The sequence below is a fragment of the Corapipo altera genome, unplaced genomic scaffold, assembly GCF_003945725.1.
Source record: "Corapipo altera isolate COAL_440 unplaced genomic scaffold, ASM394572v1 53, whole genome shotgun sequence".
NCBI lineage: Eukaryota > Metazoa > Chordata > Aves > Passeriformes > Pipridae > Corapipo > Corapipo altera.
This window is the reverse complement of record NW_020884900.1, coordinates 3,615,443-3,740,562: the sequence shown is the minus strand read 5'-3', so window position 1 is coordinate 3,740,562 and position 125,120 is coordinate 3,615,443. Positions and strand designations below refer to the sequence as shown.

Here is a 125,120-nt window from a genome sequence, read left to right as displayed (position 1 = left end):
TATGGCTATGTGTTTACAGCTCTGTATAAAGCATTGTTAACAGGTTTGAAGATTTTGTTCTCCAATGTGAACTTAAGCCCTCTTATATCTGAAAATGCTGTATGATTTTCCTCTCTGCCCTACACCCTCCAACCAGTGTGTTTCACACTCTCCAATCCTCCTTCAGGCAAAATGTTCCCTCTGATAACAGAAACGTAAGCTACAAAGACCATTAACACAATTACAGAAATACTCTGGGTCTCTGGAGAGATCCCAGTACATAATTTAATGCACTTAAGTATTTCTCTAAATTACCAGATTGGCCTCAACCCCAGGTTGAGGGCTATTCAAGTTAAAGATGCCACTTGTGTGAGGTCCTAGTCTTGGCTGAACAAACTAAAGCAGGAATCTCCAAATTATTTCAGCATAGATTGTGACTGCTGCCCAAATGCTTTTTCACTTCATCTAGAGGTATCAGGATGTTGTGTGAAGTATTTCCTCAGCAGAGTTTGACTCTTATGTACCAGGCCATTTCCCTATGCGATAGAACAGAGGTACATCTGATCATGGTTTCACTTGTAAGCATCTATTCTTCCTTTTGTTTTCTTTTCAGTGCTATGAATATTTGTTTGGCATTACGAGAGGAGAAACATATTTGCTCAGTGGCTTTTCAAAGTACACAAGCTGTATGCTTATATAAAGTAGTAAATTTAGCTTATCCAAGCTGACAAATGCATTTTTTTGTATCTTGTGTTTTCGCATGCATTTGGCTGTCAGGCAAGAAAATTGCACAGCCTTTAAGTTCCAATAAAGATGTTTCTGAAGTATCTCTATGCCTGCCAGAACAGATGTTGAATCCTGGTCTGACCTTGTCAAATAAGTGAGCCAGGTGGCTCCTCACTTTGTTTACAGCTTAATACCACCAGCTAACACCAAATCAGTCTGTCTTATTTGGCACTGTGACTGTGAGTTGTCAGGAGCACAGGAGAAATGATCCCTGATGATAGGGAGTGTTGCTATAGAGGCAGGTTTGGGGATCTCTTTTTTTTTCTAAGGGGGTAGTAGAAGAAGTAAAAATATGTATTCTTCATACAAAATATGATCCCAAAAGGTGTGATGGGGGCTCTTCATGTTGGCTTTTCAGCCCTTTAGACTGTGTGGCCCACAACTGATGCAAGGGCCTGGGTATCCTCTAAAAATTCAGGAATTTGGCTCTGGAGAAGTTCTGTTTATCCAAAGTATAGACAACAGAGGCAATTTCTTGTGATTCTGTTTGCTGAGAAAAACTAAAATCCTACATGGATAATGTCATCTTAAATAATAAACTCGATTGAAATATAAAAGTAGAAGGATAGATACTTCTTGTTGTAGATATAGAGCTAACTCTTGCCCTAGCTGAGTGGGTGGCTTTGGTATTCATTGGATCAAGTCTGAAGACCTGCTGCCTGATCCTGTTTTGTCCAAATTTGTTGCTAATTACTCTCTCATGAGCAGCTTTAGGAAAATATTGTCAGACAGTGGAGGCAGATCAGATGCTTACACACTTTTTCCTCAAGTTTGTTCTGAAAAGAATTTATCCAAAGTTTGGCAATTTTTCCTCTTGTAGGTTGAAGGTCAGGGGAAAGCCCTCTTACACATCAGCCTTTTTTTGCCTCAGATCAACCAGTTCCTATTGGATGTAAGCAATCGTCTCCACCATAGCTAATTTCTCTGAAGGACTCATTTTTTTTTAATTGCTGTTGGGGAGCAAAGAGAGCACCCTTGTGCTACATTAAATGACGTGGGCAAGGGTGTTGGTTCCAACCCATGTATGTCTGGGGTTCCCAGTAGCTCTTCAGTATTATTTTGGCAGCCACTGGGTAACCTACCTTGGTTTTGAACACATAACTATCCCATCATGCTTTGTCTTTTGATCTCAGAGCAGGACTATTGGTACAGAAGGAATCCTCAAAAATTACTTCTGTTTTCAAGGTCTTAATGCTGGGGGTCTCTGCTAAAAAAGTTTGGTATCTGGATATAGATGTGTTCAAGTTGTCATTCCACCTTTGTGCCAACATTTGTTTGTGTGTTTCAGATGCACTGACTGTAAATATCTTCAAGTGGCGGGGGGCATTTAATTCCACATTTTCAGGCTCCACAAGGGAGCTCAGGATAGAGATTTGCTGTAGGATAAGCACCTTACGCTTCCAATGCCATCTGGTCAGCTTCTGAACATGATCAGAGAAATCAGGTCAATATGTGCCTATGAGTGATCCTCAACTGGACATGTCTTGTCTGACTTCTGCAATCTGACCCAATCACAGCAGTCTCTGTCCTCGCAGGAAGCTCTCATACCAAGCCTAGTTACTGCCAGACTCAGACTGCATCCGGGATGTTGGCTTGAGAGCTGATCCCTCCCAGCTGGCAGTACAGCACAGACAATCACAGGTGACGATTTAAACCTGATTTGGGAGGCATTCAAACCCAAGCATTCAGAAGTTCCATGCACACAAAAATGCCTGTTCATTAACTGCCTGAGAGGCGCTTGTACAATTGTTTACTTATGTTGTTGTGCACATGCATTTGTGAGAAGTGTAGTGCAGTCATAGCAACTAATATATCCTGGCTGATAGGGTGTCCTGGTGCAAAAGATAAACAGCCGCAGGGTTTCCCTCACCTGACAAGCAAGATGTTGTTTAGATCAGCGAAGAAAAGTGGTTTTCTGCTGTCATATTGTTTAGTCTTCAACACTGATGCCAACCACAGGGGGCGAAAAGCCATGTTCCTGAGGCACCACTTGGTGCTTGCCTGGTCTCTGAAAATCATGTCCCTGTAGCATGCTCTTACAATTGCCTCCCAAGACTGGAGTGCACTGGAAAACACTGTCTTTGGTAGGTGAGTTCTCCACACAAAACTTCCTGTTTGCATTGTTGCAGAGCCCTGTGGCACGGTCAGTGCCAGTTTTGTGGCATGTTCACCGAGCAATGCTAAAACCTCTTTGCATCCCAGAATTTTCACCAAGAGATCAATATGCCTGTGAAGAAAGATGTTTTCATACAGAAAAAAGTGTGAAGAAGTCCATCTGTTTAAGAATGCTATCAGAGAAACAGTGAGATGGCTGACAACAAGATTCTGTATGAGCTGAGATAATGCAGCAGTGTCTGCAAGTCCCTCTTTAAAGTGTTCTTTTAATGGCTTTCCAGTTGTTTATTTTTATTTCTTGGGAAGCAATAAATGATAGCAATTATCACTGAGCTCTTATCTTGAAGTTGTTTGAATGTACTAAGGTTAAACAATTCAACGTTTTCCTTTTACTTAGTTAAATATATACCAATACTGCTGCTTTATTCTGCAAACATCTTCAGGTGTGTGATTGAAGAAAGGAGAGATTTAAAAAAAAATTTGAGCTGAAGATTTGTCTGCCAAAGCCCTATGTGTGTCGTTGACCTTAACCTCGTAAGCTCCACCTTTGATAGTCTTTGAAAGGAACTGCCCTTAAATTTACATTTAAGCCAAGACTCAGCATTTTTGAAAACAGATCCTTCAGTCTCAGAAGTGAAGTTGACCTGCTTTTCGTAATTTTATTTAAAAATGTGCTTTGCACTTTTTCCTGTCTATTGAACAGAACTTTCCCCTTCCATCCTCAACGTTCTTTCAGTACTTTCTTTTGTTACTAGGCATAATTTTACAGTTTTCCATGCCAAGTCTTCCTCCTTGTCTGTTTCACTGAATAGAAGAGTAATCTTTTGTCTCTTGGCTTGATGGTCCCTCAACTATTCTTTGTCTATGTGGGATCTTAGAGAAATTCTGCTGTCTGAATTCCCTCCAGATTTTCTCTTTGTGCTGAACAATTTTGACTCCATGAATTTCTGTCCATGAGTCTGACTGGAGTCTACATTATAAAAAAGATATGGTATGAAATGGTGCTGCATTACATTTGTTGTTTTCAGACATTATTTTTGTACCAAGGACAGCTACAGGATTGGAACACCTCTGTTTCAAGGCACCATATAACCATCCTGAAGCCACGGCAGAAGGGATTTTTCTGTCATTTAATTTGTATTTCAGTCTTCGCTGCAATAACTTTGGATCATGTAATCTCAGCAGATGTGGAAGTCTCAAATATCTTATTAATTCTTCAAATTAATATCTGTTGTTTAGATTCTTGCTATATAGTTCTATCGATTCCTTTTATTGATAGATTGTTAAAAAAAAAGGGCAAATAAATATAGTATTTTGAGATAAAGTACTAGAAAGTGTGGGAGGAGACAATAAGAGCAGAATGCTCATAGAGCTGATCTTTGGGGTCTAGTCAGGTTAAACTACTTGTTTTGAGAACCAGCATATGTGCAGGACTATTGACTGTAGAATTCTCTCAAGGTAAAGACTAGATAGTTGATAGAAAATTGAAAGTGGGAATAGAATTATAGTTCTGCATGTTTCGTAGGTAAAATAAATTACCTCAGAGCTGCATATTTAATACTCTTACAATAGAAAATTTGTTGAAATGTGTGTTGTTTTCTAGGTTTCTAGTACCACTTTTTTTTAGGGCTGCCTGAAAACTCAGGTTTCCCCTTGATACAGCAATCAGAGGGAAAGGCTGAGCTATGCCCTGACCAGTTGGATATTCCATATCCTAAAAAGGTAATTACCTTGGCACTTAGTCCAGTCTGAGAGTTGCTGAGTTGTGGGATTCTCTTCTGAGAATGGTTAAGGTACAACCCTGCATTTCCAAGAGAGGGGTGGTGGGAAGTTCCATCTGCAACCACAGTGTCATTCATTTACCTGAGTAAAATCCAGCCCCTGTGGCCAAAGTGCTGCTGTGGTCTAGAGCTGATCACTATCGAGGGCTTTAGTTCACCTGAAGTCTTTGCATTCGTGCCATTCCTGTATATTTCTGGAGAGCTGAGTTTGGTTATACATGGCAGCAAAAGGAGCATGTTTAATTTTCATAGTTTCCCTGATTCAACAAACCATTTTACTCTCTTGTAAGCAGGGCATCTGTATTGGGATGTCCATGGCACCTACACCAGTCAGGAGATTTATGGGGAGAACACAAGCGTTTCTTTGCTCTGCCTAGACAAGTCTTGTTATTTTTCTCAGCCACACTGAATAAACTATAAAATCTTGATTTATTCGTTATTCACACCCCAACTCTTGAGTTATATGTATAATTTTTACAGGCAAAACAATGAACAATACTAGTTCTTTCATAAATAACATGGACTGTCTGGCTGCTGCTAAATGGCATCCTTCACACAGATCTCTGTCATGCTCCATGGCACCACATGCATCACAAGTCATGCTGCTGAAGTGAATGTAGGCTATCCAAATATACCTGGATATTCTAGGGACTATTTTTTCATTTTCTATCCCTGTCAAAAGAAAATGAGGAGAGTGATTTGTAACTTCCAAAGAAGTAAATTTACTGAATTGTAATGGATTTTGCAGTGGTCTTTAAAAGCCTCTAAGCTAGTAAAATGGATAGCAGGAACTTTAATTACTTAGCAGCTGCAGCAAATATTCCCCTTTCCCCAATTACCTGCAGCATCTTTTTTGCAAATGCTATAAAACACTCTTTGGCAGACTAAAACCAGGAGAAGCCATATCTGAGATGAAGTTACTTCTTTTCCACAGGAATTCCCCAAACCTCTACTGCCACCCACAGTAAATGACAATAACTCATGATAAATCATGCAGGCAAGTGCTCCGAGATTTTTGTTTTGTAGACGAGTATTTCTGATGGGATGAAAGTGCCACCTCTTTACCCATGTGGAAAAAAATGTCCACCAGTTTATTTGGGAAGCACTTTGTTGTGTGTTTTGAAGTCACTGTGGAAGTGCTGAAATTAGTGGGTATTTGGTGTCTGTTCTCCCTGGTTTTGTGCCATTGTAATTTCTTAATTCCTTGGTGCTTCCATTCTTGTTATCCAAACAAGGACACTCCAAGGGGTTCAAATTAATGTAATACTTGTAGTCACCCCTCTAAATCTTGGTTTTCCTTTTGTAGTGGTTTGAACCTTGTTTTCCCCCAGAGGCTAAGAAAAGTGGTAACCCCCAGGGGTGGAAACCCCTGGAAGTTTTGAACTTCTGTCCAATGAGTGCTCCTGCAGAAATGTAAACATACCACAAGCACCGGAAGAGAAGAGTTGTAGTTTGGGTTGGTAGAAGAAGTGGTCATGTTGTAGGAGCCACGAGGAAAGGGGCCCGGAGCCCCTTGGGGCCTCTGGGGCTCCCCCCCAACCCCAGCTGGGGGCTACAGAGACTTGGAACAGTGTTAAGCTGGACTATGTGTCTGTAGCTGTGAGCTGGGAGATGTTTTCCATCTTGAGTGAGCAGAGACAGAGCAGAAGCAGCGGCAGCGTCCAGAGGTTATGGCTAAGAGCCAGGACAGATAAGAACTGAACCGGAGGAAGCAGCAGAAGGTAGCAGCAGAGCTACGGAGTTCTGGGGGTAAGAACTGATATTAGACCCCCCAAACTCCTTTGAGACCTCCTGGAAGGAGGAAGATGATGGACTCTTACTTGAAAGAGCCTTGAAGTGCAGCATGCACTGCAGAGAGGAGCTGAGAAACTCAAAGGCGTCCTGAAGCTGGACCGGGACGGAGAAGGAATGCGGGGGGGGTTGACCTTGGCCCCCCCTCGCTGCTGCTGCTAAGCCAGCAGCCTTGAGACAGAGCACGGAGCTCTGCAAAGGGGAATTTGAATCCCCTGAGGAAGGGACTTTCACGAAGATGCCCCTGCATTTCGTGATATACCTGTGGTGACGCGAGTCTGGTCCCTGCTGGCAGCCCACAGGCGAGACCTTCGCTTGGACCGAAGGAGAGCCGAGGGGCTTGGAGACCCCCTTGTGTGTATTGAACAGAGATCCAGCTACAACAATCCAGTTACTGCTGCATGCATGAGATGAGGAGACCTGCTGCCCTAGAAGAGATTCCTGCTTTGGGACTGGAAGGGATCTGTCCTTCTTTCCCTCCTGGACTTTTATTTGGAGGGGAGAGGAGATCTGATCCATTGTAAATACTATATGTCATGGTAGAGATAGTTGTGATTTTGTGTATAATGTGTTATAGTATTTATTTGTACAGTCATTGTAATATATTCCCTTCTCCCCCACTTTGAGTCTGGTTGTGTTTTGTCTGGAAAAACCCATCTCATATTAGGTTGAGATGTGGGAGGGGGGATGGAGCTAGAGAATTGGATTTTGGGGCTATCTCAAACCATGACACCTTTCCATAAATGAGATGTGTTTTTCTTCTTCTGTTTTGTGGAGTGTATATTCCTGAATCAGTTGAGTTACAAAGTCTTCTTCATGCTCTCTGTTTTATCAGACTAGATATAAGGAAGACATTTTTTATGATGAGGGTGGTGAAACACCAGAACAATCTGTGCAGAGAAGCTGTAGATGCCCCATCCTTGGAAACATTCAGGTTGAACAGGGCTCTGAGCAACCTGATCTAGTTGAAGATCTATCTTATTGCAGGGGGTTTGGACTAGCTGAGCTTTAAGATCCCTTCCAACACAAACCATTCTGTGATTCTCCTGCAGACTGCTGGGGTTTAATGGAGCTGCTCAGTGGGGCTGCAATATGAAAAATTATGTGTAGACAGCCAAGTTATAACTCATGTTGTTCTTTAAAACTCCTCAAAACAAACAGTACAGTATCACTTTCAGCTTTGTATTACTGAGCTGAGAGAGGTTTATAAATATTGACCAAGAGCATTAATGATCGCATCACTATTTTTCGATTACTTTTATGTGAACTTAATGATCTTGCACTGATTATTTACAGCTCTTTATGATAGATATGGAAACTGAACTTAGACTCCTATGAGTCAGAATCGTAACAAGCAGCTCATTTTCCTTTTAGATGTAGAAGTTATTCAATTAATAACAAGAGAATACCAGTGAGAGGGAGAAAGAGGTGTTTACTGGTTTGCATTTTAATCTGTTGTGACCACAAAAAATTCAAAGTCATTTTAACAAATTTGCATATCCCAAGTGATGGGATGCATAAACTGTCATATAGGAGGTGGCATTTTTGTTCTGGCAACAGGGAGGATCAGAGTTTGGTGGTCATGGCCAAGCACACATCTCTGATTAGATTTAACCACCAAAACATGGAACTGTTTCTCTTTTGCCATTCCTACTGTGCGATGGTACTGCAAGTCTGTTTCTCTCCCATAGCTGGTAATTCAAAACACAGACATGGACAGTGAAGACTTCTGAGGGACTTCAGTCTTTTCTGTCCTGCCATCAGACTGGCCCAGGTTTCTGCAGATTCCCCAGCACTTTGTATAGTTTCTCTCAGCAGCCAGACAGAAGCTATGGTGCTGTGCTAGGAAAATGCAAAAGGTAAGTCCTGTAAAATTCTTCACCACCAAAACCAGTCATCTGACACGGTCATCACCAGTTTTTTCTGGATTTTCAGCATCATTTGTGGTCTGTAGTAATGGAAATGACATGCCCCAGTGTAAGTCATCTCACAGTCCTTCACAGGGAGATTTTGGTGGGGAGGAATGATGTAGTTTGGGTAGGCAAGAGAGTTTCGTTTGGTTTGTGATGGAAACTTCATGTTTAACTGTGTCTCAGCTCTGCTGAGACAAAGAGCTTTATGACCCCTCCCAGGTCCCAGCGAGAGAGCAAACACCCAGACAAGTGTAGTTGTTACATTTATGCTACCTCAGCATGTCCTGCTGCTGTCAAGGTGTTTGGAAATCAGCTTTGACAATTCTTGCTCATGTCACTCTATGGGACTTGCTCTGTGGGAACTGACCCTTTGGTGTGCAAGGAACAGCCCAGCTGTGGTTACAGCTGTGTCAGACTCAGTCTTGTTAGAATGTCTGTCTCACCTGCTGTGTATGTCACAGCCCCATCCTGCTCCCGTTCCTTTGCTTTCAAGGATAAATAAGAACTTCTGTATCACATTCAAAGATAGGGAGATGTGATAGGGAGAGTTTTAAGAGGGTCTTGAAAATGACCAAGGCTCCACTTCTCTCCATAGTATTGCATCAAGCAATTCCTACTGAACTGTGCTGTGCATCACGCCTCCAGGTATCAGTGGTAACTTCCACAGCCCCCCTTAGTATGTGATTTACAACGGGAAGGCCAGAGTGTAATTTGGATTTTTCTGTACAAGCTGAGGTTTATGTAAAGTGTGCAGCACTTTTTATGTTGAATTTATTCACGCACACAAATGCGCACACAAAAAATGCTGACCATTCGTCTCCAAGGTAATACTTTCAGTCATATGCACCCAGAATTGGAGAACGAGCATAGTAAAAGAAGTAGCTTGAGCTGTTGTTATATGAGTGAAAACTTTATTACTTATCCATATTGTCCAGAGTCTAGAACAGAGGAAAACAGAAACACATAAAATCTGAAGACGGTACATGGTTATTATAAAGCAAAGCAGGACAGTGGAAAATAATATTGTTATTTCTTTAATTTCATTTTTCTCACTATTTTTAAATCACAAATGCGATGTAAGCAGAAGAAAACTGACTGAAATGCAATTCATGGAAACCTCACATTTATATGCCAAACAGGCATTCCCCGGGTGGGCAGCTCTGATGTGATCGGCCTGAGGTGGAAGGACCACTCACGATGTGGAAAGAGTAATTTATGTCTGTGCCAGCTCAGCCTGTGCCCCCTGTGCTCAGCACGGGTGGCAGCAAGTGCCATCTGGGATGGCAGTGACACAGCAGGGCACTCACTGGTTATGCTGTGAACAGGCCTTCTCCCACCCCCATCATTGCAGGGGGAATCCTGAGCCCATGGCAGCGTTGCTGTGCTCCTGGGGAGGTTCAGGTGCTGTTTCAGTGTTGCAATCTGTTGCCAGTTCTAGTCTGGCCAACATTTTAGGCTGTGCTTTGGGACTGGGTTCAAGAACAGCTGTCTTGGGTGGGGGCCACAATTCCCCTGTTCAGGGAATGTGGAAACAGAAAAAGTGCAGCTCTCGGTACTAGTGGAAGCCATTTTTTGTCAACCAGACTTGGTTAAGGAAGACTACTGGTCTTGGGCTCAAGGTGGGGTTTAGGGCTAAGAAAAGTGAACATGTTGGGACCCAGGTTTTTCCGAGATTCTCAAAGGCTCAGGGAGATAAGAGGGTAGGAGCTGTCAGAGAGTTATCTGTGGTTGGTTTTATGTCTGGGCCCTGTGTCCAAGAAGTTTCTAGTTTTGGTTTGGGGAGTGGGTTTTTGCTGAGGGAAAACCCCATAGCTCAGGGCATCCCCAGCGTTTCACAATGCACAATCCAGCAGTTACAACTGTGCTGCACTGGCCCCAGTACACCCCAGCTGCTGTCAGAATGGGAGAAGTCTGCAAAAACCTTCACTGCATTATTGTAGCATCCTTCAACTTTTAAAGTTTTATTGCATAAAAGTGCAGGTTGTCTGAAAGATTCCTGTAGATATTGCTGATCAGTGACCCAAACCGAAAACTTGTGTTCTGAAAAAACTGGATATTTCTGAATTTTTTTTGTACTGAATAGTAAACACACAGCACTCTGGGAAACTAATTTGTTCATATCAGATGGGTATATTTCATTCTTCTTTTACGTTTCTTACTATTGATATGCTAGAAAGATATGAAATAGAAATTTCTTCTACATAGAGAGAGGGATCCTTCCATTCCCAAAAATGTTGGAACAAGAAGACGTTGCTCTCCTGAAACCCTCTGCTGCCCCTCTTCTTCCAAAGAAGAAAATTCATCAAAATAACCCTGGATCCATAAACTGTGTTAGCTTCAATCAAAGTTTATTTTCTGACATATATATATTTCTATCTAATGTTGCTGTGTATCTGACTGTGCATATTAGCTAGGTTTTCAAACTGTAAGTGGATTAAGAGCTCAAACTCATTGAAATTCAGGAGTGAGATATTTTGCTTCCTTGGAGATACAGGCCCAAGAGATTTAGATCCCCGGGGGATGCAACCAGGGGAACAGACAGCTATTAACTTTGACAAGAGCTCTCCATCACTTATTCTAGGAAAATACTCTGTAGAAAAACAGCATGTTGTTAGTTGTGGATTGAGGAGGCAGCTGAGAGGACATTCAGGTGCTATTTATGTTTTCTTTTGGGCACCATGCAGGTGCATTTCTGTGATTTTATCAGTGGTTTAATACTACTTTTGACAGAGGTGGCATAATTAAATCTGTAACAGAGACTAAACTTATATCCATCTTCTAAATGTGTATCTCCTCCCACACAGTTTTCAGCTTTGGATCCCCATATCATGAATTTAAATGCACTAAAAATACATTTGTTTTTCTTAGTTGCCTGCTGCAGGTTTCCCTCAGCTTTACAGGCTACTGCTGCAGTCACACATTGGTTCAACATAGAGTTTTTGCAAATACTGCTCTACAGGAAGAGTCGTACAGAGTCACACCAAAGGTCCCATCTCATTCACGATGAAAAAGAGCTTCTGGCAGGGGGTAATGTAGTGCCTTGCTGAGCCGGGGTTTGCATCTGTATCATCACATTTGCTAGTTATCAATTAACATAACCTTCATTATTTTGTCTGATTCGTTTGGAGCCTTTTTGGTCTTTTGCTCTCTGTACCATTCTCTGGTAAGTTCTGTTATGGGTGGCAAGTTTTGTTAATATTGGCTCAAGCCTTTTACTTTTCCCCTTGCAGGAGCCTTACAGCTGATTTGTTCTGCAGGCAGAGGTGTCCTTCTGGCAGCACTGTAGATCCATGGGGATCTGCAGGTGCAGACAGGCCCTGCCCACAGCACAGGAGCATCACAGCACTACACAAAGGCCTCTCCCATGGCCTCCTCCACCGTTTGTTCCCCCTGCAAAGGCCAAGGGTAAGGTACACTGCAAATGTGTGACAGGATCTGACTGCCAGCTCCCTCTGTAGGACAGATATATGGGAACTGCCCAGCCTGTCCCTCCCCTCCGTGTGTGATGAAAGCTGTCCCTGCAGTGCTGTCCACCTTCCCCTCTGCACCCCACAGGCTGGGAGGGGAGACTCTGTGTGGGGTTGTCTCCCAAGGTGTGGGGACAGGCTGCAGGGCACCGGTGGCTGCTCCCACCGCTCCAGTGCCAAGGGCCACTGCCAGGCAGGGTGTGCACCTTCTGCCACATTCTAAAGCATTGCAATGAGGAACTCTCTGGCTAATTAATTTCTCAGACGTTTCTACCGGGCTGGCTGTTGATTAAAAAAACAGAAAACTCCATCAACACATCCTTAAAGGGCAAGTGCTTTACTGCAGGTCAAGTTTAAACAGCTAAGCCATGATGTAAACATATACTTGTTTAGAAGCTATGTATTTCCACAATTGAGCTCCTTTTAAACAGTTTGTCTGTGAACACCTTCCCAAACTAGCTGATTTTTAACCCTATAATATATTGGATGATGTATATTTTAAGTTATTGCAAACACCTTTTATATGCCAAAACAAGCAATGAAAAAAAGCTACTTTGTTAACTTTTCTGATGTGTTATATTTAAACACACTTTTCAGTAGACTGGTTAAAAATTGCCTGCTGAAAGTAAGAGGTGCTTTCAGCAATTCATGCAGTTTAAGAATTAAATGATCAGGCCAGCTCATGAGAAGAACATCTTGATTTCTGCATTTTTAATTGCAATTTATGCAATGTTGTCTTTGGAGTTTTTTTGCTATCATAAATGTAATTGTTTTCTTTAAAATGGTAACAATCATGTCTACTGTTTGTTGCTAATATTAGATTTTCTTTCTTTGTAGTTTCTCAAGATTGCCACAGCTAAAATAAAAAGAATCCTCTTTTAGCTCTCAAAAATAGAGGACTGGCTTAGACAATTAAAGACAGAGTTTAGAAAGAAAACAAATTTCTACTTTACCTTCTCCCTGACTTCTGTGTTTGGTCAGCACAAATACAGTACTAACAGCAGAACCTATGAGAGTTACACTGATTCCTCCAAATCTTGTCTCAGAGATGAGTCCCACAGCTCCCTGCAAAGTAATTGGTCTAATTAGGTGGTAGGAAGGAGCTTCTTTAAATTCCTCAGAAATTAAGACGTGTCATCCGCTTAACATCTTAGCATCTGTTACTGCCGCTTGTACATTTCTGCACTACATCAGTCTGAAGGACACTTTCCTGGACATTTCAGAGAGAAAAAAAACAACCAAGCCCTTATGACAGAGAAGAAATTGGCTCTTTTTTTCAGTGGGATGAAGCATGTAAGGCATTTCAACCCCTCCTTATTTCTCAGTTTGGTGCATGTTTGCCTGGGTGAGTACAATAATCAGTTTGTTAAGTAAAAATATAGGAGAATACAAACATAACCTTAAATCCTGTAGTAATCCTTACCGATGTGGTAACCTTGTCCTGAAATATTTTCCTTGGCAACTGATCCCTGTGCAAATGTTACCCTCTGTGTTTATATATTTGGAGTTTTGTTTCAAATGGGCTATTTTGAATCTCTAACAGACAGTCAGTAGAATGACAACTAATTTGTTGTTTCTTGTTTTTTTTTTTTTTTAACTTTGCTGTTGTCTGGCAGCAAGTAAGTAACTGTTTAATTATGGCTAATTGCTCATGCAATAGTAAGCATAATTTTAAGACAGAATGTGCTTAGAACACTGGGTAAGAATAGTGGCTAAGGTACCAAAGCACTGGAGAGTTTCAGACTTGTATGTATAGAGTAGGGGAGAGGTGTGCAGTCGTAACAAGCTGAAAAGGTTCATTTTTCAGTGAAGCTGTCTGGAAGTGGTTGAGACTTTTTAGAGAGATCTTGCTACTTGTTTTATTTCTGTTTGTTTGGGGTGTTTTTAACATATGCTCTCGATTTCCTGCTATGTGAATACTGGCACAGTGGCATGTAGAAGTAATTTTATTAAAAATATCCATACAGATAAGTTCTGAGAGTCCATTGCAGCAACTGGGTGTGTTACGCACTCATAGTATTCCCAAAACAGCTCATGTTTACTGAGGGTCAAGTAATTAACTGAGTCAGCCAAATAACTGCCACCTATAAAATGCTTTTCTTTGGCTTCTGTTTTGTTTTAATTGCAGTTCAGGCAAATTATGCCCCCTATTTCTTTGATAATGGAGCCAGAAGCACGAATGGGAACATGGCACTTCTCAGCCTTTCAGAGGACACACCTGTTGGTCAGTATTAAAATTAGTATGTTTAAACTGTGAAACTGGAGTTGCTTGCTCTTATGATTAACATATATATTTTGTTGTAGATTGTTGTTATAATCTGTGATCCTACATGGTTTTCTCTCTAGATTCTAATTAGCCTCAATTTAAAATGACATTTTTGAATTGTAGTTGCAATTTAAAACATGAATTTTAGCTCCCCTTTTTTGGTCCACCAATCTATTCATAGCTTCACAGCACAGACCTTTGTGGTCAGAAATAAATTCATGGTGGTGAGAGGCTTCTTACCAATCCTGTAAATGCTTACAGAAGAAAGCCTAGTTGCTGATAATTTTATCAGCCTTGATAAAAGCAATCTGTACACTGAAAAGTAAGAGCCACGATTTTCTTTGAAGAGTTATCAAATTTTTCATGTTTACAGTAAAAATGGTAGAAAATGTTTCCACTTGCAGTGAAAATTGCTTTGTCTAAACAACTGATGGTTTTTAAAAAGGTTTAGTTTTGTTTTAGAGAAAATTCAAAAATTGATACAGCTTTCAGATTTCAGCAGTTTGATGCAGGTCTATCCTCTTTAAACCATAGTTGCATTAAGAAAAAACATGAACAAAAGGTGATTTATAATCCCTGTTTTGCATGGGAGAAGAATAATTTCCTAACATCTAAAAAATTACGGGTAAAATATTTTACAATGGTGAACACCACATTTTCTTCAAACTTTGCATTGAGGCTTTGTTTAGAATTTTCTACTGTTTGTTTGGAGCTTTTACAGGCTAAATCAGAAAAATATTTAGTTATTGCAAAGTGAGTACCAGAGGACCCCTTTACTAGCTGCCTCATGCATAGAGGAGAGAGATGGCTCCATAGGGAGTGCTCCCAGGGCTTAGGCAGCTTGGGGAGGTGAGGATGAAGGAGGGATCAGAGGGCACAGCCTCCTGTGGAAGGCTGACACTGCCACCCACACCTTTCTAAACAAAACCAAGGTCACTCACTGCTTTGGGTAGCAGCTGCCTGGGTTTGCTCAAAGTCTCCATTTCTGACCCAGTGGTGTTAATGCCAGACAAGAACCGTGCTGGGCCTTCTACAGCATGGGGAGAGGGTGATTGGGAATTCTCCTTTACCTGCTCAGCTTGAGAAGAGGAGGGAGAGAAGGCAGCATGTAGCATAAAAGTGACACATCTTGCTGATGAACTTAAAAAGAGCTTGCTTATGATGCAACAGGAATTTGCTATTGCTTATTCAGGCTCAAGTGGAAACCTCAGCTGAAGGCCAACAGTAATGTAGTGGCATTTGTAAGAGCCAAAGGCAGACCAAGGAGCTGCATTTTTTTGCTGTATTTCTGCCTGGATTCACATGGAAACTACACTTGCTCAATCTTGGCAATCCCTACAGTTCCGCTGATTTCTGGAGTAAGATTAGCCAGTGGAATCACTTGTCTAAGCATAGCTGAGGCTTGTAATGCCAGACAGCCACAAAATAGGACCCCAGCTCAGTTTGTTTGGGGTGGTGCTTGCCAACTCCACCACTGAAACCGCAGGCAGTGCAACTTGCTTGCCATCAAACTCCCACTCCCTGATGTGGTGCCAGCTCACAGACATTTACAGAGCATCAGCCTCTCCCTGCCACCACTGGGAGCCTTCAGCCACCTGCATGGGGATGGGGAGCTAAAGATGGCACAGAGCCACAACACAGTCAAAATGTCCTTCCTGTCAGGACTGCAGCACCACATAGTCTCTCAGATGACAGCGTTCCCTGCAGCAGCCAAGTACAGCACTAATTTCCACCCACTGCTTCTGACTGGGAGCTCCAGCAGCCAAAAAAGGAGAGGGTGCATGCCTCGATAGAAAACAGCAGTGTGAGAGATCAGAGCTGTGTTAGTGCTCCTGTAACTAGCCAGAGTAAGAATAATGAAGAATACCTGATGGGCTTCTGTATGTGCTTTTGTAACGTTAGCAACTAGACTGGGTATATAGACGTCCCTGAAGAGTTTGTGCTTTGGTTGCAGCAGTGATAAAGCTCAAGCTGCTCTGTCTTCAGTCCTGCTGTGCATCATGCCTGCTGGCTTCATCCAGAATGTGTTTACATGTGTTTAAATTGGCTGGCTTGTACTTCTAATTTGACGTATAAGTGTGCTTTAAAAAACAAGAGAGAAGCAGCTTCTTGCCAAAAGCTCCAAAGGGCCTGTAGAAACCCTTGGAAAAGGGAGATAAGGCCTTACTTTTGAGAAGTTCAAGTGTGGTTGCTTTGCCACACAGCTGCCAGTGCTTCTTTGGGCTAATTCCCAGAACACCTTGCCAAACAGCTATGAGTACTGCAAAGTCGTCTCTTTTGAAAGCATTTTTTGATATTCCATGGGAGTGTGGTTGCTTGGGGTTTGCTTAATGCAAACTTGCTGATACCTGCTGCCCATGCCAGCACAGCCACTCCTCGGGAATCCTTTGGCAGAGAAGCTCCCAGAGGAGGGCACAAATGGAACTGAAACTTTGGTGCTGCAGTACTGAGTGTGCATTCAGCTTTGTACAGGGCAAGAGTCCAGTGTTCACATGAGACCACAGCCAGCTTTGTGCCAGGGCTCAGGGAGGGCTCACACATTGCCCCTGCTAAATGTCTACCAGGCTGGCCCTTTTCTGTGGCCCCAGTGAAGGGTATTGCACTGAAGAGGAGGCTGTTGTTCTTCAGCACTCTGCCTCAATCTCTTCCAGAAGGAGAAGGAATCTGGGCTCCCATGTCTATGTGTAGTCCCAGGCATCCACACTCCAGGAGTCATCTTTCATTTTGAGCAGGATGATCAGTGACAAAACAGGGGAATTAAAACTTCCATATGTTTGATTCTGGATGGCTTCACTCGGGCTTATGTTCTGCAAAAATGGGCAGGTTGTTATTAGGTCTTCCCTGTCCTTACATAAAAATTGGAGTTATGGGCAGGATGCTTTTCTTGGCAGCAGCTAGTGTCTGATCTGAGCAATGAGCAATGCCATGGACAGTAGCTTTAATGAACCTCCAGAAATTTTACAGTCTTTGGTCCTGCTGACATTGCAAGCAGTTGGCAAAGTGGTATGTGTTAGTTATATTCCCAGGCATCTGTAGGCAAGGGACATGCAACATTTTGGAACACTGAAAGGAGATAATGGATTCTCTGTGTGACTGTAGAAAAAGAAATTGCAGTGCTGTAGCTGCATGGACACATCAAATTCATTACCATGCTCATATCATCCCTAACTTGACCTTCTTTTCCCTTGATACTTTAAATAGTATCAACTATTTACAGAGAGTTGATATTTGTCTACCAAGTTGCATACATTGTACCATGTTATCATAAAACCAGCAAATACTAGTTCTGTGTGAATGCTTGAAAGTATCTGCAGATTTCCAGGTGCTATTTATTGCTGCAGAGCATGAGATCCCTTAAGGTAAGAAGGGCCAGGACAGCAGCCCCTTTCAGTGCCAGACTTAAGAATTGGAAAAGTTCTGAACTGCAATAGCAGTTGTAGTTTGTGGCTGTTTGGCAGGGCAGGTGGGTAATTAGCTCTTTGTGGAGAGTTGCCTGTGTACATGCAAAATGCGTGTGCTCCTAATTAAAGTCTTAAGCCATGAGTGGGATGCTATTTCAGGTTGTTTGTTTCATCTTACCTCTTAATCCCTGTAAGACCTCATTGTGGGGACAGAGTGGGGTTGGGAACAGCTGCAGGGCAGGGGATTGAAGCATACTCAGAAGACCTAAGTTCATTACTCTCTCAAAGCCCAACCATCATCAGTGCTCTGGAGATTTCTGCATGCCTCTTATCCTTGAATTTTCCTTTCTGTTTTTACCCTTGCCCCCAAAATGAGCACTGCCCCACCCCCCCCCCCCCCCCCCATTAAAAGCCAGTTTGCAGTGGCAATTCTTTGATCAAAGCTACAGCTGCCAGCCACCTATCACTGGCTGACTGACCCCCTCAGTTCCATCCATCCTTCAAACTTACCCTGTTCCTACATGCTCCTGATCTCATTTCTTCACGTCAGTCACAGCTCACTGTGTAGAGGTCCCCTTGTCCAATCTGCCATTCCTTCCTTGTTTTTATCGCCCTGATCCACTCCTAGGAAATCTGGGAGGCTACCAGAACAGAAGTGTTAGACACAGCCTGCCTTCTGCACCAGTGCAGCAAAGCAAGCAGTGCACAGAGCGAGGCCCCCCACAAAGCTGAGCACTGCACAGAGATGTGATGAGGACTTGCAGGTGTTACAGCCTCTGATTTTGTTTTAAGTCTTCTGAGAGAAACTGCAGATACATCAGAAAATTGCCCTCAGATGACTTCTTGGAGTTGGTTGCTGTGGGTGCTGCAGGGACAATTTGTTGTTGTCTGTAGGGTGAAGTTTCAGGCCCCAGGCTGAGTGTTTGCTTCAATATCCCCTCTCCCCATGGCAGGCCCTTGCAGCTGCAAGGCTTGTTTCAGCTGCTGCTGTACCAGCTGTGGCTTTTGAGCTGCTGATCCTGGCCATGTCCCTGCTTTGCCAGCCAGCTGGCTCACCAGGGTGCAGGGAGGGAGCAGGAGTTGCCTGGGTATGCTCCAGAAGGAGCAGTAGCTGGCAGTGAATGAGAAAGGAGACATTTTTGAAGTACCCATAGTGTGTGGTCCATGTCCTCCAGGAACCTGTGCTCCTCTTTGCTTGGGATGAGCTTGAAGTGTAAAATAGCCATCTGTAGGCTTTGTGTTAACTGTCCACTTCCTTTCCTGATAGGGAAATGACCCTTGGCTAGGGCAGGTGGAGAGCAGGCATGTGACCCCAGGCAAGATGGTATTTGTTGTGACATTGGGAACAGAGGTATCCTGTCCTGGGAACATGACCATGGATATCCTCTCAGCATCTTGTTAACAGATGTCAGCTGTGGTAGCAAGGACAACGGCAGGACTAAGCATGAGTCCAAAATGTGCTTGGCTTGTTTAATTGATGGGGGGGGGATTTGATTGCTGAGTGTTGCACAGCAAGAGAGGGAGAGTGTGTATTCAGTGAGAGGGTAAAACCAGCCCCAGAGCTTGTGGGCAGAGGCTGGCTGTGATTAAATTTGAGTCAGAATTGCAGTAAAATGGAGCAATGGCATTATGGGACAGCCATCTAGCCCAAGTGGCAGGAGCAGAGAGCAAATGACTTTTTAAGATGGAATAGGAAGACAGAGTGAAAGCCTGGCATTGCTCCTGGGAAGCAGCCATAGCAGGAAGCAGTGAGTAGCTCCCCAGGACTCCCCTCTCTCAGCCTGCTGCACCATCCCCTAGGTACTCAGACCATCCTGCTCTTCCAGCTGGGGCCCTTACATGGCATTTGCCATATCCCCAATAAAGACTCTTCTGTTCCCATATGTTTCTGACAGGGAGAGGCTGTTTACATGGTTAGATTTTATCTGTCTTTTTCATTTATTTCCTTTTCAGCAAGTAGAGGCAGCACACTGAGAAGAGATTTTTAATTGGCATTAACACTGTGCTGAGAAGTGTTCCCGGGGGTGTTAATGATATGGAGAGTACTGTGCAGTGAAATTACAAATTGGAAAAAATAAGGAATTATAATGAGTTAGAAATAAATTTTGATCTACAATGAAAAGGCACACAAGTGTTCTGTACTATGGAAAATGAAGTATCAGCTTTAGCTAAAAAGCAAATGGTCCAGTTTAAAGATCAATGATGTCCTTCATTACTTGCTAAAAAACCTCAGTAATCTCAGTCTGTATCAATATTAATGTTTTTTCTCACATTTAACAGCAAGAAAAATCCTGTCTTGCTTATAAGACAATTCATAGAAAATGTAGGAAAGAAAACTGTGAGATTGGAAGAACAAACCCTGGTTCAAATGTGTTCGCATAAACTTTCAGTCTATTTTTCTCCCGCCCTGCAATCCCTGAGGAATGGTCTACAGTTGATGTACTGCCAGAATGGGTATTTCAGGGCAGCCACAGCACTAGACTTCACTCACAGGCTCCAAGAGACCTCAGATGTGACGTCCATCCTGGTTTTCCACTGCACAGCGAGCAGTGGTCAGCAGCTACCACAGACAACTGTGTGAGCTAGAAACAGGCAGGATAGGCAGAGGTATGTAGAATGAAAGGCACAGGAAAAGCTAATAAGAAGGGTAGAAAGGTAAGTAAGAAGTAGAAACAATTAATGACCAAAAAAGGCTGCAGAAAAGCAGTGTATTGATAACAGTGTCACTCAGGTGCTGACAGTTGGACAACTGAATTCTCCCTTCGGCTCCAGCTGAGATATTAAAATAAAGCTTTTGGAAAACAAGAATAAATGAGTCAATGCTGGTGTTGCAGAACCTTCAGAAGTCTTCAAATATCTGTCTCTTATGTAGGCAGCAATATCAGGAGGCAGGTGTCCTTTCAGGACACTATTTTAAATTAGCCCCAGTTTATTCCTCTCTTTGCATTTCCTTGTACTTACACAGTTCAGCTGTCGAAGTCAGAGAAGCCTCATCATACTGCTCATTGTGTTTCCCTAATAATTTTCAGAGATCACACTTAGAGTGTGTTGTTATTTTCTACTCTGTTTTGTGGGAAAAGTGAAAGAAAAATGTAGAAAGTGTTTTGTAGTTTTGTGAACTTCTTTTGCAAGTCTTGACTATTTGTTGGCCGGCTGAACCAGCTCGTAACAGGGTCTGTTGTTTGTGCTCCTGTGGGCTCACTGATTTTTGCGATGTGAACATTTTTCTATGCAAAGTTGCCCAAATATTGCCCTGGTAATTATCGTAAGAGGGTTTGCTCGTAAGTGAGAACAGATTCCACATGGCTTGGCATAATCTCTTGCTATGCCAAGAAGACAGCCATGTTTTCTAAATATCACCACTCATTCCTGGATGTTGCATGTCCATTAAGCACTGAGCAGCTTCACAGTTTGCATGCCAAGGAATAAGCAAATGAGATCTGAAAGGTTGCCTTGCAAAACTGAAGAAACATTTGAGAAGCTGACCTGTGAGTGCTATGGGCACGACATCAGCCAAAGCCCTAGAGTTAAACAGAAGCTTGTGGATCAGGTCAGGGGAAAACCTCACTGCCACTGCAGAGAGGAGACGAGAAAAAGATTGTGATTTTTGAGTATAGAATTAAAAATCTCTGAAACTCAGGGCCAGAGCAGTTTAAAACTGGAGTCTTCTGGGTTCCCTTTAAAGTGTTCCTCCTTAGCTTTATGCCGATTTTCTTAGCAGGGATCTTTCCATCATATATTTGATTTGCATGTATGAACAAAACCCACTACTAACCAGTGAGTCACTTGGCTACAGTATTTCCAGTGCAGAGGACTTTGTTAGATGTAAAGCACAGTTTCTGTGCTTAACCTCTACCACTTGAATATCTCAGGTAATTTACCCAGGGCACAGTGGGTTGGAAGGAAACAACAGTGGTTTATATTTCAGGTTTAGTTAACTGGTATTTGTAAAGTGCTTGAAGATATTTGAATGAAGGTATTAATGCACAGGAGGATGACAGACACAGAATTTAAAAAAAAAAAAAAATACTAATAAACACCCTTACCATGTTTTGAAAACATGAGTGTTATAATTCCCCCAGAAATAGAAATAGAAATAACAATCTCTACCCCCAGGTTGTGAAGGAAGTACATTGATGAGTTGAAATTTTTTTTCATTGGTATGAGCATGAGTGGGTGTGTCAAGTAGAGAATTTAATAAGAGAAAGCTAATGAGGGGGAGTGAAGTAGGAAAGAAGAGTTTTGCATCTATTAGTTCTGAAAGTGGGAAAGTCTGAAAATGTCCTTGCACCTCCTGAGTTCAAGAGCTTGGGTCAAGTCCTGCAGGAGCACTCCCTTCATTTGCCAGATTCTCTGCCTGCTAGTTTGCAGTTCTCTTGTTCCCACAGAGCAGAGATCTGTGATGGCCTTTTGGTACTGCTGAGATTGTCACCCAGTTGTACAACAGCATCACATTGGCTCACTTAGGCCAAGAGTTAGTCAAGAGCTTGTCACCTATTTAAACACTTCATTGTGAGCAGTATTATGTAGGTTCAGTTCCACAGGAAAGGGTCTGAAGGGACAGAAGCCAGTACTCATAAATTTGATTTAACCAGTTGGCTAAAAGGTGGTCATCAGGACTATTGAACTGTCTGCTTATCCATACTTCCCAGTAGGCAGATTTGATTCGCAAAATTTTTGCCTACCATGGGGTAGATAAATTCCTAAGGAGCAGACTAGTGAAATATTCACTGACTGAAGTAACCACAGGGAAATGCTGTTGAATGTCAATTTTTCAGGTACCCATGTATACACTCTGAATGGAACTGATCCAGAAGGGGATCCCGTGACATATGACCTGACCTATGAAGCTGGATCAAGACGCTACTTTTCTGTTGACAAGAACCTTGGAAATGTTACGCTGATCGAGGAGCTTGACCGAGAGGTACAGTCAAAAGGCACCACTCTAGGTTTTTGTAGAGTCTTCCTCAGTTTAATTTGATCTGTGGCTTTGAGAGACAATGCCAGCTTATTTCCCCTGAATCATGTAATATACTTTGCAATTCTAAGACATGATACTTCACTCATCCCATAGTTTTCTAGTTGACTTGTACCACTAACACTGCTATCAAATTTTTTAGCCGCTGTCTGTCCAGCTGTTGTCAAAAGAGTAGTTTATTCTTTATTTCTATCTTCTCCCACCCACACCCCATCAAGAGCTTAGGGGCAGTTACAATCCTCAAATCCTCAGACAGAGGACTTTCCTGTCATTTGGAGGAAGTAGAGATTTGTGTAAGGAGTGTTCCAGGACAATTCTCTAGTTCATCACAGCCCTTTAATCTATGTAACCATGTGGGTTAAAGATGTTCCCAGCAATAGTGGCCTAAAGGCAGCCTTATTCTGGGAACACAGGCATTGAATCCTTCATATCTCCTTCACAGAGAAAGGTACACAGTACTTGGTAAACCCTTCAAAATACTGCATGCTGAGACAGAAAAATTTTGAACCAACCATGCCTTTTTAAGGGAATGTTTCTTGGAAAAGATGAAAGATTTTCATTAGCACTTTACAGAACAACAGGGATTCCCAGATCTGTTGTGTGACAACAGGTCACGTTCTGGGACAGTAGCCACGGAAAGTCCAAGGAGGCCACAGGTGGAGCTTCTGAGGGGTCTTCCTAGCCTGTACTGTGATTGCTTTGTGGGATTAGTTGCTACTATCATCTACTTGCCTAGACGCATTTAAATCTGCAGTCCCTTTTACAATCAGGGCAAACACCATCTCTCTAACCGAGGAACTTTCTTGATTTACAGAAGGAAGATGAGATTGAAGTTATTGTCAGTATTTCAGATGGCCTGAGTACAGTAAGTATTTATGCTGTAGCTTGTCAAACTCTCTGTCCCCACATACCTCCTCTTATTAAATTACCTTGCAGGGACTATTTCATTTTATCAGAAAACATAATCTCATTATAGTTTTACTTCCTGTTCCAAGAGCCACTGAACTCACAGTAACTCAAGTGTCCCTCCATCTCCTTGCTCAGCTGTTTGAGGACAATTACAATGTGGTGTGAGCTGAAAGATGAACTGAGTGGCCTGCAGAATTACTGCAGAATTGCAACATCTTCCTGTGAGGTCTCACTGCCACTGCAGTAGGATTCATGCCTAAGAAAGATCTGTAGGCCTTTTGGAGAAATGCATGACATTATAGGAACTAGTGCTGGGGACCCAAGAACTGACTGTCCCTCCACCTCCACAGTGTTTCTCTAGCATGACATTAAGAAGATTTGCTTAGGCTAAGGTGGTGGGAGTTTTCTTGTCTGCTGCTGGATAAAGCTTTGATCATGTCTAATCATTAGGGACTTATCTGAGGCATTGCACAAGCATCCATTCCTACTTCCACAAATTTTTTGGCATTTTCAATTTGTGGACTGATGCTGTTACAGTCAGGATAGTAGTCTGCCAATAGGAGGACATGGGCTTCATTACTAGAGGTGCCACAAAAGCAGGATCTTCTTATTATCCATAAGACTGGATAACTTTAGAACCCCTCCTCATCTCAAACAAATTAATTGAGATTACTGCGAGAAATGTTTGGGAGGTGCCAGCATTTTACAGGCAAAACTGCCCTGGCAACCTCGGTAAATAGGAAATAATGGAATTGCATCCACATGTCTACTTGCAAATAACTAGGGATCTTTGTTGGTCAAATACATTTGCTTCTGAATTTTTACAGGAAAAACATATGTTTTGTTTAAAATGGATTGTTACATATTAGTAGCATGTATTTGTACATCCAGATTATGCATGTACTTAACCTAATATCATGATATCAAACAAGGTACAAATGAATGCTCTTAGCTTTCAAGTATCAACTTTTACAGTCATTTATGTATACCATAAAATGTGTCATGGTATCTTGAATGCCATAAAGAAATAAAAAAAACTTGAAAATCAGACCCAATCTGTAATTTATAAAATACTCTGAGGCTTATTCTTTAGTTTGGAGGTATTTTCTGTATTCTTTTACATGTACTCAGTCTTGGTAGTGCACAGATGTTCTATTGCAACACAGTTTGTCACTGCCTTTGACTACAGCTTAGCAGGCAAATAAATGGGTACATGTTGAAAAACAGCTTGAGTCATAAATGTGTTCTTTATATTCTACTCCAGGTTTCTGAAAAAGTCAGGATCCTTGTAATGGATGCTAATGATGAGAGCCCAGAGTTCATCAATACACCTTACATAGTCGGAGTCCCAGAGGTTGGTGAAGTTCCTTTGTATAATGGAAGTGTATTTCTATAGGATGTAAAGAGGGGCTAGTATGTTTTCAGCAAAACAACAAGATGTGCAGGACTAACTTGCATTCTTTTGGTTTAGGGTTAGAGTAGATATTTAATATTCACTTCAAACTTAGGGAATAAGTCTGTAGGTACTTAAGGTGTACTGGTTTTGGAGTAAGGTCTAAGATATGAGTCACTGAGAAATTTTAGAGTGGACTACAATGAGAATAGGACACACTCTGTCTTAGATAAGATTTTCTGTTATTTTTATTCCACAAAGTATTTCTTCCTTCTACTTCTCCACCTCTTCCCTCTTTCCTTTCTGCTCTTTGTTTCCCTCAGTGCTCTTACGTTCTTTCTACCATCACACTCTTTTTCTGCCTCCTTGCATGCTCATTTTTCACTTCTTCTAACTCATCTTGTTTTCTACTTCTGTGTCACTGGTAACTCTTTCTGGTCACAGAACACTCCCTCCAGCAGCAGTATCTTTAAGATTGAGGCAATAGACAAAGACACGGGTTCTGGAGGAAGTATCACCTACTTCTTGCAGGTAAGGTATTGTCTGTACCTTCAAAAATCTTATTTACTGAGATCTCAGAAAGCAGATTAAAAACGGATTTTGAGGGTGGGGCCTGTTCTAGTGCTTATTGGACCAATTTTGTCCTGTGCATAAGAAAACATGCATTGACAAAACGTATGTGGTTTGACTCCAAGCAGCCAAGGGCAGTCCAACAGGCAGGAGGGGGAGCTGGAGTTGCCACCGACACTCCTGTGCTTGCCAGCAGGACTCCTCATGGCAGGGCCCCTCCTTTGGAGTGACAAAGAGAGCAAGATCAGCTAGTAATTTTGTATGCTTAGGGGATTTCTAAAGCATGAAATGGCTTCCTTTAGAAAGCAAAACACACTGGAAACCCAAATATGCCCTTTAGTGTAGCAGTCTGGTGCATAATTGATACCTGGATCCCAGTGTGAAATATGAGGTACTAAGTATTCTCACTGACAAAGCTGGGACTGCTTGACACCAGCTTTAAGTCATTGCCCACTGCTGAAGAATTGAAAGAGCTCTGTATTTAAAGCTGAATTTTTGTATTACAGATCTGAATTCCAAAAGGGCAACTTTTTGCATTATAGCCTTAATATTCCTTCTTCCTACAAGCTTCAATCAAATTAGCTGCAGTTCCCCTTATTCAAGAGTCAACAAAAAAAAACCCACAAAAAACCACAACAACAAACCCAAAGTAAATTTGTTTTAATATTTAATTTGGACACAAATACAGAAGTAAGTTAGAAGATATTTACATAGCACTAAAGCTAATCCTGTTAAGAGCTTGGGTATACTGTGAAAGGACACCTTGAGTACCTTGTTGAAATTTAGCTTTGATTTCACAAATTATGATCCATTTAAAATACAGTCTGTGCAGGATTCAGTTTCGCATAGAGCTTTTTCCAGTGGGCTGATAGACTACGAACCAAGGAACAGCAATTTCAAACTTCCATGTCTAGTTCACATATTTGTGTGGTGAAAAGGATACTAAATATGTGTATTTGTTGAAAAAAACATCTTTTGGTGCAGTCTCTGAGAATTCTCAAGTTGCACAGAAAAAAACCTCTCCCCAAGTTTGGTGTGGGTGGGTGGTGTCTACCGAAATGGCCAAGATTATCTGACAGTGGCCACTATGTATATATACCGGAAGAGTATGGATGTCTCCAGTTCAGAAGAAAAGAGGGAGGTATTTTTTAGGCCTCTTTGAATATCAGATGTCTTTTAGACTTTGCTTGTATATCGCAAAAAACCACCAAACCACCACTATATTGACAATAATCTATACATGCAACCCTTCTGCTTTTTTTTTTAATATTATAGAACTTTGAAACACTAAGGGGGTAACACCTTTTGTTCTTCTTCCTTTTCCCCTCATCTTTTTTTCTGTTCAGCCTCCTTACCTCTCTCCATGCAATGAACTCCATTAACCAAAGTTTAAAATTTCAAAGTGAAATACTAAAAGATTAAAAATATCTAGATTTGAGGTAATTGATTTATTCTGAATAATGAGAGACTCGTGGTCGGTTCATGAATTGTTCATAAACACACAGAGGTGAAATTCATCAAATACATTATTCACCCAAACCATATCATTATTCTAGTCTTCTCCCTTAGCAGATGAAATAAAAGATAAATCCCTATGGCAATCTTATTTCCATACCTGTAATCTCTTGCCATTTCTTCTTTCCTTTTCTTCTAGAACATCCACGCTAACAAGTTTACTATAGACCGTCACAGTGGAGTGCTGCGCATCAAAACAGGGGTCACCCTGGACTATGAGAAATCAAGAACGCATTTTGTTGTCGTCGTAGCCAAGGTATAAGGCTTTTATCTGAAACTAGAGGAGGGTGGGGTGTTGTGTTTGAGTAGGACTGATTAGTTCAAATACAAGTGTTGTACACTGAGGCAGCAGAGTTACTCCCTCTGCAACCCCTGGAGGTGTGGGGGGTAACATGGAAAAGTGAGGGAGGTAACTGGTGTCTGCTGCTGAACAATGTCTGGAGGATTTGGGATTGGGTTTCCCACATATCATTCATGTCATCTGTGTTTTGAGAGTCACCTAGAAGTGAGGGGTTGGTGTGAGCAGCCCTGGCTTCAAGAAGCAGCCCTGGCTTCAAGAAGCAGCAGGCTTTGAGTGCAGGCAAATGCTCAGGCTCCCTCATGCTCCCAGGGCACAGCCCCACCATCACAAGGACAAACTCCCAGCAGGCAGACGGTGCAGGTCACAATCATTACCCACAGTAAGACACAGGGCACAGCTGGACTCAGCACAGCACAAATTATGGACTTCTTTTCTGGAAATATCTGTGGGTGTTTCTTTCTTTAACTTCTCTTTTACCTCATGGCAGCAGTTTATTCAAATACTGCTGCACATCCCCCCTTGCCACTGTCATTCCCAGCAGTGCTGTGCCTGTGACAGAGGATTCATAATAGGCATTAAAAGTTTATAGATTATGAAGTAAAGTCTTTCAGGATCCTATGGGGACCTGTCACACAGATAGAATCACATGGGTTCAAAGAGGACAATTTTACTGTTACTTACAAGTTTCTCATACTTTATGAAAAATGTATGAACCTTTTTATGTATTTATTTAGCCAAGGTTTGTTTGAGGAGAAGTAACAAGATTTGCCTTAAATGCTGCCTTTGGGGCAGTAAGGAGGAAAAAAAGGAGCGTATCTTTTCCAAAAAATGGAATTTTTAGAATTGGTGCAGCAGACATGTTGAACAACTCTCGCTCTCACACACCAGCATTACCACTGACCTCCGCCTGGTGCTCTGAGACTGAGGGTGTTACAAGCTTCTGAAATTGCGAGTCATCTTCCTAATTGGCTCTGCTGTATCAATCATGCAGAGTTGACTGTAGCCAAGTCCCCACAGACTGTTTATACACTGTGACTGTCTCACAGTTCTTGGCTGCACAGCTCCTCTGTTCTTTCACTTTATCATGTAAGAATCTCTAAGAGACTTTGAGCATGTGCACTGTTTATTTCCCCCTAGAAGTGCACTACCTTGCTACTGTGCATTGTCCTGTGTTTATGACAAGACAATATATGGGATGAAAAGCTGTAGACCTTAGTCGCTAACTTTTAGTGTCGGTTTCTAGCATTCTTTTTTTCCCATCAAAAAATTTGAATTCCCTATCCCCTGTTTTGTTAATAAAATATCATGGATGACTGTATATTTTGGCCCAACCACTTTTAATATAAGAAATTACTTATGAGACACTGCAAACTGTCTCCCTAATCAGAGAAGGAGCAGGACAAAGAGGAAAGAGAAGGGAATGCGGCAGCACAGATTAATTGATGTGTTGAGAGAAAGATTCCTGGAACTGTGCTTCTGAAGGGTCATGAGGTCCATGCAATACCATAAGCTGATTTGCAGACATTTGCAGAGGCACCTGATGATGACTTCTCTTCTAGGATGGTGGTGGGAAGCTCAGGGGAGACAACAAAGTGTTTTCAGCCACAACAACAGTTACTATCAATGTGGAGGATGTTCAGGACACTCCTCCCATGTTCATCGGGACTCCCTACTATGGATATGTCTATGAGGATACGCTCGCAGTAAGTGCTGGTTTTCATCTGTGGGAGAACAAGTGTAGCCTTTCCCATCTCAGTCAGGATGGCCCTATGGTTTCTAGCACAGGTTTTATTGGAAATGGTACCTTAACTCTGATTTGACTCCTGGGTGAAATGAGCTGACCAAATCTCAGACTTGTTCTTATTTACATCTATTGTGAATTTGCCATGCAAGGTTTCCCTTTGCTCTCATTAATGTCAGAAAGGATTCTACCCATTTATGTTGGTCTAAGCCCAGACAGCAACTAAGAGCTCTTCCATAGCTCAGACCTCCAGAGGCACTTGACTGAAGGCTTAAGCAGGTTGCCAGTTACCTCACCTGAACACATCATGCTAGAAGCCTTCATGTGTTGTGTGGTCTCACAGTGCTCATATTTTCTGTCTGTGATCACTCTGGTACCAACAATTGGTTATGTAAGATGTGGGGAGAATTTATGACCAAATACCCCAGACTCTCTATGTTGTCCCATGGGCATCACCTGGGGAGAAGCAACCCTGACACCTCCAAAATGCAGGATGCTTTCTGATCAGTGATGGTTGGCTAGGCAGAACAGGCCAGGAAGTCCTCCTAGGCCTAAAACTCACCAGATTATCAAGCAAGCAAGGATATACTTAGGAGAACCAGTTACAACTGGGGACTTTAAGCCACATGTTATGCTTGGAGCTGCAAACTAATGAGTTTTCTCTGTATCTAAGCAGTGATATGATGCTATGTATGGATCAGCTTTTGCCCTGATACATAAGATTTAATTAAAATTTCCCTCATACATAGGACAAGAAACAATATCTACCCATGAAATTACCCAACATTAGGCTATTGATCTGTTTAACGATGTGATTGCACACTGTTCAGCTGATCTTCCCTTGAGTTTCAGGAATGATCATGGCTTTACTTTCTGTCCTCAGCTCCAATGTATACTGCAGTCCTTGCTTGACTATATACTGCATTTCACTGCAGAGGCTGTTACATTTCAGCAGGGCGGAGGAGTAATGCTTGTGTACTTTGCAGGTGTTTAGAATCAATGATATTATGTATATCGATTTATTCTGCATAGTTACATATAGATCTTGAAATAACTATCAGGTGCACACAGGAGTTAGTGTTTACTGTGGAAATGGGAGTCAATAAATGTTAATTACATCCAGCTTGAGCTCATAACTTACACCATTATGATATAATGATGGGAGCACGAATCAGTCCTTCCCAGTGTGGGTTTTGCTATTAGAATGAACTCCACAGAGAGAAAGGCAATAGCTGATTTTAGTGGTGTTTGCACATTTGGTGTTAATTTTGTAAACTTGCTTCTTTTCTCCTTGGTGGAGTTGTCAGGATTTACAAGTACTCTGTCACCTTCAAAGGAATTGCACTGTATTTTGCCCAGTAGGCAGATTTTATTGCTGCTTCCAGCATAAATGATAATAAATACAGTTCTGTATTTCCAGTTGGTCTAACAAAACCTTGCTCTCGTTTGAAAAATTCACTCAAGGGTTGTCATGAAAATGTTCCTTGTTGCCATTTGTGATTAACTGACAGTTACTTCAGTGTCCCCTGTTTTTGCAGCCCCAAACAGTAACACTTTAGTTCACAGGCCTGAATTGCACAGCTCATTGCCAGTTGGGTGAGCATTTTAGTGTAACAGTCATCATCACTCTGAGCTGATAGGAATAGTCATATGAGCAAACAGTCCCCAGTACACAAGTTCTGTACGTATGGCCCATGGCCACATTACTTGCATGGAGAGAATGGCAATGAAGGTTTAAGGGCAGTTAAATCACCATCATTTTCATCACAATTTTATGCCCTAAATGTTCTGTGGTCCAAGTTGCTTTGTGATCTCTGTTTACTTTTGCTGCCTGTTTGAACTTAATTAAGTAGAACCAAAGTGACCTGATGACTCCTTGGCAGCTGCTGTGTCTCAGCAGACTGTGTGGCCACAGGGCACACAGTGATGCAGGAGCCTACAGAGTAGGGACCAGAGTGAATCTTGGTATTGACTCAAACTAAACCTTGGGTTTCAGATGGGTTACTCCAAATCCCCTGTCCAAGTCTGTGGCTCAAGTCAGGTGTCCCTGGCTGTGGCTTCCGACTGCTCCTGCGACCAACCAGCCCTGTGGCCACATGGGGTCTGCAGCTGTTTCACAGCTGGAGTAGTCACTGGAAACAACTTAAACTGTTGATGTAGGAACAAGGCAGAGTTAGTCGAAGAAACAGCATTCTGCAAAGCCAAGCACTTGGGTGGGAATCAATGGCCCTTTTTGCGTTCCCCATACAGCACAAGCACCCACTCTGCCCCCAGCATCTCACTGCAGAAAGACTTACAGAAGTTCAGTTTATTAATATGCAATTGCAATTTCACTGCTCTGTTCTCGGCACACAGACTCTGATCTCCCATTTCTCCCCAGGGCTCTGAGGTCCTTACTGTCGTTGCTCTTGATGGAGACAGAGGAAAGCCTAACAGTATTCATTACTGCATCGTGAACGGTGAGTAGACTTGTCATGTATGAAATTTGAAGGGCACTCAAAACTAGATCTGACATTAAATTAGAATAGGATATGCTAGAGCTTAATAAAAGTGAGACAAAGTCTCATGAAATAATGTCAGGTACCTCAAACAACTCCACGGCCCTGTCTACCAGAGAATAGCTAAGATACAATTCAGCGACTTTTAATATCTGTTTCACAGAACTGTGCTTGGAGCTGTTAATGTTGCTGATTTGTTAGGCATCAGTAGCCTGCTTGTCATTTCAGAAAGCATAAAGGGAGATGTATTCACTGCTACTGAGCATCTCTATCATTTAATCTGGGAAGAGAGAGACCTTACTGAGAGATCCAGACATGGAATTTAGAGGCACATTTTTATTAATACTGTGATTAAAGTGGCTAAACAATGAAGCCTCTGATTTCTTGGAAGAAATTATATTTGCTGTTGAAGCAACACTGGCATACACTGCAGTGGGAGAAAACAGTGTTATCAGAAGATTAATGCTTTCCATCAGCTATTCTGAAAGTGTCTGTCGCATGTCTTTTAATAGCATAAATGTGAAACTTAGCTGAATTGATGATTCATTAGCTGGTGAAGTCAACAACTTAGCTCAACTAAATTCCAGGCTACAACTTCAGTTTTGTTTGCTCCCTCTTCCTCCAAAACAAGACTTCCATTAGCAACTGGGCACCCCAGTTCCCAAGTGTGAGGAATCCCAGAACTTCGTAAGAGAAATCTGAGGTGTAGTTGCAGAGCTATGGAGTGTTTCACTGTGTTACATGACCTAAACAGACGGGTCTAGAGAGAACAGAGAGGGTTGTGACCAAGTTTTTGTGTTGGTGTGAGATGGGACCCATGCTGAGGTTTCTCTTTAATGGAAAGGAATAGATAGGTAAAAGGAGGGTAGAAACACTGAGAAAGAAAAGGTTGCAGATTGCAGAAGGCAGTAGATAGAAAATGAGAAGAAGTTAAAAGAAAGGTATAAAATGAGCAGCAAAAACAAACAAGTAGGATGAAAATATGATAAACAAGGGGGAAATTAATTAAGGAGAATAAATGAAGGCGTAAAAAATGGAAAAAGTCAAAGGAAAATAAGATTAATGTGAAGAGATATTAGATTTCCAAGGAAAATAGAAAAGGACCAAAAGGTTTTTCTGGGATAACAAAAAGGTAAGTATTAAAGAAAGAGTGGAAAACGAAGATGGAAGGGGATGATAGATAAGTAGCAGAAAATACGACTTGATGGGGAGCTGGCTTTCCTTATGCACATTAATGAAGGAATTTTTTTTGTGCAAAATGGAAAAGAAGGAAAGGGAATATGTCTTTAGTACACAAAAAGTTGAAGAAGAGAACAAAAGATCTCAACAGGTTTCTAGCCCTGCACCTCAGACACTGGCATTATTTGTTACAAGCCATTATTCCAATGTCTGCAGGCCGGGTTGTCAAAGGGCAAGAAAATACTAACAGCAAATAGGAAATTATTTGTTCTTAATAAGCATTTCATGTCCAGGGAGTGTGGGATAATAATGCTCCTTTCCTCTGAACATGCTGTACGAAGGAACACATATAGTGCTACATACTCCAAGTTACCCGTTTCCCTGAGATACCTAGACAATAACATGAAGTATGGTGGCTTGAAACCACTATTGACTTAAGCTTCTTCTCAGTCAGAATATGCTTTCCAGTCCAATGTGTCTTAATAATTGGCCACTGTATGAGTCGATATCTGTTCAATGTAGTGTCTAGTGTGCTTTAATGAAGTTACAGTTATTGCAGGTATTAGCAAAAACAGGATACTATTGGATGATTTAAAAATCAGCATTGGAATTAAGACTGAGAAAAAGAAAAATGACTGAGCCTTCAGGTCATCATCCTTTGTTTCTGAAGTCTTGATCTCCTTCATTTGAAGGGATTTCCTCCTTTTTGCTTGGGGTTTACCCAGATACTCCAAAACCCCCTTTTGCTTCAGGACAGCCTTGCAACAGGTTGAGAGGTTTTTTTAACAACTAAATGTTTAAGACCAGAAAATGCTTCTCCAGAGATGCTGTCTGCAGAAAGAATAACTGTGTTTCTTTGAGACAGATTGTCAGACTTCTCACCTTAGCTGATATTAGTGAGAGAAATGTTCTTGTTTCTCAGAGACTTAATTATGCATTTACTAATTATAATGACAAATGTCTATTTTTGTCTGAACCAGCATACAAAAAAAGACAGGATAATAGAAATAAATAAAAAATTTTCATGCCTGGTTGCTGAGACTTGAAGGGGGGAACCTTACCAGGGTGGGGAGAGGAAAGTGATGACAGCTACTCACAGGAGCAGAGCTCCAGTGAGCCATTCCTAGGGGAGGAAACTCTTTTTGGCCCTCATCTGTGTTTTCATCTCACTGTGACCAGTCGAAGAAATGCTTCATTTTTCAAAAGCGGCAAAGATATGCTTAATGAAGTGTACAGTTGATTGCTCATGCTTGTTTCAGAGAAAGAGAGTGTAACATGTAACTAGAGCATCATGGTTTTATTGCAGGAAGTGAAGGTTCATTTGAAATCGGCAACACAACTGGAGCCATTTCTGTGATAAAAAACCCAAATCAGCTCAAGAAAGAAGTGTATGAACTAAAAGTTCAGGTATGTTCTGTGACCACTTTAAGGCAGCTGACCTTTCCTGTTTTAGAAACTACCTCCTGTATTTGAACAGAATGCCTGGTAGTATAAAACAGAACAAATTTCTTTTGTTCCTTGGCCTATTTAATATCTCAAATTACTTCTTTCAAATGAAGTCATCTTGTCCTAATTTCATCTCTGAGTCTAGAAAATCAACGTCCTTTACCATCTGTGGATATCTGTTCTCTGTGTTTCCAGATTTTATTGCTAAACTGGGAATTAATGTCTTGTAATCTCTGAATGATAAGATAGGTAACAGTCAAATCTGTGATTATGAATAGGACTGGGGAGATCATTCAATATCATATCAGCATCCATTCCTGAGGCACTGATCAGCCATGTACATGTCCACACTTCAGTGAGCTAACACCTTGATGAGCTGGTATCCCTGTGACAAGCTGCATTATTTTAAGCAATTTCTAAAGACAAAATATTTAAAAATGGAGAGTTAAATTGTGAAGACTAGAGTGTACAGAGTAGAGTAGTGTGTAGAGTTAAATTGTAATCAGTTTTCTTCAGCAAATGCATATTATTGTCATGCTAAGGACAATATTGTCTAAAGGCAACTTTGAGGCTTTGCACATTGCCAGAACTACTGTAGCATCCCCAAGGGCACTTGCTTGCTACTGGGCTCAAGCAGCATGTTGTACCTGGGAGATCACAGAGTTCTCATGGTCTCAGTTAAACTGAGGCACCATTCTTTGTCTATTCACACTGCTTTACTGTAGTCTGCTAGTGCTTCTCAGATGCAGGATGAGTTAAGCCCTTGCAAGCTTTTCTGATCTCCTAATTATCTATGTGGTGACCCAGAGCTTTTGCAGGCTACAAAATCTACCTGAGGAACAAAAAGGGTGTTGTATTACCCAGTAAAAAGGCATGTTAGAGATAGCTGTTACTTTAAAAACATCAGCCAGAGTTTCTGTCCTGGCAGAAGAAATGTCTTAGGTTCAATTCAGTGAATCAGGCTGCATGTTGGAGTTGTTGAAACCCAGACAGATTTGATATTTTGGTTCAGAAAAACAGCTAGGTTTGCCTGTCTGTCTAAACTATATCCAGTTTAAATTAAGCTCATCTAGAATTGTAAGTCTAAAAAAAAGTAAGTATTTTTTCTTTTTTCAAATATTTACCTAAATAGCCCAAGTAGAGTTTTTCTCAAAGTATTCAAGACTGCAGTCCTTGCAGCAACGTGACAATGAACTACTTGTGGTACTATAGTAAATTTAAACATTGTCTTCCTTTTCTATTCTGTCAACACTTTAGGCAAGCAATTACCTTGCCTCTATTGGATTATTTGTTTTAAGAGAACTGTTTTCACCTAGGATGAGTTACTAAGCTCACTAAACTAGGAGGAGATTTTTTTTTCACTGGGGCTTTGTTGGGACTGGTTTATTACCATAATCTTCTAATCATCATAAACTTTAGTGTGAAATGGACTGAGATTTTAGAGAAAAATAAATCTGTGAACCTTTGAACGAGCTAGTGTGTTAAGGTGATTTGTACATGTGGAAAAATGCCTGAACATGAATCTGAGGAAAAAGAAAATACCCTCATAATTCCTTTCTTTCTCCTCCTACCTGCTGCAGGCATCAGAAGTCAGTCAGGAAGGTGACACCTCTGAGCACACTTTTGCCATGGTGACTATACGTGTAGTTGACCTCAACAACCACCCACCAACGTTCTATGGAGAAAATGGTCCCCAGAACAGATTTGAACTGACCATGTATGAGCATCCCCCAGAGGGTGAAATCTTAAGGGGATTGAAGATCACAGTCAATGATTCAGATCAGGTAAATGGACTTTCACTTTTCCTGTCTTATTTTCTCAAAGACTAGAAAGAGCTGTCAGATGGGGAAATGTCATTTTAGGAATTCAGCTATTTCACCTGCATTCCCCAAAAGCCTAGGACAGACACAGTAGTTGTAGAGTCCAATACCACAGAGAGCCTGGACCAAGAAGTATAGTTAGTCTGTCATATACTGTCGATGACAAGGGTGGTCCTAAACCTGCAGCCCAGTTCTTGTGGCAACTGAAGTTGAACAGTCCTTATGAACTTCCCCTAAGTATTGGTTACATTCAATTGTTGCCAGTGTAATATCCAACAACGTACTTCCTTTGGCGATTTACTTAGAGGTTCCAATCCCTTTAGTAACTTCACTAAAGGGAAGATGTTGTTTGTATCATCTCCAGCCCCTGCAGGAAACAGTATAGTCTGTACCCTTACATTGTTTTTATTACAATATGTTGTCCTTCTGGCCCTTATGTTACAGTCAGGGTCTGCAGTGCATGCTTTGATAAATCATTCCCACTGGACTGATATTTTTAGGTAGTCTTAAAAATTATGCCAGAGCCAAACTAACTCTATCCAGGTAAAGGAAAAGGAAAGAAGATTCCATCCATCTCAGCCTGCTGTCTAACTGACCTGTGATGCCGGTAGATACTATGGTGATGGTTGCTATAGGGATCCCTAAATACTGTATGAATGACATCCATCTGAGTTAGCCTGAGGTTAGGTAGTGACAAGAAAAAAAGCTTAATGCTTCTGAGAACTATATTACTATTGGAAAGGGCTCTCTTCTATAACTGTGCTCAGTATTGTGCTGGTTTCATGGTATTGTACTTTATCAAACCCACTGGCTTCTTCCCCCTCCCTTCTGCTGCTCTGCAGCAAGCAGATAAATGACTGCTTTCAAAGCAGTGCTACGTCTATCCTGCTATTGTCACAGGGCCTGCTGCTGCAGAAGGAAAGAAACAAAACCCATCTCTTCCATTTAGAGACAAAATATATATATAGGCTGACAAAATATTCAGGCTGCAAGTTAGGCTGTAAAATAAGCAGAAAACATTGATAAATACACTGTATAGATTTCTTCAAGAAGCTTCCTAGTGCAGTGTAAGGCGTTGCTCTAGAGGGGATGGGTTGCTTTTCTTTTAAGGCAGAGAATGCAATGTTTTCCCTTCCACATAAGACGAGTGTGTAGAGAGGAAAAAAAATGTTTCTGTCACAGCCATTATTGACTCTTCCTTTTGGGGGAGTGGATGGTACAGGAGAGGAGAAGGAAGCTGTGGGCAAAGTCTGGTGTAGGCCAGATGGAAATGCCATCTTTACATGCAAGAAAATCAGGCAGAAATTTCTCCCCCAGACCTCTTTGACAGGCAGAGCTCAGGGCTCAGTGCTGCTGTTCCTTCAGTCCTTCCTGTGTCGCATGGCTGTCTGCTTGGAGACATTGTCTTGCTCTGAGCAGATCTGGGTTCAGTGGACATCACTGGCAGAAATCAGTTATTGGAGGGAGGCAGTTCTCTTCCCATCCCATGCCATCCTTCTTCTAGTCATGTACAGTCCCAAGTGCAGAGGACTTTCTGTGGTCAGACTGTCCACTCTTGCCATCAGCACTATTTTCTATAGATCAGAAGCTCTGGTATTGTGTGTTTGGCTTTAGTGTCCAGCAAAAGAGAGCCTGTTGTCATCTCTGTAGCTGGGGACTGGGTTTGTGTGACCAAACAATTCAGACCACTGAGTTTGGATCCAAGGTCATTTTGTTTCCCTTAAGGGATTGCTGCTGAATGCTTTTTCTCTTGACATGAACTCAGGCTGCATCCAGAGTTGCTCATAACAAGCCCTCCAGGGATACAGCTGAAAGTAGAGTTGTCCTGTTTGCAAGTTATTATTAGAAATTTTTCATCTCAAGATTCATGCTAGGGGGAGAACATGACACCAGCCAGGCAGTGAATCTGTCTGTCACAGTGTGAACATGACATTGTTTGAGAAACTGGAGAACTTAGAGTTTGGTGTGGTGGGCTCAGCTCATTTTCCCATCTTCTCTGTAAGGCAGAAATATAAGAATCCCCATTTCATCTTCTTTCATGTTCCAGTTTGGTTTAAGAGAATCAGTCTGACCATCTGGCTCTGGCTCATTCTCCCCAACTTGCATACAAGTGGTGGTAACCTTTTGGATACTGCTGCTTCCCATATTCTTTCTGGCTAGAAAGTTTATCTCTGTCATGGGATTTGGCTTCTCACTTCACCTGGAGCTGACAAGAGTGTGTGTAAGATTTTATTCTGCACAAGTGGAGGTCCTTTCCAACCCCCAGGTGCATCAACTTCCAGAAGGTTTAGTGCCTGCAACTCTGGGCTAGTTTAATCCAGTCAGTGCAAAATGTGGAGCGTCACCTCTGTTTGGAAATTGCATGTCTTTGTGACTCTGCATCTTGATCATCCCTAAAAACTCCCAGGATGTGAGTTCTTAGACACAGACCAAACACTGGAAGTGTGCAAGGCCTGGTGGATGGGGCTCTGAGCAACCTGATCTAGTGGAAGGTGTCCCTATTTGTGGCAGGGGGATTGGAACATGGTGAACTATAAGGTCCCTTTCAGTGCAAACCATTCTATAAGACTGGGTTTTTTAGGGTTCCGTTGTCCTTGCTCAAGTACTTCAGTTGTCTTTCCTTAACAGGAATGAGGAAGAGGCAGGACTTGCCTGCTGATGTGCATGTGCTGTCATCCCTGTCACCTGCAGTAGCTCACAGTGTGTGGCACGAAGCCCAAGGCTGCTTGCCACAAGATCCCTCTCTCAGCCAATCCTACTGCAGGTTTTTCCATTATGACTGAAAGAATAACCAAGCTTGTCAATCTATTTTAAGAAAAGCTGTGTCTGTCTTGTGACCAGGGCTGGAGGGATTATACAACTAAGCTTCTTAGCAGTCTCTTCCCCAAGGGATGGAGAGCAGAGGGCTCTAAGCAGTAAGACCCGTTCTTATTTTGAACAGTTTGAAGAATCAGAGCAATCTAGGCTGTAAGAAATGCATAATTCACTGAAAACCATGCTGTATCTGCTTTTGTTCACAGGGAGCCAATGCTAAATTCAACCTCCGTCTTGTTGGTCCTGGTGGCATCTTCCGAGTCGTTCCCCAAACTGTCCTGAATGAGGCTCAAGTTACAATAATAGTGGAAAATTCTGCTGCTATTGACTTTGAAAGTTTCAAGGTGTTAACCTTCAAGGTACTTGTGTTTTTCAGGTCCTCTTAGTCAGTGTATCATTATGGGTATGATGGCTTCTGTATCTGAGGTTATTTAGCTTCTTAATCCATCTGGAGCTCTCTGATGCATTGTCAGTGACATGATATTACATGTAAGGGAAACTCATTTCTGCCTCTGGTTCATCACCTTCCCAAGGTTTAGTGGATGCATCTGTGGACTGATTTAGTCTGGTCAGTGCACAGTGTTGATTTTTATCTCTCTCTGGAAACTGTACATGTTGGTGGCTCTGAGTCATTCTAGACTGAACCCTGAGGGTGTTATTTCTGCTCTCACAATAACAAATACACGGGATGAAATCCTGATTTCTCTGGAGCCAGAACTTTGCCTGCTTAGTGCTAAGTAATTTGATGCATGATCATACTTTTGAATGCTGGCAGGCTGAAGACCCCAGCTGACTGGAAGATAATTTCCCAAAATTGCTCACTGCCTTTGTCAGAATCTATCTATGTTATGGCCTTTTGCAGGCTGACCTGAGGCTCACCCGTGCTCTAAACCAGCCATGCAAGAACCAGCTTTCATCCAAAAACTGAAACCTTCCATTATCACCTTCCCTGATGGATTCTCTGGCTCATCAACAAGTTAACTAAGTAGTCTGGTTTTGTGTCAGCTGCCTCCGAACATCAGTGTAGATGGTTCAGTTCTAACCGCAAAGAATTGCATAGACAATCAGTTTAAAAAAAAATGCCAAAATTATCAAGTTGAGTATTAACATATGCTGGTTTTGTAATGTACAGAAAGTGGAATTTTTTGCACGGTCCAGAAGCCAAAATTCCTGAATTTTGTGTTCCCCCTTCCTATATGATTTGCTTTGTGTCCTTAGCAAGTTTCGCTGCAGTACGTTTCACGTCTCCTCTTGTAATGTTCCTTAGCCATTTTGAGCTGCATAGGTTATAGATGCTACAAAAATATGAGGCGTCATTACTGTATTAAAGTGAAAGATTCTGAAAGGGCCATAAAGTGCTACCAAAACTAATTACAATAAGTGCACATTTATTCAGGTTAAACTACTGAAAGACCAGCAAAGGAGTTACACGTGGCCTCCTCGTGAATACTAAAAGAAATCAAAGTAGTTAATGTGATTTCCATGAATACCAAAAGAATTAATTACCAGAAAATGTATATATATATTCTTGTAGCTTAAGCAGTTTTTAACTTTTTTTTTTTAATGAAATTATTTCCACTGGAGAAAGATTTTCAGAAAATATTTCTAGTGGAGACCTTAAGGCATTGCTTCAAAAGTGCAGCCTTTGTCTAGATTCCAAATGGAGAAGGTGCAGCTGGATGATATGGTAGCAATATATGGTAGCAAATACTTTATAAAGACCTCATTGCTGTCTTCATTTTCCTGAAAAGTTCAAATCACTTCCTACCCAGTTTCAGCTGCTAATGTAGTAATTCTGGTTAGAATTTTGGATGAAATATTTTAATATTTCTCTTTAATGTGTATCTTACATAAGCTTTGAGAAGTTATTTTCAGAGGTTTTTTTCCTGTAAGCAATGATCCCTCTCCTCTGCTTTGTTTTTGAAGAGTAAAATACCAGAGTGGAATTAAAGCTAATTTGACTGGGAGATGCACTGAAAAACTTCCTGAAGCAAAGGCTACTAGAGAAATCTCTCTTCAGTTTAGGGCTGGCTCTTACATGTAATTAGTAGTCAGGACTTCCTTCATTTTCAGCTGTCTAGGAGCTCGAGTAGGTTTCCCAAGGTATGGCAGCTATGGTAATTCATATGCATCCAGCCTGGCCTCTTAGATCTCAAGTTCCTCTGTCACGGGGGCCAGATATTGCTGTCCCATCTTGTCATGAGCTGACATGCTTTGTGGGCCAGACCTCCTGCCTCCACCTCCTTCAGTTTAGAGTACATTGTGCCTTGGCAGGAGCCTGGACCCTCACATCTCCTGCAGATGAGGCTGCCATTATCTCCAATTGCCAAATCAAACTCTATTTAAAAATTTACCTGCCACTTATAAGATTGCCTGTCAGTTTGCTCTTCTGGATATTGAGTTAAAAGTTGATATGTAGTCCTGCAGAGTAATAGTTCTATGCTATTTTTTTTTCTCTCTGGATAAAACAAATAACACAGATCTGCATAAGATACTGCAAGAAAATAAGCTGACAAAAATTCCTCTCTGAAGGAAGATGTTTTCAGCATGTTGACGTAGCTGGACTGTGACTGCTAAAAGGAGAGGAAATAAAAATTAATGTAGAAAACAAAGTAAATAGAATACCTCTCATAAGGTATTCTAAGACGGACTGATCCCAGCAGCAAAGATTATTTCACTGCAGATATTATAATTTAGATATAGCTCCACATGCACAATAAGCACCAAAATTTTATCTCTGTGCTGCTTTAGGAGCTGAGATTGCTCATGAGGAGATTTTTGCTGATGTGTGTATAACTGTCCCTTCAAAGATTTCTTTTGCTGTAACACCACCTGAGACTCCCAAACACAAAAGTTAGCACAGAGATGCAGTGACCAGGCTCGCCTTTTAGAGCAGATGTGTCCTGAGTAATCACAAGCAATCCTTCGAGATTAATTTCCTCAAGTACCCTTTCACACTTTATTTCCAACCACTATAAATGTTCACACAGCAGGAACAGCCCTAGGAGATGATACTGAGATAGCCTTTTCCCTGTCTACTTAAACTGCTCCCCACCCTCCCTGTCACCTCGAGATGATAGAGGCATTAGAGTCTGGCAGAGCAGGGACTGGAGCACAGTGTGTACCCCCAGGCTAGTCAGCAGTGCCACTGCTGTTGAGCGTCACATGGAGCTGTGCCGTGGTGAGAAAAAGTCTGAGGGCCCGGCGAGTGATCAAAACCCGTGCAGCCAGATTTTTCAGCTGAGCCTGTCATGTCTCAGTTAGTGTCCTGCTCACCAATCCATTACTGGTGTGCTGTCACCAGTAGGGTCCTAGAGTCCACATGCTTTCTGTTAACTAGGTCTCTGCCCAGTCATGGAAACCAAACATTAGACCATGGTTCATGGTGTTAGTCATTTGGATGCAGCCAGGACAGAGCCCAGGACTGATGTCCTAGTGCTGACTCTGTGTGATACACACACTCAACAGGGACAGACACCTGGGGCAGAGCTGTGAAGGTCCTGGTGTCTCTCTGTTGCTGAAGCTGCTCTTCCTTGCTCAGCCACACACCACCTGAGCTTGATGCTCTACCAGATCAGGTGTCTTACTGAATTTTTTCTGTTAAACTAAGAACAGGAGACAAAACATTCTGTGCTAAGTAGCTGAAGTCCTATGCTTATCTGTGGCTTTGGAAGTGACTCACCAAACATTTGCTTGGGTCTCTTCCCAAATGAGGATGTGAGAGCTCAACCTACTGAGAACTACCACACGCCAGATGCCTGGGTTATCCTCTTCCTTCTCTCTGGTGGCTGCTCTTCCCTGCATCAATTAGCCGTGCATTAAGGGGCAATGTGAGAACCCAACTTGCTAACCAAACAGTGCCAGCTACCCTCAGCTGAGGATCATTTAGGCCTGTCACTAGCATTAAGCTCTGCTGACAGCCAGCCAGAACATCCATGCTGCTGGCTTCTCCCCATCCCTCGTTTAGCTGTATGTGGTTGCCTGTCCAGTCAGACGAGAAGAGTTAGGAGAATGTGGGATACCAGAGTTCTCTGTTCTCCTCAGAGATAGAGAAGCAATTCAAAAGCCCCCGTGGGTATCTGATACAGTCCTAATCTGTGTGAGTGAGGGTAGAAGTCCCAAGAAATCTGATAAGTAGGAATTCTCACAAACCTTGGGAAATGGGATTCTGCTGTACCTGCCTGATGCTTGACCATCCAGCATTTGGGGTAGGGGTAATGCTGCTTCCAAACATCCCAGAGCACTGGTTCTCTCATCTCTTTACCCTGTTTGGTGTGGTTTATTGTCCTGACTTCTTTCCTGAGGAAGAACTTGTGCTTCTTCTGCAAGAGATCATTATGAAATTTATGTGATTATTCAAAATAATTCAGTGCTCATGTCTCCCTAATTTCTAGGAACTGCCCAGGGATGGGTGTTTGCTTCTGTTATGGCTTTTCCAGCTGCGTTGGTTAGTTATGACCAGTCACATCTGTCACATGAAATCTAATATGCCTAGGCCATATGCTGACCTAGCTCATCATCTCCCTGGGTTTGAGCTGTCTGGTCCAACCAGGCTAAAAGGCACCAGTGAGCCATGGGTGGCAGAGGAAGCTCCTTAAGGAAAAAAACAATAGCTGCTTTGTACTGACTTCCTGGTTTTCTCTCCTTAGCTTCTTGCAATAGAGGTGAACACGCCGGAGAAATTCAGCTCGACTGCTGACATAGTGATTCGCTTGCTGGACACCAATGACAACGTCCCTAAGTTCTCCTCTGACTACTACATTGCCAGGATCCCTGAGAACTCTCCAGGGGGCTCAAACGTTGTTGCTGTTACAGTAAGTTTCATTCACCTCTTAAGAAATGCTCTCTTCTCTGTGTTTCTGTGAAGATTGTTCAAGTACCTTAAAAACAGTGGGCAGAGGCAAGTAGCAAATCCTACTCGCTATTCAGCTTCCAGACTGAACTCCAATTCCTTTCCACACACACACACAAAAAAAACACTTCTGGAAAAAAATGGTTTTAGGCAAACGTTTTCCAGAACAACAAATTTACTTTGGTTTTTAATTAAAGGCCATCTGCTTTTAAGACAAATCACATGGCCTGTGAGTATTAAGAAGGCCCCAGTCAAATCAGTGTCCAGTGGGAAGATTCAGTTATGGCTAAGCAGAATTGGATTTACTGGATTTGCTTACTTAAGTAGGAGTAAAAAGAAAACAACATGGCTGCTTAGTAGGTATTAGTCTCCTCCTCCTGGGAGGAATCTGGCTGCTAAATGCATAATTAAACAGTTAATGAAGGCAGGAACATAACATTAAAATGTTTAGGGCTGGGACAAACATATGATACATATGTAAGTGGGAAAAATATGCTTATAGATTTTCCAGTATCTCACATTTTCATAGAAAGTAAGTTAGGGTGTTACATGGGCCCTGTGTGGTGGAGGAACATTTCCAGCTGTCAATGTGAGCTGTATCTCTTTATTGCAGCTGCTGGGACTGGAAACAGATCTCATGTCACACAGGCAAAAAAGCTGCTGGCCACTTGGGGGTCAGTGGGTGATGCAAGTCACCTTGCACAGATCTCACGGGTAAGGATGGTGGAGGCAGGTTGCCAGAGATCTCCAGCACAGGTTGGCTACAAATAAGAAAGAAAATTAAATAATCAGAATAATAAAGTGCTGAAGGCAAATTTTAGGGATGGAAGAATCAAAAAAGAAGTTGAACATAAACAGTGCAGAAAATATTATTAGAGGAAACTAATAGGAAAGCTTTAGAAAACAGAGATTCTTAAACAACACTATCTTAGAGGTAAGAGGACTAAAAATTTCTAGGAGGTGGGCAGCAAAAAAAAAGCAATTTAAAAAATGTTTGCAGAAACAACAAAACTAGCCATTCTGAGCCAAAGTTCACAAGACAACATAGCTCAGAAGTCTGTGTAAAATTTAGTCATGGGCTGTCAACCTGACCCAGATTCACAAATATACTTGAAAAACCGAGATGCTCCAAGTATGCAGAATGGCAATTCTGGAAGAAGCCCCAAGTGTGCAAATGTTTTAGGAAAAGTTAGACAGTACTAAAGTCAGCTGCGGTCAAAATGGCAAGGTGAGAGAATCTGGCAAGCTCATGCCAAAGAAGAAAATGACATCAGTAGGGATGCAGGTGTGTTATGTTAACCATGCAGGAATCAAAGACATTGTTCCAGTTTTCAAATATTTAAACAGGAAGATGAATAAGCCACTGCCACCATGAGTTTTGATGGCCAGATACAACAGTATAATATAACACCTCCTCAGAGCTATCAGAGAGGCAAGAGCTTATGGAAATAGCTGCTACCAAATCAATAGCTTTCCTAATCCTGAGCTAAGAGAGGAAGCCAACAAGAGTATGAAACAAAGATATCATGTGGCATAGTATTTGCATTACTAAAAGTCACACAGGCACAAGAGTGATTAAAATATAAACAAAGCTGAAATACTATGTATAGATTGAAACATTTGTTATGCATTACTTTAAATTAAATCAATTAAACAAGCAGAAGCTTAAAAATACTCTATATAAAGTAAATAATTTTGCCTAGGGAATATTCATTAATGTTTAACTGATAATTAGGAAGGCTTGAGAGCGGGCAGTGTGTTCACGTGGTTGAGATCATCTCCATCTCTATCAAAGGAGGATGAGGTAACTGTGGATGGATGGGGCCATCTAGCGTTGCTCTCCCTGCCAGAGCCCCCAGGCACCAAGGACAGGCGGCATCTGAACAGCATTCCTAGGACTGGCAGTGACATCTCCTGGGGTTAGATCGTGCATATTTGCTCATGCGATTTCCCACTAAAAGTGTGATGACAAAAAGAGGGAAAAGCATTTGGGTTTTTCATGGCCTGTTGTTAAAAGGGAAATGAAACATTTAGTTTTGCATTTCAGTAAAGGATGACTCTGTTTTCCTTTTCTTAAGGCTACAGATCCAGATTCAGGGCTTTGGGGAGAAATCAAGTACTCTATCTATGGAACAGGAGCAGATCTGTAAGTAATAAATAAATAAATGAAAATACATGATCTCTAAGCAGAGTTTTTAAGGAATTTTAGAAAAAGCTAACATGGTCGTTCTTGACCTGCTCATTTCCAAGGACATTTATGCCATGTTCTTTGTGAGTTCTCTGAAAACAACAACAGAAGAACTAATGTGATCATTAAACATCTGCTTCATGAACCCAAGGAATTTTATCCACAAACCCCCAAAGACACATAAGGCAGCTGAAGTATCTTATATACAGGATTTTTTCAATCACTATTTGGAAAACGCCTGTAAGAGAAAGAAGAGGGTTTGGCCTAATTGTGAAAAGTCAGTTCTGGGAAAAAAAATCCCTTGTTCTTTCCTCTTGCCTGTCCATATGGCTGTACAAATAGTTCAGTTTCAACTCTTGTCAAAGTAAATCAAAGAAGACAAGACATTCAATAATATAAACTTCAGCTTTGGCGGTCAACTGTATTGGATGTTATATTTAAACCTAATAGTCCCGCATCAGGGAAGAAAAAATCTGATGCCTACTTGATTTGTTAATGATGCCTACCACTCTCTCACTGTCCTTGGGGACAGTTCTGGGGGATAACATTTCTGTCACTGTGTCCATCCCAGCACAGTCCATCCCAGCATCTGGCCCATTGGCTGGGGCTCCCAGACATGGCTGGCATCAGTGGCATGGCTGTCACAGATATTACTGCTGGATCCTGCAGCTCCTGGACGTGGTGGAGCTACAGGGCAGAACGCTGGAAATGAATGAGCTTTTCAGGCATTCATCCCCAGAATCCGTTTTTCTCTGCACGTTATCCACAGGGAGCTGAACTCTTCTTGTAAAGGTGAAAGCCGTTTAGGAGACACAATCAAAGTCCAAAATCCAAGATGTTAAGGGTGAACCTCTTCTGTAGCCAGAAGGATACACATATAGGAGCATTTCCACGATGGATTATTTTCAGCCTCTTCACTAAGTCTTTAAGCTAGCTGCTAACTGCAGAGAGACAAGCAAGAAAAGGTCATGTCATGCAGGCAGACCTCTTAGGTTTAGAATGTAGCAGCTGGTGCAAAGAAGCTTGTGAAGGTTGTTGACAAAGGATTTAGGAGAAAAAATATAAGTGCAACTTTATTTTGATTGGCATTATGGGGATGCTCAGACTTGCTGCTCTTATGCTGTTGAATGAGGAAATCATAATGCGAAGACTTTTTTTTTTCCTTCTAAAGTATTCTTTAATTTTCTTGTGCCAGAATGGCATAACTCTGAAAGTCTGAATTGATTTTCTAGTTCTAGCATCTCCAGATCTGCTAAACACACAGTTTGATGCAAATTTGAGAATTTCAATTAGAGGTATGATGGTTTATGTCTTAGGTGTTACATCAGTGGATGTGCAGTTACACAGGCAGAAAAATGAATTGTACTACAGTAAGATAAATAGTGTTAACTGTTGAAGATAAAAACATTATGCTGGTAATTTTATCTTGGTAATCCAAGCTGCCAGTGGGAGTGTTTCTATTTTTCCACTAAAATGGGAGTGATGAGAGTACTCCCTGCATGGTTAGACTGGGTCCGGTGCTAAGGAGGCATTTAGCACAGGCACTGCCTCCTACGTAGAGTTTGCACAGCTATTTCCACCTCCAGGTCTTGGCTCTCATCAAAATTTGTGTCTGTATTTAATAGGGTAATGAGAATAATTGAAGATTCTGGATTACTAAGTGCCCCTTTTATAATCACTTTCAATTGGATTCACGGTGGGAATACAGAAAATATTTTGTTATCCTGTACATTAATCAAAGGGTATATAAAAGCTTTCATCTGTTAAAAGCCCTACTGCTTAGAGTCTACATCAGCAGTCCATTTTAAAAAGGCACTGCATTGGTATCTTCTCTATAAATCCAAGCTTTGGGCTGACACTTTTGACAGTGTCTCAGTAATTACAAATGTGTAGAATTGAACTTGAAACAGATAAATCTGAACACCCACTCCATCCCAGTGCCAGTCTATGGAAAAGTGATTATTTTTGGAGAAGATAATTTGCCCTGCGGTTTGGGAGATTTGAGAGCAGACATTTTTCTTACCCATTCTGAGAAGAGCTTAACTATGATATGCAGCACACTTCCCTTAGCTATCCAGGTGATATAATAAATCTTAATTTATGCAGGACACAATCTAATACATTGTGCTTTTAAACTGAGGGGGGGGAAGTAAAAATAGGCTTAATGTTTTAATGCAAGGAAATCACTCTGGGAGAAGGCCATCACACCGAGCATTTAGTGAGGACAAAGACTTTTAACAGAAAATGCTGCTAATGCACAACAGATAGAAACACACAAGACACTGATAGTTCTCTGATTTTCAAACCTAAAGGAACTAGACAAAAAATAGGTAGAGCAAAGGATTTGGAAAGATCAGCCAGACAGGAGTTAGGTGAAGAGAACCAGTCTTTGGGCACAGCATTTCAGTGTTTACAGCCCGAGGCAAAGTTGGGCTCTAAGTATGCATTAAGTGACCAAAAAACCCAAAAGTCTTTTCTTGCTTCTTTTCCAGGTTCCTAATCCACCCATCAACAGGCATAATTTACACCCAGCCCTGGGCTGTGTTAGATGCTGAAGTGAACTCAAAGTATAATTTCTATGTGAAAGCAGAGGACACAGATGGAAAATACAGCTTGGCTGAAGTGTTTATCACTGTGCTAGATGTCAATGACCACTCTCCGGAGTTCAATGAAAACATCCAGGAAAAGACGATGATCATTGGGTCACCGGTGAAGATAGAGGTGAGGGACAGCACTGTGTGTCACCAAGCAGAGTTCTTTGGAAAAGCCCCAGCTCTGCTGTTTATTCTGAGGGGTCATGTCTGAAAGTTGGCTTTTCCTGCAGCTTTATTTTGCACATCCATTTGGTTGTAACAAATGGATTAAAGTGTGAATTATTGTATTTACAGGCGGCTGAGAAGGAGAAATAAATTCCATAGGCAAAATATAAAATTCTGTTATAGTATTTGAACTATCAGCTGGTGGAGGATTATATAGCAATCATAAGTCCAAATGAGTGAATGAAAGTACAAGGTTTTGAATACTTAACCTTCCTGACACCCTTTGTACTCAACCACACAACTTATTTCCCTTAGCTTTGTAGAAATGTATTCATTGATCCAGCGTGGAACAGAAGGTAAAAAAGTGCAATAACAATTCACAGGCAAAGGAGCAGAACATCCCATGTTACACATATTTGAATGCGTATCGTGAAGCCTGATTGCACGACATATAATGTTAGTAGGATAAATACCACAGCACAAAAATTAAGGCAGCTATAGTTTATGGCATGAAGTTAATTCCATTGTTCTCTATCACTTCACATTTGTCCCCCACGCTGCGTAAGAAGTTCCCCAGCAGTGGACCATTTGCATTCTACTGATAGGTTATGGTTCAGTTTTTTCTCTGATTTTATTTAATCTCAAATAGAAATCACTTATGCAAAAAGAACTCTAGTCCTGCTGTTTTTCACTAGAAAATGTAGAATAGCTTCCAAGATAAAATAAAACCAGCCCAGTCATGGCATGGATATTATCAGAAGTGAATGCTCAGAAACTTTTTGTCCTCAGGCAAAGATACAAACAATAACACCTTTGTTTTTCACACTTCCCCTACCAGGCTATAGATCAAGATGCAGAAGAACCCAACAACATCGTGGATTATTCCATCATGCAAGCAGACCCAGCCAACGTGTTTGATATAGACCAAAGCACTGGGGAAATCAAGCTGAAATCCTATATTCGTTCCCTGGACATCATCCACAACATCACAAAAAACAAAGACTGCATATGGTCATTGGTGGTACAGGCCAAAGACCGAGGCTCCCCGTCCTTCAGTACCACGGCAGTTCTGAAGATCGATATCACAGAAGAGGTAAGCAAATGTTTTAGAAAAATCCTCACGTGAGATAATCCTTGAGAGGCACCAAAGGGCAGACATTGCTTGCTCCATTTCTGAGACTTTCTTGCTAGCTCTATTTTGTAGTTTCTAGAACCTTGTGGTGAATTTGGATTCTACAGCCACAAATGTAAAAGACGTTTTGATCAGAAATATTGTAAAGGTACAAAGGTAGGAGCATAATGTGATTGGAAGATGAGTTTCTCATATCTGATTGTTAGAGATAGATGTAAATTAAGGACTACAGACTCCTGAGAGTAAAGGTAAATCCTAACTGCTAAATTTTTGGGTGTTTTTTTCATTCAGGAGAAGAAAAAAATCGTTTTCCTTACAAAAAGTGAGTGGAAAGTAGCTGGGGCCAGAATGAAATAAATCAGACCAGTCATGCAAGTCAACATAAATGACATAGGAAAAATTAAAAAAAAAATTAAAGAAAGGCTTTAAAGTGCTTAGAATTTTGGATGTGAGTTTAATAACTGAAGTATTATTGGCAGATTAAAAAAGAAGACTCTAAAAGATAGCCCATGTAGGTTGAGAGTTTCCTTTTAGTCCAACTTTTACGTCAGCCAAAGAACGAGCAGCGATTTATGGTGTGCAGCACATGCTTGCATGATTCTTATTTATTGTAACCGCCTTACCATGCCTTTAAGTAGGTACCAGCAGGGAGGAAATGGACTTTAAAGTAGATGAGAAACACATCATTAGCCTGACAGTCTCTGGACCACACACATACTGGGCAAAGATGCTAATCTCATCCTACAGACAGCAGCTGGCCATCTCTTTGTTTGGTCACAGTGCTCCCACTGCTCCTTTCTCTGTTACAATCTTCCTCTGTTTTCTCCATCTCCTCTTATTCTGCTGTTACTCCTTATGAACCACATTCATATGAGTGTTCTTGTATAGAGTTCAGAGCCTGCTGCAAGGTAAAAGGTGTCCGCAGAGATCACTTGCGCTCATCAGCAAGATAAACTTGGGCACCAGCAATACAGGAGTATCTCCTGGTCCCTGATGTCAGTACCTGTCCCACCAGGACTGCCAGAGGACTTGGGTCTGCCCTAGCAGGGCATGGGGCTGGCCTGTTGGGGCCAGCCAGCCCTGTTGCAGGTGACAGAGCTCGGCATGGGCAGAGCTTGTCACTGCAAGGCTCTGCCACGTGGAACTGGGGGGCTGTGCATGTTGGGTCTCTGTGATAAGCCTAGAGATTTAGCCATTCCTACATATATAAAGGAAAAAAACTGCTTAACACTTTGTTTCCTCACGGAAACATAAGTTGTGGTGGGGTTTATAGAACAAATAAGAACTGCCGCCCGCAGCCAGCAGTGGGAGCACTTGACCTCCCTGCCTTGCTTCCAGGTTTCTCAGTGTGCATATTTCAGGAGCGCATGGCATCAGGTGGACTCAGGCACTGTCTCTGCTGTTGACCTTCAGCCTTCCCCGCCCTCCTGGATGAGCTCTCCATTAACATGTGGGGCTAAGGTACAGAGCTGATGGGTGCCGAGTGGAGGGAGGGTGCTCCACACCTCCTCTGCTGGGGGAGCAGAAGGCAAAGCTGATACTTTGGGATAAAGAGTTTCTTGGATTTCCTTCTAGTGCTTGAAGCAACAGCAGCACCTGATGAGAGAATGTGTCTTGTATGAAGTCCCCTCTATGCTTCCTCTTCTCCCCTCCAGAGGTACAGTTTACGCAGGAAGTGAGGGAGCGCCTCTCCTGATAAAGTCTAAAGGGAAGCAGAGAAGGCTGGGAAGACATGGATTCTTTTCATATACAGTTTTTCCTTTCTTCCCATGTTCTTCTCTATGCCAAGTCCCAACACAGAGCCTGAGATAGCAACAGCATCTTCTTTCTGTGAGTAGGTCTCTTCAGCAGAATCTGGACTACTAATCTGATGTCACATCCTCCTTAAGCTTTTGTACATGTCTCCATTACTTCTTCCATTGCTTGCAATGATATATGTTGGTTTGGCTTGGTTTGGTTTGGTTTTATCCAACAGCATCACATCCTTTTGCAGAAACAGATTTCAGTTTTCATGTGTGTGAGATGCAGTGCCAGTGTACAAAACCCTTGCTCACTCCGTGTGTCCCAGGGACAGTGTTTCCCAGTCACTGCTAACACTTTGTGAAGAAAACAATCTGTTAGTATAGGGATATTGCACACACACTCTCTCTCTCTTTCTCTGAGGCTCTTACAAATGTACATTTCATCCCCCTATGCTCCAGCTGTACAGAGGCTCTTATTTTGCTCTTTGGTGGACATTTATATATTACTGATTTTGGATAAGGAGGGTATTTTTGAATGCACCCTCTAGAGGTTTCCTGCAGTGTTAATCACAGTAAGTAATTAAACGGGCATATTTTCTAATTAACGTTTACCATTGCAATTAGCACAAGATTGTGCCCTTTGAGATGGATGCCTTGTGGCTAAGTTCAGCAGTAATGCACACCAAAAGGACCTTTTTCTCCTGGAATAATGCAGTGATAAAAAAATTCAGAGGCCTTTTAATTTAACTGAGTCTGATTTCATGGAAATTGGTATTGAGTGGCATCTGGTTATTTTCTATGCTTTCTCAACAGATTAAAAACATCTGCTGGAAAAGCCACTCTCTTTTCATCCTTATGTCTTACTCAGAAACCTGGAGCTGATCCTGAAGGTTGGCCTCATGAGGGCATCCCTCTGCCTCTTGACTCCATTGAGGTTCTGCAAATATAGGGGGGCGTTTATTTACACCTGTTCATGGACTGAGGCTTAAGTCCATATTTAGACGGCGTAATCTGTAGTTCTTAATAGCTTTGACCACTTATTTAGACTTCTAAATATAGCTGGTGAGTCTCAGTTTTAGATTGTCCTAATTGAAAGGTTCAACAAAAATCTTCTGTGATTTAACACAGAGATGTCCTCCTCTAATACTGACTCTGCAGCCATGGGAACTGTGGTTGATGACACTAAACAGCCTTCGCCACATTTGCAGAGCAGTTAGACTCTTCTTTCCACGGTTCCATGGACTTGAAAAAAGATTGCTTTGGTTTGAGAAGTCTTGCCCCATGCTAGTGTTTGTATTACAGAGTGATGTAAACAGAACTTTCATATATGGTGATAGCACTGCACTTTGGGATAAGCACTGCAGGGGCTGCTTGTGTTCTACCTCAGATCAGGAGTCCATCCCTGCAACAAGGCTGGAGCAAAACCCCAGAAATGCCAAATATGTGGATGTGGGGTCCTCAGAATCAACTGGTTCACTGTGCAGATCAGCTTGCTCAAGTCCACACAGCCTGAGTTGTCAGTAATAGAATCATAGACATGTTTAGATTTGTAAAGGCCTTTAAGATCATCAAGTCCAACTGTTAACCCAGCTCTGCCAAGTCCACCACTAAACCATGTCCCTAAGTGCCATATGTACAATAATCTGCAATAGCTTGATCTCTTAACAGCTTTGTCTACTTACTTAGACTTTTAAATATAGCTGGTGAGCCTTAGCTGGTCTTGTGGTTGAATAGCTCAACCACGCACCCATGTTGGGTCCAGCTTTTGGATACATGGCCCACTTGCTCTGCTCACTGCAACCCATGCATTAGGAAAGGTTCTTGAGAAGCTGCCACAGCAAATAATCAGCAGAGCATTCTGTGAGCAGTGGTATTTTAACTCCTGTGATGCCTGTTAAGAAAGAAAATGTTTCTTTCAGGTTCTGGCCCACAGAGATATGGCAGCTTTCATTTCATTATGTATCTGCTTTTGTTTTATGTGTGCTCTTTTATATATACTCTTCAAAATACAGCATGCCTCTCATGAAAAAACAGCTTCAGCAAATACAAAGTGACACTATTTGTTGACCCAGCTCTGTGGAACTGCTGGTAATTGACAAAAGGATGTGAAGGTGCTTTAAATATACAGGGTAGTGCTCAGGGCCAACCTGCTTCAACTGACTTGTCCAAATGTTCCCAGACTTTCACTATTAGAATGTGCTCAGACCTTTCTCAGAGCTGTTCTGGATATTAACTGACTGTACTACAGTGATGACACAGACAAGAACGCAGTTTTTTGGTGACAAATGCAATTCCCATAAACCTCTCTGAAGGCTGGCTAAGATGATGAAATTCCTGGCTTATTCCTCCTAGTTATCCTGTGAGTGTCACGGCCATGACAAGTAGGAATTCTCCCACTGTGTGCTTACAAAATACCTGATGTTTTTATGCAGACATTACAAAAGGCTAATTCTAGACAAAGTTCTGTATAGTACAGGTCCAGTAACTAGAAGAGAGGCTGAACCAGCTGACTGTTAATGGTTTTAGTTTTGGTATTAATCATCTCTTCATCACTGGAAGCTCTGAACAGGTGACAAACTTGCTGAGACCAGGGGTTGAAAGAAGCCAAATGCTGAAACTCCCCCTAAAAGTTTCATCAGTTTTTACCCCTGCAACTGTAGTACCCTAGCAACTTCTGTCTCATCCCATTTATTCAAGGGTTTCAAATACCTAGTGAATAATTATCAGTGAGATACAGCATCTTCTTAAATATATGTCATCTTTCTCCTTGTGTTGGTCCTGTGCTCTTCAGCCATCAGTGCCTTGCTACAAAATAAATCTTGACAACACTCATAACAAGTGGACTGATTTCAGGCCATGTACTTAGCAGGGTTTTATCTAACACTTAATTCATCTGACTTTCATGTGAAGTTAAGTAAACCAGGGTAGAATTTCTGTCATCTGATGGGATTTAAGTACAAAAAAATCCGTGAAATGCAGATCCGCAAAGCTGATGTGAATCTAAGCTCCACCAAAGTCATGGGCTGCTCTGCTTTTGGTTTCTAGGTCAGGTCCACTCCTAATCTATGTGCCATGCTGCTACCCTTTATTCCCCAATCAGCCAGGTGTTTATATGTGCTTCCTAACTTCTTTTAGTATTTCTGGATTCAGTTCAACATCTTTGCAACTGCTTCTTCTCCTGTGCCTAGTTCAACACTTAGCTCTCTTTATTTTATAGGCTCTCAATCCTATACACATTTCAGTCTAGTCCCCAGCTGTATTTATAATAGATACTGGCCTCTTTCATATATAACCATGTGAGGGTTGACCATTTCTCTTATTTTTGATATTTCCAGATCAAGTCCAGGGTAAAATCCTATATTTTAGGCCTCAAGAAGCGTCCATGGACAATATTTGGAATATGCATGAGTGGCGTCCTTTCCACCATTTCTGTTACAATGGTGATCTCCACCATCATGTACTGGAAAAGTGTGAAAAGATCCAGGCTCCACCCGCAGGGCAAAATCCGCAAAATTATACGGGGACCTCCGAGACGTACAGTGTGCTAACCTGGAAAGTGAACTGGCCATTCATTTGTCCTTAATATGCCATATGTAGCGTATGTCATTTCTTATTTCTTTTCTTTCTGAAAACAAAGCTCTTTAGCTCTACTCATCTCCCCTACCTCAAAGAGTTTTGTTATGTCTGTAAAAGAGTACGTGAAAACAGAATGCAGCACATACCTGCTAACTATTCATTTGTACACTGCCATTTTATAAAATGAAGTTTTCTCATATTCTTTTCAATGCCATGCTCAGTAATTGAGCCAATTATCTTCGTGCTCTGTTCTTGTAAGTTAAACAAGCACTATGGTGACATGCAGGAATCTGTCCTAATTTAGTGGCAATACTTCTGTAAGCTTTTGTGTTCAACAGTCATCTACCTCACAGTATTAATTTGCCCAGTCTCCAGCCCTGTCTAAATTCTCCACCCTTGGACTGGCTCTTTGACTCTCATGTTTCTTAGAGACAACTTCCATCAATCAGCCCTGCTTGTTACATATTTTGGACAAATGAAATTTCTGGGTCACTGTCTGTCCCCTAGAGTAAGTCATGTGTTTTCTTTGTACTCCTTTACAGACTCTTCACAAAGGGCCTATGGCCGCCTTTTTGATGCAAACTAAAGATAACCCCATGAAAGCCTTAGGAGTGCTAGCTGGTGTCATGGGCATAATGGTGCTGATAACTATCATGATCTCTACTGCCATGTTCTGGCGCAACAAGCGGTCCAGCAAAATCATGCCGGTAAGAAGGATCATAAAAAAGAGACAGATCCCGCCATCCCGGACAGTCAGGATGGAGTGGCTGAAGTTCAAGAGGCCCAGCAATGCTGCGGAGAAGTTTGTCGTTGAGGATGATGTCAAGAGCCTACCTGAGAACAATGAGAACAGCAACAACAACATCCAAGTTACCCCCGTGCCACCATCAGCCCCCTTGCCCCCGCCACCCCCTGCTCTGTCTCCTAGGAGCGATGCCCCAGGGTGGCGGGTGCCAACCGTGTCCGGCTCCCTCACTCCCAAGCATATAATCAAGCCACCAAAGAAGAAAGGTCATAGCAGCACCCACAATGCCCTCGTGTCAGAGCTCAAAATGAGGTTTGAGAAGAGGAACGCAGCTACTGGGGAGCCTCACATCTAGGTGCTCTCAGCAGACCCCAGAGACTGCAGACTGTGGCTGTGCATGGATGTATTTACGTGCTGTGCTCTTCCCCCTGTCTGTCAGCACCCTGTGAACCGAGAGCAGCTCCTCACTGTGATAGCCACCCCTCACCTTCCACCAGGACCACATGCTACAGAGTCACCGCACCCACAGAAGTGCTGTGGTCTGTGTCCAGACTGCAATCCCTTCAGCCCATGTCCCACTGCTGCTCCCTCCCTGAAGCTGTCTGACCATGGTGCTGAGTACACCAGCCACAGTCTCCCCAAGTGAACAGGGATTCAGACTGCCCCCAGTTTGGAGGTCTTTCCCCAGAGCCTGGGTTTTCAAACAAGATGCTCTGCAGCCAAGGCCCTAGAAGATGCTGCTTCTGAGCTGGTCTGGCAGGTGGGTTTAAGGTGTCCAAAATCCCATCATTTCAAATCCTAGTCCCACTTTTGAAGGCTGTGGCATGAGCACCGAGTCAATGCACAGGTCTCCTACAGCAGTGACACTGCCCTGTCCTCAGGGTGTAACAAGCTTTGCAACAGCTGGCGGAGTGATGTGCTCACGGCCTGAGTACCTTCATTCCCAAAAGGTAAGCGGGCAGACTTGGAGAAGTTCTGCATTTTCCTGCAGCTTATGCTGGGTTTTGCCAGAGTGCATTGACAAGATGCTGCACTTTGCTTCTGCCCCGGACTTGGCTGCTGAGGAGGAGACAGGAGGAGCTTTTCAGCCTTCCCTAGACCAGCTGGGGCAAGATTGGAGCACAGAAGCTCAGTAGCAGCACTCTCAGTACTACCTCCTTCTGACACTGAGCCCCAAAAAAGCAGGAGGAGAAGGACACGGATAAATCCACGGGGAAGACAAGGTAAAACTGAGAGTCAAATGATAAGTGAAAAACATAGACAAGTGCTGGAAAGTCACATATGTTGGTCAGGGAAGTGTCTGGAAAGATCATGTGGTGTTGTACACTGCTAGCAGAAGGTGTCAAGGAATATATTTCATCACCTCTCCTGGCTTGTTCCAGGAACTGGTGAGTGCAAAATGAGGTTTCCATAAAATATTCTGGTTTGTCCTATCAGTATTTTTGAGTGAATTATGCAGTAGTTAATGGGAAGGGGGGGAGGGTGGGAAGGTAGCTGACACTTTTTTTTCTGTTACGTGACAGTAAAAAGCCCCTGAGGGGGGCTTTTTTCACTGGATCTACCCCACGGTTTCTCCCTCATGTTTGTTTCTGAGGAGATGTTTTTCAACTGGGCATCAGACTGGGAAGAAGGCAGAATGGACTGGGCTGGCGGGGCACCCTGCTCCTTCTGCCTGAGCCCTGGCCCTGCAGAGAAGCTGTGCTGTCATGGATTGACACTGGGAGCATCAAGATGGGGAACAAAGCCAACAGGGCAGGACACTGTGTTAATTCAAAGGGTTCCTGAGAGTTCTCCAGCTGTCATTTCAGCTGAACCAGCCGACCTGGCACTCCAGATCTCCTCTTATTCCACTAGCTGGAAAAATTCCCTTTTTTTGCAGGAGGACTTCATCAGTTTAGGGGATAGATGGTTGAATAAGAAGTTACCCACTTACAGGGAAAATCCTGTATTTTTTTAACTTCAGTCCACCTAGAAGCCAGAGGGTAAGTGTGGCTCATGTTACCCGTGGGCTGAGCCAGCAGCTGTAGCCAAGAGGTGCAGCAGGGTCCCAGCTGGGGGTCATGACAGCAGCACTGTACCCCAAACCTCTCCTGTCATGTTTCTCCTTTTCTCCACTGTTTTCTTGCTTATCCCCCACCCCTGGGGCAGTGTGGCCTGAGGCCAAGGCTCTGGTGTTGTGTGCAGTCACCTTGTCCTCATCCCCTGACTGTGAACTGGTCAGAGGGAGGGGACATGCAGCCCCCAACCCCTCTCTTGCTGCCCTGTGCAAGCACACGCCTTCTGCTGGTTGTGTCTCTGCCACGGTCTGCAATGTTTCCTGAGGTTCCAAAAGTTTGTTGTTTATTCCCCATACTACTGTCTTCCTGATGTTGTTTTAAAGCCAGTATTCAGTGTGCACTCTCTAATGAGGAAAGCCTATAAAGACCATTCAATTAAGTGAGATTTAATAGGAATTACAGGCTTATAGTCTTAGAGATTATATTTAAGAGGCAATAAAGATGTTTTATTACTATGTTGTAAGATTCTTTCCAAGTTACTCTGTATTTCAACTTCAAATGTTTTTGTTAATAAATTAAAAAAAGAAAAACCTGCAAAAGGTGCTTCTGTGCACGATGTACTTCTGCTTGCAACGATGCCTTGTTGCATGACCAAAAGGGCATGGGCAGCCAGGCGGCTTTCTAGGATGGGCAAATGGACTCTTTTGTGGGCTGAAAGTCAAGAGAAGGGCTATGTGGTTTTTGGACAACACCAGGCTGGAAGGAGAGGAAGTGAGAAGCAAGATACCATGTGGCACAGGGGATGGGCAGGATCCTATAGTGTTCTGCAGTCCACTGCAGCATTGCCCTGGGGGCAGGAAGGCTCCTCACAAGGCAGCAGATTCAGCCTGATGCCAGTGGATATGTGATTTGTTATGAACTTTCTACACTTGGTGATGGGATGTTTTGTCTTTGGCTGTTCCCTCTCTGTGATTCAGCAGCTCTCTCCAATCTCTAGTGTGTACTAGTGTTTCTCTGTGTCGACTGTGATGGAAGGCCAGTCATTACAGACAGTGCTTTGTTTTTCACTCCCCTTCATCCACAGCCCCACGCTGGTCCTCAACCAGCATCAGCTCATGCCTCACTCTGTATGCACTGTCTACACAGATAGCTTTTCCAGCTCAAGGTTTCCCTGCTTGGCTGGCTGCTTCTGCCCCTTCCTCACCACTCCAGACCCCCTGTGACATGTGCTGCAACTGCCTGGTCTCCTCCATCCCTGCAGCCAAACCCCAGAGCTCCTTGGCATTCGGGTTTCTTTGCAACTTGTAACTGTAAAAGGCTAGAGAGGAAGCAGAGGACATCTGTGTATTCTGAAAATCTGTCGTGTTTATTGCTTTGACACTAAAAGACTGACAAGACTAGGAAGTCCTGTGAAGTATTCACACCAAGTGTCCGCAGTGACAAAACAGGTCTCTGTTCAAAAGCTGTGCAGCATGTTATAGCAGAAGGAGGCGCTGGGAGAGGAAACATGGGGCCTGAGTAGACACAGCATGGAAAACACACACCAAAAAACAACTAGAAATCCAAACTACCACAGCATGAAGCTCACATTAGGTTCTATCACTGCTTACAGCTGGGCTGCCTACTGTAGATTTTTATTTTTTGGACAATCTATAACAACACATATGACAATGGCTGTGGGTCTGTGGGCCACATGCTTTGGTTGTGCTGGAAAGCGTGAGGTCAAACCAAGAAAAATAATAGGTCACATGTCCGCATACCCCTGAGAATCACAGCGGTGAGCTGCTCTGCAAGCAGGAAGCTGTTTCTTTTAGGTGCTTATTAGGGCTTTTTTGCCTCTATCAAGGAAGCAAGCTTTGGCTTCAAAGCAGCGGGATGGGCAGGTACCTGTCTGCATTTAGGGAAAGTGCCTGGCTTGCACCTTCAGCTCCCAAACCCCTGCTCCACCATGTTCTCTGCCTCTGTCCACTTGCCTCACCAGCCTGTTCAGGCTGAGCATCCCCATCACCCCCTGCAGCCACAGCACCATCCTGGGAAAAGGGGTGCAAGTGATGGGGAGTGTGGGAGGGGAAACAGCAGTTCAGTGTTTGCCTCTGAAAGACAAATTGTTCGTTTTTCACCGGCTCTGGTTCCTAACTTTAAAGAATATATTAACAACACCTGTGTAGCAATAGGCACAAGTGTGTGTTAGAGTGTGCGTGTGTGTCTGTGTATGTGTGTGTGTGTGTGCGCACTAGTTAGTCTGAAGCTAAAACAGTCCTCTAATATATGTTTGGACACAAGTAAAAAGCCCGTCCCTTCTCTCTAATACAAAAAAAACCCAAAACCAAAATAACTCAAAAACCACGAAATCCTGTGCTGTGGCTGTATTACACTGGGGTGTTCGGTAATCACTTGCAGTTTTCCTGTTTGTGGTACAACCAAAGCTGTGAATCAACTAGGGCTGCATAAACCTTAAGGAGGAGCAAGAAAAAAGACCACAAAACAAAGCAGAACAAAAAAACCCACCCCCAAACCCAACACCTCTGGTCAAAGTAAAAAAATTTTTCTCTGAGTAAAAAAAAATTTCTCCATTGTGTTCACCCAGTCCTCCCCACCACTCGTTGCTGGCTATGGCCACAGCCCTGCTCAGCTCCCCTGTCCATTCCCAGGAGGTGGCACACAGGAGAAGCTGGCACCTGGTGCTGGGCAGAGCTGCGAGCAAGAAGAATAAATAATTAAAGACACGCCCGTGTGAGTGAGTGAGGGGAGACCTTTGACCTTTGTCCAGAAGCATTAATACTGGTTTGGGGGTTGGTTTTTTGTCAATGCCGGTTTTCTTGGTGTGTCAGTGTGCGTTGCTCCATGACAGTGCTGCAGGGGCAGCCCAGGGCTGTGCAGGCACACCTCCACACCTGCAGCCGGACACGCCAGGCACCTCCATTCCCAGGGCTCCCAAGGCCTGCTGCAAACAACAGTCATGTGTCCCACCATACCCTGAGTCCTTGCAGCACAGAGCCGCCCTTTCATGGTCCTTTGAGAAAACCAGCACGTGCTGTGGCTCAAGGTGGTCTGTGAAAGGTGCTGTTGTGGCCGTGCTCGCAGGGTGGGCAGGGGCTGTGCTAGTAGAGGTCGGCGCTGTTCCTGTGGGGTGGCCGGGTCTTGCCAGGCTCCTCACGGGCTGGGGGCCGCCGGGTGCCGCGGACGTCCTCGGGGCGGCAGAGCCCGTCCTCGCTGCCGGCGGGAATGCTGTCCAGCGTGCTCTCCTTGCTGCCAGCAGCCTGTGCCTGGCCCCCGCGGCGGCGGCGGGGGCAGGCTCTGGGGCAGCGGGCGAGGCAGCCGGGCAGGGCCTCAGCAGTACAGGCGTACATGCCGGCCGGCACGGCCAGCACCATGGCGCACACAATGACCACGATGTGGATGAGCTTCTCACGCTGCTCCATCTGGCTGACGTCGCTGCCCGTGACAAAGACAACACACTGGCCCTTGCGGGGAGCCTGGTTGCGCACGGCCACGCAAACCTCATATTTGGTGGCGGGCAGCAGGTCGGTCACGGAGTAGGTGTTGACCCCAGGGCCAATGTAGATGGTGTCCTTCTGGGCGGCGTCATAGCGGCCCACCAGGAGGGTGTACCAGGTCTCCCCCGGCTCTGCTGCTGCCGCCGCTGCTGCAAACCACTCCAGGGTGATGCCGTAGACCGTCTGCTTGGCAATGCGCACTTCCACGTGGGCACCTGGCTCAGCGGGGGCGATGGGGGCCCAGCCTCGAGGAGTGGTGGATGCCCATGGGGCCACCACGCGGAGGTTGATGGCCACCGAGGTGTTACCCAAGAAGTTGGCAGCTGTACAGGTGTAGTTGCCGGCGTCTGCTGGCCGTGCCGCTGGGATCAGCAGCTCAGAGCGGACAGTTTCCTCGCTGATGGGCTCAGTGGTCACTGCAGAGGGGCAGAGGGAAGTTGTGTCAGCAGGTAGGGCCCCTCTTGTCTGTGGCAGCCGGGAACCACCATGCCCTTGGGGCAGCCCTGAGACCAGTGTGGCATGGGGCTCTGGCAGGACCTGCCCCACGCAGGGAAAAAGGAAGAGGGGCAACAGGAGTGTGGCAAACTACACAGAGCACATCAGGAAAGTGCTGTCTGTCTGAAAGGCAATAAATACACTGGGACACCCAAGCACAGGAGACATGGAGTGCACCCAACCCCTGCCCCAGTACAAGTTACTGGGGAGGCTGATGTGGGCAGAGGCCCATGTACCATGTGCCATCAGCATTCTTAGGTCAGGGGAAAACAGAGAGAGCCACTGAGGAGGCATAGATACATTTTGGACACCTGCTCCATCCTCTGTTAGGATTGAGTGTGGAAAAACATCAGACTCAAAAGGCTCAGGCCAAAAAGAAGTGGATGGAGCCAGGAAGTGTTGGGCTGGAAGTGAGACGCAGTTTTAAGAACAGTATGAAACCCTGTCAGCTACCCAAACAGGGGTGTAGGTTGGGAAAAACCTGTATGTAATTAATTCAGCATGTGCTTGTGCAAAGGCATACAGGTGCTGCTACAGCGCTGCAATTGAAGCAAATATCAGTCCAGGATTAAGGGCTAATGCTATCCTATTTAGCTAGCTGGCTCATTAGGAACACACAGAGCCTGTGCAGTGCCTATTATCTTACCTGATGAAAATAGCAACTTGTCCTATTGAAGACTCTTAGTGAAAATAAATGTGAGGGAGGACGGATTGGGAGGAAGAGGAAAAGCTTTCATTTTATGAGGCCATCGCTAAAGAATATAAATAAGCAACACTTAGGGAGAACAACCACCTCTGTTTCAGTTCATAGAACATGCATAGACATAGACAGGCAACAGAGCTGCATTGTTTTGTGGTTTGTGTGGTGTTCTTGAGAAAATATATGGAAATAGTATAGGAACATATGTATATGTGTGTGGGCTGATACACGTGTACATACAAATATAATTATATAGAGTATGTGCATATATATATGTAGTATATAATATATACTGTAAATATACATGTATATTTAGATAACTACATGTTTATTAAATATGTACAACTGATATAGTATTAATAGTTCCTACATCATGTGTCATGAGGAAAGAGCTACTACTGAAAATCCACATATAAGATAATTGTGTGAAAATGAGGCCATGCTCTTTTCATCTTTGACTGATATCCTGCATGAAGCAGCTCTTCTTATGCTGGTCGGACGTGCTCAGATGCATAGGATGATTAAGATTATTTGGATTATTGCCACCACAATAACTGGTGCTCTAAAGGGGCTGAGAGTTGCTGTGGTGACTGAGATGACCTGCAGACCTATGTAAGTAGAATAGCAGACCATAAATTTTTAATGAAGAAGAAAAAGGAAAAAAGAAGAAGAAGAAAAGCTTTGCTTACCATTAAATGCCCTTAAAAGTTTGAGTGCATAGGTCCACCAGACAGCAGGAGATGGGCTGGCTTCCACAAAGCAGGTCAGGGTGATGTTTAGCCCCGCTGGGACTGTCAGATTGGTGTCAAGGGCTGAGGTCAGGGGCTTCATGCAGCTGTTAAGCTCAACTTCATGAAAAAACTTCCCTGTCCTGAATTTTGGGCTTGAGCACGTTAAATAGGAATTCATCAGAATAATAGGTGGGCCAACCGACTTGATAAACTGGACAAATCCCCGCAGGCGACAGTCACAAATCCAGGGGTTGTCGTGGAGGGCCAGAACAGCATTGGAAATAGCTTCTATCTGCCCCTCTGTCCTCTGGCTTCTCTGGTAGACAGGCCAGTTGTAGAAGACATCCCTGGATATGATGGTAAGCTGATTTGAGGATAAATCTAAATAGGTCAGGTTGGGCAGATAGCGGAGTGCGTGTTCTGGAAGGACATCCAGCCGGTTGTGCTTCAGATCCAGGATTTTCAGAGTCGGGGTGTCTTGAAATGCTGTCCATGGCACTGAACTTAATTTGTTCCCTTGCAAACGCAGCTCCTGCAGAGCTGGCAGATATTCCAGGCTCTTGATGTGCATCACTGTGATGTTGTTAAAATTGAGCCAGAGATACTCCAAGGCACTAACATTCTCAAAAGACCCACGAGGCAATTCTGTTAGGTGAGAATTTTCGATTCTAATTTTCCGGATGTCCTGAGGGATATTTGCAGGGATCTGCCTCAGCAGTGCAGACATGCAGAGCAAACTCCTAAGGAGGAAAACAGAAAATTCTCTAGGTCACATACCACGTTTGTGTCTAACAAACCAATTCCCTATGGAGGACGACAAGCACATGAAAAATTACATGGTATTGTATATTGAGCATGCATAAGCCATACATCATCCTTCCATGGGTTTTATACCAATTTTCCCATGAAGAATGCAATTAAGTTATAAAAATTGCTATGTATGCAGCTACATATCTCAGGGAAATAAGAGAAATCTCTCTCTGTGCTCAAGGTAGTATTAGTCAAGTGTTGGAGGAGGCACTCCATGCACCAATCTGGTTTTGATGCTCACATCATTGGCAAATATATATGAGCTACTTCTCTGGTGCTAAGACAGGGGTAACTAGCGTTCTTACCTTCCAAAGCTGTCTTGAGAACAAGAGCATCCTGTGATACAAGACGAAACAGATGGGTTTATCTTGTGGAAGGCCAGAAGAAGAAGAAAAATATGACAAACAGGGTCCATATTCTCCTTTAAGAAAGCACTGTGCAGGGGTTTGCACCAAACATGCCAACAGCCTCCAAGAAGCAAATCCTATTAGGTGTAATCTTCCTTGACGTAGAAATAAATCCTGAGGGGGACCCAACCCTAAAGAAGATGTAGAATAGTTCATAGTCTGTGTCAAAGTGCTAAAAATCACTTCCGGGCCACTCTTGGCATTCATCCTGTAGCTGAGGGGATTCTGACAGACATATTTATTTGGTTGGTAATAGGAAGATGGAGCCAAAACCGCTTCTGCTGCCAAGCCAAGTAATTAATCAGGCCTAATTACCTTTTTTTTTTTTTTTTTTTATTTCAAGGGATCTGTCTCTGTCTCCTGTATTTTAATGGAATTTATCAAAGCAGAACACCACAGTAAGGACCAGACTTCACAGCTGGAATTCGTCAGTGCACAGTGCTGTATTGCACAGTCCATCCAACCCCAAACCCTGCCCACAGCACTGTGCAGGGTGTACTCACGCTGAGCATGAAATCTACTCCCCAAACTTAGATGTTGTGTCATGGAAATACAAATATGGCACCTTTTTCCTCTGAAACAACTCCACCTCTCCCTTCCCCTCTAGCTCAGTCCTTACATGTTGGTAATGAAAATAGCAACATAGCTGTGGTCAGTCTGTGGATTTCTCTGAGAAAAGAGTATTGGTAGTCAATCTCTTCCACAAATATAAAATTTCAGTGCTATTCTCTGGGTTCCCCTGTAAGATGTTCAGGTACCTTGAAAAGCTCAGTCTAAGTAGTTCTATGAGAAGGGATTTTGAGTGACGAATTTTTGGGTTTTTTTTAAATCCAAAATAGCAGGTTTTGTTTATTATTTCCAAGGAGTTCTGCATTCTCCTGGGGCCATCTAGTGTGGATGGGCTTCACTACAGCATGCAGAGGAGCGTGCCTTGGAAAGGGGCTGCACCTCACTGCCCATATGTGTGACGCTGGGTCACAAAGCAAGATTAGCCTGAACCTACTTAACCTCTGACCTGTGGGACAAGGATAGAAAAATATTTATAGCATGATGGCTTAGAGCTATACCTGGCTCTCAGGGTGTGTGCAATAGCACAGCTGCTGTAAACCTACAGAAGACACAGGTTTGATTCTGCAGCATTTAAATCGACAGGAGCTTTTATTTCATGGCAAATCAGCACAATGAACTGGTGGGGAAACTGCTGGGGACCGATGCAGCACTCTGATAAGCAGCAGACCATGAGTATTGGCCCTGTGGGGCTGTTATTGCTTGCTGTGCCTGGCATCTAACCATAAGCATATGGGATTTTCTATGGGATATTTTCACTGGAATGTTCTTTATTTGTCCATGGTACAACACTTGATTTTTTTCAACAACTACCCTACATTTAAACATGTCAGTGAGCCAGGATTGAAGACATAAGGCTGCTGATCTGTAGCACAGCAGATGCAGCAGCTATAAAACTCCCACTTGGGGGCAGGGGTGGCCATTGGGGACATTTCTTGGTGAAGCTGTTGCAGTGAGAGTGGACCCAGAACAGCTCCCATCAGCCAAAGCAGAGACTCCTTATGTGTAGCTTAAAAAGCAGAGGGAACACCCATCAGCAGGGCTGGCTGGCTAAACTGAGAATGCTGCAAGAGGAACAGTGGCAGCTGCCATGGGAGGATGTGTCCTTCCCAGTTATCCATCAGCCACTGAAGCAGAGGGCCTCAGGGGACCCCCATGCCCACCCAGCATGGGTGTGGGCCTCTGGGAAGACAAATACCACAGTCACCATTGCCTTTGGCCTTCTTCTGTAGTCTGTCATGAAAATATTCCCTAATAAAACAATGATATTATTATTTTATAATAATTTTATAATTTTACACTTTAGTATAACTGGCAACAACAGCAGTAAACTACTTATGATGTAGTTAGAAAACAACTGGGTGTCAGGAGCAAATCCTGGAGTTTGGCCATGTGTGAGCTGCAGGGCCTTCAGCAGAAGCATAAGGCAGAAGCAAAAGAAAACAAGTGTCTTTATGGTGTTCAGCTCTAGAGATGACGGGACACCTTCCTGTGATGGGACAAATGACTGAAGTCCACCCAGATCATTGACTTGTTCAGTCATCCTGTCCAATTATTCACAAGGAATGGACAGATCCACCAGTGCATGGGATTAGAGGGAAATGCGATAGAAAACTACCCACTGAGGCTGCTGGGTTGGGATGGTTTGGCTGTCCCAGCTGTGCTGGAAGGGCAGCAGAAGGGATTCACTCTTGGTCTTTTAAGGCCCAACTTTGTAAAGACCCCTTCCTTGCCACCTTCACACCCCTACTCCATGGCACACAGGGAGAGTATTAAAGCATGTAGCAGCTGTCTTCAAAAAATCCTTCATGAAAAATAAAGTGTTATTTATTAACAGGTTTATAGACAGAGTACAAACTACTGGTGAGTTGCCCTCCATGTACATCTTTGGGAACAAAACAGGTTTAGAATGCCCAGTGTTCTGGGATGCAGCAAGTAAAATGATATCCAAGGTTCTCTGTTAGAAATACATTAATTTAAATGAATGTGTTGCTTAAGAGACCAAAAAAAAAAAAAAAAAAGAAAAGAATTGCAGTTGCTTTCCTTTTCCTGCATGACAATTCCTCCCAGTCCCACCTATCCTCTACAAGACTGGAAAATGGCTTTTCAAAGAGTGTTGTTAGTACCATGGGGCAATGCTCTGGTTGTTTTCATGCTGATATTTATTTGCTGCTTTGAGAGGTCATTTATCTAAATATTTCCAAATTCCAGGTGCACTCAGAAGGTTCACCTGAGAGACTAGTGGTGAATTACTTATCAAAATCAGATGAATTAATGGGTAGCAAATCTACCCACTCTCTAAGGTAGAGAGAGGCAGGGAAGGAAAAGAAAGGAGGGGATAAAAAGTAAAGGAAAAAAACTCCCCTGTGTTAGCCACAGCCCTTACATTCATGTTCCCTACTGGAGTGGGATTTTGCCTTTTTAATTCAGCCCAGTTTATGCCTGCTTGTAAATTTAATGGTCACTATTGTGACAGCAGATGTCCACTCAGTTTAGCTACTATTTAACATCACGTGGCATCCTGGCCAAAGCCAAAATGCAGAACAAGCTGTCTAAAACCCGAGCTGTCAAAATAAATCTCCATAGAGACATTGTCTGCTAATCCATGGGAAGTGGAGTTTAAGAAGCTGCACCAATTGTCAAAGCAAAAGCCAAAAGGACACCCATTGTGTGCTCCCAGCTATGGCGAGGGAGTCGAACTCCATCTTGAAATGACAGGCACACACGGGCCTGTAAGAAATCACGACTAGGCTGAAGCTTTACAATTAGTCCCTCTGCCAGGGCTTTCGGTGTTAGAAATCCCCACAGGGTAGGACATAAGAGTTGAAGGCTGCAGTTGGGTGTTTCAGATACAGTACTGTACGGTGGCAGCTCTGGCTTTTGGGAAATATGGGCATTGCTCCAAGGCTCACTGCTGCTCTGAGAAGCTCCTTCTCCTGCTCACTGAGGTGTACACCCTTATTTCTCATCCATTTGGACCCTTGCTGGCAATTGCTAAATTCTTTATTTATAATCTTGAGTAACAGGAAAATAAAATGGGAAACAACCTTTTGTTCTGTATTGTGCAACAGTTTTTGTCTTCTGTTCATGGACTTTAAAGCTGGTGAAGCTCACAGCAATGAATAATAATTAAATATATCCTGAAACTGTACAGGGTTTCCCAGTCAATTCTGACACTGAGGGACTTGGACATCAGCTTCTTTGGGACCCTTTTAATCTTTAGATTTCATTTTACTATTGGAATACTTTCAAAATCATTCCTCAATGTCCATTCAGTTTTCAAAACATCTTGAAAAATATTTTACAGTCCTTCTTAACACTTTTGAGTTGTTAATTTTTTTCTCAAATTTATGTCTGTGTACATGTACACTTTTGTGTCCTATGGTTTTTTATCATTTAAATACTTTTTAGTCTATTCTTTCCAGGCACTTGGAAATAAATGTGAAATTTACCACACTTAATGCAATTATAGCCTTCCAACATGCTTAAATCACACTGTGGTCAGTCTGAACATTACTTTGCATTTGTGGAATTTTTATGCATAGGTGGCATTAAAGATATTTGCAAAGACTTTATAATTCAGATACAATATTAGCCTTTCTCTGGATCTCCTCACCAGATAATCTGGACATTTTTTAAGCTGTTTGGAAAAACATATTTCAAAGCTTCAACATGTGTTTTTACATTTTGTCTTGTACTTCAACTACTTGCAGGACTCAATTTTAACCATTTTGAGCACATTATTTCATTTATATTCTGCTCAGTTCCCTTATTTTGATAGCTGTTTTCTTGCAGATCCTTTTAAGAAAATGAAATAACAAAAATTTTTAGGTACAGTTCAGAGCTATTTGGATTAATTTTTAAAATATCATTACCTTCTCCTTTAAACTTTATCCTTAATTTTTCAGTTTTACACTACTCTGATTTCCAAAATAAGTACTAAAAAATACTGTGGAAGGAGTTTGTCTCTGTTATATATCACATGTAATGCCCTTCAAGGAGTGGCTCATACTACTCTCCAAAGTGCTCAGCTCAGGCTGATGGTGCAAACCTCCTTATTTTATCCCTAAGTATTCCTGACGTGGTCCAACACTCATCTGAGAAGAAATTTTAAAACAGTAATAGTAGGGAACATTATACTCAAAGAGACTCCAAAATACTTTGCTTAATGCCAAAATATTTGAAATAGACCCCAAAAAGAAACAAATTGGTCAAAATCTGACACAAAGAGACTATTAATGGAGCAAATATTTCAAAAAGAAAACTGAACAGAACAAAGTGTCAACAAATAATAATTTTAAAACAAGCTACTAATGCAGCAATTCCAAAAGATATTCAGATGTTCATTTTGGTTCTTACAGCACATCTTGAGAATTGACTTTAACCAAGAAAGAAATTCTTTGCAGTGATGAATATTCTCCTCACCCTGCTGAAATTAGATGCCCCTACAGCTCTTCTATTACAACAGCAACAGAAAATCCAGTGAGATATTTATCTGTATGTCTGATACTACCGAAAATCTGACCCAGAGCCTTGAAGTCAGAAAATCAGTCTGCTTAATGCTTTGAAATTACACTCATATTCAGCAAGTATAGGGTTTCTCCTCTGACCCATGCCAGATGACACAGAGCTTGTACAAGTTTCTACCTACTGCCTGTCTTGTATGAATCACCAGTGAGTAGAAAGGCTTGTTTCGAAGCAGCAGCAGTTGAGATGATAAAATGTGATACCTCATCTATGAGACAGTGAGAATAACCACAGGAAAGAGAAAAGAAAAATCATATTTATTCTACTCGGGATCACTATTTATTCAAAGTGTAAAAAATATCCAATAGAGTCTGTAAAATTTAATACATCCACGGTGAATGTCACAGGAGGATCACTCCATCCTCTCTTCCTCAAAAGCAAAGAGCAACAGTGGTGTCCCAGCTGGTGCCTCTTCCATTGCCAACTCACAGACTGTGTGTCATAGTAGGTGAGAGCTGCTCCTCACCAAGGCTGGAGGCTGCAAATTAGCCCACTCGTGTCTCCAGTCAGCTGAAAAGTAAATACCTATGGTTCCCAGACAGCTCCTGTAAACTTGACTTACAGGTAAGTCCTTGGGCAGTAGGTCCACTCGGTTCACCACAGGAGAACTTTAGGACAGCCTTGATTCTTCAGGATCTTACCCATCCAGGGCCATGGCAGGGTGATTTCTGCACAGCCCAGTGGCTGCAGATGTGGGCCATCATCAGGCTTACACACAGCACTCCTTGTAACTCATCACAAAAACTGCCACTGGAAGAATATTTTTCTTCTACCTTGGAGAGAGACTAAAAATGCTCAGAAATGCAACTGTATAAATAAGTAATAAGTCTATTACATACCACATATTCCATCAGCTAATTTGTTGTATTAAAATACATAATTTTACAAAACATTATTTGCAAACCTAAAAATCTACACAGTCCAGTGATAAAAGTAGCACGCATTATTTTATACAGGGTGTATACAATAATAATTTATACAAATTCTCCCAATACAAGTTCTTTATCATTAATGTAAGGAATACAGGGAGTCTTATCAGAAACTACTGTAATGTACCCCTGTTGAAAATATTTATGTTGAGATCAAATGACTTGATTTTTCCATCAGGCCAAGAAATCTGCCATAACTGTAGAAGGACTTGCAAAATCCATACAGGGTTCCATTCCAACCCATGAATTTTGTTAATTCCCACTGTACATACAGGTCCAGCATGTGAATGGAGGTCCTTCCAATAAATTTACCAACACACATTTCAAAACAATTCAGAAAGCTTTACCAGTTTAAGTCACCACTTTAACTTGGCTAGATCTCTCCCACTCAACATTTGGCAGAACATATATAATTTTCTTCACAAATAATATTTATTACAGAGAGAAAAAAAATGTTATATACAGTATTACCACATGAGAGACTTGAATGGAAAATTATACATCAGCAAAGTACTTTGTGACAAACACCCAGATCCAAATTCCAGTGAAGCCGCAGGACTCCAATGACTGATCAGCTCACCCTGACTATGAAAGTACATTTAGATTAATATTAGACAAGTTTTTTTTTAGGGTTCTTGAACTTGTAAAATGTTTGAAACCCACAAGTCTGCCCTGAGCCTCTGCCACCATTGAGTTCATAGTCAGTTATGGCTGACATGTGCATGGCCATCCATCACAGCATCACATTCTCCTGCTCTGCATGGAGCAAGTTATTTGCAAGACCAAGTCACAAGTGCCTGGTTGACCATGTGGGTCTTCATTATCAGTTTTGCCAGGAGCACAGACAGCAATGACAGGACTAGTTTGGGAGATTTTTGCAAAACTGTCCAGTGTAGGTTTTCCAGTATGATTACAACATCACACACAATGTGCAAAGTAGGCTATTACAGGATTTTTTAACTATCATAGCTGATATAAAACATATTCTACTAATTACAATAAGGTAAAAAATACCAGCTAGGACCAATACTGAAGGATCTGTGCTGTACTGTTCAATAATATCTTAAGAATAGTGTTTAGGACAAAAATGCAATCAGAAAATGTTATTATGATTCTTGGGAGTGCATTGGTTTTTGTCTCTTGATTTCTATCTCCTTTGCACATTTCTATGAATTCAGAGTAGAGTTGTTATTATGTTGGACATATTAGAAAAGGTTGTTGTGCCTCTGCATTTAGTGATCTACTAAGCATCAAACCGCGTGTTTCATGCAAACACAGAGAATGTCAAAAGTGAGACTCTCAATCTTCCCTTTCATAGATATTTATAGTAGAATTACTAAACACTCCCCTGTTTGTCAACCAAAAGAATATCAAAAGAGCTGGGAATAAAATACCTAGTATGTTGCAGAGCAGGTACTAAACAACACCAAGCAGAACACACTCAGAAATGTTGTTAATGTCCTCACACTTACTGTGCATGCTTCATTTTACAGGGAAAAAGAAATAGTCCAGAAGAATGAGGCCATTATCACAGAAACTTTTGACTGGGTACAAAACACCAAACCCCAAGTGGTGTAAGCAACATGTTTCTGTAAAGCTTGAGCACCATCTACCCTCTTGCATCCTCTTCCAGAACATGTTGGAGACAGAAGTATTGACAGGCTGGCCTGCAGTGCTGGAGCACAGAGTCATATATACAGCCACATGCTTTCCACCTGGCAAGCTGACAATCATCCTAGCTACTATCAGCAAAAGTATTCATTAGGTTGTCCCTCTATCTTTGGTATCGCTTCAGAGTCCACGCTGGACCGGGCAGACAGCAGCCTGTTTGACTCATCAGGGGTATGTCTAGTCAAGTATTCCCCTTCCACGCCTTTTGCCTTGGCCCCAGGAGACAGGCTTTCAAAGGTGACATAGGATTCCTGAATTTCCTTGGGTTTTCGCACGAAGCATTTTTTGCAGCGCCTCTTCAGCGCTCCGCAACAGACCACCAGCGTCAGGGGAACAGCGATGACACAGGCCACGCTGATGACAACCACATTGATGAGCTTCTGGGTCCCTCCTGCACTGGCAACTTCATCCGTGGAAAATATGATGCACTGCTCCTTCCTGGGGATCAGTCCTTTCACACAGACACACACGATGTATTTGGTCTTTGGCAGCAGCCCATAGACGGTGACCTTGGTCTTCCCCGGCTCCACGTTGATCCGCCGCATGTCCCTCTCTCCAAAGATGGCATAGAGGACACTGAACACTGTCGTATTCTTTGCCAGAGGTGCTTTCCAGGCCAGGGTGATGCTCTGGTCGGTGTCTCCTATCACCCTGACACTCCTCACCATTCGTTCTGGCTCCTGCTGACCAGTGGGTGGGCTCACCAGCAGGTTTCTGGGGTTGCCGTCTTGTTCCACATCCGAGAGGAGGCCCTCTCCGGTGCCCACTCCAGCCCCCAGGGTAGGCACAGTGGAGGTGGTGATAACGTACCTTGCTACTAGTTTGTCATTGTAGGCAGCTGCTTCCATCCCACTCGCCTTCCCATTCCACGTGCCTTTGCCATTAGAGTTAGGGTCATCCGTGCTTTCAGAGTCTGTGATGATGAGAGATATGAACGCCTCTGTTGCTCCCAGAAAATTCTTCGCTTTACAGATGTACTCTCCAGAGTCAAGGTAAGAGACTACAGGCAGGCCCAGAATAGACCAGCTCATCCCATCACTGGAAATCTCCTGGTGAACTGCAAGGTAGGAAAAATGTTAAATAAATAGTCAATAATAAATAGAATTAATAACATGTTTGTAAAATATTGAAATTCCATCAACCAAATATCTGATCAATACAGTAGAGTCATCATTTCTGTTTGCCACCAAGAATGTTACAAAATCAAAGTAAACCTAAGAAGAGGACAGTAACACTAAAATTAGGTTACGTTGGGATTGAAGCTGCTTCAAAATGAATATATGTGCAGCATTTGATGGTATTTCGTCCAAACTGATGTATAATTTAAAAACATAACAGAAAAGGTTCTTCCATTAAAAAAAAAAGCTTAAAAATTCTTATGTAGGTACAATACTTAGAAGAGTGGAAGGAGTAGGGAGTAACATGATCTATTTAAACACTAGATGCAGTCCTCTGAGGCACAGAAAACACAAACAGCAGAGATTTTATTCTAATAACTGCATATGGACTAGTCCAGAGTATACGAAAAAATAATTGAAAAATAATAACCCTTTTACTGCTAAATTATTGCAGGCTTTTATACAGGTCTGATTGCTTACCACTGAATTACATGTACACAACTGAGTGTTGATTTTCCGGCTTGCTTTACCTGGAGGCTAAAACAAGCTTTTTTTGCCTTTTTCTATTCTTGCAGGAAAATAAAAAAGTTAGGATCCTGTAGAAGGGTAAAGAACCTTCTTCATTATTTAAACAGCCTCCTTAGGATGAGCACGTGCTACCTCTGCCCTTTCCCACTGCAAGGTAAACCAGGGAGATGTCTGAAAGGCAAAAGTAAGACAGAATGCAAACTTCTCCCAAGCCCTCATGGAGTCAGGATCCAACTTTGGCAACCAGCGCCAGTTCCAATGGCAGTGAAATACAACGTAGCAAAAGTTACTTTTTCAGTTTAATTATTTACTAAATGGGTACATTAGAAAACATACAGACAGCCTACCTACAGCACTTCCCTGTACATACAGACTGTGGGCTGTTTCTCACTCCTTTCTGTTCAGAACACTAACATTTCAAACAGTCATATTACAGCATTGGCACAGAAGCTGCCGTTGCTGAGAGATAATGTATCTTTTCAGCCAACTGTTTATTGAAAGGTGCTAAGGTCTGATTTAATGGGGCACAAAATCCATCATTCTCAGTTGTAGCTCAAAGTAAACTCAACATAGGCTTTCAGGAACCCATTCTCTGTTTGTTTTTTTTTTTTTTTGTGGTGTTCTCTTTCAAGTGTAGGAGGGATGTTCACAGCATGATGGGTAGACATTATCATTATGAGGAGCAGGTCTGCTACATCCTGCACACCATGCACAACAGAGCAATGACTTGTGCAGATCTCAAAAAATTATATTTATTACAAGTAGTTCTACTGCTGTGAAACAAAAATGCTCTCTTCCCTGTTCTGTGCACCAAGGAGCCCTGTAACCCTTTGAAGATCAGACCCCATACTTAGCAATTTATCTGCTGAGTTTAGATCTACTGTGAAAGTCAAGGCCAGGCCTGGAACACAGTAGTATTCAGGGAAGGTTGCAGGGATGAAGGTTCAGGTCCTAGGACAAAAAGCTAAGGACAATTGTATTCAATACAGCAAAAGTATCTTCCCTAAATTCCCCACACATTAAAGAACCAACACTGCAATTTTAGCTCCAAACATTCTTGTGAATGCAAATGAAAACATGATCAGTCACAAAATCAGTGGCTGTTTGAAGACTTCCCCCACAAAAGGGGTGGGCACAGAACAGGTACTCAGACCAGATGGTCAGTGTTTCTCCCATAAAGTTTCTTCCCAAGACACCTTGTCAATCTATCAGAAATTAATGATTTCTTGCAGACATTGCCACTGCAGATTTGTACCCTCCAGCAGTTTAGTGGTTTTTTTGTTTTTTAATATATCAGTAATGTTGTATATTTGCAGCCTTTTCTTTCTCTCTACAGCAGATCTAAATCCCAGTTGAGTTCACATCAGACATCTCTCCGTCAGACATGTTTTCTAACTGATTAACAGTAGCTATTCATTAGTCTCAAAGATGCACAGAATAATTCAGTAGGAAGCCTTGTCAGTGACTGAATAACTCAGTAACTGAGAACAGCCTCTTGCTACAGTTGGACACATTTCGTTTCTTCATCTCCAAAAGATTTGCAGAAAACTCCTTGACTCGTCTCACCACATTTGCTATGAAACAAAACCAAACCAACTTTTTACACATTATAGTATATATTTATCTGATCATATTTTCATCAACATATAAGTAATTTTATAGTCAATGGAAAATCACACTGTAGTAGTGGATTGAACACGGTACTATTGCGAATTACAGTGAATCCTAATCTTGCACCACTTGAACCTAGGAAGGTTCTGTTGTCATAGAAGCTTCCATTTGCTGAACAGTCTGTAGAAAATAAAGGTACAGGTCTCTATCACTCATTCCATGTGTGAGAAAAGGTTAAACCAAGCCCACCTGTGCCGTTCAGTTGAGCACCGTCAGCTCTCCTCCAGCTGAGCTCAGGGATGGGCACCCCTGTTGTCCCACATCGTAGCAGCACAGTACTGCCCAGGATGGTCTTTACTTTGGCTACAGAAGTGTGTACAACGGGGCTTTGACACTTCCTTAGCTCCACTTGGCTGAAGAACACTCCTGCAAGGCTCCTGGGTGTGAAGCATTTCAGCCTGGGCTCAATGAACGCTATGTTAGGAGATTGGAAATTTAGGAAATGGACCATTTCATACAGACTGCAGTCACATACCCACGGATTGTCTTGCAAGCCTGTCAAAAGAAATCAGAGCACTAAGTCACTCCAACAGCAGCTGTTGTTTCTGCCACTTTCATTTCTGTTTTTCAGCAAGACAAACTGTGATAAGCTCCCTAACTGCTCTGCAAGAAGTGTCTGTGCTTATGCAGAGGTATGTGGGGTGGGGGCTGTGATGTCCTGAAAGTCCCCTGAGCCTGATGGATCCCATGGCTGCCTGTTAGTAGAATGGAATAAATATGGCTTGCTAAAGTGTCTCAAAATCTGGATCTGAATTATTCATATTATGAAAACATTGCAATTTATGCACCTAAAGAAGCAAAACAAGAAGTTATTATAAACACAGTTGGTTCCAGGATGAAAAAAACAAGTAAGCATGGGAGAAGGGGTGTGAATTTTTTTGGTATGAGGAGACTATGAAGTCTCTTCCTTAGACAGGTCAGGAAATTCTTCTCACTGGACACTATTAAAATATTATCCATATTGTCATGCCAACTTTCATTCCTGCAATAGGTGTAGGTGATCCTACTTGACTGTAATAGTTCTCTTCCAGCCCAGTTATTCTAAGTTATCTTCATTATTTTAGTAATCAGCTAAAATGACCTGTTTTTCCTGAAATACTAATTTACACAGGATAAAACAAAAGAACTGTTTTAAAGATTAAATTGAAGAATATTCCTGCTATGGTATATAAAAGAATACAAATAGGCAATAACTATATTAAGAATATAGTTCTTATATAGAAAGGGTCTACTGAAGAGCACATTCCTGTTTCAGAGTCCCAGAATGTTTCTCCTCTTTTTTCATTCTGCTATCCCAGTTCACACCTATTGAACTCAAATTCTGAAAAAAATGAGACATCACTCAATTAAAAATAGACCTCTGAAGATAGTACTGAAAAAGCAAATTTGGAACTAGAGCAATGCATATCCATGAACAGAAGTTGCTGCATTCTGATTAAATCTGTGTCATCCTACTTACAAATATTCCCATCCAGCTGCTCTGTGGTCAGTTTGTGGTCTCTAATGGTTTTAGCTAGCAGAATTGGCACTAGGGACATTTATACCATCTAACCCAGGCACACATTTGAAGCCTAAGCCAGGAGCATGGCTCCCAGGCCTCCTGCCTGCCACAGGAGTGAGCTCTGCTTCCTCTAAGGGGGCTCCACCTCCTCTTTTCCACAGGCAGCCCAAGGACATGCCCTGGGGCTGGCACCTGCCTCAAAGTAAAGAGTACTAACATTTCCTCCATTCCTGGTGGGAGGAAATGACAGCTGCCCACCCTACAGTGCCCACCCTCACTGGGCCCTGGAGCCCTGCAGCACGAATCATGCAAGCACAGGCTTTCCAGCCAGAACCTAATTTTGACACATGCACAGACGGTGCACCACAAGGCTCCATGAGCATCAAGGGGGTGTTTGAATTTGCTACAGTCAACAGAGACACAGTGCTGATCAAAAGCCCCCAAGGTCTCAAACAAAGTGTTTTAAAGATGCTGCTGGAAAATTTCTTCTGAGATGATTCCATATCATCCTCCCTGAGCTCGGAAGAGGATGTGAAAGTGATGGGTCTTGGCAGGAGGTCAATTCTTATAAATCAATGCATTAAAATGAAGGGGACTAAATAAAGAAAGAAAGTACAGCTTGACTCTGTTGGTTTATGGCATTTTTGCTAGCATACTTCTTTGCAGCTTATTTCTGACCTCATGCACTAGATACTAATTTATCCCAGATTACCTGGCAGGTGCGCCAGCTCCAGCTGATGCTGCAGCACCCCCAAAGCCCCAAAGTGAGCTCTTTGTTTCCCTGCACAGCACACTTCCATGGGCTCACGTGGGCAATCCTCATGTGGAAAAGCTTGCACCCTTGGCACAGACTATCAGCCAGCAACTTAACAGAGGAGCTATATCTTGAAGTAGTCTACAAACAAGGGCTCTGAAGAGAAGTCACAGTGATGCATGGTAGATAAAGGATGGATTTGGCTGACTCTTTAATATTCATGACTTTTTATGCCTCCATGAGAAACAGGCATGAGCAGAGTGAAACAGAAACAAGCAGCTGTGTTCTCCCACACTGCTCCTGTGAGGGACATGCATTTTATCTACCTGGTCCCTCTGAGTATCAGTAGGACAGGACCTAGAAGCTGGAGTGTCTATACATTACTGCATTAATTTTAGCATTATAGGCATTTGCCTACATGAATATTTTAGTATCCTGGTACATTCCACCTTTGCACAGCTGGATACGTAAACACTCAGGTTGGCCAGAGCATCAAGGCACAATCTGTTCTTCTCAATAAAACACTTTACTATTCTATATTGAATGGAATAACATTTTTACATGTAACTTGATGCTAAAAAATAAAAGAAGTATGATCTAGGCAGTGTCTTGCCACGAGTGAAATGGGCAATCCCAAACTGCCAGCTTTGGTTTAAAGAACTTGTTACTGCATCTGGTAAAACAGCACAGTGAAACACCTGCTCCTCTCCTGATGCTAATGAAACCTTAAACAACATCTGTAAAGGACACTAAAAGCTTTGTAGGTGGCATTTTGTACCTTTTTTAAGTCTTGTATCTCTTTCCACTGCAATCGTTTTTAAAAAACTTTACTCTCCTAAATTTATCCAGGGAACAAAGAGCAGCAGCCAGAGCAAGAGGAAACTTGCAATGTCTCTGATGAGATTATCAGCAAGAGCCTGAACTCACATCCATGCTGTAGAGGCAGTACACACAGATGCACACAGCCTGCAGACCAAACACAGTCAGTGGAGCTGGATCAGCTCAAGGCAAGTGAAAACAGCAGATGGCAACAACTCTGAAACATCATCAACCTACCATGGATTTGAATCAGCACTCAAATGTTAAGAGACTAAGTAGTAATCCCCTGAACTAATAAATGTGCTGAAATCTCACTTGGGGATACTGCAACTGAGAGTCAGCTGACACAAAAATGGACAATTGCCCCAAAGCCATACCTCTGAGGGGCCCAGCATTGACAAACATACAAAGATTCAAGCAAGTAATCAAATTTATGGTGTAATAAGCTGGGTTTGATGAGCCTGAGGTGAATTTGTTAACATGTAAATGAATTTACACACTCTATATAGGGTATTAAATTGAATATATATAATGGCAATGTACTTGCTACGGTAACCACAATGGGTGAAAATGCTGCAATAAGATGAGAAACTCTTGCCATTTGTGCCCCCTGCAAAATGACAGGCACTCCTCTTACCTAGGATGATCTTGGAGTTGTCATTGGGGAAGTAAGGAACAGCCTGGAGGTTTGCCCAGGTGGCAATAAGAGCCTGAGGAAGAGTCATCAGCTTATTGCTAGACAGATCCAGGTATGTGATATTCTTGATATAACGAGCAGCATCTGGAGGGACTGAGGTAAGTTCATTGTTGTGTAAATCCAGAAGCCTCAGCTGTGGCATGCCAGCCAGGGCTTCCCAGGGGAAAGCTATTAAATTGTTCCCATCTAGCCTCAGCTCCTGTAGGCGATGAAGGCCCTTGAAGGTGATTCCGCTGAGGCTGGCCAGGGAGTTATAGGGCATCCAGAGGTACTCCAGGTTGTGAAGTAGGTGGAAAGCCTCTCCTGGCACCCTGCGAATGGCTGTCTTTTCTATCCGAAGCTTGATTGTATCTACGGGGATGTTCACAGGAGGGAGGGTCATCTCTGGGTCATTACACAGCACTGTCCTGGTGGGGAAAGACAAGCAAAGGTGTGACTTTCTTTTATTTTGAAAAGGTTTTGAAGCTTTCTTTCAATGCAAGATTTTGATCTGCTTTTGTTTTTTCACAAGATTTCTTCTTGTCATTTCTTACTTGCTGCTGATCTCTACATCATCACCATAAGGACATCAACATTCATATGCACCTTCTGACTGCAGAGATTGCAGCGCTGTGCTACTCCTGGGGTGACATGAGTCTGAATCTGGCCCATATAGTGTTCCTGCTGTTTTTTGCTTTCAGGTTTTTTTAGAGTACTTATGAGAGACAGTAGTGACAACATTGATGCACAACAGAGGATTCTAGTGCAAGATAAAACAAAACAATCCAAAAATTGAACAATAAAAGCCATATAAAAAGAAGCCTTACTGACGTCGGAGGATAAGAAGTTATATAGATTAAATATGACACAGGACCTTTGATTTGAAAAATGAAGATAAGAAAGTCAGCTAACAGCTCACTGGAAATGCACTAGAGCAAGCTCTGCTTTACTGTGAAGTAATCTGGAAGGTGTGTAGAGGTGGTAGCACTCACTGCACCACAGGCACAGAAAATTAACTCTTTGGAAAATGCTACACTGAAAGCAAGGCAGATTTATGTGTTTTAATCATTCTTCCCATTCCTAGTCTCTAGCAGTCAAAGCATGAAAAGTCTGCTGCATTTTTGCAGCCTTCATACAAAAAATTGTGACTTGGGATTGTAGATAGCCATGAGAAATGAAGTGAGACAAAAAAGGTCTCTCAGACCAAACTGCATTTTAGTTTGCCTATCAGCAGGTAGAGGAAGGCAAATTCTTAACAAAATACAAAGCCACCTGCAAAAGATAACAGGTAAAATAGGCATGTTCCACTCCACATGCTAAACAAGATACTGCAAGAAATGTAATGTGATCAGTCAAGTAACATTTTCTTATCACGCTGCCTCTATAAACAGAATATTGCAAAGCTGCCAAAACCAGATTGGTTTTGGCTGAAAGCAATTATTCCTCATGTATCAACAAAAACATATAACAATGCTGAACTGCTCATGCAAACCTCCCAGAGTTAAATGCTATTTGAGCCTACAGTTAAACTGTAAATTTATAATCAAAACACAGTACATTACTCTCATCAAACACTTTTATTGTGGCATTAAATCCTACCCACCCTCAGCTGAAAATTGAGATTTTGAGGAAGAGAAAAATCTATCAAATAAGAAAAATTCAAAAATCCTCTTTGAATAAAACATTTTTTTGTGTGTAGTCATGACATAAAATGTTTGCTAACAGAAACACCATGGCAGTAAAGCAGCGTGCTTCTCATAGTGTCCTTAAACTATGTCAGTGAGCACTAAACATTTAATCTATGGGATAATCTCCTTCTGCTAGTGAGAAATATGAATCATAACACAGGAAAAAAAGGTGACATTATGCTCCTTAAGGGACTAATGGATATTTGCATTATTATGTATCTTACTAAAATGCACAACAGCTTTTTCCAGTCACTGCAAGGAAATTCCCCTGGGAACTGTGACATTTATGAAGCAATAATTGGTTGTCACACTATTGTGCTCCCTTTTAACGATTGCAGACTACTTGTGTCTCTACCATGCTTCTTACTGGCAAAGTTTATGGTATTAAATCTATAGCACCAGAAAAGAGATAAGAAAGTAGATCTATTTCATGGGGATCCAAAATATTTAATTTCAATACCATGTTCTTGTCTAAAAAAAATTTATTCCAAAGGATTTTGCAAATCACGTATCTCTGTCACAAAACCTCCTCTACTGTGACCCGCACCTTACAAAAATGTAGCCTCTATTTCATTGTCAGACAATTACTTTGTGATTACACTTCAGAACGGTTATAAAAAACAGTCCTCCAGAGAAATGTACATAGTATAGCACTGCATTCAAAAATGGAGGTCCTTTTGGTCTCGTCTTGTTTTTTAACTGAAAGCTTCCAGTCTGAGAATTAACTTCTTTTATTTTTATGACTATTGTCTATTTTTTTGGTTCATTCTCATCTACAGTCTATTGCTTTGCCTAAAATCTCCAGCTGAAGGACTTTTTTAAGTGAATTGAATTGCCGCTTTTGTTACCACAACATAAATCAAATCTAGTTACACTTTAGGAACAAATCAGCAGAGCGGAATAAGACTTCTTAAATCTAGAATTTTCAACACAGAGGTAAAAAAACAAAAGGTTGTTTAAATTTTATTCCCTTTTTGCCATTACACCAGCAGTAATTATGTCACTTCTCACAGAGATGCCGAAACGCTTTCTCTGAAATCAGCTTACTGTGTTTTCAGAAGCTAATCCTCTGCAAATATAGCTAGAGCACACAGTGACTGGAAAAAATAATGGACACAAAGTCTGGACACAATATTTTCTCTTCCAAGCCTCCTTACAAAGGAGAGGAAACAAAATCCCCAGCACCCCGAGAAAGAGCGGCAGCCCCCGAGGAGAGTCCCGGCATACCTGGCTTTGGTCCCTTCACTGAGGCTGTGGAAGGCGCAGCTGCACTGGGATGGGCACGAGCCGCTCGCCCCTGGCAGCCCCCCGAGCGTGAGGCAACACAGCAAACTCACCACGATCCACATGGCTACCTGAGCATGGAAGGACACCTGGGCTCTACACAACGTGGAGGGCTTCGCCTATTGTTTTATCCATTGACTGGTCACATCTTGTTAACTCCCTTTTGTTTTCAGCCACACTGTGATCTTCCAGCCCTCGCTGAGTCCATCAGATAAAAAAGGATAGGCAGGGATTAAGGATGGGGACTTGAGTTATTTTCATGAAGGTGCTTATTGCTTCCTGGAACAGTACTAACGGCATTTCTTCCTTCAGGGAGCCCCTTCAAAACATCCTCCTCAGGAAATTTGTGGCTCTTGTGCAAGGAAAACAAACATACTTTCTTGGGACCTGCATCACAGGCAAGGTAACTGTTATCTGACCAGGAATTAGCAGTCATTTACTTCCTCATGGGGATATTGGGAAGATTTAAGACAGTTGTTTGTGCTAATGGAATGTAAGCCTCCTATATAAGAATACTAATATATATATATAGCGATGCTATTAAAAGGCTTTATTTTCTTTTAAAAACTCCTACTTTGATCAAGCAATTATTGAACTGTCGGCAACATGCCTGATATCGATAAACAGTTAATAACCTAGTAAATATGCACATATTTCAGTTTATATCAGGACTAGCACATGCTCTGACTTGCTGACGAAGCAAAGCTCAGATAAGGGACCAATTTTTGCTACTTGATAAGGGAGCAGAATCCTATTCAAACTAACAAAAGACATCTCATGTTTATAAAGACTATTATTTTCCAACAAGTGTGAAAGTATATAAATTACTTATACCACAAATGCACAATACTCTTACCAAAGCAAAATGCTCAAATGCTTTGGAGAAACTGATAGATAATTACTTTCAGCCTGATCAGATTGCTACCCCCCACTTCCCAGACATACTGCATTATAGCTTTGGCAAGAAAATCAACCCCTGTGCCAGACACAAAACAGAAAACACAAGTTAAAAGTTAACAGAAATGAAGAGGGACTGAATGGAGCTGAAGAGCTAGTGATAAAGCACTAACCAGACACTACTCCTGCAGAGATGCTTTAGTGAAATATTTCTCTTCCAGTTCTGGAGCTCAGGAGAGCTTCAGTGCCAGCAAGTGTTACAGGAGAGAGTCTCAGATGCCCCACTCCAGCCTAAAACATGAGCAATTCTACTAAAATCCTGGGCCTGGCCATCTGCTTCCCCCATAGAAATGGGAGAAAATGTGGCTGACTGAGGCAGAAGCCATCCAGCATCCTGTTGGCCTTTCAGCATCAGTCACCAGCTTTCCTTTTCCTTACCAAAGGTCAAAGAAAAAGGGAAAGAAATTACAACAACAAAGATTTCTCTAAACATTAGGTTTTCTTAGATCTTAATTACAGTCATATTGATCAGAAAAAAGTGTCCATCCCACTCTCTTTTGTCAGTATTTGAAGTTGCTGTGGCTCTTCTATCCACCTCTCATAGATATCCATCTCAATTCAGATGTCACTAGGAGAGAACTACAGTTCTGTACCATTTTAATAGTCTGGTTGTATCTACAGCTGCCCTTCTGCAGAGATGCATGTTAGAATCAAATCATATGAACTGCCATAAAACCAAGGAAGAAATATGAACAATCTAGTAAAAAAGGCATTTTGGAGGTTAGAAGAAAAGATGGGGGAAAAAATTGTAATAAAACATTAAATAAATAAATAAATAAGGACAAAAAGCCCTCCACCACAGATCATTCAACATGTAAAAGTTCCAACCGAAAGTGCTATGAGAGACAGACACATTTGGAAGAGCTGTTATGGATGTTACTCCTTAAAACTCACATTTCTTCCAGGCTTGTGCAGCCATGTCAGATCCCTGACAAAAGACCAGCAAGGTGGAAAGGATGTTCTAAAATAAGCTTAATACAGGCAACTTCAGTTGCCAGTTGCTGAAGCTGGTCTCTTTTCATGTTGACAACAGAGGCAATTAAGGGTGCCCAGTTCTCCAGCAAAGCTGAGTGCAGAAGGCTACATGGTGTAACTACTCTCACATCTCCTCTGCTTCCCCACTGCCTCCTGTTCTCCTGTCCAGGCTGAGGATCCACCCCTGCGAGGAGGATCCTTATAGGATGTACTGGCTGAGGTAGCTCCAGCCCCTCTTCACCTCTCTTTTCCAGCATTCCTCCTTGTTGCCAACCGGTTGATTTTGCTTCTCCTTTCAAAAACATAATCAGAAGTTACCAGTCAGAAGTGCAGCAGTAAGATACAAACCAACTGAAGTTTAACAAGCATGCTACAGCAACGTTGTACCTAACAAAGGTTGCTCACCAGGATTTCTGCAGCATTGCTGTTCTCATGCAGAATTCATCCTGTGTTCTTCAGCAGAATGAAATTAAACTGGCAATTTTTCAATAATTCTTGGTAATGAACTCCCAGACTTTCAAGGTAATCTAGATGTGGTTTGGGGCTAACAATTAAACAGACATTTTATGGTGCCATAGTTTCACATAAGCTTGTTTCACAAGTTACTCCGATAATTAATTAAGGCTTGTAGCAATCACTTATAGAGAGGATGGCCCAAAGGATTACTTTTCACTCTGCTATTTTCACATTCTACTTTTGCTGTTGTTCAAAGAGAAATTCAAGTATCTCATTATTTATTTCTGACGAGATGAGAACATGATGCAGTGCTGCTCATTAAAGATCCCTAGTCATTCTTTCATTGACTTCCATTAGGTCCCATTTCTAGGTTTAATGATTTTTCAGTTCCCTTAATAATCTCCGAGCTGAGACCAAGCTTATCAGGTTTTTTAGTGTACTCATTGGTCAACTTGCCTTGCTGCCCAGACTCTGCCTCAGCTCAATACTCTCAACAGTGACTGAAACATCTGAAGTTAAATTCTAATTGAAAAAGCAATTCAACATAATTAACCTCTTGCCTCTATTTTTTTTCAATACATCTGATAAAGTGATTTCCCTCCATTGGATCTCTGGAATAATAAACTTGTAGAAAGTAGCCAGTAACTGTATGGTAAGGTTTGCTTTCATGAACCTCAGTTTTGCCTCACTAATTAAACATTTAAGTTACAACTAAATGCCAGGAGCAGTAGAAGTAAACTTAATTTGTAAATCAACAGCAATCAATAAAGCATGCCTCAGCAGCAGCTAATACCCTGCACTTTGTCAAGAAAGCTGCTATTTAGTTAACATGACAGACTCACTTCTGAACGAGAAAGAGAAAGACCTGGAGGTAGGCTGAGAGATTAATAAAACAAGAAAAGAGGTAACATTAACAGGTTTCTCACCTTGGAGTGTATTCACAAGTGTGTCTCTGAAAGGAGGAAAAGAGAGGGAAAAGGACCAATCAACTAATAACCCAGTTATGTTTTATCAGCACTTACATGTTTGAGTTTTTCCTCCCCGCTGACTATATTATCTTATAATCCTTCATTGATACATCACCACCAAATGGTGCAAATGATGGGTTAGGCAAGGAGCCACAGATACACTCCCTGTTAGGCTTGATCTGAATGGTCAAGAGAGGGGGACTGCCCTCAACCTGAGGAAACTCAACAAGAGGTTCATCAGTAGGTGAGGAAAGCAGCTCAGGTAGATGAAAGACAGAAAACTGGAAGCAAAATCTGGCCACTGTGTTCAACAGACTATGAATTCACCTTTACACACAATTCTGTTTTTTCCTGAAGCACTGTTTGCAGTGCAACAGCTTTCTAGATTTTCATGGTATTTTTAAGGCTTAGGTGTATTACCTTCTCCCAACTACTGAACAGTTACTCACACATTATGCTATTTAATGTAAAATGAACACTCATTAGATAATTTCCTTGTAAGTGCAGGTGATATTTGAGATTGTAAAATCAATATCAACTTTTGCAGTGCAGAGTAAAAACAATTTTTTTCATGACAGACAGTTCCATTCCATAATGAAACTAGTGGGAGTTAGGCTCTCCACTTACAGTTTGCACTCCAAATCATACAAATTGTGCTCCTTGCTGCTTACCTAGGAAGGGAAGTAAACAGTTTCTTCTCTGCACCAAACTAAAAATCTCAGTTGAAGGAAAAAAACATACAAAGAAGCAGTCAGCAAGTGTCATTCATCTGAAGTGTAAGAATTTGTTTTGCATTCTCCTAGAATAACCAGAACCTCTATTTATATTTTTGGCGTAAGTAAATACAAAGCAAATGGGGTCAAGCTCTACTGTCAGCAAAGTTCAGCACAAGGCAATCTTTCTTATCTTTCCTTGGTGGGGTATAATTCAGAGAAAAAAATTTGATTTGTGTTTAATAAGATTAAATTAATCATTTGGCATAGTTTCCATTTTTCCTTATACAGATTTTTAAAGCCAGAAATGTTTTATCAGAAGATTCTACTCACGAGCTCAAAAGCAAAGCCTGAGTGACAAACTCAATATGCTCACCTCAGTCACTCATTTTTAATCTGGCAATTGGACAGAATTTATTTTTACTTCTTTTCCCCATATGAAAATAGAAAAATATGGCATAAAGCAAATCAAACAGCATATTTTAGCATAAATGAAAAGTATAAAATACCTTATTATCATGATTTTGTCTGAAAGGTTTTATTAGCAGGCAACACGGGCCAGACACTAAATCAATTTGATTAGATAAATGCATCTCCAAGAAGCTTCTTGTACAGTGGAAAATCCTTCCCACTGATGCAAGTCGAGAGCACGTTGATACATTACGTCATTCTAAATTGGATCTTGCACTTAATGCTGATGAAGGCAGCTCCCCAGACCTATAGGGCCAAAGCCATTAATAGACTTCTAGACATGCTGAAAAAATACAACAAACCCAAACAGGTTTTGGCATGGAACGTTAAAAGTCTATCAGTGGTATTTCTTTTCTGCATACATTTACCTTAGCATAGATTTACAGAACCATAGCTCTTCTACTCTTCTTCTCCAAAGGCCCCACAGCGACAGGCAAATTCCACTGGGATTGGACATACAGGAGCCCAGAGCAAAATCCTCTGGGACAAACTCTTAGTACGCTCCTTTGCAGAGGGAAATCAGAAGACAAACTAATTATCTCTCTTAAAAGCCCTCTGCAAACCCATTTTTGAGGCTTAGTCTTGAGCACCATTGAGAGAGTGAATTCGTGTTGCCCTCTAGACGGGAGTTGGAAAAAGCTTCCACCCACAAACAAATAAATGCACATGAAATATGTGTAATTCCATGTCAGTAAATATTTTAACTACCATAAAAACATCCTCCAAGGTAATGTCAAAAAAAAAAATAACACAAACATGAAACCACAACTGAGTTGCACAGTAAATCTTTTTGAGAATACTGATGCTTCTGACTAATTTTGTTACACACATAAGAAGACCTTTAAAGCTCAAAACAAGTATCACCCATACATGCTACAGTTATCTGTCTATGAGCTTTCTGCTATGCCAGCTCTCTTGACATTACAGCTGCTAGCAGAGAGAAGAAGAAAAGGAGGAAAAGAGAAGCACTGCAACAAATCTTCACTGCTGGAATGTACAGCTTGCAAAGTGCTGACTATTTCACACCTTTACTCAAGCAGTGCCCAGGAGCTCTAGTAAGGCATAGGCACCCTGAAAGTTTTTATCAAAGACCAACACCTGTGTGTCTAATGGAGCACAGCCAAAGAAGACATGACACAAAGATTAGGGAAAGAAACAGATAAACAAATCAAGTGTATCATCGACTTGTACATGTATATAAATAAAACATCTAGATGTAAAGCTTAAGTTATCATGAACAGAAAAATTAATATATATGCTCTGCTAGTCATAAGCTGTTGACTGATTTCTGATGAGAATAGTAGCTAACAGGGAATTTTTACAAGTCTTCTGAAGAAGGAAAGCAAACACACAGTGAGACTGGAGAAGTAGTTATGTGTCTGTACACACATGCACACACCCACAGCTACCAAAACATACACCTGGAGCAGCATAAATGTCTGTCTGGTACCATCATTTTCACAGCAAAAAGTACTATTCTCCTCTGAGATGCTTCAGTCACATACAACAGTCCACATACACATAGTCCATTTTCATGGCTGGATATACCACAGTCATATCTGAAATATGTATCTTAAATTAGAAAAACTTTCTTAGGTTTATATTCCTGGCCCTTCATCTTTACTGTACCTTCATTCCCTAAAGTCCAGTAAGTTTCCCTCAGTTCAACAAAATCAGCTAACTTTGGGCTTAGCATCCTCAGCTAGATGACAGAGGGGTTCATGCAGTAATATTGCTGACTGCAACAACCTTTTCTGATTTGGACCTTAATAGTATTAGTCTAATCCCTGCAGAGTCACCTCTGCTTAGGAAACAGTGATTGTTTTATTTTGTTTCCTCAGGTATGCAAGAACTTCCATCACCGTTTATCTGGCTCCTGAATGCAGATGGAGCATAATGTTTTACACAGTTAACCCTCTGCCCTCTTTTCAGTCTGACAATCACCAGCTTTCCTACTCTGATTTACCTGCCTACAACCTTGAGATTTTGCAGCCCAAGTATATGCCCTTGTGGCAGTTCTAGGAAACTTCTTAGAAGTTGCAAGTCTTACACACAGGGACCAAGAAAAATTGGGGGGGGGGGGGGGGGGGGAAGAAGAAAACAGAAGAAAGAAGAAAAGGTAGAAAGAAAGGGAAAAGGAAGGCTTTTTCCTTGTGTATTTATTTTCTTGATGTTACTTTTTTCAGAGCAAAAAGCTCCTCTCAGTCTATTATCTTCAGTGATGCAATGTATGTACATATATGCTTGTGGTGGGGTCATAATTACATTGCCTGTGCAATTATTCTTATTTTTATCCTGATTATTCTTGGACTAAACATTTTATTATATACATTTTTGTTTCAAATATGATTATTTTTGAAATGTGAGAGGAGGAGTTTGGGGAGGTGATAGCAGAAAATCAGGGCATGCCTCAGGTAGCCTGCCTCTCACCCCCACAACTGCCCACAGGAGGCAAAACAAAAAGTTCCATGCTTTGGTCTTTCTGTTTTGCTTTATGGGCCATTCTTCATATGTTCAACGCTTGAAGAGATATATCTCACTGGCCTAAATTTGATGACCTATCCTTACGAACATGAGAGTGAGAAAGAAACTTGGGAGGATGAGGAAAGACTACGATGATCAGGAGCTTCCTTTAAGCACTGACTTGTGTGTCCCATCTGCCTGCAGACACAGTAATATTAAACTCATGCACGCCCATCTTCTGAGAAACTCAGTTTACTTCAGAGGATCTTTGCTAGGGCAAAAGCAGGCCTACAGTCCCACTCGGCCCAGAATGAACATGGGGAATGCTGACGCTCCAAGGGCAGCAGCAGGACATAGCACTTGCGCTGCAGCCTGCCAGAAATGTATAAGGAGATGAAGTTTTGGTGACGACTTTCCCTAAGGAATTCCCACAGAAGCAAAGGGGTGTGCAAGGTCCTTGGAAGATCCTGTCATCTGATGAGAGTTTAATCACCTGTCATAAAGCCATTAAGGTTTTTTAACAATATATTGGGAAAATAAAACAACCAAGCTTCTGTGCATTCTGTCTTATTCCAACATGGTAGATTACCTATAAGATACCCATGTAACACACAGCTCACATTTTTGTCTGTCTTAAAGGCAATTTTCTGACCAAGACTCTACTTTATGGTGAGATTCTGACTACCAAAGATTCTATTTAGAGACTGATTGGGGTTTTTTACTGTAAAAAATAAAAAATTAGCAAAACTGAAGTAACTGAAAGCTGAAAAAGAGAGCCTGGAACTATAATTTGGAAATGGCTCACCATGAACACTCCTCCCCTCCTTCATTAGCTAACTACAAAGCAAACAATAATTCAGCAACATTCTCACATCAGAGATGACAACATAAGTACAACTGAAGGCTTTGCCTTCATCATGGTTAATTCTGTTTTTTGAGATAAAATAATGCGGTTTTTACAAGTTTCATTATTATAGAAGGCAATACAGCCTGAAGAAATTGCTTATTAACTAAGCTCAAACGATTGGATTACAGAGGCTAAAACAATTAGGCAATCCTTAAAAAAAAGTAACATTTTATGGAAATGGGGAGGAAAGCCCTGGTTAATTCACAGGTGTGGTTTACAAATAATTCTGTTGATTGTCCCTGAAGCGCACTAAAAAGTGCACTTGGATAACACAAGAGGCCTTGATATATCTATTGTAAACAATGTTTATTTGATCAGGTTCCCATAGGAGCCCTCAGGAGAAGAAAGAAGCCTAAAGCAGAGAGGAGCAGGCAATGACTGTGGTTAACCTCAAGCTTCGAAAGAAGTGAAAGCCACAAATCTTTTACATTCTCGTACCAACAATTGAGCTGCTCCTTAATATGGTCACTTGAAAGGTAAGCATCACTCTGAAGTAGTCAGTGCTTTCTCAGTCAGTGAAGAGGAAGATGTGTCCCTGGAGCACAGTTTGTCCTCCCCTTGGGAGCTGCACATTCCTTGCAATAACAATAAAGAAAAAGCCCAGATAATTAGCATGTTTGGGTTTCATATGGAAAAAATTTAGATGTGATTAATCCCTCCCTAAGTAAACACAGATCTTATACTGAAGTTGAGGAAAGCTATACTAAATTCAGACTTAAGTAATGTTTATGAGGTAAGTATCATCAGAAAGTTTGGGGAACTCCCAATGCAGAGACATCGGTAGAAGATTACTAAGACAAGCAAGATATATGATACCACAGTGAGAGAAAAAACGAGGTGCTTTTGTTATACGTGGTCCACAAGTTGATTTGCATGCGTGATCAGTAGCACAGACTCATTGAGGAATATTTCAGAGTACTACATACCTTTACAAGAGCAATAGTAAAAAGATTCTCCTTGTAATACAACTAAAACCTCACTTGAAAGCCCCTTGTGAGTTTCTTTCAAGAACGGGGCACTGGTCTTTGAACTGGAAGAGTTATTATCCTGCAGTGGGAAGGCCTCAACCCCAAGAGGGAAATACACTAACAATGTTAGGTCTATCCTGTATTCTGTAGGACTGCCTTCTCCTCCAAAGTCCTGAAATACATCACTGTTCAGCAGAGAGATAGCATATTTCATTATATTGTGAATATCTATATAACCCCAAAACTAGTAGGCTAGCTGAAAGCAAAACATATTTATAGGTATCTAAAAAGCATTTTGAGAGACAGGTAACAGATCAAGGCAAAAATTCTACATATTTGATAACGATCATGTTTGCTACATCCAGCAAAGAAGCCTAGGATGCAATTAATGTTCTAGTAACTTTACTAATTTTCTAGCCTGGGTGGATTCCCATATATTTATCAAATATGTATTCAATTTAGTATGACTTAAGCTACCTGCCTCTGCAGAGGTAACTCAAACAGTAAAGGTGATGCTTCTCAGCTCTACATCAAGTTTTGACTCTCTAAAGACTCAAGTACAGCAGTGTGCAGGAAAGCCAGCCCCAGAGCAGAGACCAGGCCAGGGTACAGGTGTCCTACAAGTGAGCCCTTTCCTCTGCCTTCCTCTGCAGTGGCAGCACCTCCCGCCCCTACCTCTCCATCCTGTTCACAGAAAGCTCAAACCCTGCTCTGGAGCCTCTCATGTTCCTTCCCACCAGACCTGGGGCTGCCACGCTCACTCTCCAAAATCACAGCCATTCCTCCTACCTCCCCCAAGCCTCCTTGGCTATACCCAGGGCTTCACCACATCTTCCTACAACAGCTCTGGATGCAACTGAATAGAAAATCAGATGGAGAAGAGCGTTATGCTGCAGACTGTTGAGGAGAATGGTTATTAAGCGGCCACAGGCTTTTCCAAAGGGCTGTCCACGTGCTGCTCTGAGGACTTACTCCCTGCATCGTCCTTCCCATGGCCAATGCCAGGTGCTGATTTGCAGTCTGGGGCATATTCCAAATCACTCCTACCAAACAGAAACAACTTTACACAACTGCAACTAGAAGGTCTCCAGACAATATGCTTTCTGTTTCCTTTCCTAGATGAGAAGCATTTCCCATGAGGACCAAGATTACCACTCGCTTCAGTGATACCAGACTGAAGTCCTGTGTTGCTGCATTCCCAACCTGCTGCTGCTGAAATGCTGCAGTCTGTCATTTAAAGGCATATTTCAACAAAAAAAGTCAAAAACGATTTGCCTAAACCTGAATAAGAAGAAAGGATTAGGAAGGCAGAGGAATAATAATACATCAATTTAAGAAAGTTCTTGCTGTGAATATAAAAAAGTGTGTCAGTAATCTGCATTGATTGCTTGGAGAAAATTCAGAGGGCATGAGCGCTCAGTTATCTTTGCACTGCACCTTTTTTTGTTGTGCTTGTACCAATGTACATTTAACAAAGATTAATATGCTCCCACCAAATCCATAGTTTCATGAAATCCATGGGGACATCTGGCAAGAATCTATCAGAACTTTTTTCTCCGTATTCCCTGCAAAAACATTAGTAACCAGTGAAGTATTCTTAAGTGAGAGGCTGCTGGCTGGGGTTAAACCACAACAGTTGGGAAAAGGAAATGGATGTTTTATTGATGCAGAAACAAGATCAGTGGGAATTCAAAATATAAAGTTGAAAGAAAACATCAGGTTGAGCAAAAGACCCTTCCCCTGAATTTGGAAACAGCAAGTAGCTATTAAAAGAGTGTATAAAAAAAGGGATCACTAAAAACTTCATCATTTAGGGAGTTAATAAATGTCTTTGGCAAACCTGTTATCATTTGCATGTTTTCTCTGGCCTCACAGGAATACATGATGTGACATCATGTCTTACATAAAAAGGAGGGAAAGGAAATGAATGCAGCTTTGTTTTACCAACTGGAAAAAGAACTATCATTAGGAGATTCTTTCAAACTCAATTATTTATTCCCTATTTGCACTTTCTCTTTGCTTGAAGAAACCCATTTATAACCTGATTTTACAACTTAATTTAGCAGCCATATTTGACCATATATTATTCCATACTATCCCAATGTAGCATTAGAAAATTAGATTAACACAGCATCAAAAAAAAGTATTGAGAGACTGATGCATAAAGTTCCTGTTGACATCAATTACACTTAAGTCAGATGTCGAGACTGGACAGTTTGCCTATGACTGACTTGTGCTACTAGACTCTGCAACAACAAAGTAAATAAGGTTTAGGCATGGAAATTGTTAAGATACTTGAAGAAAAGCAGCCAACAAGTTAATAATATTCAGCCTAATAAAGATCTGCTAAATCCAAGGGGGTTGGGGTACTAGCCTACTTTCATGGAAAGATTAGTTTTGGAATGAGCAAAGTCTGCACCACAGACTTTAAAACAGACCACAAAACTACCAGTGTCCACATTTGAGAGATTTGCTTGGGAGCAAGGGTGAATTACTTTTGGCAGGCAACTAAAAGTACCTGAAAACCCTCATGAGGGTGGTTCAAATATCTGGGTCCTTTATGCCCAGTCCAGAAGAGATGTGCAGCTCTATGTTGACAAGCATTACAATGAGCCATCCACTTTCAGAACTATCACACTAAAAAGATTTACAGCACATTTACAAGATCTAGCCCTAATTTTTTGCAAGAACATGCAATGATCACTATTAAAACACAGGTTTAGATCAGTCATTTTCCCTGCTAGGAGGAGGCAGGGCTGTCACCTTCTCTGTCATTAAGACACGTAGGTGAGTGAAAACATAATGACGGATTTATGTGGTAGAATGTAATTTCACCCTGCTTAAACCAAACATCTGTATAGCCTAACAAATATCATGCCCTCCTGAATCCCACTTCAAAATCCAAGAGCATATCCCTCAAGATGATTACCTACCTCAAAAAAAGCTGAAAATTGAGTGCCAGAGTTAAAAAAAAAGCACAGCAAGATGGTTTCACAACAGCCTTGAAGCTCCAATCAGTTCTCCTGGGCATCACAGCCTGTAGGCACAGCTTTCAGAAAAACCACAAAAAATCCACCACTATCTTCAACCAAGACCACTAACTGTAAATGCACTTCCACCATGTAGTCAGGAGAACTGAACAGGCTCTGGCTGTGTCTGGAGCAAATTCACACTGCCTGACCCCTCAATCAACCGACAGCCAGGTCAGCACAGTGTGGGACCTGAGCTGGGGGAAGCCAACATCCCTTGTGCTTCAGCAATCTTTTTGCTCCCATTTCGCTCTAGAATTGTGGGGATGAAGAAAGTTACATGTCAAAGTAGTGCCACTATCATGCTAGTGGCAGCTTGTTAAGGCAATCAGTAGATCTGGGGAAAAGTAGTAAGGATGAGAAGTGAAGAAAAAGGAAACAAATGCACTAAAAAGGGTAGGATGAAGTACCACTAGAAGAAAACAACCATATATAGTAGTTATCATAGCTATCACTACTCTAAATGTAGGCTAAAAATTTAGAAGTATGGCCAAGTTGCTCACTTCTAATGGACAAGCATTAAAAATTACATAAATAATAGTAGTACAGCTAAAAAAGTATCATTTGTTTCCCTTGGAATCTGAAAGCTGCTGTCTTCCATTCTACAGGATCCAGGCATTCAAACAGTTAGTTAATCAATCAATAGCACAATAAATGAAAGGAAAATGGTTGAACCTTTTGGAAAATGACAAGATCTCATTTACATCTCGAATCCACTGTGTGGTTTGCTTGTGGTTGGAAGTCAGCTGAGGGTTGGACAAGCTGCATGTAGCACATACTCCAGAGCCACAGTACACCAAGACCGCAGTCCTCAAACATCTCTCAAAGGACAGTAAGTAAAGTCCTGTGAGCACTCACCACTAGGCAGCTCAGATACATCCTTGTATGTTTAAGGCTCAAAATCAGTAATTTGTTTTTGCCTTTAATCAGGCTGTGCCACTGTGCATATTAATTTAAGCCTCGGTTACAAAGGGGAGATATGTTACTATACAGAACAGTTATTGCCTGAAAAATGCACTGGCCAGTTCCTAAAAAATGGGTGAGGGGAAGACCTACAAGCTGCAGAAATTATCAGTTCATACTTTTCCTCTAATTACCAACTCAATGAGTGCCTCTTTATTTTTCAGGTCACTTCCCAGTTATATATTACGTTTCCTTTGTTCCACAACCTTTAATTCTTTTCCAGTCTTGCAGAATTAACTGGACAGGTTTTTTAATCTTGTCTTTACAAAGAACTTGTTGTAATTGCAATGAATGCTTTCATTTTGCTGGTGTCTGAAATACGATTTGCAGGAGAAGGGGGAGTGTGGGTTGATGCTAGTCCCATCATTAATAACATTCTTGCAGGGATTGTAGTGGCGGGAGTAAAAACCTCAAAGCTTTTATATAATAACAGCATGTGTCTGCACGTGAGCTGCTCCTTTAAGAAGCCCTGGGTTACTGGAAGTAGAGAGATCTGGAGAAAAGGCAGCCCTACAGCTATAACAGAGGGCAGAGGTTAAATATTTTGACATATTTGCCATAAGAATGGTCACTCCACACCCTCTCCCTGAAGGCTTCACTGAAATAGAGGTGTTTGCCCTGGGCACTGCCCTGCTGGTAGAAGGTAAGTCCGATGTGGGACCTCAGCAGCAGTAGGACTTTTTCCCCTATTATTTGTGATGAGAGGGGGAAGAAAAATTGAAATAATCTGCAGCATTTGTGGTACACTGACCGTGGTTACTGTGGCCACATCACCAGTACTTCTGCTGAGTAAATCAAGGGGAGCTCTAAGCCGTTTGCAGTGAAGATCTGCACTCTATGCGTGGCTGTGGCAGCGAAGTACTTCTCAAGATTTTGGGATTTAAGATTTTGTTGTTGACTTTTAAAGACAATTTTATCTTCCTCGGGGGAAGGATATTGAAATGACTGATAGTCTCTCAATAAACTTGGACTGCTTGTTTTGTGGGCTGTGATGACTCTCTTATAATCCAACATGATAGGTCCAAAATAGCCTGTAAACTCTTAGCATGCATCCAGATTGCGTTGGTAGAGCTGCAATTAATGGCTGCTGGCTAAAAGTAAAAAACCTGTATCAATTTCATTTAGCCAGTGTGGACTTTCCTTAAGGCATAAGCCACTTTGTTGAGAGACTGCAACAAAACTGTGAACTTATATCTACCTTGCAGCTAGCAAAGGGGGTGCCAGGGACCTGCGGCTGTTGAAGTTAAAATAAAGTAAATGACACCTAAAACTAGATGTGGTCTAACACATTTATGATTTACTAAACACAAATATTTTCTGTAGGGCTTTAGGCAAAATGTGCCCAGCAGATTGGCAGTAAAACTCTGTCTTTGTCAATGGACTTAGCAGATCGAACTAAATAATTAAAGATTAATTCACTTTCTGAAGACTCTGAGAGAAAGTTGATGAAGACCCCTCTTTTTACTTTTTGTGGCAGCTTATGCAGTTTGCAAGGAAGCTATGGGGAAGAGTTCCATTTACTTTATTAACTGGACACATTTGCTGATCTGAAAATGAAAGTTCAAAGCTATAATTTTTAAATTTAGTAAGTTCTCTATTTGTACACTCATGCTGACCTTCAAGAGAGCAGAATGTGGTGAAGCCTGAAGCTTCAAAAAAACAAGGGAAAGACAGAAAAAGTTGATGTAGTAATAACTCTTCAGCTCTACTCTAAATATGCTCACAACATATCTCTCCTAAAGGCTTCTTTGCATTTGGGAGAGTTGACAGCAGTTTTACCCTGTGGGTGGGAGGTAATCTGGCAGGGAGGAAATAAGAACAGCAGATCTCAAGTGACTCCAAATATTTCTCCTGGAAATATTTTGTTATATGTTGTGTAATAAACACACATCAGCTGTTACTATGGTTATGCCATCAGCCATTAATGCAATTAAGGTAGAAGCAGGATTTTAGACTAGAAAAAAATCATCCATCTTATGTAACCACGGAATTAAGACAATGAGCATAAGTAACTACAGTACTTTACAGAATTAGGGGATATAGAGTTTTTCTGTGCTACATAATTTCTTTTTCCAAGAAGAACACAAAGAAAAAGACACCGTGTCTCTCATCTAACTGAAACTCAGAGATTGAATGTTGAGTCAGAGCCTCATCAGAGCTAAAATAATTCAGGTCACCTTGAAAAGGGCATTAAAGGACAAAGCTTGAATTTAAACCAGTGAAAAATGGGTTTCAGGGTGGCACAGCTCTGTGCTGGGTGAATAGCTGGGGTTGCTTGGATGGTTCTGTCTGAGGACCAACATTTATTTATTTTTTTAAATCTGTCTGTGACTGCTTTTCATAATTAGATTATTCCTTTCCATGTATAGTCTATTGACGAGGCGCAGTAATAAGATTGAGCTGATGTGATTCAAGCACTGTGTAGGCTAACCTTAGACAGAAGCCCAAAGGGAGCCAGGCTGACTGAAACACAGCTGAGGGATTTCCATGCTTAGACACAAAAGAATGTTATAATTGATATTGAACACAACCCTTTTCTCTATCAAAGGCAGGCCTGGAGATGTGTACACCAGCAGCATATGCTGGCTGTCAGCCCCTCTGAAACTGCCTCCCCTGCATCTCCCTTGCTCTGAACTATGTGTCCCTGGATGAACTCTGACAACTCAGTTTCTCTTATTATAACAAAAAGCAGAATTACAAGCAAGATCAAACCATTTCTGCTCCACGTGACTGGCCATATCCCTGACGCAGTTTGGAGCACTGGCTTCAGCTGTCACCTACAACTTCTCTCTTGAAAGCCTTTGTAACTTGCATGCAGACTGACCACTACAGATTTATTCCCTGCGTGCGTATGAGTTTCCACTGTAATTATTGTTCCCTCATTAAAGAAAACAACAGTATCATTGTAGATGTTTTCCATTTCCAGTTGAATCACACCAAACAATTCTATCTTTCAGCCCTGCTTGGTTTCTGTCTGAATGGCTTGACAATTCTCTCCTTCCGAAAAATCAAAGAACTCCGAACACCCAGCAACCTGCTGGTTGTCAGCGTTGCGCTGGCTGACTGTGGGATCTGCATCAATGCATTCATCGCTGCCTTCTCCAGCTTCCTAAGGTACACCTTAAAGCTTTTCCTAAGGGATGCTCAGAAGAACCGCATGAAAATTAATAGCTTAAGTTGTAAGAGATCAAAGTAATTAAATGACTCTCTCTCTACCACAACACATAGCCAACCTTCTTATTCTCTCAATTTGAAACGGGAAAATGAAACTCTGTATAGCTTTACCAGGCAAGCAGAAAAGCAGATTTTACTGTGTATAATCACTGGCAGAGTGTAAGATTGATTATAGAAGATATTTAACCAGACAGCTTTACCCGTCATTATAGAAGCTACTTGAATACCAAAATACCATTTCACTAAACCTCTAGATTGACCTCAAATTTATCTGCAAGTCTTTATCTGTTTGGGGTTTTTTTATTAACCTTTCCATTAAAGCACTTATTTGAGAAGTTTCTGTTACCAGGGAGTTCACATCAGTTATGACACAATTGTTTTTCTACATTTTCACACATGTCAATCATTTAATCAGAGGACAGAAACAACATCAAGCATTTTAGTAAATAATTACAACAAACAAATCACAAGCAAATCATACTCAAAAAACCCACCACCACTATATAAAATAGCTGATGAATAATTTCACCTTGGTATCATATTTTTACACCCTGGAAAGACCTTTAATTCAAAACAGAAATGCATTTCAAGCCAGAATGTGACCACTTTATTATCTCTTAATGGCTATAAAAAGTATTTACGAATTAACAAGTAAATAAGTTCCAATGGGGCCTTATTTAATAATATTTTACCTCCTATATAGGTCAGTCTTGTTTCAGACACTTACGTCCAACTGTAGTAAATAAAGACACCTTTATGGAACTGGAGCTGAGAAGCCAAGGTCAATACATCAAAATGTATTTAACCATTGCAGGACCTTTTCTTTCAAATAGGACCACAAGTTTCCCAGCCTCTCAAGCAGTAAGCTGTCTCCTGTTCCAGGGGTAGTCTCCTTATGTATTATACCGGTGTTGTGTAAATATATGAGAAAGGAGATTGCTGAAGATTTCTGCACAGCCGTGTTTACGAGCATAAGAGTCAGTTTAGATGAACACAGAAAGAAAAAAAAGTCATGGCTCCTTTTCATTCTGTGTCTGCAAAGACATTGGGAAGTTCTTTTCCTTTTCATTATACGTCTGCAAAGATATCGGAGGCCTCAGTCTGGCTATCAAGAGTATTTTTATTTGTTGTGAGCTTTTGTACTGTGTTGCATGGTGAACTCAGTTTCAAAAATTCATTTGCTACTTTGACGCATTGATGAATTGGCTGCTCATAAAGGATACAAATTTCGAAGATGTGGATAACTGGATGAAATGTAGATTTCAAATTTAAATTTAAACTTTTCAATGCAAAAATGCAGGGTTATATTTTCATCTCAGTATTAAGAGTAGAAATAGCTGCTGTACTGTATCAGACATCACAGCAAGAAAAATGCTGGCATATACCTAAAGGCAACCACAATAGCATCTTTTACAATGTCTCTCAGAGAGCTTGAGCACAGTCTATCATTTTACCCTCTCTGTTAATGAATTTCCAAACATGTCTTCATCTTTCTCTACCATTTTCTTAACATATTCCTTGTTTGTTGACAGATACTGGCCCTATGGCTCTCAGGGCTGTCAAATTCATGGATTCTGTGGCTTCCTGACAGCACTAGCCAGCATTAACTGCAGCGCTGCAGTCGCCTGGGACCGATACCATCACTACTGTACAAGTAAGGGCCACAATTTACTGAGCAACCCCACCCAGATTCTGCTACAAGGCAGCTTGCTTAGGTTTCTGAGAATCAAAGAAAGCACATATTTATTATTTGTGTATCTTACACCTAAGTTTGTTTATTTTACACACTAGAGACGGAGCAAATATAAACAATTTCTCCCAAGGACCTCTTCCCATACAGGGAGCAATCATCAACCACCTTCAGGAGATATTTCTTCTTCCAGATCACATCCAAGTCATGATCCTCTTGCCACGCTTTCTCTTAAACCATAACGATTTTTAAAATAAAATCCCAACCGAAATCCAACCCTTTGCATTGAGGAAAAATCTATTCACCTTGGGCTTTCATCCAACACCCTGCTGCGCACCAAACAGATATTTATGCCCATGCAGAGTTTACTAATTACAGATGAATTTGATGTAACTGGAGAGCCGCCTCTGCAGAGACGGCAGCTGGAACAGAGCCCATGCAGAGGCATGATCAGGCAGACAGAGCTCAGCAGTCCCTTTGTGTGACACACAGGCATTTTGGGGTGCCAGAGACATTCGTGGGGTTTATGTTTCATTCCAGGCCCCCTTATGAGCACTGGAACTTGATACATTTGTTCCCAAGCAAGGAACAAATTATCTGCAAGTTTCAATAAAAACGGCAGAGCTATTTTTAAGTACTAATTGATAAGAGTAGGAATGTGCTCATGTGGGTTTTTTTCCTTAGTGAAGGCCATTTTTTGTTTGTTTGTTTTTCTTGCAATTTAGTTTTTAACTAACTCTGACACCTCACCTGGATTTAATGGAAATCTAATGTTAGATAGGGAGATCAACCTACGAAAATAAATTTGTCCTTTTTTGTCAATTTATGAAAGAATATTTTTGATTTAGGTGAGAAATAGAGATTGACAGGATTTACGAATATATGGATTTGACTTCTATCACAGAACTTCCTCCCAGTATTTGACAGTACTTCATTTGTGCATTCAAATCAATCCAAGAATGGAAATGTCTGCTGAATTAGGGTGCTGAGTTGGATTTGGTGTCTGCAGGGACTGCTAGGATTTGTGCTGGAACTCCAACCATGCACTAGCCACTGCTGTGGATACAGGAGAATAACTCCATTCTCTTAGCTAGCCCAGAAGTTGGGAAGCACACCAAAAGGCTTTATCATCAACTGTAAAACAAATTGGCAGCCTTGTGAGCACTGGAACTTGCAAAACCTGCTGTCTTGTAAATAAAACACGGTGCACAGGGATGATATTCCTTTTGTATAACAGGATAGACCCATGCTGACTGCTCTGTGGGTGCTTTCATGGGGACTCACCTCTCCCCAGACATCATCTTTCACAGTAAATGCAGCAACTTAGTACCTGTCAGTCCCCACTTCCTCCTCCAGTTTACTTTAAGTAGCCAGAGTTTTCAAAAGTTATTGGGAAGGGACTGAGTGACAAGCACAGGGTATACAATTTCATGCCCTTCGTTATGAAAAGTGAAGAAGACATGATATGAAATACAAATCTCTGTCCTATTCTGAAAGGACAAAGAACCTCTTAAAGGTCTTTTCCAACCTTAACTATTCTATGTTTCTATGACATCCTGGCACTCAGCAGTGTTTGAAATGCCCTAATCTGCACTCTTTGGCCATTTTGGCAGTCATGTGGGAGCTCTGCCATCTGGGAGAAATGGATGAGGTCCTCCCATGCAGATATGCAGCTTTTATGTTTCCTGCTAAAGCCTGTTTTTTTCTAGAAGAATGAGGAATCCAGAGCACTTCATGTAACCACACTGTTCTCAAAAAAAGCTGTCTCTTTGGCAATGTTGATAGACAAATTCAACCCTCCTTTTCTTGTGATAAAGCACAGGTTGCTCAGACCACTTCACAAAATATTTTCTAAGGGAAATTGTAGACATTTGTTGGGGAAGAAACTGCTGAGCTGCAGTGCTTCAATGCCCTCCTCTGTTAGCATCCACACAACCTTTCAGGCACAGCCTCCATGTGATTAAAGCAGCAAATAGTGAAACACAAACCACACAGGGAATATATTCAATCTGATCATCCTGTTGAGGTGAAAAGGTTGCCAATTTTTTGTTCTGCAACTCTTACAGGAATTCAACTCAGGCAAGGAAATTCTTTTTTTCATGTCTAGATAAAGGACCCCAAAAAAGCAGGCTGTAAGCTAAATCCATACTAACACCCCTTGGACATCAAAATGTGTCTGGAGCTAGAAGAGCAGCATCTGTATTTTACAAGAGAGAGCCTGAAAATAAGCATGTCTTGGAAAGACATTTTGCTCTCTGCAACATTGACTTTAATGCCTTTGTGTCATGACTTCCTCCAGTCATGAGCACACACTACATTAAGAGCACAGGCAGAGAGACCCTAAGGGCACAAACTTCTTTACTTTGCTCAGATTGTTACTTACTGATGGCCAAACATGGCTGCTACAGCGAACACTCTGAACAACAAAACCTAAAACCCAGAAGGTGCTCAGGCCCTGGGGCTACTCCAGTAAAACCAGCCCTTTCTAGTTGCATCCTTCACATGCTGATTGCAAGGAAGATTAACTCATATTTCACAAACATGCTATATCAGACCTGCAGGCTATACTGTGTTCTCAATCCATACATTAAACTCCTGTTGACACCGGTGCACACTGCATGCCTGTACAGAAGGTACAAAATACCTTTGCCTAAAAAACAAAGCTATCAACCTTGTATCTTCATTAGCCAGGAAATGATAATCCTTCCAAACTCAATTACATCATCCCCAATTTTTTTGTCATGTCCTAACAGTTTCCCAAGAAAACCTTTGCTGTAGCATTTCTCAGTTTGACACTGGATTATCCACTATCTGTATTTCTGAGGAAGAAGGGGCTGACGGGAATGTGAGAGATTACTATGATGATAGGAAAATTTGGGACTTTACAGCCATTCTGGATGCCAATAACACAAATTTGCTCACCAACACTGAAAACAAACAAGTTTTTAAATTTGGCAGTCAGTACAACCCTCAGTGACAAAGGGCTAGCCTTTAGAGTGTATTGATAACTAGACGAGTCACTCTTCAGAAGTGAGGTTGATATTAACTGACATAAGGAAGAAAATAGTATTACCACCACACGTGATAGAGAAGGTAGAGTTTCAAGATATTTTACTCTGCCCTCTTTTGGTTTTTTCCTGTCAAGCAACCACACTGGGCAACTATCTTCATCCCCTAAATGTAGCTTTGGGGCCTATGAGGTGCTGCGTTCACAACAAGGAGAAGAGAACCAAAGAAATAGCCTGAAAGTATGCAGTAAGAGGAGAAAAGGCAGGGAAATATGAAGAGTATCAATGTCAATCACCAGCAAGACGGAAAACCAGATAAAATTGTATTTCAAAATTTGATCATTAAGGGGAAAAGGAGAAAACAGAAGTAGTTTTATCCTAGTGCCTGACAGTGAAGAAGGAAAGGGCGAACTCTGAGGGAGCTGTCTGTCAGCAGCCAAGCATTCAGGACAGAAGGTGACAGTTTTCATCAAGGTAGACATTATAGTTCTCCCTCCTTGGCCATTCAGAAAAGAAAAATGTCCTGAATTACGTTAACATAACAAGGGAGGAAAGACACAGCAGCCTGGGAGGCCTCTCTGGAGCTGGGATCAGGCAAGCAGAGGGCAGCTGGTGGAGATCCCAGGGGATCAGTGACCTGGATAGCAGGCAGTCACGTACCACAGAGATGTCCTTGCTGAAGGCATCTCAATCAAGCACATTATTCATTTTGGTGAGGAGATGTCACACTGCCACCAGAAGTTTGTGGAGAGAGGAAGGATCCTGGTCAGTTTTTTCCCTTTCATAAGTACAGTTACAGTTTTAAAAGGAAAGAAAAAAAATCTAGAAGATTTTACACTTGCATTTAAGAATTAGGGGGAAATGGAAAATCTGAAGTGATTTATGTCATTACTTCTGTCTATACTACAAAAGAAAATGTGAATAAAACCAGCAGGGATTTCACAGCAGTATTCAATTTCAAGAAGTAGAATTGCAGTGAGTTTTATCTAATCCTTAACATTCAAGGAAATCTGGGTTGTTATATCAGTATTCAAAAATTACCAAACTACCATTTGTTCCAATTTCAGCTGTCAGCTCTGTCAAATTAGGAGCAAATCCTTAACTCATGTCATATCTACTGCAGCCACCCTGCCACATTGCCTTCATCTAGTTTTGCACCTGTATCAGTTTTCCCTGACAAAATGTCAATGTTTATATAGATCTTGCATTTTTCACTGAAGTAGAAGGTAATCACCAGAACAGCTCTATGATCATGGAGAACCACAGAAAAAAAAAAAAATCAATGGAGTAAAAAAATCCCTTAATTAGGTTATTTTAAAGAGCTTTTTCTAATAATATGCACAAAATAAGCTATTACGCATTGCAGCTTTCTTATTTCTACAAGAAATGAGTACTTGTGAGCACCAGTGACTGGTGCTTTTTGCAAAGCAGATTAAGTAGGTACTAACACCTACTTTACTTATGACTGATACATATTTTTGCTTATAAGACTTTCAAATATCTTCGTCTTTGACAACCTTCTAATCTTAAGTGATGCATGCCATGAAGTCTGGTACAAGCTATATTGTTCTGGAATATATCATAACTTAATATTATACAGCTATTATAACTAAACCATTTGCAAGAATGAGGAAAACAAACTTTTTTCTGTCCATCATAGAAAATCCTGTTCACGTTTTATTTGAGAAATTCCCTTTGAACAGCAGGCTGAAATCTAGCTGAAAGGTAGCCACTGTGTCAGTGATGTATTTTTTGCTCTTTCTGTGCAAATCAGCTAAACATTTGAAAAAATCATAAATCTTAAAAAAAAAATCTACATTTGTAAATGTTCCTTCAAACTAAAGATGGAGATATAATTTATGGTTATGTCACCAAATACTGGCCATCATAATCAAAAGGATGAATGTCCCATGCTCTATCTAGTACTTTCTAAAATTTAAGCTCTTGACATCAGAATTTTAGTAATCTTTAAATAATGGTGGGAGGGTTCTGTTTATGAGAGTGACCTTGTTCTGTCCCAAAGCAATTACAGAAGCCATTTGAAATCCCCTGTATTAATATTGCACTGTATGGAAAAGAGAAGCTTTACTTTTGCTTTTCAAAGGGAGAAAGCCAGAGCACAAGAGTGATTAGACTTAATAGGACCAAACTGCAAGCACTGGGCCCTAATTAGGAATTATATCTGTAAGCATACGCTGAACTCCATGCATAGACATTTAATTGAATTAGGACCTACACAGCTATTATGTTAAATTTTATCAGGCCCAAAAAAGTCATTTAAAGTAAAGCAATGGCCTGCTGTGCACAAAAACAACCAAACCGCTTTCCACCTAGGCTCTTACTGTCAGCCTTCTCAGGGGAGGACATTTTTGCCATGTGAACCAATCACAATTCTTTCACTGTTCTTGTACTGAAAGTTTTTTTTTTCTGGGTAAAACTAAAATAATATTGAGCTTCTTTACTTTTACATTTATACATTTCTAGCTGCTTTTAATGTGCGAGTAAATATTTTCTGAAGGGTCAACAAGCAGCTGATTTCACCAGGTCTGCTTCACCATTAATCTCATTTTGCAAAAGGTTAAAGCCAAAAGGAAAAACTTAATTTTGTTCTCTCTTCTAGTCTCCAAAATAGGATTCCTTAAGTGTGAGGAGAGACAATAGAGGAACTCAGCCTCAAGATGAGATTTCCAAAGGCAGGCTGTAAAGACATGCCTGGGGCCAGACTCCATTTTTGCATAGTCCTCCATTCTACATCTAATAAGAAAATGGTGATCCCTAACATATGTGGAAAAGTAACTAAAACAAACTTTTTCTTATAGTTTTTCATAGAAAAGGCACAAACATTAAAGCAAAATTTAGGAAAATAAAGAGAAAAAAAAAAGCAAGTTAATGAAAAATAAGACGTGGCACCTTGCTGAGCTCCCAGAGCCCTGCCAGGCCTGGGGGCTCTCGAACGTGGAGGGAACTGAGGAAGGGCACTGCCAGCCACAAGTACGGGGTGGTTTCCCCTGGAGTGTTCTATGGGCTGCACTTTTCCCATTAAAGAACTCAACATGGAAATCTTCATTAAAGCCACTCTTGATAGAAAATACTTGAAAGCCATTTCAGCATGAGGCCTCACAACTCTCTTGTTGCCTGCACATAGCCCAGCTGGAAGCACACAGGCCAAAAGATGTGGCACCAAGAGACTGGGCACCACAAAAGATCCCACAGGTGGTTGCAGACAGGGGAGCAAGAGTTTCTCCAGTTTTTCTGTGCAAGATGACAGCAGGGAAGGTGGGATTATATCGGATTAAATCAATGCAAGGATCCTTTTGTTACATGCAAAGATCCATAAGGTGCTGGTGTGTGACCAGGACCCGGTGCCATCAGAGTGCCTCAGTCAGGGCCCATCGTGCTTTGAAACCTTCACAATACTGCAGTAGTTCATGAAGTGAAAGGATGGGGCAAAAAGAGAACAAAATTTCTGCCACAAGATACCACAAAAAGTAACCGATATTAACTATTTTATAAAAACTGCTGAGAATCAAAAACCCCACAGGATTTAGTTCAGGGTTTTTTCAGAATACCAGAGGGCTTACCACTTACAAAATTTTATTCCCAAAGCAATAAAGCTGCTTTTGGTATAAGCTTGTTTTAAAAGATACACAATTCAGATCCAGGTTTCAGTGCAGCTGCTTTTGATAATGCCTTTAAAACGCTGCTAGAATATGTAAAACGCAAAACAAAGCTGACAGCTTATGTAATAAGCTTTGTCCCGGTTGAATTTCAAGTTACAGTTGTGTAAAGCCAAGCTACAAGAACTGCTATGTAGAACACAAATGGACATCTTGGATGCTTGTTTGAGCATATACATAAGTTGCACTCACTTAAGAAAGATACAGCTTAAGGTACATTGCTTCTTTTAAACAGAGAGATTACAAATAATTACAAGTTACTAAAAAGGTTTACTTGCATTGCTAGTTCCCTGAATCAAAACCTATTCTTTTGTTTTCATCTATGTAATTCTAGACTCATATTATGTCAGTATTACAAAGCAATATTTAAGCCTTTGAACCAAAATATATCTTCTATGTAGGAATCATATGAAAGACAGATATTAGTCATTAATAATTCTTCATTAGTAATTATTACAAAATAATGTTTTAAATTACAAAAAAATCAATTTTTTTTTGTAACTACCATATTAGTATTAGTATTTATAAACAGGATATTCGTTACCTTTTTCCTGGTATTTAAATTGCAATGTGTACCCCTGTCTTTTTCCATGACTAATTTTTGAACACCTGCACCAAACAAATTTTCCAAGTTGATTTTTAGTGCAATTCAAAGTCTAATTCTTTTCCCTGAAGAACTCTGGAAGATAAGAAAAAGCACAGAGGTAGAACCAGCATCCTTGTAAAAAGGGCAGTTTCACTAACAAACTCACTTTATTTTCCTTCTTTAAAATATACAAGGACATTACCACTCAAAATAGCTATTGTGGAGTTTGAGGTCTTTCCTGGAGCTGCTGCCTTATAGAGACCTCCAGTTTGTGTGGCCACCCATGAGTCAGCCACATCTGACCCCATGGCAGGGCCTCACCTCACACACCTTATCCCCAGTCTCTTCCGAGAAAGGTCAGAACTGGCCTGAATCTTCCTGCCTGTTGTCATGATGCTGCTGTTAAGGGCAGACAAAAAGATTGCTTCCCAACCTCAGCGAAAATTACATCATTACTTCTCCTTAATGGGAGATCTGATTAGAAAGGAGCAGTGGGAAAAGTCACCGTTCTCCTTGCCGGTGCAGCTGGCGTCATGGATTATTCAGCATGGCCATGACGACAGACATTAGCCTCCATAACAAAATTATCCAGACCTTTTGACACGCAAGCAGCAAGACTAACACAATATCCTGCAGCAGCAAGGAAGCCTGCCTGCTTCTCCATGAAGAAATACTTCCTGTGTCTTCTGAAGTTTCCAGTCCTTCTTTTCATCCATTGACCTATTCCTGTGATATTTTATGAAACCGGGTGAGATAGGCACAAGTGAATATTTTTATTATAAAATTAGAAAAAAAATCACTAGTGCTGAGCTTCACATTTCCTGTTCCAGGCTAAGCAATGATCTTAAGGGCAAAATTACTTGTCCAGTAGTATTTTTAGAATGAGATCTGTTGTCAGGTTGTGTGTATATATGCATATATATATATTGATGAACAGCAGTTTTAGAACAGAGTATATTTGATATCCACACCTGCCCTGCACTCCCAGCCAGGCAGGAAGGAAGTAGGCAGGGGCTGGGGAGTGTGTGCAGAGTCACGTTTCTGATCTGACCCACACCCTGCAATGGGACTCTAGTTCTTCAAACACTATTTATTTTACCGCCCTGTTCATTCTACTCTCTGTATCACCTGAGTCTTTAAACACATTCCCAAAACACAAGAATATAAGGTTTGTTACAGCAGCTGTATCTCCAGTGTGGTACAAAGCTAAGCAGCAATAAAGCATTTGTCTAAGTAAAGTACTCAAAAGGGAAGTACAGTTTGCTATTTCCTAAAGTTTAAAAGCTTCCTTCATATTTTATGCCAGACTGATTCCTCCAGATGCAGGTCAGCTTCAGGGTACAAAACACAGACAGCTGCTTGTTTCTGCCTGAGGCCCAAGGGCCGGACAGCTTTTCCCAGTGGTTTTGTTCGGATCATGGAGATTCCCTTTTCTTTTCCCACAGGGAGCAGGTTGCAGTGGAGCACGGTCATCTCCATGATAGTGTTTGCATGGCTGTTTGCTGCCTTTTGGGCCGTGATGCCCTTACTGGGGTGGGGGGAATATGACTACGAACCCCTCCGAACCTGCTGCACCCTGGACTACAGCAAAGGGGACAGGTGAGGGCCAGGGCCAGCTCCCACAGGGGTGGGGTGGAGGCTGCTATCCCCTGGGGTGGCCTCAGCAGCACACCAAAACTGCTGTCTCCCATCACTGCTGCTGGGGCAGATGTCCCTCCCAAAGGCTGCCTTGACTCACATGGTGGCATGTGGGAACAGCTTCCTCTGCAGGAGAGGCTGGTGCTCATGTTTCTGCTACTCCCTTGCTCATCTATAAGCTGTATCTTTTCTCTGTTTAGGACTTAAACCTCTTTCAAAGGGGTTTTGGGTTTATACAGTCCAGTGCAAATGTCTGAGTAGGGTTGTTTGGGTTTAGAAAGCAAATACCTGTTGTAATTTTCTACAGTATTATCCATCCCACACAACAGCGTGGCACAGCTTAACTGCCCTTCAGCAAATGCTGCAACTAAAGCATGTTGACAAAACTGGTTTTAGCAATTTTAAAAATACAAGTTGGTAAATACTAACAGCAAGTTTACATAGATACATTAGACAGGAATTAACAACCTCTTTTTTTTCCCCCCCTCACCCTTTCCAGAAACTATGCCACATACCTTTTTTCTATGGCTACTTTCAATTTCCTGGTCCCGGGCTTCATCATGCTGACGGCCTATCAGTCCATACACCAAAAGTTCAGGAAAAGTGGGAACTATAAGGTAAGAAAGTTCCCTCAGCCCCTGCAATCACCTTGCCAAAATAGGGCTGCATACAGCAGAGGTAAAGTCCTTGAAAAAAAAAAAAACCTATTTCTTTCATAAAGGCTTTGGTTCAACTCCTTCTGTGCTGACTCCCCAGTGCTACTTGAGTAGGAGGGTAGTGCAACACAGGATGGAGCCGCGTAGAAAGTTCATGGAAACATTATTCTTAGAGATTTCAACATTTTACCAGATGGCCACATCTGCCCCAACCTAGTGCTGTAAACAGTTCCCCATCAAAGAGGGAGTTGGACCAGTGATCCTGAGGATTTCCCTCCATCAACACTGATCCAACTCTCCTCACAAAATTAACACACAGCATGCAGAATATTTGCCAAATGCATATCAATATTTATCCAGAGAAATTTAGCTCAGGAAGGATTGTTATTTCCTGCTTTGCTACAAGCCCTTAGCTTATCACTGAGGAAGTCAGAACTACAGCTCTGAAAGGAAACACGGAGGCACCCTATGGGGGGAAAGGGGCCTTTCCATACACATTGTGTTTTCACTTGGCTGAGGAAATTCAGAAATCTTTATGAGCTGAAAACGAACGTTTGTGTGTGGCAGTTTTATGGGAATGTAAGGTGGTGATTATATGAGTTGTTTCCTTAGGTGCAGGCCATACAGTCTGGGGCACTGTGCATGGCTGGTGGGCACAGCCTGACCCCTGCACTCAGTAAAGACAGTTAGTTCTCAAGGGGAGTGTTATACCAGCAAAGAGACAGTCAGGCAGACTGTTTTGTAGCTGACTGGAATAAATACATGTGCCCTCTACATATTTCTTGAATAAATCTCAGTGATCTTTATGCCTATCACCTTTTTTTTTCAATGAGTTTACATGCACTAGCACATGATTTCTTTCTTATGATATTCTATAGCTGTGCAGACAAGTTACAGTGAAGAAAATTTAGGGATGAAATTACTGTTTCTCTAGTCATTAATACTTTTAAGATACTTGGGAACAGCTGACCATGAACACCATGGATAGGACCCTAGAATAAAGGACAGAGGAATCCTGCTACCACAACATAGCCACTGCATCCATCTGTTGCACTGCCAGAGCAGTGGCTTCATACAGTTTATTTGTCTGCAAGACCATCTAAGAAGTCAGCAATTTTTTCCTGTTTTTAAATTTTCACATTGCTTTATCCCTTCAGCAATAATCACTGGCCTTGGCCTCCATATCTAGAACACATTCTGATCTACCACAAGGTATTTTGCCACCTCTGCCACTCCCCACCCACACCTGGAACAGGGCTTTGTGCCCACTGCACAGGCAGCCCTGGAGGCAGAACAGCAGTGGGGTCACACATCCTGTTGGCTGATCCTCTCCTGCTACTGAACACAAACCTCTCCCACTCATTTGGTGCAGCGTGCAATTGTGAAACGCAAAGGAATTTATTGCTCTTGTTTTTCAGTTTAATACTGGTTTACCATTGAAGACACTGTTCATTTGCTGGGGTCCCTATTGCCTTTTATGCTCCTACGCAGCAGTGGAAGACGTGATGTTCATTCCAGCGAAATACCGCATGGTACGTCTGTGCCGCCCGAAGGAATCCAGACAATGATATTCTCCTTACTCTCCTCTCTCTGTTCCTATGGAATGATGCCAATTTACTCACAACTGGGTTTACTTGTTAAAACACATATATATAAAGTAGATCTTTTCCTCAAAGCATTCTGTTCATCTACCACTTTTAAGGCAAAGCAGTTAAGCACAGTGATATAACAAGCAGTGCATCACTGCTTTGATCAAGCAGAAATTTGGGAAGTCAGGGGGTTTTTTTCTTCAGCAGTCAATTAGGGGTCTGTAGCCTTTTCTGCTTCATGGTGTGTAGGAGCTTTTTGTGTCCTTCCCAAAGTCAAGTACCAGCTCAAAATTTTCAGTTTTGAAAAGATTGATTGTCTCATTCATATTTCTAATACTTCTCCATCCTCAAGGAAGCTGTAATTGATCTCTCCTAAGGTTATGCTGCCTCCTCTTTCCCCTTTATTCTATGAGTCTTGGCTCCAAAACCACCTCTGGGTGGTAATATCATGCGAAACCTTTCAACTTTCATTCAGTCCCCAAGAAACAGCCCAGTTTCAGGTCACCAAATTCATTACTGTATTCAATATCCCACATAAAATGCATTAGCAACATCAGCCCACTTATTCATTACAAGGTGTCCATGGCACAGCCTTCACTCCTCCTAAGTGTTTGTATCCACTCTCAACTGAAATATCCCTGTTTCAAGCAATAACGATCTAAATTCTTTCACCTGGAGACTATAATTTCTGGAGCAAGGACTTCCAACCAACCAACTTGCTTTTACTTCTCATCTTTCTGGGGGTAGCACAGTACGACCATTGGAGACAGGCATTTTTTTGGTAAAGGGAAACTGAACCTAGGCTGAAATCAGCCAATTGTCTCCTCAGTGCATTTTGTTATTAATAAATATTGTGTCTCACGACAGATTCCTGCCCTTGTTGCCAAGGCTGCGCCAACGGTGGATGCCTTTGTATATGCCCTGGGAAATGAGAACTACAGAGGAGGAATATGGCAGTTCCTCACAGGACAGAAGATTGAGAAACCAGAGGTTGATAACAAAACTAAATAACCCATTATGGCATTAAGCAAAATTATTGCAGGTACATCAGTGAAAGCAAAATGCTAGAGAAAACTGTGTGCATTCTCTGATATGTATGTGCAAAGGTGGTTCCACATTGGAAAGGCTGTGTATTGGCTACAAACAATGAAGCACAAAAAGAAAGCCCTCCAGATAACTGTCCAAACCATCAGGAGCTGCTTGTCAAACAAGCTGCCTTAAATCTGTGTTGATTGTCATCAGTCTCATTTTATATGTCACTGCAAATAAACTATGTGCTGGAAAGCATTTTTTTTCTCCTGATAAAAGCTAACGTAAAAGCTCAGTAAATTAACTGAAGCAGGATATTCATTTATCCAGTGAGGCCTCATCAGATCAATCTGTGCAGTTTGTCCATATGGTAATGTCTGGATTACTAAAAGATTAAACCAGTATCCAGTATTACACCACATGTCTGTATAAATACCTTGTTCATCTGAACAACTCATTTTCAATGCCTTCAAAATGGGAGTTCCCAAATTTCCATCATGAATCGGATATCCTACTTCCATAAAAACATTTTAGCAGGCATGTTACCCCAGTAAGGAATATTAGCTTGGCTCCTATTCAAGTGAATCACTGTGTGACATTCAGCTTTATCACACACTAAACTGCATCAGATTTTGCAGCTGCTACTTACTAGGACAATAAAATGCTTATAGTCCATCATAAAAAACATTCATCTTTTTGTTGAACATTGAGCAAAAACTAAAGGGAGGTATGACTCAGTTTCTGTTCTAAAATGTCATAAGGATAAAAATTAACTTCACATCTGCCATTAAATTCCCCTATGATCTACATGAGTGAGAACAATCACTGAATCAGTCATGACTGAAGAGTCTGAGCAATTAAAAAGTCATTTATTTTATAATTAACAGAACTTATATGTATTCTGAAGTATTAGGAATTTTAAAATACATTTTAAACACTTGTATTTGCTCATGTCGCTCATACTGCCTATGGGATGAAAAACTGTCAGTTGATGTTGCCTGTTACTACAAGATGTGCCTCAGAATGACCCATTTGTTAAAAAATATGTGCGCGACACAGATTATGAGAGATTGTATGTAAAAAGCCAAACCTAATTGATACTTACAGGAATCATATGGTCCATTTCCAAGCACTGACAGTGAAATGGCTTTTGAAACCAACCAAAGAAAAGGCTGATCTGTCCCTTTGATGCCTTCCAACATATTAGAAGGGAAAACAGTTGTTTAAGGGTTACAAAAGGGTAGATGGAACAATCCTCGAAGCTAAACAATCAGTAGGTAGAAGGGACATTCCCCTCATGGCTAGAGATAGGGAATAAATGTCATTTTGACAGAGAAATCCCAGGGATCCCATTCAAAAATGTGCTTTGAGACTTTGCAAGGCTCAATCTGGTCACAAACTACCTGACAGAGCACTGAATAATGCCATGACAAAATTATTCAAAATAATGACATCTAAAGCTGACAGGTAAGACTTACATCTTAGGTACACATAATATTACACGAGCAGATGACAAAATGTTTGCACTGGTAAATGCAAAATAATGTGTATGGGCACAAAATTACCTTTAAGTATGTACCTACAGTGACAGGCTCTGAATATGTAATTATCTCTTTCTCAGGAAAGAGACCTGGGTAGGTCTTGCAATCATTGGTTCACTTGTCAGGGGGGTCTCACTGACAAATCCCAGCAGAATGCTAAAAAACACTAAAAAAGGAATAGGTAACAAAAGAGGACACATAGTCACACCATTTGAAACCCACTTATTCAGACTTATTGAATAGGGTGCATAGTTTGGGTCATTCCAAGTCACAGAGGATATAGATAAACTAGAAAAGGGTCACAGTGATGATCAAACACAGGGAGAAGCTTGAATACAGCAGGGATAAAATTAAGGAGAGTGCTGGTTCAGAAGAGGTGACTGATGAGGAAAGCAGAGACAGCCTTATTGAACCAGGGATTCAGGGGGGTGAGGGTGGAATGAAGTTTGCTGCTTCCAATAGCAGGAATGATGGGACATGCAGCAAAATTAATTTGAGATGTGTATTTTCTGAAGTTCATGATTTGAGGAGTGTTCTTCATGTGTCTACTGAAACACATTATGGCTTACATAACAAGACTGTAATAGTGTAATAAATAACAGCTTCAGACATTTGGTTAGGGACTGAGTCCCTTTGGCTTAAAGGGAACATACCTCAGGAACTCAGGCTTCAGCTTTTAGTCAATTTTCAAATTGATTTTTGCCTTGCTCCTACTGTAAACTTTTTATTGTGGGAGTAGAAAGCAGCAGAGCTGTTTCTTTGTTCTGTCGGACAGCTACAAACTAAATGTGCCTCTGCTTAGGTTAGTGTTTTCTTTTTTCATTAATTACTGAAAACTAGTGATGGGTAAAGTTGAGTATTATTACTTAGTAAGTTGATAAGTGCTATTCAAGCCTTGAGACAAATGGGGCTTTCCTGAGCAGCATTCAAAGCTATTCTCTACAGCTGCACTGAACAAATGCAAGGTAACAAGATCACTGAAAACTTTCAGACTGAGGGATGGTCCAAAACTTACTGACATACTTCAAAGAACATGGAACATGTTCATACAGCCCAGTGTATTGCCATAAATTTTGGACCACAGCAGAGGCAGTACAGTGCACTACAGTGACATGAGAACAGGTTGTCTCACCCAAGAGGGGCCTCCCACAGCTCTCTGGAGTGAGACCTCACTTCAGATGGTTCCCTGTGCACTGTGTTGCTCCCCTCTGGTCAGAAAACCCACTTGGTTTCACTCTGCACTTCCAAACCTGAAGATGTACATAAACCCTGCATCATTTCTCCTGTCATTTATTTCTGCCATAAGTATCTTAAACAAATGCTTCTCAGTCAGTCAGGCCCACAGCTGTCCCAGCCTAAGGGCTCCTTCGGACAAGTTACAAAGATTCTTCACTGAGTGAAGAGAGGCAAACAAAGCATTTGAACAAACCAGGTGGACTGTAATACCTCCTCAGATCTAGTTCCTAATGCCTTGGCTGATGACTTCCTCCACCAAAGAGTGGAGGAAATGAGGCTGCTCGCAGCTTACTTATTGGATCATGAATAATCTCACTCTGAAACAAAAAAGAGATGGAAATAAACATGAGAGTTTCCAATAACTGGTCACCAACTTCTAGCTCTTACTGACAACTGGTCACTCTTCTAGCTATAACTAGTTCTCTCCACTACTTTACCCACATTAAGAAGAACTGGCTGATGACCACAAAAAGTGCCTCTACAATTTTGCTGTGTTTTGGGAAAATGTCTGGAAGCAAACTGCAGTGCACATGCTTCCTGTTAATTACACAGTTTATCCTTAGCCTTCGCCACAGTACACTGGCCCAGTACCCCATGGCACTGATAATTGTCCAGATCTTGCCAATGGATATCTGTTACCATCCTGATAACATCTGTCACAACAAGGTCCTGTGTCTTGAGTACTTTAGGCAGAAGCATGCAAAATCCCATCATGTTTTTGCACTCTGGAGAATCCCAGATGGCTGGAAATGGGATTTATATTACCCTAACCAAAGTATAGGACAGGGAGTTATACATGGGCTTCAAGACACTCCCATACAGGTGGTATCCCACCTATTATCCAAAGCAAATGGCATAAGAACAAAAAGAGGAGATTCAGCCTAAGTCAGTACAGCCAATATGAATGTCAGTGTCCTGTCACTAAAGATAAGAGTGACCACAACAACCTGCTCACTTTTAAAAGTAATTAGTGGCACTTCCAGCAACTTCACATTAGCCATTTCAACCCTTTGTTGGGGAGGGTTTGAACCATTGCTCACAATCAAAATAGAAGAGGAAAGTGTGGCTCTCCTTAGGGTTCAATTACTTGATTCAATATCCAACCAGTCTCAACACCCAGTGATCTGCAGTATTATATCCAATATCACTTAACCACCCTACTTTCCCTCTTACAGGCAAAGTAATTCTGCTTGTTTGTGTCAGAGTGAACATTTTGACTCATTGATGAAAAACAGAAACAGAAGGCAATTTTTCCTCTTTACCCCTAGAAACAAAGTGTAATTTCTTCAGATTTTCTTTCAGCAGACAGAAATGCCTCACATCTTAAATAGCATCTCTTGCAGTTCTATTTTCAAGGCTATTAAACACCCACAACTCCAAATGAAGTTATAGCATCCTCAGTAATGCTGCAGATCAAGATCTTGCTGACTCAGTTTTCCCACACAGCTCACACTTACAAACACCCAGCAGTTCAATTAAAGGGAGCTGAGTTTTTCTGCAGTGCACATTCTTCATGTGCTTCATACACATTCTGATGTGTTTTTCCTTGCACCTCCAGTGCAGCTGATGGGGACACTACAAACTGATTTAGCAATAGAGTCAGAGGAAGAATTTTCACTCTTCCCAGTCTATCACCATACCACTTCAAAATGCATTATTGTAAAACAGCAAAGTCAGCTGGTTTTGTCACCACAGAGAAAAAAGAGTATTGCCAAATTCCTAAACATGGCCCTAGATGCTAATGACTGGTTTGGTTCAACAAGCTGGGATACAAAGACTAAAAGTGTAACTTAGGATCCTTATAACATGATGACAGCAAGTGTTAATCACAAGTAGTTCTCCTTCCTGTTATGTCTCACCTTAATTTCTGTTCATGTTTCACCTGTGAGGATGACTAAGTAGAGACTCACACCTCAGCCTGTGATATTGAGAGTTTGCATGTTGGAGTAAAACTGCAAAAATATTTAGCACCATCTGCCTATTTATATATATTCACACTAGGATCACAATCAGTGGTCTGTATGAGGTATCCTAGACAGCCTAATACAGTAAATATTCAGAAGGTATTTTGTTTGGAAACAGTCATTTCACTTTCTGCAGAGAAAAAAAAAGAGGATGGATCTGGTGCACCAACATTATGTAAAATAATAAGAATTTTCAAATGGTAAACACACATGCCCACATACCAATCTTAGGTGTTCTTTTGGAGTTTACTAATATAAAGTAATCATTTGTGCATCATTAAAAGAGAACAGGATCCAATAACAGCAACAGAAAGCACAAAAATTCTAAGATCTCAATGATATGCAAGTCTGAATGATTATTAATACAACTGAAATTGTACATGCAAGACTTAAGAATTATTTTTTTTAACACTTTGAGACCCTTGGATTTCCACAGACTGTAATTTATTCCAGTGTTAGCCATGTATGAAATTTTTCAAAGCAGGTTTTGTTCAGAACAGAACACCAGATCATAGAACTGCCAGAAGAGGAGAGCTAGTGCTCTGTAAAGGTGCTGTGCTGGGCTACAGATTTTCCTTCTTTCAGAAGCAGCAGGAGGCAAGCACAGTGGAATACAATTAAGATTATGCACCTAAATGTTTATTTAATGTTGAGAAGTATTGCAGATGCAAATTCACATACCATACAAAGGAATCTAAGTTTAATTAACCCAGGTTTCAAATTAATGTAGACTAATTAAACACTGTTCAGAAACATGATTCAGAGGACAATACTTTTTTTCATTCAGTCTCTAATGGTAAAAAATGTGCTTGCTTTAATAAAAATTTGTTCTTGTGAATGGGTAAAGTAATTGTGCAGTTATAAAACAAGGTCTGATATCTTTACACAGTGCTATCAAAAGTCAAGTTTTAAAAATAATTTTTTTTAACTGGTAGTAGAAGAATGTGACTCTAGGAAGACAAACATTTGTGGCCTACAAACACATATGCCTTATTTTTAAAGGAAGGACTGAAACGGTGACAGCAATAGTTCATTTACATATGCACCAGGCTGGATGGGGCTCTGAGCAGCCTGGTCTAGTGAAAGGTGTCTCTGCCCATAGCAGGGGGATTTGAACTAAATGATCTTTAAGGTCCCTTCAAAACCAAACCAAGCCATTCTATGATTCTATGATATGAAAATCAGCAAAGAAAATTATATAATCAGAAGCAGAGAGCAAACTTTCAAGTCCTACAGCAAGAGTGCTAATTTTTCAATATGCTTTAGATCTTGACAGTGAAAACAAACTGTATATTGACAGGCAACACTTGGAGGCTCTAATTGCTGGAGAAGCCAGTCTAATTTCCTTGGTGAACAGTGAGATAGATTTTTTCGCTCATGGTGTTCAACAATTTGTGCCCACTGGCTGAGATTTGTTCCACTGAACTATACAGGGAGATGCTACGGCAGCATTCTTGATTTCTTTATCAGTGAGCTGACCCATCATTCAAATAAAAGCAGTTTTGCAAGTAAATTATATCACATTAGATGAGAGATCATTGTGCTCAAAAGCAACTGTAGAAGCAGAAGCTTAAGGACGCTATTAACTACAGATAGGGTAGGGAAAATACCATTGAACAAATAGAGGGAAAGCAAAACCAATGTTTTGACGGCAATATTTGCCACCTCTTTCACTACTGAACCAGAGTCATTTCAAACTTCAAAGCTGACTCGCACTCCACTGTTATGCTTCTGGCTCAGCAACTCACTGAGTGGCAGCATCTCCTAGATAAGACATAGAATGGCACCTCTGATGTATGGATCAAATGCTCTATTTCCCAGAGGAGTTTGAAGCCTTTCCTTCACTAGGAAGGTTTCAACTTTCTTGAAATAGACAACAAGCAAAAATCTTAATGAAGGCAAGACAGTGGGCTGATTGAGTTAGCCCTTTATCTACAAGGAGACTACATATTGAGTTACCTGGCATGGCTATGCAATATATCAGCTCCTGGAGGATAGTCCCCAAGCCTGAGTCTGGTCCCCAAGCTCTCCCTAAAAGTGGAATCCACACAGAACGTAAGGAAAATCATCTCAGACTATAAATCTGAAAAAATGTTTCGTTTTTTTTATTTTATATCCTACCCACTTGGCTTTTGTCACCACACTGAGTCACTTCCCCACAGCCTATTTTCAGCAAAGATTCAAAGCCCGGGACTAGGCAACTCAGAATCATTGAATCTAAGTTGAAAAATACCTAACCATCAACCCAGCACTGCCAAGTCCACCACTAAACCATGTCCCTAAGTGCCAAATCTACACATCTTTAAAATAACTCCAGGGTTGGTAACTCTACCACTTCCCTGGGTAGCCTGTTCCAATGCTTGACGTTTTGGTGAAGAAATTTCTCCTAATGTTCAGTCTAAAGCCCCTCTGGTTCAACTTGAGTCCATGTCCTCTTATCTTATCACTTGTTACTTGGGAGAAGAAAGCAATGCCTTTCTTGTAGTGAGGGGTCCAACACTGAACACAGTACTCAAGGTGCAGCCTCATCAGTGCCTCACCAGTGCCAATACTGGCAGATTTTAAAATACAGGTCATAGGCAGATATGGGGACATTTTTAAGCCAGAAACTTTTTCTTGATCAACTTTTTGGTTTTGACTTTCCATCCTATAGTCACATATTTAGGCAACATAAAAATGTGGGAGGTAGTAACTAAGAGATAGATGAGTTATCATTACAGGATGACCTGAGTCATCAGGGAAAATAGCTGTAACCTGACAAAATGTATTTTGGTAAGATCAAGTGTTTGAGCTCCAAGAATGGCAGTTGCTTATATTTATATAAGGGAAGACTTTGCTTTGAAAAACAGAGCTCAGAAAAGGATTTAGGGGTCATTATAGATAATCTTCTCAATGTAAGCTGTCTGGGTAATGCTGTTGCAAAAAGGACTAATGAGATTCTTGAATATGGGTGAGGGAGAATAACATGAAGCAGAAATAATGAAGGATTTCAGCATCGCTTGGTAGCAGTGCCAGGACCCTTACTAGGTTAGTGAATCCTGTCCTGGTGTCCGCATTTTAAAGAGGATTTGAAGACATTGGACAGAGTTCAAGTGAGTGTCACAAATGAATTCTCTGGCTTTAACAAAAAAGCCCATGCCTTCTGACGTGATGGGTAAGAAGTTCAACATATTCAGCTCACTGAAGAGAAAGCATAGACATACCTTCATCCCACTGTGAAGGTAATTGCTCTTGGGAAAGATATACATGAGGAGCATTCCAATCTGCCTGACTGAGATCCAATGAATAAAAGCTGAATTTTAAAAAATTCAGTCTTGAAATAAGGGAAAATTTCACAGCAGCAAAGTAATGAAAGACAGAAACAGTTTATCAGGGGAACTAGTGAAACCACTATCACTTGAAACCTTTTAGACAAAGACAGATAGCTCTGAAGATACCCTTTTACCCTAGTTTCAGGCCAGATGATTGTGATTGTCCTTCTTAGCTTGGTAAGCTGTGAAACCGTAGTTCCCCTATGCATCCTTTATTTCTTCAGCCCTTGGTGAAACAGGACTGCCTACACTGTAATCAATGCTTGCAATGCTTCCGTGATGGCTCAAGTGAGCTACAGAGGTTACGACTGTCAAGGACGCAGAGTTCAGAGTTACAATTGTGGGGCCATGTTGGCCTCATGCTCAGGGAGAAGGGGTGACAGGGGGAAAGTGTTCCTGACTGTGACATGCATGAGATTAAAACCAGAGAGAGGCATCTGGTGGATGAACTGTTGCTTTTTCTATCAGGAAAACAATCTCTTTTTCTCTACATCTTGTTTTTTCTAACAGAGGCATCTACATTGCAGCTCCAAAACCAGCTATGTGGAGCAATAGGCATCCCACAGGAACTTTAAACAAATTAGCCTGTCATACACAGGAGGTGAGACTAAATGACCTTACAGTCCCTGAAGTTGCTTCTTTTTCTTGTATTACCCCAAATATGCTTTTTGTCTTCCCTTCTCAGGTCACTGGACAGAAGCATAAAAAGAGAGAAGCAAAAATACTCACTTGGAATTATCTTTTAACCTGGTGTCCCCTTCCAGTAACTGAGTAAATGCAGTGACTTCCAGGCTACATGAAGGTAAGCAAGATGAAACCCTGTCAGTTGAGCAAAACTGCTCATCTGTGAACCCCAGCTTCCTCCTACCCTCATGTCCTCTTCTAACACAGGCAGTCAGCCCTGACAATCAGTTAAGATTTTGATAGCAGGTGTAAAATTTTGTTCTGGGGTAGCAGTAGAGAGTCATTAACCCTTGTGAAGCTAAGAAAGCTTTCATTTACATTAGGGCCAAAACTGTTTTGACACGTTCCGCTGCTTTCTCCAAACTGACCCACAGAGCAGTTGGAAAGTGGAGCATATCAGAGACACAGTCAGATCTGATCCCAATGTATTTGCTGAAGGAATTCACACTAACCAACTGCACTGGTCTAAAAATGTAGGTGTTTTATGGTCCCTCCCTTTGTTTATTCAGAGGTAGGGTCCTCCAAGGGAAACTGCTCACTGGAGGGCACTGCAGACAGACAGACACACTCTGCTCTCCACATCTGTCTATCCCACAGCAGGTATCAGCACCTCCGGCACTATCACCTAAAGATATTTGAAACTGAAGGTATATAGCAACCATAAATGCAACACATGAAGCAGCAAAGAGTTTAGACCAGAAACATCAGTGGAAAAAAACAAGGTTCTTGACTCCAGAGAAAACCCACTCAGCAGCTGAAATTAGAAATATTAATCCCATGGCACTGCCCATAATTAAAGGCTTCATCTACCACCAAACAGCTGTGTAACTACTGCTGGCTGAACCTCAGTGCTTTGAAATGGGATTAGGAGGCAATGAAAAGAAAAGCAAGCATTGCAAGCATTGGTAAGACAAGCAATACCTTTGTGTGTCTTTTATTACATGGACCAAATAATAAAATCAGTGTCATTTTGCAGTTACTCTTTCTGTCAATTCATTACCAACAGAATTGAGAGTAATACAAACAAAACAAAGGAATTCAGGACTACAAGCATGTCAGTATCCTATTACGCAGCAGTCTATGCTTACATTGAGCCTTTATTAACTTCTTTTTGCTGTAACACTTCAGAGACCTGAGCTTGCCATTTGTGCTGGTTTAGAGTTATTTTTCTTTATAGTAGGTGGCAAAGAGCAATGTTTTGGATTCAAGTGTTGATAATACAAGTATGTTTTCTTTATTGCTGATCAGCACTTACACAGAGTCAAGGCCTTTTCTGCTCCTCATCCCACTCCACCAGCGAGAAGGATGTGGGTGCACAAGGAGTTGGGAGGGGACACAGTCAGGACAGCTGACCCCAACTGACTCAAGGGATATTCCACACTATATGGTATCACACTCAACATACAAAGCTGGGGGAAGAAGAAGGAAGAGGGGGACATTCTCTCTCTCAAAATGCAATGGCATTTTTCTTCCAAATACATTACATGTGATAAATAGTTACATGTGATAAAGCTCAGCTTTCCTGAGGATCCCTGAAGACCTGCCTACCCACGGGAAGTGGCAAATGAATTCCTTGTTTTGCTTAGCTTGTGCACGTGGCTTTTGCTTTCCCTATTAAACTGTCTTTGTCTCCACCCACGAGTTTTCTCACTTTTACTCTTCTGATTCTTCCCCCATCCCACTGCGGGGGGGAGTGAGTGAGCAGCTGTGTGGGGCTTAGTTGCCAGCTGGGGTTACACCAGGACACCACTGAAATCTATTCCATTGAATTACCACCACAGGAGAATACAATGCCTCAGACAGGATATGTAAATAATTATCCAAAGAGGTGGTGTTCTCTCCTTGGGTGTCTTTAAATGGTGCGTGTTGTTCTTCTGGTTGAAGAGTATTTGTAGGTAGGGACAAATGACAGGACAGCAACAAGAAAGAGTTATCCTGTGAGAAAGGTGCCATATGGTACACAAATCCAATTAAGAGGGTTTAATTGTTATTTAAAAGCCTACAGACAAGCAGGAATAAAAGGGAGCCCAGTTCATACAGTCTCAGTATGCTGATTTTGCTTACATTTCTGTCACAGTCAGAACACAAGATCCATCCCTCCTCCTGCTGGTAGCCTTTAAATATGACTGAAAGAGTGTGGAACAACCCCCAGTTACTCTAAGCAAACACCAGTAAGCCAGTACTGTGCATTGTATCTCCAGAGTCACCAGGCTCCTGCAGTGCTTGGGTGCTAGCAGGTAGTCCTTTCTCAGCTGCACTGACAATTTCACTCAGAGAAGCTGGTTCATCTGTAATGCAGATGGAATTTTCATGGTTTAAAATTTTTTTGTCTCTCTTTTCAGAAGTAACCCACACTCCCGACAGAGCCGTAAGGCTGGGCTGCAAACAGCATTATTTGTCATTAGCCTATTTCTTCTTTTCTTTCTTTTTTTCTCTCCAGATGATTGAAAAGAAATGAACTGGGAGGTCTTTTCAGGCAAGGTGACTGTACTGTGACCAAGGGGTCACACTGGAGCTGCAATCTGCATTGGTTCCTCACATCCCGGGCTGGCTTTCTGGTCACTCTCCTGGTGGGAGTCACAGAGATGAGTAGCTGGCTAAGTACTGCCTTCAGCAATCAAAAATAATGGCACAGAGCTGGCTGGCCAAACTTCAGGCAGTGCAAAACACACCGACCTCTGAAAATGTACCCTGGCTGCTCCATCAAGGGTATAACTGAAGTGTCTAGTTTGACTTTATTAAATTGGTGTATGGAAATAGTACATAGTTTAGAATCACAGGCTTTGGTTAAAGCTATGATTGCAAAGTTTTAAGCACGTCAGAGGCTCAATTAAAAAAATTAAATCCACAAAATTTAATCCATCTTTACCTTTTTGCTTCAATGTGACTCTCGTTAACTCCCTAAAATTAGATTTTTAATCTCAGATTGGCACCCCGTTCTCTGCCACTCAAGTCACACAGTGAGAAGATTATGGCCACTTATGTAGTATCTATTTTTCTATAATCCTTTTAGCACCATAAATGCTAAATATAGCATCCAGTTTAAATTAGCTTTAACCTCAAGTTGACTCCAGTTAACCATGCAGGAACAGTCAGTTAAAAAAAACCAAACAAACAAACAACAAACCAACAAACCACACCCCAAAGCAAGGTAGAAATATTCCCACACTTTTTAAGAAATACATATTAAGCTGTTCAATGCATGTTAACAGATGACCTCAGCAGTGGTGAATTGTCAAAAGCTTTTTTGGAAACCTGGGACTTGTGAGCCATTAGGCTGCCATACACAGGTAGATTGGTTACAGTACTCACCCTTACAAACAGCCATCCCAAAAAGCTCAAGAAATTGGGGCTGTTCATACAGCTCCTTTATTCTGGCTATATTTGCAAATTATTAACATTGAACATTGAAGCATTTCTGCAAATCAACCTCCCACTACTTTTTCCAGGACAATACTTCTTAATCCTCATGAGACCTTCACAAGAAAAACTGATATATCCCCTAACTAGGGGAGGACCACCACGAGATCATTGTAGATCAGTAGCGAGAAGAGATAAAACAGGCTCAAAACCTAGAACAGAAATTACTTCAGTACAACGACTGCAGGGAATCCTGCCTTTTCCTTGGCAATTGCTTCAGGAAAAAATATGTCCTCAGCATCAAAAGCAGGGGTTTCAGGGGGTCTCCCATACTCAGACAGGGATACCCATGCCAGCTCCTGCTGACTGCAGCCAGCTTTACGGCTGGGTGCACCCAGGCTGCCCAGGCTAGGGATCACTCCATGATTTTAACTTGGACATTTATAGGTTACATACTTACTCATTAACCTATATGTTCTATTTCTGACTCTACAACAGCACTTATTCTGGACCAACTCTGTTTCTTCCTCAGCCAGTTTGCCTGACAAGGGTAACAGTAAATCAATCACAATAACCAGATCGTTCTGAAGTAAACAACCATCAGGTGCAACACCCCTAAAGTTACAGGTTCATCTCAAAACTTAGTACTAGATTTAATGAGGCTGCGAGTTTCTCCATGTCTTGCCCTTTTCAACCACCACAGAGAGAGAGACGGGAAACCCACCCTCAGCAAGTCTGGCATTTTTTCATACTCCAGGGACAGAATGACTGCCAAATCCTACCCTGGCATGGGAAATGTCATAGAAATGCAAATTAAAATATATCTGATTGTGTCTGCCTGTCCATTTTGCTTCAGCTTGTTAGGAACAATTAAACAGATGCCTAAAGCTGAGCAGTAAAATGAGTACCCAGGAGTTCTTCCCACAATTTTCCTCCTTCATTTGGAGGACTGCCATACACACAGATTGAGATATTCTCAAATGTTCATTACTGAGGTGCACTCGTCTGTTAAATACAGATTAGAAGAAAAGGATAGATAGAGCTGGTCAAAGGAGAAATAATGAATCAGAAAATGTTCTT

At 41.6% G+C, this 125,120-nt stretch overlaps 4 protein-coding genes and 1 long non-coding RNA gene across 5 annotated transcripts; 2 read left to right on the top strand and 3 right to left on the bottom strand.

Moving 5' to 3' along the window:
- Positions 1-12,997: 12,997 nt before the first annotated feature.
- On the top strand, positions 12,998-56,315 carry CDHR1 (cadherin related family member 1). Its single transcript, XM_027649529.1, has 17 exons — positions 12,998-13,177; positions 13,961-14,056; positions 22,278-22,423; positions 23,292-23,342; positions 24,651-24,740; positions 25,224-25,310; positions 27,004-27,120; positions 28,725-28,868; positions 31,287-31,365; positions 33,890-33,990; positions 35,610-35,813; positions 38,870-39,022; positions 43,313-43,477; positions 45,594-45,661; positions 48,196-48,424; positions 49,301-49,555; positions 55,455-56,315. The coding sequence occupies exons 1-17, from the start codon at positions 13,081-13,083 to the stop codon at positions 56,010-56,012; spliced, it is 2,640 nt and encodes an 879-aa protein (XP_027505330.1). The 5' UTR covers positions 12,998-13,080; the 3' UTR covers positions 56,013-56,315.
- Positions 56,316-59,019: 2,704 nt separating this feature from the next.
- Positions 59,020-64,437, bottom strand: LRIT2 (leucine rich repeat, Ig-like and transmembrane domains 2). The gene is made up of 3 exons (XM_027649668.1): positions 64,193-64,437; positions 63,036-63,817; positions 59,020-61,567 (listed from the first exon to the last, which is right to left on the bottom strand). The coding sequence occupies exons 1-3, from the start codon at positions 64,300-64,302 to the stop codon at positions 60,756-60,758; spliced, it is 1,704 nt and encodes a 567-aa protein (XP_027505469.1). The 5' UTR covers positions 64,303-64,437; the 3' UTR covers positions 59,020-60,755.
- A 6,316-nt stretch (positions 64,438-70,753) lies between these two features.
- LRIT1 (leucine rich repeat, Ig-like and transmembrane domains 1) lies at positions 70,754-82,092 on the bottom strand. Its single transcript, XM_027649666.1, has 4 exons — positions 81,971-82,092; positions 79,017-79,483; positions 75,495-75,800; positions 70,754-73,045 (listed from the first exon to the last, which is right to left on the bottom strand). The coding sequence occupies exons 1-4, from the start codon at positions 82,090-82,092 to the stop codon at positions 72,063-72,065; spliced, it is 1,878 nt and encodes a 625-aa protein (XP_027505467.1). The 3' UTR covers positions 70,754-72,062.
- A 13,275-nt stretch (positions 82,093-95,367) lies between these two features.
- On the top strand, positions 95,368-112,126 carry RGR (retinal G protein coupled receptor). Its single transcript, XM_027649532.1, has 7 exons — positions 95,368-95,540; positions 97,855-98,011; positions 99,604-99,725; positions 108,478-108,631; positions 109,170-109,287; positions 110,745-110,858; positions 111,783-112,126. Exons 1-7 carry the CDS (start codon positions 95,462-95,464, stop codon positions 111,924-111,926), a joined length of 888 nt encoding a protein of 295 aa, XP_027505333.1. The 5' UTR covers positions 95,368-95,461; the 3' UTR covers positions 111,927-112,126.
- Positions 110,802-115,034, bottom strand: LOC113950130. The gene is made up of 3 exons (XR_003528673.1): positions 114,932-115,034; positions 114,501-114,735; positions 110,802-110,922 (listed from the first exon to the last, which is right to left on the bottom strand). It is a non-coding gene; the product is annotated as an uncharacterized LOC113950130 (long non-coding RNA).
- Positions 115,035-125,120: the final 10,086 nt, after the last annotated feature.

Bases quoted from the DNA above. Each gene is read 5' to 3' on its own strand.
- CDHR1 (XM_027649529.1), top strand. From the start codon at position 13,081: ATGACAGAGAAGAAATTGGCTCTTTTTTTCAGTGGGATGAAGCATGTA. The intron at 23,343-24,650 runs GTAAGTATTTAT...ATTCTACTCCAG, and splicing joins TTTCAGATGGCCTGAGTACA to GTTTCTGAAAAAGTCAGGAT. The intron at 31,366-33,889 runs GTGAGTAGACTT...GTTTTATTGCAG, and splicing joins TCATTACTGCATCGTGAACG to GAAGTGAAGGTTCATTTGAA.
- LRIT2 (XM_027649668.1), bottom strand. From the start codon at position 64,302: ATGGACCCTGTTTGTCATATTTTTCTTCTTCTTCTGGCCTTCCACAAG. The intron at 63,818-64,192 runs GTAAGAACGCTA...TTTCCTCCTTAG, and splicing joins TCTCAAGACAGCTTTGGAAG to GAGTTTGCTCTGCATGTCTG. The intron at 61,568-63,035 runs GTAAGCAAAGCT...GCCCCTCTGCAG, and splicing joins ACTTTTAAGGGCATTTAATG to TGACCACTGAGCCCATCAGC.
- LRIT1 (XM_027649666.1), bottom strand. From the start codon at position 82,092: ATGTGGATCGTGGTGAGTTTGCTGTGTTGCCTCACGCTCGGGGGGCTG. The intron at 79,484-81,970 runs GTATGCCGGGAC...TTTCCCCACCAG, and splicing joins AGTGAAGGGACCAAAGCCAG to GACAGTGCTGTGTAATGACC. The intron at 75,801-79,016 runs GTAAGAGGAGTG...TTCTTTTGACAG, and splicing joins CAACTCCAAGATCATCCTAG to GCTTGCAAGACAATCCGTGG.
- RGR (XM_027649532.1), top strand. From the start codon at position 95,462: ATGGTCACTCCACACCCTCTCCCTGAAGGCTTCACTGAAATAGAGGTG. The intron at 95,541-97,854 runs GTAAGTCCGATG...TCTATCTTTCAG, and splicing joins CACTGCCCTGCTGGTAGAAG to CCCTGCTTGGTTTCTGTCTG. The intron at 110,859-111,782 runs GTACGTCTGTGC...GTCTCACGACAG, and splicing joins TTCCAGCGAAATACCGCATG to ATTCCTGCCCTTGTTGCCAA.